We start from the raw sequence: 122,157 nt of genomic DNA, 5'->3' as shown, positions 1-122,157 counted from the left end.
TTTCAGATGAATACATTTTAACCAGCAAGTGCAACATATGCTTTCTTTATTAGATATGTTTTACAAAGCCAGAATTTTCAGCTGTTTAATGAAATACCCCAGATATGTTGATCCTGGTTTGTAGTGGACTTTGCAGTTCAACTTTGCGTTGCTCTGCTGGGCAGCAGACCTTGGTTCTTTCAGGGTGGTGCCTGCAAACAGTCAGACGTTCCTGACATCTTATGTCCAAGCCTTTTTTACAAACGTCACATTTAAACTGGATAATTATTTTAATTGTTTTCCGTTTTTAATAATTACAGTAGTCAACTTTAAACTATAGTTGAAGCACATAATTTAAGATATTTTCTGATTTTTCTGCAATGAACTGATCCTAAGTCATTTAAATCCAATAAAACCTCAAGTAAAGTTCCCTTTTAACAGCTACAGTCTGCGTGATGCAGTTAAGGTCGACAGTGGAGACAAGATGAGTTTATTTCTTCATAAAATGAGGAAATACTTCCTTCCTGCCTTTTACTTCTCTACGCCAGTCAGGTCATTCAAGCTGCAGGAAAAAGGTTCTGACTCACTTTCCTGCTTCTGCAGTTCATCCACTGAAACACTCAACTTTTCCTTACAGAATGAAACATCTAACGATACTCACCGTGCTCCTCTTCCTCTCTCTGATGCGGGGTCAGATGGTAAACGGGGATGAGGGGAGGCCGTCCTGCAGTCGCTGCGACCTCCATCTCTCCTGTAACTGCTCCTATAGCGGATTCACCAGCGTTCCCATGGTAACAGACCAAGCTCTGAGCCTCGATCTTTCCTTCAACAACATCACCATGGTGACCCAAGATGACCTGATTGGACACTCACAGCTGAGGGTTCTGGATCTCCACGGTAACCATGATGGGATTTAAGGCATCCAAACTGAAATAACCAGTCAAATGTGTCTGAATGCAGGCCTCTCTGTCCTGCAGGTAACAGATTAGCTGTGATCCATCCAGCAGCGTTCGACTCTCTGTGGAACCTGGAGGATCTGGATCTCTCTGACAACCAGCTGACCATCCTCAACCACAGGTGGTTCAACAAGCTGGAAGTTCTGCAGCACCTCAACCTGCTCGACAACCCGTACAGGTGAGGAGCTCAGGTTACACCTCATTGCAGAAGCATTTATAGCATTTAAATTTGTAATCCTGTGTGTGAGAGATCAACACAAAGTGGGGCAAAAATGCTAATAAGATTTCTTGTAAATACAAATCTAAGAGATGTAGCGAGCATTAGTCTTCAACCCCTCTGAATCAATACCTTAGGGAGCAAGACTGGATGGAGAGCATGTGTGAAAATTCATTTAAAAGCCTCACCATGGGTTCTTAGTTGGATGAAGGTCTAGACTTTGACTGGGCCATTCTAAGGCATGACTATATTTAGGGTTGATGTCCTGCTGGAAGGTGAAACTTCACGCCATTATTGAGTGTTTTTTGTAGCCCTAAATGTGAATACAGACCAGTTAGAAGATGATGATTTATGTCCTTCTTGGTCTCTTCAAGCCGTCTCGGTTCCCCTCCATTGTTTCTTGGACTCGTCAGACTGAGAACGCTGAGGTTTGGAGGTCCAGATCTGAAGGAGTTGAGGAGAGAAGATCTATCAGGAGTAACCCACCTCGACGAGCTCACAGTGCATGCCAACAACCTGACCAGGTATCCAGTCCTCATTTCTCTTTATTTTCCTTATTAGCACCCAGATATTTTGTTATCCAATAAAGTGCTCTTAATGAATAGTTCTCCAAACCTTCTGAAGACCTTTATGAGTTTGTTACTGGACTTTGCTGCGTTTTTACTCTGTGGAAAGGATTTCTGTGACTCTAGTGGCTTTTTTTTTTTTGGCAGTTCTGCAGACAGGAAAGAGGGCAGAGAAGATAGGGGAACACTTGCAGAAAACAGCCAAGGCTAAGAATAAAAACTCAGCTGTGCTGAGGACTAGCCTCAATACTTTGGGCAATTTCTCTACCCCACTGCACCACCAAGTCCCCAGAGACCTGTATTTCTAAAGAAAACAAGCAGATTGCATCAAGTCTTTCCTGCAGTCGCTCATCCTGAGCAAGCATGGGGTGACAGTGGAGAGAAAATTACACAATTTTAACAGTTTAAGAAGCCAATATTGGCACCAATATTTCCCTGAAATGTCCAGAAGAAGGTAAGGACAAAAAATACGTTAAAAAGAAACAAATGTAGAAAAGAAGACTTTCAGTAAACCTCTGGAACTCTTAACTAGGAAATCTAAATGACAAGAGGATCCAAATTTAAGAAAAATACAAATAAATAAATTCTGGACAATCTATTCATGGAAACAAATAGAAACTACAGATCAAATTTTTATTGTGTTTTTCTCTCTTTCTCTTGCTTCTGACTCTCTGTTCTCTGCAGGTACGACTCTGGTACTTTTGGAGACATTTGGCCTCTGGGTCATGTCAGCCTAAGCCTTTACAGTCCGTTTTTAACAAACACGGAGTTGGCTGCAGTTCTGCTCGAGGATGTGTGTTATCCTGAGACTCAGATCACCTTGGCTGATTTCCACTGGACTCATTATGTGTCTGTTCAGCCGTTCAAAGAGTCATTCAAGAGAATCAGGTTTGACAATAATCTTCTTTTTGCTGCTATAACTAAAATGAAGCAAACTTCTAGGCAAAGAAACAAGCTGCTGATTCTCCTGTGGTTCCTCTCTTCAGAAATCTGTCTATCCGTAACCTTTCTCTGTCTGATGAAGCAACCGTCTCCTTCCTGGCGCTGTTCAATGGAAACCCGCTGAGATCCCTCTCCATTGTGGGTCTAACTCTGACAGGCGAAGGAAGGTGGGAAATCAACCTGTCAGTATGAGCTGTTGATCACTGCCCAGAAGTCAAAGTCCATCCATCCATCTATCTTCTATACCTGCATGTCCTTGTAGTCTCACAGGGGGGCTGGTACCTATCTCCAGAAGTCAATGGGTGAAAGGCAGGGTACAACCTGGACATGTTGCCAGTCCATTCCAGGGCAACACAGAGTCACACAAGACAAGCAACCATTCACACACACACACATACCTAAGGGTAATGTAAAGAGACAAATTAACCAAAGTTTTTTCAGGCTGTGGTAGAAAGCTGGGGTACCTGCTGAGAACCCACGCAGGTCGAGATTTAAATAGGAACTCTGCCTGAGTCATTCTACAACATCAACATTAATTCCAGTCAAAAGGAACATCCTAAAGGGCTACTTTCAACATTAATCTGATAGGGAATGAACCATCTTGGGCTTGACTGTTGGTCAAGTCAAAATCAAAGGTTTTACCATTTAATGTGGCCAATGCATTTCCTGTCATTGTGTTAGGTGGATACGTGCTAACCGGACAGATCTGAGCAGCTTGGATGAGTTCTTCGTAAGTGACGTCACTATTATAGACATTTTAAAGTTCGCCATGACATCAGATCTGACGTTCCTGTTGCAGTACCAGAAGAAGCTGTCCATCGTAAACGCAAAGGTGAATAGACACTTCACAGACAGAACAGGTTAAACTCTGTCTACATGGTATTAATGTGAGTTGGTATTGATTAATGCAGGTTACACACAGGTTATGGTCCAAAACTTGCTTTTAGCCATATGGACATCTGCCCAGAGCGGGATCAACAAAAAACAAAAAGGAGGGGGCAACAATGGCATTGCTTGCAACCTTGTTGCATGTGCAGTCAACAGGAAGTTGGCGTCCCCTGCTTCCTGCTTAGAAAAAGGAGACAGTGTGATGTCTTTTGTAAAGGACTACAGACAGACAGACAGACAGACAGAATGGAACAAAATGGATGTTCCTAAACTATTGAAAGTGTCAAGGCGACTGCCAAGAGGAATGGACCACAGATGTAAGAACTTTCATCACAGACTGGTTTTATTCAACATGTGAAAATAAGCTTTGTTCTTTTCCATATATCTGGAATAAAAAGAAGCATTCAGGGTCAAAAGCTCTTTCTTCCTGAAACACATGGACCTTGTGGAAAGATGTGTGAAGGAACAAAACTTTTGGGCCAGAATTCTGAAAGAGTCCAAGCATCTATCTAATAAAACAAAAGAATGACTTGATCCTAGAAAACTTAAAGTTTTGAGAGGACCTGGCCAGGATGAAGAACTAAACTGACAGAAAACATATGGTTCACCTGAAGAGGACTGTGGACAAGTGATGTCCTCACAATCTGAACGATTTGCAGAACAGTACTGAGAAGGGAGGAAATATTGGCAAGTTGTTCTCCTAAAATGAACAGGATGTAGGATGCTGACAGGCTCCTACCAAAGAAGCCACAATACTGTTTCAGTTTAAGGGTGCACACTCAGACACACCCAAGTTATTAGATCTCATTATTCATGATTTATTTTTCATTAATATGTTTGAGTTTTTTTCTAGTTGAATTGTAGAGGATACAATGTTTGGTAAATTCTATCTTTTGGTAAACGTTTTACTCCCACCTCATAGATTTGTTCCAATTTTACCTTCAGATGTTCTTGTTATCCTGTACCAACACCCAAATGATGGTGAACACAGAATACTTGGATGTCTCCGACAACCTGCTCACCGACCTGACCCTGCCTTACATGCTATGTGACAGCGGAAAGACCCTCCAGAACCTCAGAGTTTTAAACATAAGTGGAAACCACCTAAAGGTGTCGGCATTAAACTTGAGATGAAATTTGTGTAAAATTCCTCTCTGCCAACATACATCTGTCTATTAATTGTCCACTTGTGTCCAGTCTTTGTCCACGATGAGCCGTCTGGTCACAAAGCTCACCAGACTAACCCATCTGGACGTTAGCAGAACCAGCTACAGCTCCATGCCCCACAGTTGCACCTGGCCGTCCACCCTGAGGTATCTCAACATCTCCAGGGCTAAGCTAGCCACCATCACTCCCTGTCTACCAAAATCTCTGGAGGTATAGAGACTGGATCAGAGAGAAGTAAACCATCCCATTGAAAACATACATTCTATTTATTTCATACGTACTTCTTTAAGGTGCTGGATCTCAGTTATAATGATCTCAAAGAATTTGTGTTGACACTGCCAATTTTGAGAGAGCTCCACCTCTCTGGGAACAAGTTCCTGAGGTTACCAGCAGGGGCGCACTACCCCAATCTGCAAACCCTTACAATACAGGTAACAAACAATCTAATGTGTCACGTTCTGTCTGCTCTGTGTTCCCCATGCTGTTCTATTCTTGTTTTATACTTTTACAGTTAAACACCCTGAACGTGTTCGGCCTTTCAGACCTTCAGTCATACAGACGACTCGAGAACCTGGAAGCAGGTCACAACAAGTTCGTCTGCTCATGTGAATTCGTCACCTTCCTCCACCCACAACTTGTGGGAAGTGGAGATGTGAAAATAACAGATGGAAAGCAGAGTTATGTCTGTGACTCCCCTCTCTACCTGAAGGGGGAGGCAGTGAGTCAAGTTAACCTTTCTATTATCCAGTGCTGGCCCGTTTTGTTTGTGTCTGTCAGCTGTGGGGTTGCCCTTTTTTTTGGGATGCTGGTTTCTGTCCTGCTTTGGCGATGCCATACCTTCTGGTACTTGAAGATGACTTGGGCGTGGCTCAAGGCCAAGAGAGGTTCCCAACGACGTTGGCAACAAAGAAACATGGATGGATCAGAACCATTGCTGTCTTTTGATGCATTTGTTTCCTACAGTGAAAAAGATGCTAGCTGGGTGGAAGACTTTCTGGTACCTGCTTTGGAGGAGCCAAGGTAATCCTTAAACGTTGTTGTCTGCAATAGTGCTTTCTTTAATGTTAGTTGGGTGATGAACCATCATACCTTAACCAAATGGGTGTACGTTAATGACAATAGTCTAGAAGAATACCAATATGAAGTCTCTTATTGAGTGAACAATGTCATACTGGTGTGATATTAAAACCACTGGGTGCATGAGGCCACGTTGTAAAGTCTCTTATGCCAGATAGTTTCATAATATGCCTGAAATTTGAGCTTTATCTCAGTAAGTAAAGGTTTCCTCCTTGGTCACCTCCTGGAAATAAGTTATTCTCGATTGTTCTGGCCAGTGTTTACATGCCATCACAAGCCTGCACATCCGAGGCTTAAAAAAACAGCTCGCTGAGCAGATAAAAGATGTGGAGAACAAACACCCAGACTCTCTCATCATTGTTCTTGATGAGACAGTCTTCTAAACTTGTGATTCAGACTGTAAGGAAGTGGATGGAGCAGACCTTGCTTTGACTGCACAGATTGGAGGGTTCTTGTTGCTTCAGCCACTGTATTGAATGAACTTGCTTAAGTTTCGGTGAGGACATGTGTGTGTAGACAAAGACCTTTCGCACATACAGCAACAATAAACCATTGTTCACTTCATATCTGAGGAAGCTGCAAAGGAACAAGAAAGAGGCTTAGAGCAGTGGTGACCTGGATAAGCAGGCCAGGAACAAAGGGACCAAGAAGATAAGAGCATCTAAGAGAAGCTACAGCAAAAAGCTAAAAAAAATAGTTTCTCAGCAGTTGATCCAACATCAGTTTGGAATGGTTTGAAAAACACCACCACCTACAGGAGCTCACCCCCTCACCCTGAGCAGAGTCCTCATACACAGTCAACCTAAACAGTTTGTCCTGCAGGTTTGAAAAGCAGCTCTTCACACCTCCCACTAACTCATCCACATCTCACTTTGAAACAAAAGCTCCCCATGCACCAACCACCCTCCTCTCCTCAGACCCCTGACTGGACATAAGATCATTGAGGAAGATGAAAATAGGTTCTTTCAGTGTCAGAAGACCAGAAAAGCTCCAGGACCTGATGGTGTTTTTATCTCATGCCTGGGAGCCTGCTCTGACAAACTGACACCTACCTTTAATTAGACCTTCAACAAGTATCTGGAGCAGTGTGAAGTTCTCTCATGCATCAAATGTTCCACCATCATCCAGGTCCACAAGAAACTCACCATCACGGAGATTAAAGACTACAGACCTGTCACCCTGACGACTGTGGTTGTGAGGTCCTTTAGGCAACTGGTGTTGAATCATCGAAAGGACATCACAGACCCCTGATGGACCCCCTGCAGTTTGCTTACCAGGCAAAAAGGTCAGCAGATGATGCAGTCAACCTGGGACTGCATTTCATTCTGCACCACATCGACCACCGGGACAAACACCAGAATCCTGTTTGTGGACTTCAGCTCGGGCTTCAACACCATCATCACAGACATCCTTCACCAGAGGCTAACCCAGCTCACAGTGCCAGCCTCCACTTGTCAGTAGATTACCAGCTTCCAGATTGACCGGCAACAGCAGGTGACGATGTTAAGCATCTTCTTCTGCACAAGAACCATCAGCACCGGTGCCCCCCAAAGGTGTGTTCTCTCCAGACTCCTCTTTTCTCTGTAACTGCACCTCAGCAGACCCATCTGTGAAACTCCTGAAGTTTGTAGAGGACACCACTGTCATTAGTCTGATCTAGGATGGTGATGAGTCTGCATACAGACAGGAGGTGGATCAGCTGGTCCACTGGTGTGGTCAGAACCACCTGGAGCTTAACCCTCTCAAGACAATAGAGATGATGATGGACCTTCAGAGAACACCCCCTGTTGTAGATAGGCATAGCGTGGGATCACGTGGTGATATTGGTGATTGTAAATCACCTGTTGTGGCTTGGGTGATTTTAGTGAGTGGGTGATGGGGGAGGTCTACCTTTTTTGCTGACCGCCTTAAGCTATGTTTTTTTGTCCTTAATCACCATTTAATCCTACGGATCCATGCTGCTTTGGACACTGTTCTATCTTGGATATAGACAATGTCGACAAAATAAAATCATCTTAACTGCATCTTGGATTGCGTTTTGATAAGCTGGCGCGTCAACAAGGATTCCCCTATTCAGCTGCTCAGCGACTTTGTTTGACAGTCGCTAACATTTGTCAGCAAAAAAAGAGACAACGGAGTTTTTCGCACAGCTGGAACAACGCGAGCCCACACACTACCGCCACTACACATATACAGGTCCTTCTCAAAATATTAGCATATTGTGATAAAGTTCATTATTTTCCATAATGTCATGATGAAAATGTAACAGTCATATATTTTAGATTCATTGCACACTAACTGAAATATTTCAGGTCTTTTATTGTCTTAATACGGATGATTTTGGCATACAGCTCATGAAAACCCAAAATTCCTGTTCATAGCTTGTTCAGAGACCCTTTTAATGATATGCTAATTTTGTGAGATAGAAATTTTGGGTTTTCATGAGCTGTATGCCAAAATCATCCACATTAAGACAATAAAAGACCTGAAATATTTCAGTTAGTGTGCAATGAATCTAAAATATATGAATGTTAAATTTTCATCATGACATTATGGAAAATAATGAACTTTATCACAATATGCTAATATTTTGAGAAGGACTTGTAAAAGAGGATCGCTTGACAGAGAAGTAGAAGACGACAGTGGTATGTAACCTGAATGTTTTTGTGCTGCTCTTTTAATCGCAGTTTGGTTCTGCCACGCGAGGCTGTTGTTGTGACACGCCGCCCGCTACGTTTTGCCGTGGGACTGCGGTTGAGGGATTTTTGGTGTGCGAGTGTGTGTTGTGGCTCTGCATGGGTTCAATAAAGTTTAAGGAGTTGTTGGCTGGAAGTTTCCTTTATTTTGGATTAAAATGAGTGGATCATCTGCTGTATCTGTTGTTGAGAAACCTGAAAAGGATAAAAGAACGATTGTTCTCACTGAGAAAGCTCTCCTAAATCAAATTGAAACTATCCAAACAGAGCGGAAAAAGTATGTAAAGAAAATGAAAAGTGTAATATCGTCTCTTAAAGAGCTAATGAAAGATGATAAAAATTATTCACAAGTAAAATCACTGCTGGACGAGTTAACACACCTGTTTAAAGATGCCATTGTGTTGCATGAATCTTTGCTGCCTTTAATTTCGCTGGATGAGAAAGATAAACAAAATACATGATTTTCAAGTATCATTAAATACAACAAAGGGTTTATTGAGGATGTTGAAATATGGCTTTCTGAAACAAATAAATGCTCAAGCAGACCATCCTCTAACATGTTACAGTCACAGTTAACTCCGCTAGGAGAAGGAGTGGAGGTTCAAGAACAAATGGAGCCTCAGTTATCTGCCAATCTCCAGCATGACATTCAAGATGATGTGTTGCCATCTGACAGTGTTTCAAATCAAGGAAGCAAGTCAAGCTCCAAAGTATCATCAGCTTCATCTGTACGTCTCAGGTTAGAAGCTGAAATGGCTGCCTTGCTCACACGTCAAAATATGCTCAAAGAAAAACATGCTATTGAAGAACAGGAGGAGCAACTAAGGAAACGGAAAGAACAGCTTCAACTTCAAGCAGAAATAGCTGCAATTGCTGCAAAAGTAAATGTGCTGAAAACTGGATCTGTAGTGCAAAGCTCAGCTTCATGGAAATCCAATGGTATGGAATCCTATTTTAAAACAAAAGGAAATACTGTTGAAACTCTTAATGCTAATACTTTTGTCCCACAGACTAAGAGAAAAATAATTAATGAAAAGGCAGATCTTCAAATAAAAACAGTGCAACAGAAGGCGACAAAGGAAAAGTTTGCACCTCCTCTTCTTGGACCTTCTCATCCTATAAGCAGAACAATATCAAATATGCCTCTGCAACAAGCTGCTCAATCAGCAACCAACAATAATCTGTTATCCATTATGGAGAAATAAAATGAATTAACTTGCATGTTGGTTCGTCAACAAAGTCTCTCTTCACTACCCAAAAGAGAAATTCAACCTTTTGATGGCGATCCGCTTCATTTTCTGGCCTTTATGCGCTCATTTGAACAGGCCATTGAATCAAAGACTGGTGATCCTGATGATTGCCTGCATTACCTTGTACAGTACACCAGGGGGCAGCCCAATGAACTTGTCAAAAGCTGTCGACATATGTCTGATGGTGGTGGATAAGACTATGCTGTATGAGCATTTTGGAAATGGACATGTTATTGCATCTGCTTACCTGAATAAAGTTTATTCATGGCCATTGATTAAATCAGAAGATGGAAAAGCCCTTCAGGCATACTGTTTGTTTTTACGTGGGTGTTGTAATGCGATGGAGGACGTTTATGATCTTTCTGAATTAAACACACCTGCTAATATGCTTGCTGTGATTAAAAGATTGCCATATAAATTAAAAGATAAATGGCGAACTGTAGCATGTGACATCCAGAAGAAGCAGCGTCGAAGAGCAACATTTATTGACATTGTTTTCTTTATTGAGCGTCAAGTCAAAATTACTACAGATCCTGTCTTTGGAAACCTAAGTGATGTTCCATTAATAAATTCATCAGCCAGAAGCATAGATGGAGGGAAACGTTTTTCTCGCCCAAGAACCACAGGAAATAGCTTTGGCATCACTACCTCCGCTGTTGAGAGAAATAATCCGTCAGAGGCTCAAGACCATCAGACTGATGTGAAGATTTGTTTGCTTTGCAAGGGTGGACACAAACTGGAGTTATGCTCTTTGTTTGAAAAGAAACCTAATAATGAGAAGATTTTATTTCTTAGGAGAAATGGCATCTGTTGTGGTTGCTTGCGTACAGGGCATATCAGCAAAGAATGCAGAAAACACCTTTCATGTAAAATCTGTGGTTTCAGACATGCAAGCATACTCCATATTCACAACAAGAAGAAGAATGAAGTTCAACTTGATGCTGAAGCAGTGAACTCTCCTGACACAGTTCAGACTAGTGGTCTTACTGGGGCCGGTGCACAGGACTGCAAGCTTGCCATTGTGCCAGTTAAGGTGAAAGCAAAGAAAGGTCAACGGACACTGGAAACTTATGCCTTTTTGGACCAAGGGAATTCAGCATCCTTTTGTACAGTGGGTCTTTTGGATAAGCTGAATCTCACTGGGTAAAAAACAAAGATTCTCTTGCGCACCACGGGACAAGAGAAAGTTGTGGACAACTTCATAGTACCTGAACTTGAAATTGTTGGATTGGACAGGGACATATATTATGACATGCCTGACCTCTTTACTCAGCACAAAATGCCTGTAGACCTGAGTAATATCCCAAAGCAACAAGACTTGGATATCTGGCCACACTTGAAGTGCGTTCATTCGCCAAAGATCACGGCGCAGGTGGAGCTTTTGATTGGCATGAACATGCCCAGAGCTCTACAACCTTTGAAGGTCATCAGGAGCGAAGGTGATGGACCTTTCGCCATTAAAACTGTGCTCGGCTGGACAGTGAATGGGCCAATTGACCGAGAATGTTGGGAAAGAACAAGTTGTCTGTCAACTGTCACCATGAACAGAATTTCTGCTGTTACATTGGATAACCCATGGAAGCAACAATTCAAGATAGATTTTCCTGAGAGCAGCCACGATGAGCAGATGGGGCTGTCAAAGGAAAACTCCAAGTTTCTAGAGTTGGCCAGTAAGACAGTAACCTTGCATAATGGACACTATAACATTGCCTTGCCTTTGAGAGATCGAGACATAAGAATGCCTGATAACCGCGCAATTGCTGAACAACGTGCTTTAAGTTTAAAGAAAAGGTTTATCAGAAATAAAGTCTTCCACAAAGACTACATTGCCTTCATGAAAGATCTTATATCCAAAGGTTATGCAAAAAGAGTGCCAACCACAGATCTGGAGCGCAGTGATGGAAAGGTTTGGTATATCCCTCACCATGGGATGTACCATCCTATCAAGGGAAAGATTCGGGTCGTCTTCGACTGTGCTGCGTCATTCCAGGGCATTTCTCTCAATGCACAGCTACTGAGTGGTCCTGATTTAACAAATAGCCTGGTTGGCCTGTTGACTAGGTTCAGAAAAGAGCCTGTTGTTTTGATGTCTGACATTGAAGCCATGTTCCATCGGGCGCATGTGCCAGAGGAAGATGCCGACCTATTGAGGTTTTTCTGGTGGCCTGGTGGTGACTTCAATCAGGGCATGCAGGAGTACCGCATGGGCGTTCATTTATTTGGAGCAACATAATCTCCGAGTTGTGCTAACTATGCCCTGCGGAAATGTGCACAAGACAACAAAGCAGATTTCAGCCAGTAGGTGATTGATACCATTCTGTATGGTTTCTATGTGGATGATTGTCTTACCTCAATAGGCACTGAAGAGGAAGCCATATCTCTTTACTCAGACCTCAGACTCATCTGCGCCAAAGGCGGCTTCCATTTAACGAAGTGGATAAGTAATAGCCGCAGTGTCTTGGCAGTAATACCTGAGGAGGAAAGAGCTAAAGAGGTCAAAACCCTAGATCTGGATCGTGACATCTTGCCTGTTGAACGAGCATTGGGAGTATGGTGGTGTCTACAGTCTGCATATCCATCCCAAAGAGACCATTGACCCGAAGAGGGATCCTTTCCACTGTTACCACCTTCTATGACCCCTTGGGATTCTTAGCTCCTGCCATTTTCGTAGCTAAAAGAATCCTTCAAGACCTGTGTCAGAAGGGAATAGGATGGGATGATGCTATTCCATCAGCAGTTGCTCAAGAGTGGAAAAGTTGGATGGAAGAATTGCAGCTGTTGGACAACATCAGCATCAAAAGATGTTTGAAATCTACTGATTTTGGGAAACAATCATTGCTCAGTTGCACCATTTTGCAGATGCGAGTGAAAAGGGGTATGGCGCTGTTACCTACCTTCTGCTGCAGAACAGTCTCTCCCAAATGCACAGTTCCTTCATAATGGGGAAGTCCAGGGTGGCACCTTTAAAACCAGTCACAATTCCCTGTATGGAATTGACGGCGGCTGTGTTGGCAGTTCGCAAGGACATACTGTGGAGAAGAAAACTAAGGCTGCCGCTCCTAGATTCAGTGTTTCGGAGGACATCTCAGCAGGGCTGTCATGTCTGAAGATTCTAAACATCCTGTCATTGTAGCTAAAGATCTTCACATTGCTTATCTTATTCTCTGATACATCCGTAAAGGGGTGGGTCATGGTGGTAGGAACCACATACTCTCAAAGCTCAAAGCTCAAAGCTTGAGACGAGCTATCGAGGATTGGAATCAGGAGAAGATCTCTGATGCGCTGTCACTGAAGGGAGTGAAGTGGCTCTTCAATCCTCCAGCTGGGTCGCACCATGGTGGAGCATGGGAGAGATTGATTTGTTCCATCAGAAAGGTTCTTACTTCCGTCCTGCAGACACAGTATTTGGACGAGGAAGGACTTCAAACTGCTCTCTGTGAAGTGGAGTCAATCCTCAACAGTAGACCTATTACATTGGAATCCGCCGATCGAAATGATCTGGAAGCTTTAACACCGAACCATCTTCTCTTACTCAAGTCTAACCAAAGCTTACCACCAGGTTTATTTCAGAAAGATGATGTTTATGCACGGAAACGATGGAGACAAGTCCAATACATATCTGATCTGTTTTGGAAGAGATGGATTAAAGAATATCTGCCTCAACTTCAACAGCGCCACAAGTGGATAAAGATTAGACACAACTTTGTTCCTGGAGATGTGGTTCTTATAATGCATGACTCTGCACCTCGTGGTTCATTGGCAGAATCACAGAAACTGTGCCAGATAAGAATGGACTTGTACGTCAGGTCTGGATTAAGACCCCAACCAGCCACTTATGCAGACCCATCACAAAGATATGCCTTCTTCAGGAGACTTCCGACCAATGAAGACAACACATTTGACTCAACTTTTGACATGACCTTTTGACTCGACTTTACCACAACTAGATGTACATCGCAGACTGACTATATTTAGGCTAAGTGCTGGTAACCTCTGGCCTATGACTGACTGACTATGGATGGACTATTTTGGAAAAAAGGGAGTTAATGACTGTTTGACTTTTTGAAAATGACCTTCATGGACTATTTGAATATGTTGTCTCAATGTGTGTTTCGATGGAGTGTATATCTTGGGTGGTGGTGTTGTATGAGTAATTATTACTGTGTAATGATGTAATAATTAGGGGCCGGAATGTTGTGGATAGGCGTAGCGTGGGATCACGTGGTGCTATTGGGTGATTTTAGTGAGTGGGTGATGGGGGAGGTCTACCTTTTTTGCTGACCGCCTTAAGCTAATACGTTTTTTTGTCTTTAATCACCGTTTAATCCTACGGATCCATTTTTATGCTGCTTTGGATACTGTTCTACCTTGAATATTGACAATGTCGACAAAATAAAACCATCTTAACTGCATCTTGGATTGCGTTTTGATAAGCTGGCGCGTTAACAAGGATTCCCCTATTCAACTGCTCAGCGACTTTGTTTGACAGTCGCTAACACCCCCACATAGTTGTCCTGATTTGTACGGGACTGTGCTGCATTTTTCACTCCTGTCCCGATGTCCCTCAAACAGAAACAAGGTCCTGCATTTGACTGGGTCAAATTCTGATAAATCAAAAAATGATTTGACTCGAGCTACGATGTTAGTCAAATAAAACAGATCAAGAAAATGATTTTCTTGTATAGCTTACATCAGTAGACTATACAGGATATAATGGAAAGTATGTCGCGGAAAAGAAAATGCAGCTACAAGAAAGACTGAAACTGTTTATCACTGGGTGAGGCCAGTGAAAGGTGATCTCTGGTGGATTTTTAGGAAGTTATTTTTCAATTTCACATGCAGGGTAGCACGATGTGAAGCGTCTTAGTAGTATTTTCCTTACTGCTATTTCAGGCGAAATGTTCTGAGAAGTACACCAAAAGTATTTTTGAGAAGACTGAAACTTGCTTTAGGATTTACAAAAAAGAAGCACTGTCTTTGTTTATTAGTTTGTTTACTCTACCGCATCCCACAATGCAATGCAAACATGGCTAGGAAGGTGTTTGAATCAAGTTTACAGTATACACCTGGTGGCTGTGTTGGATCGAGGACGGATCAATTTAAAACCATAAATGATCAGATCTAGAGTTTGTTTGGAACCGCATCGAGACCACCTCGTCCAATGATTGTCTTGGTCTGCACCCTAGAGCGATTGCTGTGAACCACACTAAGGGGGAACCAAAACCAGAGTTTGTTGTAGACTGACTAATGTTGAGGTAGGAAAACTTTACTGGCCGTCCGTTAACTTTTACATTACTCCTCACCTCTCATCAACTCTTTTTATTTGGCACCCCAAAGGATAATCCTCAGTCACAGATCAGTTTTACATTTCCACAAGCTTATTAAAACCAATCTGAATTCAGAGAGGGAGACATCACACTCACACGGGTACCTGGAAACGTCTGTGTGTTGTCTCACTAGGGGCTGCGTTACATTACATTTTATACCCCACGCTGCTATGCAGCACACATACACAATCATTCTGTCTGTGGATGTCTCCCCAGCAACAGTATCAAAGAAACAGAGATACATTTAATCATTTAATTAAATAATTGTTTCCCACACGTCTTCAGGAATCTTCAGTGAGAGGAGTACCATGCCTCCCTAATCCACTGCCAGCTTCTCACGATACAGACAGAAAACACCTGCAAGCTTTAACCTTGAATAATAAACACTCATTGTGTAAAAACTGGACTCTATGATACTAGAGGCTATTGTTATGTCATAACTAAAAACTCCTAATAAAAATCTATAAACAGCAAAGTCCCAAATATATCTTAGTCTTAGCTACTAATAATAAGGCATTTATATTTCCACACTAAACGTTTAGTTGTTTAAGTGATTGTTGTCATTTGTGTTTAAATCTTGCTGCAGTAATTTGCCAGATTCCCTTTTTATCACAAAGTGTAAACAAATCACAGATTTTGTTAAGCTATACATGCTACATATTGGAGCACCTAATGTTTAAATTCTGGTTATAATAAAGGACAGAAACTGAACAAAATTCTGGTTTCATCTTGTATCCTGTTACAGTGACACAGACTCAGTGAATCCAACATCACCACTGACTCTCTGTCTCCACAAGCGGGACTTCCTTCCTGGACACTGGATCATGGATAACATCATGAGTTCCATCGAGCGCAGCCGTCGTACTTTCTTCGTCCTCTCCAAGAACTTTGTCCAGTCCGACTGGTGTCGCTATGAACTGGACTTCTCCCACTTCTGGCTGTTCGAGGCCGGCGGAGACGCTGCCATCTTGATCCTGCTGGAGCCGCTGTCCAAGGATGACATCCCCAAACGTTTCTGCAAACTGCGCAAACTAATGAGCTCCACCACCTACCTGGAGTGGCCTCAGGAGGAGGAGAGGAGGCCGGAGTTCTGGAGGAGTCTACGCAACGCTCTGAGAGGAGACGATGAGCAGGAGAACTGACAGAAGAAGAATAACTACCATCAAAGAGACAAACAATAAACCTGATGATCAAGCCTGGTTGCTACACGTTGGTCGGTACTGATTTCATGTGAAATGCCATGTAAAATAAAATCCATGCATGAAAATGTTTATCTCTAATCCAATATCCCTTGTTTAGCTAAGTCCACTAGATATTTATAAATGGGAATACTGCAAAGGTCTGACTACATATTATTGGGACAAACTTTGTCTGATTGTATGTAGTTATGTCCTCCTGGGAGAGCAGTGGAAACATCCTAAAGAAGATACTGTGCTGTTCTGAGCTGTATAAACTCAAATGCTTATGGGATTTAGGCATATCAGATCATGGGTATTTCTGTAATGAGGAAGGGTGTGGCTTAAAGAGATCAACAACCAATGTCAAGGTTTGTCCTCGGGCAAAACGGGCCAGAGAAGTGATTCATCTGACTCTGAAAAGCCAAGCGTGTTGAGGAAAAACGACACAATTGAAGTGCGTGTTATGACCTGCCTAGGGGTGGGCAGATCACAACAGGAAGGTGATTTATCTTCATCAGACCTCAAGCAGCCACAGGACAAAGAACAGTTTAGAATGATTTATTTACAATGTGTCATTTTGTTTGAAGATTTACACAGAGAGAAGTAGCCGGGTGTAACTTCAGGGTGAGCTTCACGCCAAAACAACAAACAAAAAGAAACTGAATCTGACATTTTAACCCAAACTGACCTAATTAACATAAAGAAACAAAATGACAATTACTTAACTCCCTAACTAAAATAAACAGGAGAAAACAGGGACCAAACTAAAATGGCAGCTCACCCCTACAAACTGCTCGATACAACAGAGACTCAAAGCGTTTAAACAGGTACACGGAGCAAAGGTGTGGACAGTCTGCAGCACCCTCTTTTTATGCATCATCTCCCTCCAGGTAACCAATCCACATTCATCAATCTTCTGGATCCACAAATCACAGATAGACATCTGCACACTGAAATTTGCACATGGAAAAAAACAGCACCTTACGACTAAGGTCGTAACAGGCTTTTAGAAGAACCAAACATGAAGCTACCTGGAGCCATATCTCCTCCAGAACTACTGCCTACCTTAATAACCTATAACGCAGAAAAAAGTCGCTAGATTTGTTGCCAGTCGCTTTATCGGAAAACAAAAGTCGTTAGAGGGGTCTGAAAAGTCGCTTAATAAAGTTGGCAGTGGGGCGACTATTGTTCACTGCACACCCTGAGATGTGACCTGGTGGGTGGGTCTGTCAGGCTGCCCTCTCTCATGACAGAGCAAAAGGAGACATTGTCTGATTTTCAGAAAAGATCAGTCGATAAGATCGGTTTCACATGAAAGTATCGGGTGACTGCGGATTACCCAAAATTAAGGAAATCGGTCCATCGATCGGTGCAACCCTATTATAAATAAGAGATTATGAGCAGGCAGTATGTTACTGAGCAAACAGTAGGGAAGAGCAATATTGACATACGATATATTGATATATGCTGTGAGCAATGGAAACTGAAGTCAAATTCCTTGATTGTGCTCACAAACTTGGCCATTAAAGTTGATTCTGATATCAAGTTGTTCATTAGCAAAATATAAAACTCTCGTGTAACAATAACACTAAACATGGTTTGATTATGTTTGTAAATCTTAGAAAATGTTTGAAGTTCAATAAATCCAGTGTTTATGTTGTAAAGTATCATTTAAAGCAGGTATTATTATTCTGATAATGGCTAAGCTCAGTGTTTATCTGTTTGAGGCTCCACACTTCATGCAACACTAGATGTAGTCTAAAGACATTCGGATGTCGTCATCGTCTTTACAATAAATACCACAAAATATTATATTCAAACTTTAAGCTCCCCATCAGAGTCCCGCTCTGCAGCTCATTTAGAATCAGCACCTAACCTGACCTGCATGTGTTTAAATAGCAGACATACAACAGTGTTAATGTCCTCACAACTGTAGAGCCTCATAATGAAGTCAGGAATAAAAAAAGCAGCCGTTCCCAAACTTTTCAGGCCACTTTTCAGAACCACAATCGTTACATTCTCTGATACCGTTTAGACCCGCGGTCTGAAACCTGCGGCTCTGGAGCCTCAAGTGGCTGTTTGGACCTTCCACAACGGCTCCTTATAACTCTGGCTAAAAATGATAAAGAACCAACAAATGCAGCTCTCAGCAGTTTTTCTGGTTTTCGTGGAATAATTGCATTTAATTTCCACAACATAAAGACACTGAAAGTACAAGTAATATTTATCTAGATCTATTTTTCCTGTCTTTAGGTTGAATATTATGGCATTTTTTCTTCACATTTTTCCACAAATATCAGCATCCCATAGAAGAAAATCTATCCACGCTCTTTTGGCTGAAGATTTGCTGAAATTTTCCTCCTAAAAGGAGGAAGAACAATGGACCTTCTGACTTCCAGAACCACACAGCCTTGTCATTTGCAGGTTCCATAAAACAGAGAGACCTTCACAGGGTTATCAACCTAAACCACCAAGAACCAAGCAGAACAGTGCTGGGCCAAATATAATATTAGCAAATATAAAACTTTATGAGACGAGATTTTAAAATGACTCTATGGCCAATGCTGATATAGGTTTCCACAGAAATCTTTACCGGTGTGTGGACATTTCACTGGATGTTTAGTTCTCCATGATGCTCCTGAATGCATCACTTACTTCTACAGGTCCTTCTCAAAATATTAGCATATTGTGATAGAGTTCATTATTTTCCATAATGTAATGATGAAAATTTAACATTCATATATTTTAGATTCATTGCACACTAACTGAAATATTTCAGGTCTTTTATTGTCTTAATACGGATGATTTTGGCATACAGCTCATGAAAACCCAAAATTCCTATCTCACAAAATTAGCATATCATTAAAAGGGTCTCTAAACGAGCTATGAACCTAATCATCTGAATCAACGAGTTAACTCTAAACACCTGCAAAAGATTCCTGAGGCCTTTAAAACTCCCAGCCTGGTTCATCACTCAAAACCCCAATCATGGGTAAGACTGCCGACCTGACTGCTGTCCAGAAGGCCACTATTGACACCCTCAAGCAAGAGGGTAAGACACAGAAAGACATTTCTGAACGAATAGGCTGTTCCCAGAGTGCTGTATCAAGGCACCTCAGTGGGAAGTCTGTGGGAAGGAAAAAGTGTGGCAGAAAACGCTGCACAACGAGAAGAGGTGACCAGACCCTGAGGAAGATTGTGGAGAAGGGCCGATTCCAGACCTTGGGGGACCTGCGCAAGCAGTGGACTGAGTCTGGAGTAGAAACATCCAGAGCCACCGTGCACAGGCGTGTGCAGGAAATGGGCTACAGGTGCCGCATTCCCCAGGTCAAGCCACTTTTGAACCAGAAACAGCGGCAGAAGCGCCTGACCTGGGCTACAGAGAAGCAGCACTGGACTGTTGCTCAGTGGTCCAAAGTACTTTTTTCGGATGAAAGCAAATTCTGCATGTCATTCGGAAATCAAGGTGCCAGAGTCTGGAGGAAGACTGGAGAGAAGGAAATGACAAAATGCCAGAAGTCCAGTGTCAAGTACCCACAGTCAGTGATGGTCTGGGGTGCCGTGTCAGCTGCTGGTGTTGGTCCACTGTGTTTTATCAAGGGCAGGGTCAATGCAGCTAGCTATCAGGAGATTTTGGAGCACTTCATGCTTCCATCTGCTGAAAAGCTTTATGGAGATGAATATTTCATTTTTCAGCACGACCTGGCACCTGCTCACAGTGCCAAAACCACTGGTAAATGGTTTACTGACCATGGTATCACTGTGCTCAATTGGCCTGCCAACTCTCCTGACCTGAACCCCATAGAGAATCTGTGGGATATTGTGAAGAGAACGTTGAGAGACTCAAGACCCAACACTCTGGATGAGCTAAAGGCCGCTATCGAAGCATCCTGGGCCTCCATAAGACCTCAGTGCCACAGGCTGATTGCCTCCATGCCACGCCGCATTGAAGCAGTCATTTCTGCAAAAGGATTCCTGACCAAGTATTGAGTGCATAACTGTACATGATTATTTGAAGGTTGACATTTTTTGTATTAAAAACACTTTTCTTTTATTGGTCGGATGAAATATGCTAATTTTGTGAGATAGGAATTTTGGGTTTTCATGAGCTGTATGCCAAAATCATCCGTATTAAGACAATAAAAGACCTGAAATATTTCAGTTAGTGTGCAATGAATCTAAAATATATGAATGTTAAATTTTCATCATTACATTATGGAAAATAATGAACTTTATCACAATATGCTAATATTTTGAGAAGGACCTGTAAATGGCCAACAGGCAAAGAAAGCACATCCCTGATTGTTACACCACAATCAGAGTCGAGTCTGCTGTGGTCCATCAACCTGCTGAGAGCTGCAGAAGGTCTGTCACCTGCAGGACCTACACCCAACATGCACCTCAGCATCCAGCAACTATAACATTGGTACAATATTTTCATACAATAATAATCCTAAAGTAGTAATTACATACAATAGTCATTTTAAATATTATTATAGAATAAAATAAAAACTTTAACTATCTAAAATAATAATTAGATAAAATGTTGTTCTTCATCCTGGCAGCTGATCCCTGTCGCAACAAATGTACTCATCTATAAATGACCTAAATCACGACCTATTAGGATGTTTGAATTTCTCTAAAAAATAAACAAAACAATTCTCTATAGAACTTAACCAGAAATATGTTTTGAGTGGTAATATCTGAAATTTAAAAAAAACTTTGTGAAAGATTTAATGTTTTATGTCATTTAAACACCAGATTCTCAAATAACTGCAAGAAAATCATTAAAGTAACTATCATGCAGTGTTGCTCCAATGTTTGCATATTAATAGTCAAATTTAACCACAATATAACACATTTTTCATACAATCAAGTCTTTTCAGGAAATAATCTAAAATATAGTTTATCCACGAACATGTATTACTGGAGCTGACATGATCTTACTGGACGGAGGTCCTTCAGAGTAAAACTCTCATTAGTGTACATTTTGGTGTACTTTGTACTTCTATCTGTATGCTGTATCCGCTGTTGTTAAGGGACCTGAACAGTATTATGGGATGTCCATTTCCATCCATTCAGCCTCTGAACAGATGCGTGTTTGTCAGGATAAACAAAGCCATTTCCCCCAGAAACATGATCTCCATATTTCTTGCAGCTCAGCTGTTTTGAACTTTCTTTGCTCTCCTATTGGCTCAGTCCAACCCTCAACATTAACATTTTAAGGTAGATATTCTCCGGAGCGTCCAGCCTGATTCTTTCCAGCAGTTGCTTATTTCCCTTTTTCTTTAGATTCTCCAGAAACGTTTTATATATTGTGAGCAGAGCACAGGCGAACTCCATCACGCTGTTTGTAATCTTTGGGAACCCATAGCCGTACCCCCCAGTGTGCAGCCCAATAACTCCGGCATGTCCATCAATAACGGGAGAACCCGATGCTCCCTCATACATAGAAGAACGGTAAGTTATTACCAGCTTTGCTTTAATTCCACCCATCATGTCATTAATGCCCTGATTCACAATAATTTGTTTGATTGACTTCTTGGTGAAAATCAGATCTTTGTATTGAGCTAAATAATCCTTCACATCTATCTTCCGATCTTCTGCCTCTATGATGAATGTGTTTTCAAAGGTCTTCTCTCCTCCTGCAGGGTGCCCGATAATACAGACCTCACCGTTTTCTGACAGTGGACCAAATGTCCTGAGGAGTCCTGGTGGAACGTCTGTCACAAAGATATCTTTTCGTCCATTCTTTCTAACGTATAAAAAAAGGCAGTTTTGTTAATATAATTTATAGATGTATTCTCAAGATAGGTTTTATGAGTCCCATTCACAGTACAGTGTGCAGTGAAATTAAATGTCGTACCTGCTACCAAAAGCAAACAAAAATACAGCACAGCACAAAGTATAAATATTCAATATTTCTAAAATTATAAGGTAAAAAATATACATTTCTAACCATATTGTTCAAATAAAACAGGATATGAATGTGCAGAATAGTCCAGTTTCAGGATCAGAATTGAGCTGGATGGATGGCTTATGTACAAAAGTATGAAACAAAAAAAAAGCTGCAATACTTCATCATTTAATTAATTAAGTGAGCCACAGATCCACTCCGGCTCTGGAGCTATAGGTTGCTGACCCCTGATCTAGCAGATGAAAACTGTGATCCTATCTCAATACGACTGAAGCGAAAAGTTTAAAACTTTATTTTTTATTCATTGTTAAAGTAAAACTGTAAAGGTAAAAAATGAAATTAGTCCAAGGGAGCAATAAGTTAAGGTTTCTGTGCCAGTGCATATCATCATAAGAGTTTGATTTAGTATTATGTCTTCAGTACAGGGGTCACAACATGGCACTGGCTCCTGTCTAGCACCGCCCATGTGTAAATGTCCTGTTCAGACAAAGCAGAAGAAGGGTTTGTAAAGGAAATACAGCAACTTGCTGCCAGATGTTTGTTTATAACTAATCAACATGTTTGTATTAACTTGTGTCCATTTCCTCCTCAGAATCTGGTAAATCTGATTGTTTTTCTTTTCTCTCCTGATTTTCGACATAGTGACTCTGATCTTTGTTTTGGTTTAGTCCAACATCATCAATGATTTTTTCAAGATGTCTGTTTCCCTGAGATTCCACCAGAAATCTCCCCAGTAAGTCCTTTTTGTCTTTTTTCTTTAGATTCTCCAGAATCTTTTTGAAAATTGTGAGCTCAGGAATGCTGTACGCCATCACACCAATTGTACTCTCTGACCTCCTACAGCCGTACCCTCCAGTGTGCATCCCAATAAGGAAACGGTCATAAGCAACTGGAGAACCTGAAGTTCCCTCATACATGGAAGAAAAGTAAGTTATTACCAGCTTTGCTTTAATTCCACCCGTCATTATGTCATTAATGCCCTGATTCACAAGAGATTGTTCAACTAACTTCTTGATCAGATCTTTGTATTGAGCTAAATAATCCTTCACAGCTATCTTCCGATCTTCTGCCTCTATGATGAATGTGTTTTCAAAGGTCTTCTCTCCTCCTGCAGGGTGCCCGATAATACAGACCTCACCGTTCTCTGGCACTGGACCAAATCTCCTGAGGAGCCCTGGTGGAACTTCTACCATGTCCAATGTGCTTGGTTGGTTTGCTCTTTGGCCCTCGGGTATGAGAGCTAGGACGGCATAATCCAGCTGTTCATCAAAGTCGACAAGTATTTTCTCCACAGCATATGAGAGCTTCCTGGCTTCCAGCTCAAAAACAACAGAAACACTGATGTGATCCTTCAGCTTGTCTCCATGCAGAAAACCACTGAACAGGTGTGCGTTTGTCTTGATGAGCCTATCAATCAGCACAAAGCCAGTTCCCTGAGAAACTTGATGCACGACTATTTTACAAACAGATCTCCCTATGTCTTGACAAACAGATCTCCATTTTTCCTGCAGATGAAAGTCTTCATTCCTCAACTGTGGTGCTTCCAGTTTACAGTTGCCTGGAAATCTGCTCTCTACCCATCTGTTCACACGTGGAGCTTCAGAAATCTCCTGAGATTGGGCCTCGCAGCTTCTTGGTCCACCTCTTCCACTCTCACTCACTACATCTGAAACACCTACAGGCACCCTCTGCCACCTCTCTCGTTTATTTGTTGGAAAACGTGTTTTATATGTTTTTGGAAAATGCGTCTCAACTGTTTCTGTGGACAGAGGGATTTCCTCTGGACTTTCCTCAGACAGCTGGACTTCCTGGTATTGTTTCAAACCCTCCTGGCCAGTCATCCTCTCCTCTTTAACACTGGAATCCATTGAAGGTAGACGATGATAGCGAGGTTTGATCTGCTCAAAATCAGAGTGAGAAAGTTCATTTAAAGAATCCTGAACTATGAATGAAATCTTCATCTGTTTCTGTTTCTACTCACCAGTGAACCGCCACCATTGGCGTCCCTCGGTCCCAGAGGAAGGCATGTTTCAGTCTGAAACACATAGAAGACGTTTAGGTTTGCTGTTAAATAACAAAGAACCTTGGCTGGGTCAACTGTATTTGTGTTTTTTTGTTGCACTTTTTCTCTGCTGGCTGCAAAACAAATTGGTCCCTCGGGGATAATAACATTTATCCTGATCTTGGATCTGCAGAATCTCTGATTTCATATTCCCTGACAGCTCTTCTTAACCAAACTGGGTCTGAGGATAATCAGACATGGTGTTTTTCCTCTGGTTTGATTTGAAAGTACTATTTACAAGGTTATAAAGTCTGTATTTATGCAGATGTAATTGAACACCCTGACAAGAGCTGTCTAGGTCTTGTGGCGACCAGAGAAACCTGACTGGCAGACATCAAAGGTGCTGATCATTGTTAAGAAGATATTTAACTGTTGAAACAGCTTTTCCAGTCACCTTACTGATGAAGGGGAGACTTGAGATGGGCCTGTAAGTTTGCAGTAACAACTTGTCCAGATCACAATATCAGCGTGCGTTAATATTCATTCAAAGGACTATTTGGAGGGGAGTAAATGTTGCATCATATCTTCCAAGTGTTACAAGCTAATGTAATCTAGAGCCAGCTGGACAAAGTCTAATATAAAGTATTTTCAGTTTTTATGAGCAACGACAATGGAGTAGGTTCATGTTTACCAGAGAGGTACCAGTGTTGTTGGTATAGATAGTGGGATCTAGATCTTTAGCAGGATCATGAACCTGCAGCTCACCTTTAAGCCTGGAACTGCCTTTGGTTTTTTCTTGGGGGGGCTGCAAACAATTCCAGGAGGGAGCTGATGAAAAGAAACAGACCATCAAGGTGTGCAGCTGCTCAGTCAGCTTATGCAAGATCCAGATATTTATATTACAAATGTGAAGCACTGATGACTGAACAACCACAGTTTCACTAACATTTTCTTTATCAAAGTAGGTCCTGATGTCCATTCTGTTTTCTATTCGCTTTCTCTTCTTGGCAGCCGTCTTCATCTGTCAACACAACCATAAAATAGGAGTTTGAAAAGTGAAACATGAGCTAGTTCTTAACAGCTTTTAGGAGAGGACTCACCATCTTCTTCCTGTCAACAAACAGACTCTCACGGTTTTAGACCCTCTGGCTGAGATGTTCAGGTGCTTTGCAACTAAAACAATAAAGATCAACATTCATTTCAATTTATTTTGTCGGACCTACTGAAGCGTTAAAGAAAAATAGGAGCAGATGTATTAATTATAATGCATGAACTGGTCACAATCAGTTTTGGTTTCATTTTGTGAAAGAATGTCTTCAAACCATACATCCTGTTACTTCCAACAAGCATGTGTTGGGGCCCCAGCCATAGATTCCAACATTTAATTTGATTAGCGGTTCGAGTATCCGGCATTCATTCATATAAAGGGTGTAAAGAGACAAGCCTGACTTGACTTTTCTTCTAAGGCCTCCAGAAGCAGCCCTAACTGAGGCGGATTTTCCCCACGGCCTGGAAAAGAAAGCTGGGACGTCCCGGTAGCGAGAGTTACACCGCAGCCACTCAAGGTAATTAAACACTGAACGGGCCTTTGTCGTACGGTTCGGCCGGACCAGCTGAAAGCCCTTCCCCACATCTACAGAGGTTAGCCGCAAGTTAACCCTTTGTTTACCCACACGTGGATGTGTCCTCAATGCCCAGGACACCTTCTCCTCAGCGCGGTTCACGTAAGAAGTGGTGTTTGGGCAGAGAAGATTAGTTTAGAATGAAATAATCTAAACAATGTTCGTTTTATGATGTTTGGTTTTGTTTGTGTTGAAAACTCAGATATCTTAGTGCTAGCAGATTAGCTGCTAGATTAGCTCATTTTATGTGATCTGTGTTTTTAACGTTAAGACAAACTTTATTTAAAAGGGTGGTTTTTAAACACAGAAGATTGGCCATAAGCATGCATAAGCATCGTCTACGCTTATGCATTTCAACCCTTTTATTAGTGGTATTTTAAAAGTATGTGTTTGATTCTGGTAACAACCTATTGGCTTCTTTTGTTAGCTCCAACCGCTAACGGCTAAGAACACGTGCTCGCCCACGTTATGAGTCAGCTGAAGATCATTTACCCAAAAAGGTTGTTAGTTTTTAATCTAGGAAGTAATATTTCCTTAAATATTATTTTACTAAACGTGATAACTAATTAAACACCATTAAGTCCCATTTATCCAAAAAGGTTTGGTTCTCATTCAAAATAATATTGCCTTAAATATTATTTTAATAAATAAAGGCAGCTAATTAAACACTGTTGACAATTAGTCATCCGGAAGGTTGGTTTTATTCAGCAAATCATTCTTTAAAATTATATTTTATTAAAATAATGTTTTATCTGATCTTGCATTGTGAATGGTTGTTTGAAGGTATGCTGATTATTGCCCAAGTTAGTTCCAAGATTAACTTAACTTCATTCCAGATTCTTCATAAATAACATAACATGAATAACATTTCATGGTAATGTTGCATCATTCTTTTGGTCATAATTATCAATCATCTTTCATCAACTTGTTTATATTGTACATAGTCCATTAGTCTTCCTAATTCTTTCACTTTGCTTAGCAGTCTAGTTGGATTGTTTTAGCAAAGTAAAGAGTATGTATATTGAAATATGTTTGACTTTGAGTTGACTTATTTTTGTTCATAAATTCTTGTATTTTAAGAAATTGTGTGAATTGATTCTGTGTGTTCAGAGTTTATGCTGTTCAATAATGTCAGAGCTCGTCTCACACCTTTTCCATTTTGTCCTAATACCATCGCCTTAATGGGCTGGTATTCACAGGATAACCCTTAACAGACCCAAATGTTATTTATTTAAGATATTAAAGTATCAATATTAAATAATATATCAATAATCACAACACATGCACAGCTTTGTGTTCGTCTTTCCCATAAAATCCCAATAAAATACATTGAAGTTTATAGATGTAAGTTGAAAACATGAAAAATGTCCTGAGGTAGAAAGCAGAGTAGCGACGACGCAGAGCCAGAAATCGCTCACAACGTGATCTAATAAAATGACTGAAAACGTAGTGCTACATGCAGTGAAACTCTTGGGGATCAGATGGGCGGTCTTGTTGGCGGTATTCCTGTAAACTGTATTTGTGTTTTTTTTTGTTGCACTTTTTCTCTGCTGGCTGCAAAACAAATTGGTCCCTCGGGGATAATAACATTTATCCTGATCTTGGATCTGCAGAATCTCAGATTTCATATTCCCTGACAGCTCTTCTTAACCAAACTGGGTCTGAGGATAATCAGACATGGTGTTTTTCCTCTGGTTTGATTTGAAAGTACTATTTACAAGGTTATAAAGTCTGTATTTATGCAGATGTAATTGAACACCCTGACAAGAGCTGTCTAGGTCTTGTGGCGACCAGAGAAACCTGACTGGCAGACATCAAAGGTGCTGATCATTGTTAAGAAGATATTTAACTGTTGAAACAGCTTTTCCAGTCACCTTACTGATGAAGGGGAGACTTGAGATGGGCCTGTAAGTTTGCAGTAACAACTTGTCCAGATCACAATATCAGCGTGCGTTAATATTCATTCAAAGGACTATTTGGAGGGGAGTAAATGTTGCATCATATCTTCCAAGTGTTACAAGCTAATGTAATCTAGAGCCAGCTGGACAAAGTCTAATATAAAGTATTTTCAGTTTTTATGAGCAACGACAATGGAGTAGGTTCATGTTTACCAGAGAGGTACCAGTGTTGTTGGTATAGATAGTGGGATCTAGATCTTTAGCAGGATCATGAACCTGCAGCTCACCTCTAAGCCTGGAACTGCCTTTGGTTTTTTCTTGGGTGATTTATCAGACCCCTTTCTAATTTATTGTGTTATGATGAGCTTGTACTGACCTCAGGTTTTAAGGCCATTTGCAAGATCCAGTCTTGGTGCCCAGAAAGAGCAGTCATGGTGAACAATTGTTTTTTGTCCTACAGATATCCTTCAATAATACTGTAGTTAATTCTATATAATACATGATTATACAAGCTTGATATGATGACAACAGCATGCCCAACAAATACACTGTTTAGTGTATTTATTTTACTTTACAACAATCTCATTTAGAAGGACACTGGTTCTTGGAAACCTTGTGCTTCTAGTGGCAAAGCGAAGTATTACAAGAACAAACCAAATAAAAAGCTTCTCAACTTGTTTTTCTCTCACTTGCCTTTCAGGACAGAACTGAAGAAAGGGCTTAGAAATATTTTCATCTAGATCTGTTTTATACTTGCCTTTCAGGGCTTCCGTACCATTGTGGTACAGATTCTTTAAATACTGTAAAATGAATCAGGGTCTTTTTACTTATAATTTCTTTCACTAAAGTACAGAAGAGGAAGCTGTGCATTAAATGCAAACTTCATTTTTATGTTCTGAATGATTTGCTCCTAATTTAAGGTGTCAGCAAACATAACACAGCCCATCCCCCACCCTGATTCCCCATAAATCACACATTAGTCCCAATAAACCTGACTTGATTCGCTGATTTAAAACTAATTTACACAGGCTGCGATTAAACAACTTTAACTTATTGCAAATATGTTTAAGAAGTATTACAATATTCAGAAATACTGAGCAACTTCTAACCACTTCCTGTTTAAAGCAGCAAACTTTGCAACATTTTTCAGTGTTTTCACTCAAACCATCAAACATTATCGGCTCATTATGAGTTTATCTGACTTGGTCTTCAGCTTTTATGCAGACATCATCCTGTTATAAACATCTTGTACTTACCGAGGTTTCACTGCAGGCTGCAGTGAAAAGTCAAGAAATGATGAACAAAACTGAAAGGTAGAAGCTGGAGGTGTAAGAGGAGGCGGATTAAACGAAGGAAACCGTGGTGGAAAAGGCGCTAAAATTCACTATGCGGTGCCGCGCTGGGTTTCTCTCTGCGGGTCTGAAGCTGGAGAAAGTGGCGCCAAACGTGCTGCATTCAGGTTCAGCTGGGAATTTACGGTTACCCCCGGCTGCTCTCAGTCCATATATTACTGCTGATCGTAGTGTCACGTTTTCTGGTGACTCCTGACCACAGCGACCCGACATTCAGATTTAGTAAAGACAGGATTAATCTTTAAGGTGAAATAAATTGGGTCATAAACTCAGAACCTAATGATGGTGAGTGTTTCCAGAGATAAACTGTAACAGATACTCCATCCATTCATTCCACCGAGTAAAAAATCATTTATTATTTATTATAGACATATACTTAAGATCTGTTTTCTTTTTTTCAGTTCTTAATGTTTGTTTCGAACAAAAAGCAGAAATAAGGTTTTTATTTACTTTACGTTATGTTTTGTACATGTATCTGTTAATTATACACATCACTGATTATCAATAGACTTTGCCTGATAAGACACATTATAATTTTCAGTAGCACCAACATTACGAGCTTTGTTTCTGTGCAACAGTAGATAAATTACGTTTTTAAAGACACTCTACTTACCTTGTGGCCTCTTACTCTACTTCTTATTTTAACAGTTAATTCTCTTTTTTAGGGAATAATGAAAAACTTTAGGCAAAAACTATTATCCTCTATTTCCGGGACAGTTTTCCCGCTCTTGAACCCCCGTAGTTTAACTCTGTCTTGTAGTTTGCAGTTACGTCCACTTGGGGGGGCTGTTGACAAGTCGTCTGAGCGGAAGTCTGAAGATGTGACGTAGAGTCAGATGATTCATACCCAGTGATAAAGTGTTAGAACTGATAAATCTCAGCTGTTTTAAGACTTAGATTTTTTTTATTGTCTGGTGGTGCAGGAGTTAAAAAGAAAGAAAACATTTACTTTTCATGAAACGCAAAAAAGATAATTTAATACCAACATTTCTCATATCAACAGCTACGAGAAATATGTGGAACAGTCCCACTTGTCTTATAGGTGGGACTGTTTTCTCATGTCATTCAGAGGAAAGTGAGCTGCTGCACTGCATACTTTTCTGTTATACTAGTATAAAAACATCTATACACACCTGACGCTTGTGGTATGAGTTCTTTCTAGCTTATCTATTGAAAATGTTTTGTGAGGCTTCTCTGCAATAATGAGTAAGTTGTGACAGTGCATCAACAGAAGGACCATATCTGGGATCTAAAGCTGAACTTATAAAAGTCAGACATGTCACAAACATGTCAAGGACACCTTTATGTCAAGTTAATTGACTCAACAGCAGGTCTTGGCACCATAAAAGAACATTTTGCATTTCCAGTTCCATTTTTTCTCATTTCTCACTGCTTACTGTCTGATTCTTCTTCACTTTCATCATCTAATAACAATAGTCTGTCCCGCTGTAGAAGCTATTCATGTTCAAATGTCCCATGACAGAAACCATTGTAGACCCAAAAGAACACAAATGTTCGTCTGACATTTACCAAAAAAACATTTTGAAGATACCCAAGACTTCTACACATTTCCACCACAGGTTTTGTATTAAATATTTAATGATTTATTAAGTTATTATGGACTCTTTCTTTCTATGCAATATTCATTCTTCAAACAATCAGGTTTTTACTTTTCACTTCCTGTAACAGTGGCGCTGCTTGTCTCCTAACTTCCCCAGTCCGCCCCAGGTCTGTACTCATGGCAGAAACGTGTTAAATATCAACCTCTATGCAGTTGTAATGGCAACTTTTGAGACAACAGACATTTTTTTTTAATTTGGACTCTTTAATAAAAAATAGAAAGTTGTCATTAAATGTATTCTCATTTTGCAATAACTTAACACACATCAAAATTATCTGCTGCTTCTGGCATAAAAGTAAACAGATTACAGAAGCCAAGACATATTCTTTTACAGTTTATTAAAATCAGATCAATAACATTTGTCATCTAAAGGTTTTTACAAGAAAAACAAGCTCAATTTAACCTTAATAAAATGTAATTAAACTAAATTATTTCAAACCCAATCCCATCATGTAGTCAAATTACATACAGTCCAATTTAATCCTGATTATAGAGTCGGTTAATAATGAAGCGACATTAAAAAAGGTTTTCTATACAAGGAAATGTAGCAACAAAAACATTACAACATTTCACTTAATAATGAAAAGCTAAATACAATAAAAACAGTAAGTAAGAGAAAATAAACGACTAATTAAAACAGCCGGATGTTTCTGCTCAACTGGATTTGAAGCCAAGATAAAAATATGTTTTTTTTTAAAAGGGACATCAAATAATTTAAGGTATTAGCCATCCTTACAGCAAGAGGGAGATTGTTCCAGAGATTGGGATCAACAACATAAAAGCCTCTGTCTCCTCGGGTCACAAGATGAGTCCTAGGAACATCTAAAAGAACCAAAAGGTCGGACCTCGAACTTCTCCTGGAAACGTGTTTGTGCAGAAGATCTGTTAGATAAGGGGCCTGACTGTTTTGCAGCAGCGTTTTGGACCGGCTGGAGGTGACGTAGAAGAGAGATGTCCAACCCAGCATGAAGAAAGTTCCAATAAGCCAGTCTAGATGTAGCATATAAAGTCAGAAAAGAACAGGTCCTAAGATGTAGCCTTAAGGTATCCCACAACTCAAAGGGCCTCAGAGGAGAAAACTGTACCTGGAAAAAAAAAAACCTCTGCAAGACCGGTAGGAGCGAAACAAATGAAAGACGGTGCCCTTAAAACCAACAGACTGATCCAGACATCATAGTAGATAGTCTAACATTATGGTCCGCCGTGTCAAAAGCAGCAGTCAAGTCAAGTTTATTTATAGCGCTTTTCAGCAACAAGACACTCAAGGCGCTGTACATACGGAAAAACATTACAATGATACAGAAAATCAATCAGAGGTAATTAAACAAAAATAAAGAGAATAGAATGATGGATAAGAAAATAATAATGTTTAGATGGCCCAGTCAAAGGCCGCTCTAAACAAATAAGTTTTTAATCTTGATTTAAAGCAACTTAGGGTTTTGGCGCTTTTCCAGTTTTCTGGGAGTTTATTCCAGATTAGTGGAGCATAAGAACTAAAAGCTGCTTCTCCATGTTTGGTTCTGGTTCTGGTTCTGCAGAGTAGATTTGAGCCAGAAGACCTGAGAGGTCTGGGTGGTTGATCCACTGACAACAAGTCTGTAATGTATTTTGATGCTAAGCCATTCAGTGATTTATAGACTAACAGAAGTATTTTAAAGTCTATTTTCTGAGCTACAGGGAGGCAGTGTAAGGACTTTAGAACCGGGCCGATGTGCTCTACTTTCTTAGTTCTAGTGAGAACTTGTGTCCATTTCCTCCTCAGAATCTGATTGCTCTCCTATTTCTCCGTTTCTCTCCTGATTTTCCACACAGTGAGCCTGATCTTTGCTTTGCTTTAGTCCAACACGATCAATGATCTCCTCAAGGTATCCGTTTCCTTGTGCTTCCACCAGAACTTTGTCCAACATGTCCTGCCTGCCACTTTTCTGTAGGTCATCCAGAAGCATTTTAAATATATAGAGCAGAGGGAAGGCAAACTCAATAACACTGTGACCAGGTCTTGGACAGTCAAAGAAAAATCCACCGGTATGAAAACCAAAAACACGTCCAAAAGGATCAAACACTGGGGAGCCAGAGGAGCCATGATACATGAAGCTGTTGTAGGTCACATGAATATCTGCATAGGGGTTTGTTTTGATCTGATAATTGATTGAGCAGACAGTAAAAAGATGATCCTTGTAGGCCTCTAAATTCTGGGTGACAGCCTCCTCCCGGTCCTCTTTCCTGATGATACATGTAACATCCCATTTCCTCTCTCCTCCTGCTGGATGACCAATAATACAAGCCCCACCATCATCACCTGGTTCGGGTACAGGACCAAATCTCTTCAGGAGTCCTGGTGGTATCTCTGTTTGATCAGAGGTTTGGCTCCCACATATGAGCTCTAATACGGCATAATCTACATCATGGTTCCAAACAAGCACCTCTGTGTTAAATGTTCTCTTTGATTTACCGTCTGGATTTTCATAGTTGAACGTTGCGGAAATATTGAGATATTTCAACCAGTTTTTTCCCATGCCTTTCTTAAAATCTTTGAATAAGTGGGCATTGGTTAGAACAAGGTTGCCAGACAGCACAAACCCTGTGCCTTGAACTTTAAAATCTGAAGAAGTTTCCTTTATTTCCAAGAGACAAATGGACTCGCTGAGGTTAAACAACTGCCTCATTGTGTAGACTTTACTAAAAGTCTGTTGGATCTTTCCAAAGTTCTCTTTCTTCAGTTTTAGGGCTTTATTAAAGGAACGACCAGCAAACCTTTCCTCCATCAATTCTTTCAGCTTTGGAAACTGCTGCCGCAGAAGGTCATAGACCTCCTTATGGTCAATTTGACAATCTGATTTTTCCATTGCCGTCTTTAAACTGACGCCTTCCTTTCCTGCATACTCTAGAACTGTTGTTGTTTTACTCTTGCTTTGTGAATTAATTGATGCAGATGCTTTTTCCTGCTGCTCCTCGTCGCTGGTCTGTTGAGTCGCATCTTGTTCTTGAATTGCCTGTTGTTTTGGATCCTTTGCTTTTGTTTTGCCTTCCTTTGGAAGACATATGTGGAATTTCCTTCCATCTAGGTTGTCAACTATTTCTGTACAGTTAGTAAGAACTCCAGTCTTATTATCAGACAAATTGAAGTCTGTGAGACCTGCAACAAAGCGACCATCCAGCCTTAGAGTTTCAACCACTTTCGTCCCTTTTCTCCCATAAACACAGAAATATCTAAATTGCTCAACAATATTGTTGCATCTAAATATCATATCCGTTTTGGTTTTGGTGTATTTCCCTCCTTCTTTATCTATAAAGAAAACAGAATAGTTTTCTCTTGGCAGGACTCTGCGCTCTGCTTTCTTTTGCTCCACAACTTTAGCTGAAGTGGTTACTATCAGACACTCTTCTTCCTCAACACAAGAACAAGGAAAATGTGTTGGAACAATGTGGGAATCATTTCCTTCACCCAACTTAATGATGATGTTTTCTTCTGATCTCTTCATTTTCTCTTTAAATTGTTGGCTTAGATGTGATTTTATGATCTCAAGCACAGTGCGTGGTTGGTTACAGTCAACTGTGTATTTTTGGCCATCTGAATCAAATTTGACTTTGAAGTGATGTAGATGGTCAACCTGCAGTAAATAAAATAAACAATGAATGTAAGAAAATTAAATAGTACTAGTAGCTAAAAGTAGTATAATGATGCAAACATCATGAAGGAAATGACAAAAACACAAACCTCTGAAGTTCCAACGTCTTCCACAATTTCTTTCTTCGCTTTTCCCAAATTCATCTGTAAAGGAAACACATACAAACGTTTCCCAGAATAGAAAATAAGACACATGTTCCCAGCATATTAGAAATATTTTCTGAAATTTCATATAAATGTGCTCAGTTTTTAAAATACTGCATGTGTAATTTATAGTATCTTTGTTCTAACTTCTATAAAACATTCCTAAAGAAAATCCCTCTTTTTTTCTCTGTAGGAAGATTTTTGACATATTATAGCTAAACAAAACAGACATGAGTAATGAAATTTGATGATTGAGGGGCAGCCCTTGTACCTCCAGACCAAAATGAATGCGTTATGTTTTGGTATAAACATAAAGTCTAGACATCATTCACCTGCATCTCACCTTATTCTCTGGAACTTCAGGCTTTTTCCTTGGTGTGCTGCAGGAGCTGCCAGGATCACCCTGTAAAGCAGGTGAAATTAGTCCTCAATGCTCACAGTTATTTAACATGCCAACACAAGCTATGAATACCAGGATTAGGGAAGGGTACCGAATTCGGTACTTTCATAGGTACCGACCGAATTGCGTCGGTACTACCGAGTACCAATTCATGTAAAATCAAACGGTACCATGTTTTGCTATCTAAACGCATCACTGTGACACCGAGGGAGTGGAAGAGTGAGCGATTTTCCATGCCGGACATGAACAGAGCATTGCACGCACAAGAGCGTAATGATGTCAGTGGCCGCTGGTCTATGGCTGGTACCGTCAACAAAGCACGACTGACAGAAAGAGCTCGAAAGTATGGCTCCACTTTTCAAAATAGGGTGCAGATTATGCTCGCTGCAATATTTGTGATTCAATGTGCAAGTCCAGCGGCGGGAATATTTCTAATCTGAGGAAGCACCTGCAGTGTTTCCTCTACCACTATTCAAGGAGGGCGCCCCTCTTCTTGTCATCTTCTGATAATGCTCGCTTGAATTTCATCAGCATGAATCCCACGATCCGAAGAGAGCGAACCTCCAGTGTTCTTGTCAGTAAGACAGCATCTTCCATTTCACCTCCAACCAGCTTCAAGCAAATGTTGCACAGTAGTTACTCCCTTTTTCCACAACAGCTCCGACATCATTGCCATATCCTCCCAGGATGAGCCTAATCGGAATCCTTTGAGGATAGGCTCCAGTAAGAACCTGTAAAGATTCAGACGTTCCAAGTCTGTCTGTTTCCATCAGTTTCCGGGTTTTCAAAACGCTTACACTAAATTTGGAGTTATCAAAAATGACCAACTTTTGAACAGATCTTTCTGCAACTTGCCTCCGCAAAACATGTTGATCACCATACAAAAAAAAAAACCTAAACACTGTAACCTGAAAGCTGCTTTTCTGCTTTCCAAATGTATCAAACCATATCCTCCTCCTTCCTTTGGCAAAAACAAGACACTTTGAGGAACCCAGTGCAATCTCTACCAAAAAAAAGTTTAAAATAATAGTCTGTAATTTCCTTAATAAGCTAGGTGGAGGTTCCAAAACAGCTAAACAATGCCACAAAGATGAAGCAATGAGATTATTAATATGTATGCGACCCCTATAAGAAATTCCTGTCAAAAGCCAATGCCGCTTCTTTAACCTACCCTCCATCAGCTCAAAAAAACCCTTCCCAGTCTTTCATCAGCTCCCTGGAACTCCTAAATAAATACCTAAATATTTAAAACCATTTTTTACCCACTTTAATTCATCGGATAATTTAGGCCCTTCTCCTGTCCATTCACCTACTATTAAAGCCTTACTTTTACTCCAGTTTACTTTGGATGAAGACATTTTACCAAAATAAATCTATAATCTCTGTTGTGGCAATAACAGGAGAGTCAGATGTTCCCATTTTTACAATGTCATCCGCATATGCAGACAGCTTAAAGGGTAAAGAAATTTCATTCGGTTTTACCCCACCAAACCTTTTTCTAAATTGGCATAATAAAGGTTCAATGCTTAAAGAATACAACATACCCGACATTGCACAACCTTTTTGGATACCTCTCTTTATATTAAAAGGAGCACTTGAACCCCTGTTGACCTTCAGAACACTCTCAATGTCACAATAGAGGGTTTTAATCATGGCAATGAAATAGGAGGAGAAACCAAAAGCCTTCCAAAGATATTGGTGCTCCACCCGATCAAACGCCTTTTCTTTGTCAAGGGAAATCAGACCACTGTTTTTTACCAATAAATTAGGGATGTCCAAATAGTCTCGAATTAATGATATATTATTTCTTATTGATCTGCCAGGGATGGTGATCAACATGGATAACTTGATCAATGACTTTTCCCAGTCTGTAAGCCATAACCTTTGAGAACATCTTGTAATCAGCACATAATAGGCTGATTGGTCTCCAGTTCTTCACAACTTTCTATACTCAACAGCGCACCCTGCAGTTCTTGTGGGGTTAAATTGTGATCCAAAAAAACACATTATCTTGCTCTGAAGTTTTTGGCAAGTTTTTAAGGAAACTTTCAGTCAACACGGAATCTTCTCTGTACTCACTGACATACAGTTTTGAACAAAAAACCTCCACAACTCTTTCCCGCAGCTCTGTTGGTTCTGTCAGTTCTTCTCCATCTTTAGACCGAATGCAGTGAATGACTCGATTTTGCCCATTTTTCTTCTCCAAACTGAAGAACATTTTAGAGGGAGCATCCGTGAACGGACCAGAGCTCCCTGTGCTCGACCCCCAGCCGATCAGACAATGCAGTTCATTTAATTTTGAGTAACTGAAAATGGTCTCGATTTCCTGTGGACTAAAATATATCAGTCTCTAGTTTTTCAATAGATTTCACCATCTCCCCCGTGACATTGTGTGTGTGTTGAGTACAGAACTGCTGAATTTTAATTTTACCAATATCCCGATGTTTCCTAGTTCTCCATTGCTTCCAGAAAAAGAAAAAACCTTTTTTGAAACAACCATCATTTTATAAAACAGTATTAAAATGCCAATATGCACTCTTAGGTTTCATTCCATTTATGAATACATTTCCTGACATCATACTATGATCAGAAAAACCTACCGGTCACAAAATGCAAGATCTAAATTTCTGCAAATGATGACCAAAACAGTAAAACTTGTCTAATCTCGCTAAAGACATAATTCTCCTTACAGTGAGCCCATGAATATTGTCTACTTTTCATCCACCAAATCAGAAGTCTCATTAATATGTTTCAATATGCTCCTTGAATGTAAATGTGGCTCCAAACGATTCCTGTCTAAATAATCAACTGTGCAATTAAAATCATCTCCTAATATCAGGTAATCTGTTGACGCACAACTCGACAATGTGCTTGATAATTTATCTAAAAAAATACATCGTTCATTTGGAGTTACTGGGGCATACACGTTTAATAAGGCTGCCTTTATGTTTTCGTACTTAATCTTCTAGATAGGACATCCTTCAACATGATATCATCGCTTATGAAAGGTGCTAAAATAGAAAAAAATATTTTTTTTGCCGGGTTCACAAGAGGGAAGACAGCAGTATGCGTGTTTCTCAAAAAAAATCCCCCTCTCAACTACTTTGTTCACTTTGTCGATAGAGTCCAGAAACATGACTGCATTATTCATCCTGGAAGCTGCTTTCATGCTTTCGCATCCAACAACCTCCCCTACAGCCAAACCTCACTCTTCAACCGAAAAATCCCCCCCTAAAAAAAGGCTCCTGAAACCATCTGATCTATTACTTCTCTCGGCCATCACACCCAGCTACATGCTGGGTGCTGCTGAAAAGACCGCCAAAGAAACACCAGTGAAATAAAGTTGTGTAAACAGAAAGAAACGTGAAACACTGCTGTGAAAGATGAACTCTGTCAAATTTTCTACAAAACGTTCATGCGTTCTCCTCTCCCCACATGCAACAGACACTCACGCATGCACACGCAAACAAAAGAAAGACAGATAAAAGATGTGATAAAGAAAAATTAAAAAGATGGAGAAACAGATATATTTACAGTACAGACCAAAAGTTTGGACACACCTTCTCATTCAAAGAGTTTTCTTTATTTTCATGACTATGAATATTGTAGCTTCACAGTGAAGGCATCAAAACTATGAATTAACACATGTGGAATTATATACTGAACAAAAAAGTGTGAAACAACTGAAAATATGTATTTTATTCTAGGTTCTTCAAAGTAGCCACCTTTTGCTTTGATTACTGCTCCACACACTCTTGGCATTCTGTCGATGAGCTTCAAGAGGTAGTCACCTGAAATGGTTTTCCAACAGTCTTGAAGGTGTTCCCGGAGATGCTTAGCACTTGTTGGCCCTTTTGCCTTCACTCTGCGGTCCAGCTCACCCCAAACCATCTCGATTGGGTTCAGGTCCGGTGACCGTGGAGATCAGGTCATTGACCTGATCTCTAATCTGAGCTGCTGTTAACCTGCGATTTCTGAGACTGGTGACTCAGATGAACTTATCGTCCGCAGCAGAGGTGACTTTTGGTCTTCCTTTCCTGGGGCGGTCCTCATGTGAGCCAGTTTCTTTGTAGCACTTGATGGTTTTTGCGACTGTACTTGGGGACACTTTTAAAGTTTTCCCAATTGTTCAGACTGACTGACCTTCCTTTCTTAAAGTAATGATGGCCACTTATTTTTCTTTATTTAGCTGCTTTTTTCTCGCCATAATACAAATTCTAACAGTCTATTCAGTAGGACTATCAGCTGTGTACTATATCCACCTCCTGCACAACACAACTGATGGTATCAACCCCATTTATAAGGCTTGAAATTGCACTTATTAAACCTGACAGGGCACACCTGTGAAGTGAAAACCATTTCAGGTGACTACCTCTTGAAGCTCATCAACAGAATACCAAGAGTGTGTGGAGCAGTAATCAAAGCAAAAGGTGGCTACTTTGAAGAACCTAGAATATAAGACATATTTTCAGTTGTTTCACACTTTTTTGTTCAGTATATAATTTCACGTGTGTTAATTCATAGTTTTGATGCCTTCAGTGTGAAGCTACAATATTCATAGTCATGAAAATAAAGAAAACTCTTTGAATGAGAAAGTGTGTCCAAACGTTTGGTCTGTACTGTATATATGATACGGTATCGGTACCGTATCTGTTCAAATGAGAAAGGTACCTATCCCTAGCCAGAATAGGGGTTATTAACGAAGCTGTCATCAGCCCTGGTCTTACATGTTTCTTCATGAAAAAGCCAGGTATTGTTGGCTGGTTTTCCTCTGCCTTTCGCTTCTTGGGAGCCATTGTTTCTGCCATTATAGTGATAGAGTTGTGATAAAGACGGTGTTAATTAAAATATGAGCTACTTCAATAACCAATATGAAAGAAGGGACTCACCTGTAGCTTCCAGTAAACGAAGTCTCTCTGCAAAAGATATAAATTTTCACATTCAGGTCAAAAGTTGTCAGTTCCACTGAGTCAGAAAATACACAAAATCACAAGTTTTAGACTTTTAAGGACCAAATTAAATAAACCAAAGATTTGTCTTAGCATAAACTATTCCAGCTGTTTGACTAAAGCATGTAACCTCACTTTTGAGTTAACCTGTGTGCATGTTGCAAGTGTTGCGTTTGTTCTTTTTTTTTTTTACTGACTTCTGTAAAATAAAATACCCCTTGGGATAATAAAGATATCTTAAACCTTGAACCACTGCTGCAGACACATTCATTTTTTATTTTACTTAACAGATGGAAAGTCAAAGTAATTAGAAATGACTTTTTACTATTCTTACTATTGTATTACTAAATTCAAATATGCTCAGAGCTAAAAACAGCATATAAATTAAAAGGTACAGTTTATTTACAGATTATGAAATATTGTAGTGAATAATTAAGAATACATACAATAAATGACTCAATAAAATAATTACTGGGCCAAAACATAGCTACACATAAATTAGTATGCAAAGAAATACAACAAAATCATAAAAATAAGAGATTTATAGAATATGTTATCAATTAATCAGATGTAAATATATATTATCCATTTTAATCCACTAATTTTCAAATCCTATTTTTTTTAACTATATTTTTTCTTTGTTTAATAATACAAGCTAATTTCTTGCTCATTAATTTTTCCTTGCCCCTCTATTCATTTCATATTTATTACCACCCAAATATATTTAAAACATGTTTTTCCCCTCAAAAAATATAATTTTCAAATAATTTTACTATTCCTTTATTTCTTAAGCACTGATATATTTTCCCCCTGTTTATATTTTCTTACCCAACGGATTTCCCTGAGCCCATCTTTCTTTTTTACATTACATTGTCCCTATAATGTCTTGACCTCAACATGCTGCTGGTGATGTAAATACGAACGGGGCGGGACATAGACAGAGGGGGCGGTCTTTAGACCAGCGTCACCACCTCAGCTTCTCTCCTATTGGCTGAAGTCCAGCCTCCAGGAAGTAGCCGCTGAGTCTCTGCCTGGTTCGGAAAAGGAGCAGAAACGGCTAACTGAACTTCTGTCATGTTGCTAAAGAAGTCAGGAGCATTGTGGATCAGGTGGTAGATAGCGCTGTTAGTCGGGATAATTTACTGCATCCTGTAGACTCTAACTGAGAGAATACTTCAGTTTGCCAACATAGTAAGAGGAAGTCACGTTTACGGACCCGCTTTCAAAATAAAAGCATGGCTCAATGACGGACTGTTTCCACAATCTAACCAGAGGAAAGATAGTTTTAGAACTTCATCATTAAAGTAGCATCTTTAAACATTTACAATGATTCTTTCAGAATAATATTAAGATACGAATTGTTCAAAAAGAAAGACTGGTAATAATGGCCAATATTATTCACCATATTAATAATCTTTTTAAAATAAACTAATCACGACAGAAATCATCCTTGAATGACAGTTCTGTTTCTATAAATGTCACTCGATATACAGGTCCTTCTCAAAATATTAGCTTATTGTGATAAAGTTCATTATTTTCCATAATGTAATGATGAAAATTTAACATTCATATATTTTAGATTCATTGCACACTAACTGAAATATTTCAGGTCTTTTATTGTCTTAATACGGATGATTTTGGCATACAGCTCATGAAAACCCAAAATTCCTATCTCACAAAATTAGCATATCATTAAAAGGGTCTCTAAACGAGCTATGAACCTAATCATCTGAATCAACGAGTTAACTCTAAACACCTGCAAAAGATTCCTGAGGCCTTTAAAACTCCCAGCCTGGTTCATCACTCAAAACCCCAATCATGGGTAAGACTGCCGACCTGACTGCTGTCCAGAAGGCCACTATTGACACCCTCAAGCAAGAGGGTAAGACACAGAAAGAAATTTCTGAACGAATAGGCTGTTCCCAGAGTGCTGTATCAAGGCACCTCAGTGGGAAGTCTGTGGGAAGGAAAAAGTGTGGCAGAAAACACTGCACAACGAGAAGAGGTGACCGGACCCTGAGGAAGATTGTGGAGAAGGGCCGATTCCAGACCTTGGGGGACCTGCGGAAGCAGTGGACTGAGTCTGGAGTAGAAACATCCAGAGCCACCGTGCACAGGCGTGTGCAGGAAATGGGCTACAGGTGCCGCATTCCCCAGGTCAAGCCACTTTTGAACCAGAAACAGCGGCAGAAGCGCTGTTTTGAGTGCATAACTGTACATGATTATTTGAAGGTTGATGTTTTTTGTATTAAAAACACTTTTCTTTCATTGGTCGGATGAAATATGCTAATTTTGTGAGATAGGAATTTTGGGTTTTCATGAGCTGTATGCCAAAATCATCCGTATTAAGACAATAAAAGACCTGAAATATTTCAGTTAGTGTGCAATGAATCTAAAATATATGAATGTTACATTTTCATCATTACATTATAGAAAATAATGAACTTTATCACAATATGCTAATATTTTGAGAAGGACCTGTATGTTAAATAGTAACAATCAAACCCCCTCTAGCTGACAGAAACGGTTTAACCCTGCTACTCAGCAGCCAATGGGAAAGTACATCACTCACCACGTTAACAACGTCAACACGTTGTTAACGTGTTGTCAACACGTCACAGGTCACGTGTTTGTGAACCAGCTGGCTTTCCACAGACTCGAGCTTTCGAGGTCGTAAAAAGTGAGCTTTGCCCGGACTTGTCTGTCTGATGGATCCATAAGTCCGCGGAGTCAAATACCTTGTTCTGCTCTTTAGTGTTAGTCTGTCATTTGGCTCTTATTAGGGCGGTCTACCTCCCAAAGAAAGCCTTTAAAATGCTTTTATGAATGTTTTGCTGATAGAATAAATGTTTCATAAAACTCAAGTTGCGTTTGAAGGAACTTAGAGCAAATTTGACCTTTCTAGATTTTCTAGATTTATAACTAAAGCTGATAAAATGAGATCCATGTTCCCTAAAAACAGGAACAGCCCTTGACTGGAGCCCCACCTCGAAGCTAACTGGTCCTGGTCTGGCCGCTTCTGTTTAGTTACACAGGTGGTATATTAAAAAGTACTTAAATTAAATCTATCATCAACATATTTTCCCATTTCTATTTTTAATTCAATGGTAGTTTGTACTATATATACACTTGGTCGTTACTCACTGGGTCAAAGCTGTTCCGTGAAGAGTAAAAACAAAGATCCAACTAAAGGAAACAGAGACGCTGAAGGTGGAAGAAGAGAGGACGGTGGGATTTAAAGCAGGTAACCCGCAGACATTAACCAATCAGTGGGCTTTGGTCCAGCTCTGCTCTCTGGCTCCTTCTCTGCGACACTCCAGCTGTGTTAAGATTTATAAAATGGCGCCGTGTGTCCAGAGCCAACCAGTGATTGCCACGTATCATCCCCTAGGAGTGATGCTTTCAAGTACGACTGGGAATTCCAACATTTCAACTAACAGATATCCGTGTAGAACAAAATATTACAGAATCATTTTGTTTTTTATTTCCGTTAGCTACTCCCATGTACCTTCATCATTACTGTATATACTACAAGTTTCCGATCGTGATTGAACTGGACCCGGCAGAATGGTTGCGTTCAAATGAAACTAGAACTTTCAAGTTTTGTTTCGTTTCGTCTGAAACGCAAGTTATAAACTGTTTAGCAATAAAAGAGATTACTCATATTCAATCATCGGGGCGGCTTTTGTTTTTTTTTTCTTTCTTCAAAATAACATTTTAAAAGTAAGTGCACCATCAAGGCATATACTTTTGTACATAAAAAAATCTTCTCATCAGCACCAGGTTTTAAAAACTAATCAAATTAAAGCAAACAAACAAAGAAATCAACATTAATACATTTTTATACTGAGAGGAAACCAAAATATATAAATATAATTTATTTTAGCAAACATTGCAACCATCCAATAGCATGCTTGAAAGTTAGTACGAGCTTATGTATCAAGCTTATGTGATTTTTTTGGTTTTCTTTGGACATGGAGGTTAAACATGGTCCCATGTGTCCAAAGAACATTATTCCAAGTTTCTTTTGGTTAATCCATGAACTCATAAACGTTTTATCACACATCCCCTTAAAAGGCAACATTCACATGCAATTACTGCAAAGTTAGTAGCATCTCCAACCTTATTTTCACAATGCTTTCTGCACATTTTTACATGTCAATTCCAGAATCTGCCAGACAGAAACTCCTTGAATTTTCAGTAATTGCAACCAAGCTTTTAAAATATGGATACATAAAATCACAAAATGTGGAATCTGCAGAGGCTGTTTAGGAGGAAAGCCAGACTGATGGCTGAATGGACAGAAAAACGGCAAATACAGAATAAAGTCTAAAAACACATTTTTCCCATCGTCTATAATAAATTAAATTCCATATTTTCCAGACCGACCAGGATTCTTGTCTTCATTCAAAAAGTTTTGTTTCCTACTTTTTAAATTAATTTTGCTATTAGTTATAGATATATATTATAAATGACAGAGAATGCAATGATGAACAGCATTTTTAGACTGAACTGCAGGCGATCGCATGCCTTTCAGAACACAAACACTTTGAAAATGTTTCATAATTCTTTATTAAATACAAAGTGGCAGTTAAACGTTTGATTTGACAAACCTGTTTCTTTCACGACTCTTTGACAGTTTGAAACCGTTACATTTTTCTGAGAAGTACTGATGCTCTGAGCTGATGGTTTAGGACCAGCAAATAATAAATTACCTCGGAAATAAACTCAGATGAAGAACAATGTTCCAAAGGTAAATTTTAAAACCAGCATACCTGAAAATATTAACAGCTTTTAGGAGTCATCGGAGCCATTTGGACAGTTATCCTTATGTAAACACTTTGCAAAGAAGAGCTTTAGATAAATAAAGCAGAAACCCGTTACTGGAGTCAATTAATCCAGCAGGAAGGAGTGTGCAAATAAAACCTGGCTTTGATAAATAATAAAAGGTGAATTAATTTTTCATTTTAACAAAAGCTGCATGGAAGAAACAGCTTAAAAATACTGGATTAATGCCTGAAGTGTCCTTTATGCTGGCGGTGGTTTGAGTTTGCAGCGTCCTCAGTCCAAAAGAAGTCATTCTGCAGGAAATTCAGCAAGAGTTTGAAACCGCGGTACGAAGCAGTCCTTTTTTTAGCGCTGCCTTTAACAGCTGACTCCAGACGATCCTGTAGCGGCGTTCCTCAGGGCTCTACTCGAGGCCCAGAGAGAAGTTTATTCCATGAACGACGCCGATGATGATGGGTTGCCAAGCGACTAAATATCGCAGCCAGTCGAGCAGCTGGCCGTACAAAACGTGAGTTTTCTCCCAGCTGGAAGGAGGAGGAATTAAGGAGAATAACACGACATACTGTGGGGTTTCCCCACTAGCTGCTGACGACAACTGTCAGAGTTCCCAAACATTCATCATTTCAAAAATCCATACTTTTTGCATTCCCCAGTTAGTTTTTAGGCTGATTTAAAATGTCTTTAAATCAGCCTAACCCAACCAAGGAAAATAAGATGAAAATCTAATTTAAAGCACTCCACACCATATTAATGCAAGAACGGCTGATAGTGATGACACACAGGAGGTTTAGGACATTCCTCTCCGTGTTAATTATCAACCATGTGCAGAGTTCAGGTTTCCAGTTTACAGCAGTGAAATCCCAAATGAAACCTTATTGATTAGCTTCAAGTAACCTGAAAAATTATTGATTAAGACAAAAAAATATGAGAGAATTTTCCACTCCTGGCCTGAAGTACATCTGTACTCCGTGTCTATTTGGAAATATTTATCTCTTAAAGCTTTGATTAGCCATTAATGGACTGAATATTAGATCTGTACTTTGTGTAAACATGTTTTCCTTTCGTGCTCTTTGCTGCTGTTCACGTCTCTCTGTTCTCTGTGATGTAAACAGACCAAATCAACAATCAGCAAAAATAGGATACGGGTTGTTCATCATCCTCTTCAGGTCGACCTTCTCGTTGCAGTACGGACATGTCTGCTTCTTTCCCACAATGCACCAGCCCCGGATGCAGAACTCGTGGAATCTGGCGGCGAGTCGGTGAGTTAAGGATGAAATCTGGTTCTCTGCAACACAAACAGCAGCCAGAGGCTCCATGCTGATAGAAAGATCATTTCCTGACCTGGATTCAGCTCCTGTGGGAGTCGCATTACTGTGAAGAGAAGAGATAAATCAACTCTCTGGAAACAACAGGATACATGTGACCACAGGAAAGCTGGAAGGTGTCTTCTATAAGTCCCTCCTCCTCCACCTCCACCAGGATCCTCTGACCGCACACCGCACAGATGTCTCCGCTCAGGCTCCTGCTGGGAATGCCCCCCTTGTTGTAGTACTGACAGCGAATGGGGAGGATAGGTATGTTTTTAGTGTTTTACAAACAAGACCTTTAAAATGATACCCTTGTCACTATTTGGAGTTTCAAAGGTTTCTTTGAGTATCTCTGAAAAAAAAGGTGTTAATCCTGCAAGTTCTGAATAATTTTTATTTTCTGCAGGATTATTTGGTCCTTGACACCAGAACACCGAATGCTAAGTAAATCTTCACTCAAACTGGACTGCTTTGTGCATTAAAAACCATGTTAGGTTGCAGTGAAATTGTTTCTACCAATTTAGCTGCGGATGACTTTGCGCTGCTTTACCCCGATCGTCGAAGCCATGTAGTCGGAGCAGATTTCTGCAAAGTCTCGGCCCATGACGCCGTAGTAAAGACCATAAAATAGCATGATGACACCGATGTCCATGGAGTCCTCTGCCTTGATCCTGCACAGGGAAACAAACAGGAATGAGCGATATATGGAAAACTATTTTAAAATAATCAGATAATAATAATAATCAGAGCTACCCCCACTGAAGTTGCCGCAACGTGTCTTTGTCGTACAGTTGGCCGGGCCGGCTAACCATCCGACAACTACTGAGATTAGCTTCAACGCTAGTCCCTTTAATGGCCACATGTGGATGACTGGGACAGTTTTGCCTCCCTCAACTCGTCGTCCGGACACCTTCTCCTCAGCACGGTTCACGTCAGAGGTAATGTTTGGGCAGCGAAGATTAGTTTAAAGTTAAATAATCTAAATAATGTTTGTTTCATAGTGTTTGTTTGTTTTGAGAAACTCGGCTACAGTAAGTGCTAGCAGAGTAGCGCTTAGCTAATGATGTGTTCTGTGTTGAGTTTTTAAAGTTGAGACAAACTTCATTTAAAGGGTGATTTTTAAAAACAGATCGGCCATAACGCTTCGTCAACGCTTATGCATTTTGATCCTTTTATTGAAGGTACATGTTTGATTTTAAATACCTATAAGCTTCTTTTCTTTGCTTCAACTGCTAACGGCTAAGGTAACATGTGACTTATGACGTCATCTTATGAATCCATTAAGAATCGTTTATCCAGAAAGATTGTTAGTTTCCAATCTAGCCAATTAATATTTCCCTAAATATTATTTTACTAAATGTGATAGCTAATTAAACACCAGCTAAGGATAATCTCTCCAGGAAGGTTGTTGGATTTAGTCAGAGTAATATTTCCCTTAAATATTATTGTACAAGATAATGGGAGCTAATTAAACACCACTGACAATTAGTCATCCTGAAGGTTGGTTTTATTCAGCAGATCATTATTTAAAACATTATTTTATTAAAATAATATTTTATCTGATCTTGCATTGTGAAGGGTTGTCTAAATGTTGCTGATTATTGCCTAAGTTGGTTCCAAGACTAACTTAACTTCATTTCCAGATTCTTCAAGATAATCCTTGGTTCTCAAACATAAACATTGCATGGTAATGTTGCATCACTCTTTTTGGTCATGATTTCTAATCATCTTTAATCAACTTGTTTATATTGTACATAGCCCATTAGTCTTCATTATTCTTTAATTGTGATTGGTAGTTTAGTTGGATTGTTTTAGCAAAGTAAAGAGTTTGTTGATTGAAATATGTTTGACTTTGAGTTGACTTATTTTTTTTAATAAATTCTTTTTTTTAAGAAATTGTTTGAATTCATTCCATATATGTGTAGAGTTTATACTGTTCAATAATGTTAGAGCTCGGCTCACCCATTTCTATTTTGTCCTAATACCATCGCCTTACTGGGCTGGTATTCACAGGACAATCCTTAACAGACTGAATTATTATTTAATAAAATATTAATCTGAAATATTATAATCATAATAATCACAACAGGAGAGATACCAAGACTGAATACAGGTTCTGTCAAGCCGGTTTGTGAACATCGGTAACCTTCTTTTGTTTGCAAAACGTAATAGAAACTGTTGTTTTAGTGATTTGGTTGTCATTTTACACCCATTTTCAGGTCACAGGCCCAGTTCTCCAGTGACCCACCTGGTTGTCAAATGGGTTTTTTTTGATTTTAAGGAAAATTATTTTTCATGCTCAATTTTCTTTTTTACACACTTTCTCCAGACATGGGATAAAAACCAACTCCATATTTCTCACCACCGCGTAGAAATCCTGTTTTTGTCTTTCAGTCAGATTATGATTGAGCCGTCTGGTTGGAGACTGACCTGAAGAAGACGTTGAAGCCAAACATGGTGAACATGATGGCCAGGTAGCCCAGGACTCCCACAGCGTAACTCAGCTTGTAGATCAACAGGAACCACTTGTAGACCATCCTGGAGATCAGACATGTAGTTAGTGGAACCAGAAACACCCTGAATCCTCTAACAGAAACTTCCAGGGTTCTCTTTGCTTTCCTAGCTTGACTTTTGAAGGCTAAAAATCAAATGTCACAAACTTATGTGTCTTGCTACAGCGGTGGAGCCTTAAATGCCTGAGCTGCAGAATCCATCAACCAGGGGTGTCCAAAGTGTGGCCCACAGGCCATCTGGAGCTCTCATAGTGTTTGTGTGTGGCCTGCGTCTCAACCAGGACAGGTCGTTAATACAGATGAGACACTTTTTAGGACAAGACTTTTACTTCAAACCAGACAAATTAAAAATACTGAAAATGGGAGATGCTACACAAAGTGTTAGTCTTTTATTTAGCAAACGTTTTGCTGTTATTTTAACTTCATAGCAAATACGAGCACAAACAGCCAGCAGCATCTACTGAACACCAGACTTGGATGCACCCTCTCATTCAACCTGGCTAAAGAGTGTACGTTAGGGCTGATACAATTAATACTGATTTGTCAATTATTTAAAAAACTGTCAACTAATTTAGTAATCTAAAGATATAATAACTGTAGAATACAGACGTAAAACATGTGATTTGCTGAAAGGACAAACCACCCAGAGTAATTAGGCCAAAATGTGACCAAAAATATCTACATTTTGCTTTAGGATGAAAACCTTTGTCTGTAAATATGCTCTATCCAGAACTCCTTTAGTGGCATAGTTTTAGCTTCAATCATTCAAATTCTGCAAAAATCTCCCATAATGCACCATTTGCAATCTGATTATTAATCGAAAAAATAGTCGCCAGATTAATCGATTTATGATCCCTTTTCTACAAAAATCGGATTTCTGTGTTTGTTTCAATGAAATACTGTCATGAGTTCTAAACATTTTCGGACCCGTAAATCCTTTCAAATGGGTGATTAAGACACCTCTGTCCCGGTCCGCAGGCTGGGTGGCTCGACGGGATCAGAAAGAACTAGAAACACATTTTTCTCCACGTCTGGAAAATAATCAGATGAATTTTCAACCTGCAAAGGCATCCTGAACATTTGTTGCTTCATAGTGGTTTCTTTAAAAGAAAAAAAATAATAACTCAAATACCCAGCTTCCAGTGGTTTCCATGGAAACCATGATGATGGAGTATTTGCCAAGAGAGAGGATTGTTAAATCCATGGTAAACCAATAAAGAGCAGGCAAAGCTTCCAGTTAACATAAACATCAGTAACTAGCTTAGTGCAGCTAATCATTACAACATAAATACCCATCCAGAACAGCTCTGGTCCGTTCTCCTACCTGGGTGTCCTGCAGGACAGCGGCTTGCGGGTGGCTCTGAAGATGATGTAGCTGGTGATGACGGAGAACATCCCCCACATGGACAGAAACCTCCACCAGTAGAGCTTGATGGTGAAGTAGAGCGGGACCACCCACATCTGGACCAGAGTCACCAGCTGGAGGACAGAGAACATCAATTTCCCGTCCAAACGCCACATCTGGCACCACTTTAACAAAATGCTGAGCCAAAAGAAATTTTTTACTCAGACATATTTAATAGATCTGGGTTTTATCAGGAGATCTGGTAAGATCAGCAGCTTTAACATGAATACGTTGGGTACTTGTTGTTTTTTAGCCAGTTCAGGACTGTAGTTTCGCTCTCTTCGAACCACAAGTCTTACAAAATGGACGTGCCTGCAGCGGGCCGGTTTGTCTCGATCATGAAGTCTAGAGGGACGTTTGGTTCCTGCTTTAACAGGTGATTTTTTGGGTAAACAAAGAGAATAAAATATTATTTACCTGCAGAAGTGACTCAGTTATTATGGTTTGATCTTGGGTTATAATCTGTCTTCAGATGAGTCAGCCAGTCCAAACGGGGATCAGAACCAGAGTAAATGTAAACAGGGTGTAATACAAAGATTTTTAGAAATGATTTTAGCACTTTATGACCATTTAGCTCCATAACTCATTGAAATAGAGATATACACAGCTATGAAATGGAGGAAGGAGTATGAGAGTATGATGACATGCCTTAATCAAGACTGGATCTATTCTAAATAACATTACATTTTAGAGATCAAGTTGTTTTTATGGCTTAAATTCTTCTTTTCTGGGACCAGTACCTTTCTGCTCAAAGCCTTTAGCTTAGAACACGTAGGAGAACTTTAGCTCTCGGGTCAACATCTGTCTGCTGCAGGTAGAATACTTACTTGCTGAGTACTTCTTCACAGAATCGTCCTACAAAAATGTGCAGTTATTTCTGGATCATTTCTGTTTTTTGCATTTGCACTCCGGTTTAAAGAGTGCTTCCAGCGCTGCTCTAGAGCCGGTTCAAAACTTTGACCCAGTTCATTTTGTTCTGAGCCCAAACAGTGGCCAGAAGAAAAACTCGTTTCTCCAAATCTCGTGAGGTGTGGTGTCGTCTTGAACACAGTCGGGTGTTTTAATGTTACCTACTGCTGGTGTGTACTGTAAACCCTGTTTGCATTAGATGTCAACCGTTTAGATCGACTATATAGGTGTTATTAGCCCATCTGTTTGCAGAAATGAAACATGATAGACGCTCTAACTGTGACCCCGTCTGCTTGGTGGACCTGAGCTACTGTATCAGCTGTGTCTATAGTTTACTGAGTGATATCTGACCTCGGCTTCCTGCATGTGAACGATCAGATTAAATAAACAGATGCTTGAGGTCAACGGGCCCCATCTGGGCCAACGCTACACTTTTGTCAGGGAGATCTCCATCTGAATGCAGCGGTATCTCTCCAGGCACCACTTGCTTGCTCAGGAGGAGGGATTGCTGCAAAGCTGCAAACCAACATGTGCTGTTCTGTTAATAAAGTTGGTTCCTCAGTATTTCAACTGTTTATGGAGGCTTCACGTCCCCAAAATGTAACTATCTGGTTGTGCGCTGGAAACTAAACAGTGCACATCACCCTGAGCATACCATACCCATGGTGAAACACGGCGGTGGCAGTATCATGCTGTGAGGATCCTCAGCCAGGGCAGTGAAGATGAGCTGTTTTGCATAGAAGATTGGGCTCTAGGTGACTCTAAAGACTTAAAGCTTGCAAATAAAAGTTGGTTCTAGTATCGACTCAGGGGAATGAATACACACGCCGGCCACATTTTCAGATTTGTATGTGTAAAACAAATTACTTTAAAACCATATTTCATTTTCCTTGCACCTTACACTTACAGGTCCTTCTCAAAATATTAGCATATTGTGATAAAGTTCATTATTTTCCATAATGTCATGATGAAAATGTAACATTCATATATTTTAGATTCATTGCACACTAACTGAAATATTTCAGGTCTTTTATTGTCTTAATACGGATGATTTTGGCATACAGCTCATGAAAACCCAAAATTCCTATCTCACAAAATTAGCATATCATTAAAAGGGTCTCTAAACGAGCTATGAACCTAATCATCTGAATCAACGAGTTAACTCTAAACACCTGCAAAAGATTCCTGACGCCTTTAAAACTCCCAGCCTGGTTCATCACTCAAAACCCCAATCATGGGTAAGACTGCCAACCTGACTGCTGTCCAGAAGGCCACTATTGACACCCTCAAGCAAGAGGGTAAGACACAGAAAGACATTTCTGAACGAATAGGCTGTTCCCAGAGTGCTGTATCAAGGCACCTCAGTGGGAAGTCTGTGGGAAGGAAAAGGTGTGGCAGAAAACGCTGCACAACGAGAAGAGGTGACCGGACCCTGAGGAAGATTGTGGAGAAGGGCCGATTCCAGACCTTGGGGGACCTGTGGAAGCAGTGGACTGAGTCTGGAGTAGAAACATCCAGAGCCACCGTGTACAGGCGTGTGCAGGAAATGGGCTACAGGTGCCGCATTCCCCAGACCTGGGCTACAGAGAAGCAGCACTAGACTGTTGCTCAGTGGTCCAAAGTACTTTTTTCGGATGAAAGCAAATTCTGCATGTCATTCGGAAATCAAGGTGCCAGAGTCTGGAGGAAGACTGGGGAGAAGGAAATGCCAAAATGCCAGAAGTCCAGTGTCAAGTACCCACAGTCAGTGATGGTCTGGGGTGCCATGTCAGCTGCTGGTGTTGGTCCACTGTGTTTTATCAAGGGCAAGGTCAATGCAGCTAGCAATCAGGAGATTTTGGAGCACTTCATGCTTCCATCTGCTGAAAAGCTTTATGGAGATGAAGATTTCATTTTTCAGCACGACCTGGCACCTGCTCACAGTGCCAAAACCACTGGTAAATGGTTTACTGACCATGGTATCACTGTGCTCAATTGGCCTGCCAACTCTCCTGACCTGAACCCCATAGAGAATCTGTGGGATATTGTGAAGAGAACGTTGAGAGACTCAAGACCCAACACTCTGGATGAGCTAAAGGCCGCTATCGAAGCATCCTGGGCCTCCATAAGACCTCAGCAGTGCCACAGGCTGATTGCCTCCATGCCACGCCGCATTGAAGCAGTCATTTCTGCCAAAGGATTCCCGACCAAGTATTGAGTGCATAACTGTACATGATTATTTGAAGGTTGACGTTTTTTGTATTAAAAACACTTTTCTTTTATTGGTCGGATGAAATATGCTAATTTTGTGAGATAGGAATTTTGGGTTTTCATGAGCTGTATGCCAAAATCATCCATATTAAGACAATAAAAGACCTGAAATATTTCAGTTAGTGTGCAATGAATCTAAAATATATGAATGTTAAATTTTCATCATGACATTATGGAAAATAATTAACTTCATCACAATATGCTAATATTTTGAGAAGGACCTGTATTTACTACTTTATGTTGGTCTATCATATAAAAATACATCTAAGTTTGTGGCTCTAAATGTGACAAAATGTGAAAAGGTTCAAGGAATACGATTAGTTTTTTTTTTGCGAGACAAACCAGCAGCTGGGTTTGGAGGCTACTGGGAGATTTAGAACTTGCTTGGATGACCTGATCTGAGTTAAATCAAGACTTTCTTGCTGCTCACGTTGTAGGAGCGGTGATGCCTCTGCTTCCACTGGACCAGGACTATCTGAGCCACCACCAGCGTGGCGATGAGGATCAGCACCATCTCAGCATGCATGGCTTCATGCCCCCGGTGCTTTATGTGCAGCCGCTCATGCTGCATCCTGCAGAGAGGAGGAAGAAACAAGCGGGGGGTCAGAGCTGATGATGCTTTTAAGCTCAGGGTGCTGAAGAGGCTGCCATCTCTCACCTCCAGTTCTCCCTGTGGGTCATCTTCAGCAGGTCGTCCTGAAATGAGACACAAATAGCAGCTGCTGGGAGGTTTGGGTCTCTCTCTGGACATTTAAATGTAGGTTAAAACAACTCAGCCGCACAGGTAAAGGTAAACAGCTGCGTACAGTCAGGACAACCTGGCAAAAGGTCATTTAGTGGCGTATGACTGATTTAAATGTGTTTAAAACGTGTAATAACACGGCTGTAATGCCACGTCTAACTACCAGCAGCTAGCTAGCCTGTTAGCTTGGGGAAAGTTAGCCTCGTTCATTTCCGGTTTTTACGTCAAATATTAAACAGCTCGCAGTCAGACAAGCAGAAAATATCCATCTGTCAACAATAAACCCCTGACCTGAGGTTGAACGCCTGCCATCGCCTCTCTCTGCGGCTCCTGCTGCGCACAAGCCGACCGTCAGCGGCTAGGAGGCGAGAGTACGCAAACCCATGAGGGACAAACCGCACAACAACGCATTTTTGTTAAACATGTTGCTGTCTAAACGTTGAATTAATGACGCCTTCATTTGATTTAAATTATACATTTTACACCAGTTAAGAACTTATCATGAAATGGTGAGTCTTTTATAGCAAAAGTAGTTTAAAATGTGTTTTAATGGTCTGGGCATCACTGACTGAATGGATCCTTGGATCAATTAGTCTTCCAGGATGTGTTGTTCATGAAGTCTTTCCTGACCAGAATGAGTTAAATCCCTCCCTGGGGGAAGAAGTGACCCCACACACACACACATTGTCTCAGGATGAATCAAACAGCTTCACACAGCAAACATGTTAGCGCCATTTTATTTGATTTGAAAAACTATTTAAACGAGGTTTCATCTGATAACATTTTACTCCAGTAGTCTGCAGTCCAGTTCTGGAAATAAAACCAGGCTAGCATTCAGAAGTCTTCATTTCACTGTATGCAAAAACACTTACCAGCTTCCATTTCTCTGCAAGCTCTGCACCGGTGGTAACATTACCCCACAGATATTGAACCTCTCAAGTTCTTGAGTCACTAAACGGTTGATCTGGGTGCAGACTAAAAGCTTGCTTGGAGATAACCATGGACTATATCTATACTTCCTGTACCAATTCCCTTTTAAAGCAACTATTGCTCATTTATCCTGGAGGTGGGTTCAGTCATTGCTGAATTAGTGCCAGATAGTTACCTCCAGGTTCAACCTGGCCCTGGATCTTTGGTACAGATTTACATGATTGGCAAAGTAGTGACAGTTATTTAAGAAACTTCTTTCCAGCATAAATTAGCATCCAATATATCTTTAAATTATTTTTTTTAAAGATTCTGAAGACTGACCAATAAATGACAGTCATAACCTTCCCTTCAACAATAGCTAGTAATCAAGACAAAATCTGGAAAACAGACAAATTCATGACCTGGTTTTGTTCTGCTAATGGTGTCATTTATAGAACATAAAAACGGGTCACTTTTATTAGAAGTTTCTATAAGAGTGAGTCCGTTTTAACTGGTCCGTAAAACTACATCCAAATAAACAGTAGAACAGCAGATTCTTTGTAGGGGAAGAAAACACTTTGCTCAGTTTCATTTACATCTGACAGACTTTATTTCTGGAGTAACAGCCAGTAGACGTTAATCCCAAATAATCCCAGGGAGTAACAGAAAAACTCAGCTGAAGTTGGTCCATCTGTGGGAAGAAGAACAAGATTATAAGAAGGAATCCCATCAAAGATGAATCCAACAACCACAAGTAAAGTCGCTCAGACATCCAAGGAAGACATGAACCATCTTTGGTCTTCAGACCTCTGGAGGAAACTGCGAATGGAAGGAAGAAAATCATCACAGCGACTCAAAGAAAAAGTAAATTAAACCTGAACATACCCATGAGCTTTCCTCACAGTTGATCCATCAAACCACCACCTAGGCAGAGCTCAGTCAGCCAGTCTGCTCCTAAAGAAACGGAGCACAGGAAGGGAAGAAATCTGTAATTCGTTGATAGTTGGCATCATGTCCACTGCTGTTTGGCAGATTCAACTAAAGGAAATTCAAACGGTGTTGGGTCTCAAAGATCTTCACCCTGCTGCCCCCAACAACAGAACCATGGAAGCGCATTTAAAACATGGCGGCACTGCTTAAGACTTCTTGACAACATTTTTAGGACAGTAATAGTTTGCTTGACAACATTCGCTCAGACATCCAAGGAAGACATGAACCATCTTTGGTCTTTAGACCTCTGGTGGAAACTGCGAATGGGTGGAGTAAGCGTCATCATAGCGAACAGTCAATCACTTCACCGAGAGTTCATTTTAAAAACCATTAAGAGTCAGACACCAACCTGTACATCTCTGAAACTGAAAGCTCTTCCTCCAGAAGGCCTCTTCACCTGAAACATGAAGGAAAATACATCAGATTTAAAGCAGAAGATGAAAAACGATGCGACTGCAGCACCAAATTATTATTTTTAGGTTCGCTCAGACATCCAAGGAAGACATGAACCATCTTTGGTCGTTCAAGACCTCTGGTGGAAACTGCGAATGGGTGGAGTAAGCGTCATCATAGCGAACAGTCAATCACTTCACCGAGAGTTCATTTTAAAAACCATTAAGAGTCAGACACCAACCTGTACATCTCTGAAACTGAAAGCTCTTCCTCCAGAAGGCCTCTTCACCTGAAACATGAAGAAAAATACATCAGATTTAAAGCAGAAGATGAAAAACGATGCGACTGCAGCACCAAATTATTATTTTTAGGTTCGCTCAGACATCCAAGGAAGACATGAACCATCTTTGGTCGTTCAAGACCTCTGGTGGAAACTGCGAATGGGTGGAGTAAGCGTCATCATAGCGAACAATGGGCTGTTTGAGCCTGAATGAGTCTAAATGTCATTGTGTGAAGAGAAGACCCACCTGGAGGGCTCCAGCGTAGCCGCTTTGACTTGAAGGCAGGTCATTCCTAACAAAAAAAAGTTTTCATTTTAAAGTTATGTGAAAGAAAAACTGTATGATGTAAAATTCAGTAGGTCAAATTATCAGGCAGCATGGGATAAAATTTCACTGTTACGCTGATGTTACTCAGCTTTACTTATCCACAAATCCTGACAAACCCCCAGATAGACTACAAGCATGTCTTGAAGACATAAAAACTTGGATGAATTTAAATTTTCTGCTTCTAAATTCAGACGAGAAAAAAGTTGTCGTCTTTGGACCGGAGTCTTTAAAAAAAGAAACTGCTTAGTCAATCACTTAACCTGGATGGCATTAAATTGACCTCCAGTAAAAAACCTTGGGTGTTAGAAATTAGAAATATCCTGTCCAGGAGTGACGGTGAAAAACTAGTCCATGCATTTGTTACTTCAAGGCTGGACTATTGTAATTCGTTACTATCAGGATGTCCACAAAATGCAGTTAAAAGCCTTCAGCTGATTCAAAATGCTGCAGCAAGAGTTAAAATTAAAAAGAGAGATCATATTTCTCCTATTTTAGCTTCCTTTCATTGGCTCCCTGTTAAATCCAGAACAGAATTTAAAATTCTCCTCCTCACATATAAAGCCCTTAATGATTTAGCTCCATCATACATCAGAGATCTGATTGGTCCATATGTTCCTAACAGAGCACTTTGTTCTCAGACTGCAGGTTTACTGGTGGTTCCTAGAGTCTCTAGAAGTAGAATGGGAGGCAGATCCTTTAGTTATCAGGCTGGCCGTTAGAGAGGCCATGCTTAAAGACCTCCAATAAGCCATATAAAACAGGACTGATGGAGCGGCGCCCTCTGGAAGTTTAACCTTAGACAACTTCAGTTCACCCAAAACTGGGAAAAACTGCCTCTTAAAACACCATGAATTAAAATAGTTTCTGGAGATCCTAGCACTACGTTTAAATCTTCGGCCATATTAGATTCTTTCCACATGTTCTCTGAAAGTTTAAAAACTTTTTATTTAACCACAATGGAAATTTAATCTGCCATCTTATACAGTTATAAAGAGGGGGAAACTATTTGAATTAGACAATTTTAATCATTTATTTAATGGTTTAACTTAAAATCAGACTTCAGCTAATCTTTGTTGGAAGACTTTTTTTTTTTTCCCCCACAAGTAAGAAAAAAGGCAGATCTTGTGAAAAATACCTGAGCAGATTCTCGTTTTCCTTCTTAATATCTCAGTCTTCATTGTAGTACAGCTCAGCAGCATCTCCATGGTGGCTGTGAGGGCCATTTTCTGTGTCGACCAATAGGACCCTGTGGAGACAGTCATCAGAAAGGTGCCAAAACGACCAATATACAGTCTGGTGAAACCAGCAAATCGCTCAGACATCCAAGGAAGGTTCAAGCCATCTTTGGTCCTCAGGACCTCTGGTGGAAACTACGAATGGCTGGGAAAACATCATCACAGCGCAGAGAAATGAATGCAGCCAGGAGGACCACATGGAGACTAACCTGGTCTGAGCTGCTGCTCCAACAGAACATCTCAATCCTGTGAGGAAGGAAAGAAAAAACCCACATTACTCCAGAGATATACATCAGGGTGCATACTTCCGATTAAATGTAATAAAATAATGTACGAGTAATATAAAGCTTGATCTAGTTTTATTATCCCTTTCCTAAATATATGAGCAACACATTTACTTTAACTACCTGCTGGTAAAGTGTCATTCACTAGAAAATAAACAGATTAAAACCCATTTTCTCAGGTTTTGTTAAAATGTTTCACGAGTGTCAGATTATATTTAGCAAAAAGAGGCTGAAAAGTATGATTTAAGTTTTGTTTCCTAAATAATAAGCAGGTTATAATGACTGTATTCCAGCCCTTCAACACATGTAAAGCTAATACAACTCTTGATAATTTATGCTCTGAATGCCACAGAGCAACAAGAAGCTGCAGATTGAAATCAGAGAAATATGAGTAATTAAAGAAAAAGCAAACTTCATAAATAGTTGCTTTAATGTTTTAGGTTAAACGCTGTTATTTAAACGTATATTACAGAAAATATACAATGAACTCGTGTTTCTCCACAACGTGGAGAAAGAAGCTCCACACCAGAAATCAGCGTGAAATAATCTCACTGCATCCGCAAAATGAACTCCTCATCTCATGTTCTGGTCGCCAGAAAACGATTAAACTGAACATAATTAAACAAATTAAAGCTAAATTAGAAACCCAAAGCTGCCTTTTAAACGGAAACAAACCATTAATAAAAACACAGTTACCTTCTTCTCTGCTGCGCCTGCGGTAGAAATGACCGAAGAAACGTCTCTGCGCCGCTTAAATACGTCACGGCCGCAGCTGAACCTGGAGACGGAGGGTTGAGCGCCGCCTTGCGGCCGGGAGGTGGAGGACAAAAAAGACTTGCTGCAGAAAACTGTTTAGATTTGTTTAGTTTTTTTTTTTACAAAGGGGATAAATGTGCACAAAATAAAACTTTTATTTCTCGTTCAATATATTTTTATTAAATTAATATTTATTTGAAACAATCAAAATTTAACCGTCAAGCTGTAAATGTGCTTAATTTTATTAATTGTTTATCAATTTTACGTTATTTAATGGAACCCGCTCTTTTCAATAATATAATATAATATAATATAATATAATATAATATAATATAATATAATATAATATAATATAATATAATTCTTATTATGTATAATACACTTTTTAAATAATATTTTTATCTGGCAAAAAAGAAAAAAACTAAAGGGCGAGAGACACTAAGATGAACAGAGTACCATTGAGAGAAAGCGTGTGGAAACCTGGACCAATCCTCTCTCTCTTTTGTCCTCCATCTTGCTCCTGATTGGATGCTCAAAGTGGAGATTAAATTGGCCCCCTCTACCCACCCATTCCCCTCCACCTCCCCTCCTCTTGTGGTGGTGGTGCTGCTGCAAGCTGCTGGTGTTGCCGTGACGATGACATCCTCCCCCTCCTACACACACACAGACCAGGAGGAGAGGAGAGGAGAGGCAGCAAACAAGATGGTATCATGACGCGATGGCTTCAGGCTGGAAAACAGGGTGAGAGCTGGATTCATTTCCTGGGGACAGAAGGATAGATGCATACATGGAGGGATGGAGGAATAGATGGGTGGATGGATGAGTGATGGGTGGGTGGAGGAATGTTTGGGGGTGACAGCAGCAGCTGTAGCATGTTCTGCTTGCCTCAGAGAGAGGGATGAGAGAGGGAGGAGTGCATGGATTGAAGCACGGATGAAGGAATTAAGGATGGACAGAATGAACGAATGAACAAATGCAGCTTAAACTGATCAGCTTTCTGTGTATAAATATGTGTGTGTGTGTTTGGTGTGTGTGTGTGTGTGTGTGTGTGTGCTGTCAGGCCTGTATGCACACGTTAGCATCCTATCTGCTAACAGAAACAAGAGGTACGTCACTTCTCTGAAGTGAAACTGAGATCTCATCACAGCGACATATTCTGTTTATAGGAACATGGAGTTCCTGCAGAATAAAGAAAACATGCCACTGACCAGCAGAACCACTGGTTCTGTTTAGAAAATGGATCTTTCTGCTGGAAAATTTAGTCAAATGAGAGAAAAGGGATTCAAAACTAGCACAAATAGAAAAACAGCTCAGAAAAAAAGATACAAAGATCGACATAAAGGGAAACAAAATAAGTTTACAAGGTGAACCAAAAACAAACACAACAAAACAACTGCAATAAGCAAACCTTTAAACAAGAGATCCAGAAGCAACAACAAATCAATCCAAAATCAAGTAAAGTTTAAAAGCAGCAGACAATCTGAATAAACTGACACAGATTGACTTTAAAATAGCAGCTAATGCATACAAGTTCAAATGACAGAACAGTTGCAATAAAAACTCTGAATATGGCAACAAAAGAGCAGACAGGTGCTATGAAGATATCAAAACAAAATTATAAGAAAATATGAAGAAAAAGCAACAACTCGAAGTAGAAATAGACTCAAATCAACTAAGAAGAGACAAAATGCAGGAGAGAGAGTAACAAACTAGCACTTAAATATTACTAAAAGATACAAAACTTACAACAAATGAGACAAAGCAACTTTAAAGTATATAAAAAACACAACTACATCAGACAAAACTTTAAAGAGCATGGAAATGCAACAACAAATGGATGCAAAATGATTACGTTAAGTGATGTAGTCTAACAAATATATACGGTGTACAGAACGTTATAAACTGACTCAAAATACCTTAACAAAATATACATTCCTGAAAAATAAAAGGCAGATCAAATAGCTGCTCATACTAAACATAATGAAAAGAAAATTCTAATATGTGGTGAATGAGTAAATGCAACTGCAATGAAATGCAAAATAAATAGAAATAAAACAAATACCACTAAATGCACTAAACATATAATCACAACATTTAAGAAAAAGAAAAATCAGAATTTTAACAAGCAAAACATTTTAAGACGATTTTAAAAAGAAATAAAAACATTAATAATAATAAATACATGGACAAATATTACAGTATAGACTCCAATAAGCCTACAGATTTAATAAAAGCTTTGAAATGTCTTTTTACCTCCTTGAACGTCCTGCTTGCTCTGCGTCAAAGGTATGTTCTCTTGTCTTCCTCATTTTGGAGAGTGGTTATATTATATTTACGCCACAGGGAAACAGGAAGTTATTTATTATCAGTGCCTGGCGTAAAGGTAGAGAGTCCGGGAATAAATTCTCTCTGCCCATTTCCTGTCTGATTACTGGACAGAAAGGCCTCTAGTACCACAAAAATCTTTAAAAAGTGAAATTAAAATTCCTGGACACTCTAAACAAGTAACGTATGATTAAAATGCTTTAGTTATATTTATTTTATATGAATTTTTAATGAAGCTAATAAGTGTGACACCTATTATTTTGTTTAAAATATTTTTTTCATAACGTGCAATTTTTAAAATAAATGTCCAATTTGAGATTGGCTTTCCGTTTTAAGTGTCCGAAAGTTGAAGGATTCATCCACATCTTTACCATAAAATCAAAACAACTATAAAAAAAGAGTAAACAACAAATCATCTCAGAGAGAAAAAAAAAGAAAACAGGGGACCACTAGAATTAGGAGATACAAGACAAGACAGGCACATAATTTCTAATAATTATATACAGGAAAATGTTTTAGAAATGGTGATTGACTCAAGTCAATGATAAAATCAATAAAAAACAGGACAAATTATTTTAATAGCATACACAACAAATTCATATTGGCACAGAATAAAAAGCAGAAGGTGCAAAACTGCTTTTAGAAAATATGCCAAATTAAAAAACAGATGCAAAGAATGAGCTATTGTGGGATACCAGACCTTTACAAAGACCCACACACAAAAATATCTCCAGAACCCTGCAGAAATGCTGGGATACCTTCTAGCTGCAACACTAGAAATGGGAAATAGGAAGAGCTGTGTGGAACCTGGATATGGTGAATGAGTGATTACAACAGAGAAAAACAGAGAGTGGACATGAACCTTCCCGTGGGAACGTAAGAGGAGACAGATCAGATGACCTGAGTGTGTGTGAGTCGTGTTTTCTTTGTTACCGTGGGGTTGATTTATGCACTTTTTACCAGCAGCCTTCCCTGAAATGACATTTTACTGAGCTTTGCAATCAGGTGATGGAGCCCTGTCTGCTGATCCAGGAGAATTAAGCAGCTTTTTAATTAACTGAGTTAGTTCCTGTTCCTCCGACGCAGCTCACTGAGTCATGAATGAACTGGGTTGCTGCAAAACTAAAGATTTTAACGCCATTTTCAACAAATGGAAATTAAATGTTATTTGCTACAGAAGGAGAAAGTATTTTCTCTTTTAATTGTAAAAATGCCTGTTATGTGGGGTTCCTCAGGGATCTGTTTTGATCCCCGTTTTAATCACACTGGATAAATTCCCTCTTTTCATTAACTTTTTGCAATTTACGAGCCTTACAAGAAACTTTCAGGCTAGTAATAAGGCCTTGTTTTTACTGATTTGGATCTATGTTATGATAAAGGCCGTATGAAGTTGTCCTACCGAGATGACATGATTTAGCTCAAACGACTGCATGAGGATAAATCGGTTTTTACCCCCATGCATTAACGCTGTCAAGCTATAAGCTCAACCTCCTATTTGTTCTTCACAGCCTGCTTTAATACAATGAATTAAGTACACATCGTCCATTTGACGTGGACGGCTCATATGTTTATTTTGTGCTGACCTGAAATACCGTGTTGTGAAATGGCCTAAAGCCTCCTGAAATTAGGAACTCAGACAAGACTATAGAAGAGAGCCTTGGTACTAAATTTCTCACTGAGATTTCCTGCCTTTTGTAGGAGCTGACAAAGGGTGATGATTTGTCTTATTCTGAGTTTTATGTGCATCTTTTAAACATTTATTCATAAGAAGAATTTCTCAATATAACTTTGCTTCTAATGGGTTGAGCTTGGTGATAGAGATCAGCTGCATTAATAAATATATTGGAGTTGAAGAGAGTATTTCATGTTTGTTCTCCATCACTAATGTAAGGTAAGAGAAGCTGGAACCATGTCTGTGGCAGAGCAGATGATTGTGGTTCTGTGGTTCTGACACTTAGAGATCCATTCAGTATTTTTCTGTTTCATGAAGAAACAAAAACACTAAAGACTGGTTCTAGGATGCTGCCTCTGCAGATGTGAGCTCCATCGAACGTAACAGCGCTGGTCTAACAGGCCCTCGTTTGATTGTGTTTTTGTGTGTTTTATCAGCGTCAGTCAGCTGCTGGGAGATCACACCAACAGGTTCAGCTACTATTGTTGTGTTGCCACGTTTCTGTTCGATGTGCCTTTTCTGGAGCATCCTTAGCTTGTGTCGGTTCATTAGGCTTCCGATTCTATAAATGTCGTGTCTGATTGATTTTAGTCAAAGGAATGACAACCATGTTTATGGTAGCAGCAGAAATGGTGTTTCACAAAGAAACAGTCTGCGTCAGTCTGTGCAGCAAGCAGAGAAGTTTGAATACCTTGATGGTTTGTTCAACAGAAGGCAGACCTAGAAACTGTCCAATCCCCAGCCACTTTATCAGGTATGCCTCAGTGCTTTCAGGCACCTAGAAGTGGTGAAGACTTGCAGAAGTTCAAAGCGAACATCAGCAATAGGGAACGAATATGATTTAAGTGACTTTGGATGTATCATGGTTATTGGTGCAGGACGGACTGGTCTGAACACGATCGGGTCTGACGAGTCTCAATTTTACATTAGCAGCACAATGCACCATGTCAAATCATCTCAAGGTGTTTTGTTGAACTAGACAATGAGTTAATTGTTTCAATGCAGCAGGACTCATTTGGGATGGGGAGGAACGGGAGACTCTCATCACGATTTGCAGCCTGCAGATCCGCAGCAACGACACTATTCCGTCGGTCGATATGGACCAGAATCTCTGAAGAATGTTCCTGACACCATCCTCAATCTTTGTAATGAAAAATTAAGGCAGTAAGTCCTACCAAGATGTAACTTATAGAGTGGTGGTAATGTGGCTGTAGTGCCTGGGAGCACCTGATTGGTGCTGGGGAGAGGGATTTCTAGGTTTCCCTCTTGGTCCTGTGAGCTGATCATGGAAAAGATAATGATTAAAAAACTTGAAACAAGCTATTTGTCTTAACATGTCCCTCAACTGTACCTTTAAAATAGGTTATAAACAGCATTTGAACCCATGTGAAAACTTGAAATGGTTTGGAACATGAAACAAACACCCAATCAGCTCCTCACAAACATCTCTCTGAGTTTCTTCTTTGTAAAACCAAAAGCATGAAGGGCTTGAATTGTCTGTAGGCCTGTAACAGCCAGAGACTGTCACCAGACACCCAACCCCACTGCCAGAAAGAGTCCCAGAATCCTTTGCAGCACTGTAACATCAGAGCAAAATGGAAATGTGTGTGTGGGATGTGGGGTGTGGGGGCATCCTGGAAGACTTCAGAGAAAACCTTCAGCTTTCTGTGTGTGTGCGATAAGCAGATGTGTGTTTCAGACAGTAGGTGTGTGTTTGTCTGCATGAGGTGAGGCTGCGTCTTCTGATCCGAACATCTCAGGGGGAGACAGCGTTAGAACTGGACTACAAGCAAAATCACAGCGAGCCATAACCCCTCCCCTCTATAAATTATTGACCAGATTATTGGGCTCATGCTTTACGCAGAGACACAGATACAGAAAATGGTTGGTTGGCAGGGAGACGATAAGCTGTTGGCTTCAGGGAATCGTCTCTAGTTCACCACCGAAACCGTGTTTATGGTAAAAGTTCTGATCTTAGCCAGAGTTCTTGGTACTGAAATTCATATTCGAGATGTACTTTTCTGAAGCTCAGAGCTTTGATCTCCACCTGGATGAGGCCCAGGCAGGTTTCCTCTTCACCCCTAACCAACATCGTCATCGTCAAGTGTTTCACTGATGAAGAAGTGAACCAGAGATCCAGAAGGCTCGGTATCGTCAGAGTGAACCCATTCACACGCAGAAGGATAAATATAGCATCTGGGGGATTAAAGAACCCATCCCTGCTTCACATTTTTGTTCTATTTCTTCTTGTTGGTTGGTGTCACCGTCTCCCCACCCCCTCCCGTGCAGACTGTTGCCATGGAAACCCCAACCTTTCTCCCTCCCTTCCTCTTTTTCCATCACTTTGAAGTCATTTTGATGACCTACATTAAAAGCTCTATTAGTTTCTGGCTTTACTAGTTCATCCTGAGTATCATATCATCTCTGAGGCTTGTCCTGATCTGTGGACTGTACCATTAGGGAGCTAACTGAGCTGCGCATCAGGCTAAGAAGTGATTTATCTGTGCAGTGCTTCCTGTTATAAACAATTTCCTGTTGTTTCTTCAGTGCATAATTGCAATAATTTCTATTGCAGCATGTTTTATAGGTGTCTTCATTGGTTGTGTGTGAGCAGTATGTTAACGGGCCAAATTCAGAGCAACAGTCTATAATTAGGGTTTAAAGTAAAGGGAAACTATCTCCAAAGCAGATTTAAATCTAAAGGTCCCACAGATACCTAGAGTAATCCATTCATCCCTCCATCCATGGTCTATACCGCTTATCCTTGCAGGGACACATGGGGGCTGGTGTCTGTCTCCAGCGGTCATAGGTGGAGAACGGGGTACACCCTGGACAGCTCACCAGTTTGTGACGTGACCATACAGAAACACACAGGACAACAAATCATGCACACACTCACCTCTAAGGGCAATCTAGAGTAACGTATTTCCATGACAGTCAGTTTTTGGACTGTGGGAGGAGGGCGGAGTAGCCAGAGGGCGCCCATGCAGGGAAACATTACTAACAACTGCACCACAGTGCGGACCTTTCTATAAAAGGAATGATCCAAATCCCAAATCTCTGTTATGATTTGTGGGTGTTTATGAGTTTTTGTTGGTCTTATTCACAGTTCAAGTTTTGAATCATGTTTCTGTTTATTTTACTGGTCATGTTTTAGTCTTGTTCATGTTTTGTCAATTTTGGTTTTTGGTTCTGGTCATGGTTTAGTTTTCGTTTGTTTTGTATTCAAGAGTCTCTGTTTTTGCTCCAGCCACGTTTTGTTCTGTCTGTTAATTAACTTTATCCGGTTCACCTGCACCTAGTTAATCTGTCTTCTTGTTTCACCTGGTCACACTCCATATATACACACCTGTTCTGTTTATTCCTCACGGAAACATTTCTCAAATCATGTCTTGTTGCCAAATCATGGTCACGTCTTGTTTTGTGGATCATGCCAAGCCTGTCTTGCCTGTCCGCTTGTTCCTGTCTCTCCTAGTGAGTGAGTTTTTTTTGTTATTAAATCCTGTTGCACTTACTGTCATGTTGCCTGCTAGTCTGCATTCCGGGGTCCTCTATCTCGCAAGCCCTGACAATCTCACTGAGATCTGGAAAAAACAATTAACTCACTGCTTTTATTTGGCTGCACATCAATTTGCCCCTTTACCAACTGAAACCCTATTACCATTTTGTCCTTTTTTCTTTCTAATTAATACTTATGTACCTAAACCATTGTTTAGTCACTTTATTTCCCTTTGTAAAGTTAATTAATCATACAAATCTCACATATTTGTTTAGTTCTAATGCGAAACCTTTGTATTGCAGCCTATTCCATCTATTTAGGTTCTGTATGCCAACATATTGAGGACTGAATTACTCTTTCAGTGTCATGAAAGGTTCTAATCATAATAACAGGCGTGAGCTGACCTGCGGAAGATTCACTGGTGTCCGCTAAAGTAAAACAGTAACACTGTTCAAATTAAAGCATGTGGTCAAGAGTCTAATTATGTTTTTTTACTTTTATCTGCCTTTCCATCTAAATATCGAATTTCTGTCATTCTTTCATATTTTTTCCTGCAGGAATCAGTGAATCAGTCCTCTGTGAATGAGTTCGGCATCGATTTTCCTTAAATCAATCCTGAAGGGAAACAATCAACTTCCCATCTGCTTCGGTTCCTTATTTTTTGTGTTTCAACATTCAAATAATTGCCTGGAACTAGAAGAATGATTAACATACATGGGACTTTAAATGGGACTGTATACCCTCAGCTTTATAGAAGAATGAAGTTGATTTGGATTGTTGACTAAAACCATTGAAAAAGAAGATCAGCCCCAGAATTTAAGTCAAAAACAAAACGGATCTTTTTTTGGATTCAGAATGTGCAAACAGTCTGTTTGAGGATTTTACTTCTTCCTCCTGAATGTACAATGGAGTAAACATCAAAGAGTCTGGATACGCAAGGAACCCAATACAAAGCAAAGCAGGCAACCCTCTACTTGAACGTAAAGCTTCTTCTCCTGGCTGCGGTGAGGAACCAGGGGTGTGTTCGGAGGTCCCCTCTCACCAGGCTGCCGCTCGCAGATGGAGGCCCACCAACACTCCCCAGATAGCAGCAGTGAGGAGTGCACCGTCCTGGAGGCCCCGCCCAGCAAGAACGCCTGCCTGCAGCACGCAGGGAAGGTAGGGAGATGTTCAGACGACCATCCTGACCAACACTTAAAATGCTAGAAACCCAGACTGCAGGTTTTAGTTAAATAACCCTGATGGCTCCAAATGTGGCCTTTAGAAACAATATTTATCCCTAATTCCGTTCATTAAAGATGATTAGCTACCTCAACAAAATTAACTAACTCCTATTTGCTTCTTTTTGGTGATCCTTTAGTATGAAATGAGACCTACCAAGTGGTTATGGCTTTCTTCATTTGAATTTGAACATGGAAACTTTTGAGTTTGAAAAATCCACCCAAAGGCAGAAATCTGCTGGGAATATGAGTCGCAGAGTAAATTCATCACTGTCTCTTTCTGCAGGTGGCTGACCTGTACTGCTCAGGCTGCGAGTGTGCGCTGTGTGAGGACTGCCTACCGGCCCACAATGATCACCCCAAGGTGGCGCTCAGCCAAGGCCTGGAGCAGCGCCGGAACCGGCTGCAGGAGAGACTCGGGGCCGTCCAGAAAAGGTACAGGCAGAGAATGGAAACACCAAAAAGCACACATAGACATTTATATGCTATAATTTATTTGTTAACGTTATTATAAGGGTGATTTCTTAACCCGATGTGATCTAAAATACACTTTTTAAAGAAATCTATACTAAAAGATATGGATGAGGCACAGATAGAGGAACACACTTTGTAAATGGGAAGACACTGACATCTGGTGGCCATGTGGGGAAACACAAAATCAAGGGAATTATAGTTAAGTATTTGCAGATTACTTTATAAATGAAACCTGAAATAGATAAAAACAAAGACGGTTAAATAGATGTCAGAAAGAAACTAATGCTTTGCCATGAGATTAACCATTTCCAACTCTGCACATGTCCCCTCTGAAGACTCCCCCAGATTTCAGATGCTCTGTCCTTCGTTAAGGAGATTCTCCAGCAGCTGACCAATCAGAGAGCGTCCATCGAAGAGGACATCCAGTCCAGCTTTGAGGACCTCCACAAGCAGCTGGATGTTCGGAAGAGCGTTCTCCTGATGGAGCTCGAAGTCACATTTGGTCTCAAACAAAAGGTGCAAACAAGATGAATTAGACCACGTTCCAGTCTCTCAAAGTACTAAAAACTGTAGATGTTACAGAATGGATTTGCTGTAGGACAATGTCGACCCATGCCAGTGGTTTGGATTTATCCGTTGTGTTCTGAATTTGCAGCAAAAGAAGCATCCAAGTATTGAAGAATGATCGTTCTATATCTTTAGGTCCTCCAAGCACAGATAGACAACCTCACCCGTGGAGACGGGGACATAACGGCCACCTGCACCCAGACGGAGGAAGCTCTGGCTGAGGAGGCGAGCGTGGCGACTCTGGAGGTGGAGCACGAGTTGGAGGAAAGGCTGAAGGGGCTAGCTATACTTAGAATGCCGTGCCAGCCGGAGGAGAACGACCAGCTGGATCTGGTGATGGAGACAGATGGACTGAGAAAATCCATTCACAACTTGGGGACCATTGTTACAACTAGGTGATATGATACAAACATGAAATACAGCAAGGTTTTAAACAAAAAAAATCATTATTCTGTATCTGAACCAAATGTAATCTTTATTTTCTTCCTCAGCGCTGTGGCAAGTCAGAGTGAAGCCATGGGCAACGGCTTGGAGCAGTGCATTGTGGGATATCCTGCTTCAGTTACTATAGTAACAAGGGACAAGTCAGGGGGAGCCTGCAAAAGTGGCAATGCCATCTTATCAGCTGAGGTTTGCACATACTACCATATAAATACATTGGGGTAAAAACTAAGTACACCCTTAATGCTTCCACTGGAATTAATAAATTAAGAAGGTTGAGTAAACTGCTTGATTATCTGACCATTAGCAGATGTATCCACTTCTATAAATGCAGTAATATTCCTGGTTTGCTGGTCGGAAGCATCCAGATGTGTTAACACAATGATGGAAAAAAATTTGAAATAACTTGAAGACCACTTCTCCAATAAAAAGCATAAATCACAAGTAGAAAACATTTTAAAAAGACCTCCAGTCTTCTCAGGAATAGATTTCTCACTTTCAGTTTTAGAGAGTGAGTGCAAACAGAATCTAGAAACATTCAAAAGCTCCATCTCAGACTCTGAAGGCCTTAGTTAGCTTGTCAAATGTTAAAGTTCATGAAAGACAATTAGAAAAAGGCTGAACAAGTATACCTGTGCTGATCTTCTCTCCATTTAGCATTGAGCTGAATCACAAGACTTGTTTGACATTATGTACAGGGTTATATTCGGAGCAAACCAAAAACTATCCGGCGGGGTTTCGGAGGGCTGATGATTCGGACTGATGATGCAACCACAACACCTAAACTGCTTGCAGCATTCTAGACTCAAACATGAGGGCAACAGCTGATGCCTCATCCAATCAAGACAGTTATCAGAAACAGAAAGAATAAATGTGTTGCAACGGTATAGTCAAAGCACTGGCAGAAATCTGATTGAAATGTGGTGGTAGGTAGCCGTGCAAAAAAGAAATGTTTGCAAACCAACATAAACTGAAGCAATATCGTAGAGACGGGTGTCAGAAAATCAGACAGGAAACAGCTACTGGGAGTTATTGCTGCTGCTAAAGGTGGATCTACAAGCTGTTGGACCATTGGGTTAATTTGATTTCTCCCCTGACTGTATGTTTATTCTCTTGGTACCATTTCAGTAAACTGAATAAAGCATGTGTCCATGCAGGTATTCACCCCTGATGGCAGCATTGTTGATGGCGAGATAGTGGACCACAAGAACGGTACATATGAGTTTGTTTACACGGTGCCCAAGGAGGGCGACTTCTCGCTGGCTCTCCGTCTGTACGACCAACACATCAAAGGAAGTCCCTTCAAACTGACCATCACCAAGGCGTCAGAGGTGGAGGTCGAGGTGGGTCGGACCTTCCTGTGTCGTTCATCACGTCTCGGATCTTACCTGTGCTACAATTTCTATATTTATATCTTTTCTGTAAAAAAAGAAAATTTATTTTTAATTTAAGCTTTTCATTATTTTTTGAATGTATTTTAAGAACAACGATGTAAAAGAATGCAGTTTTATGTTGTTCAAACTCTAACATTCAGTGGACACTTCCAATGGATCATGTATGAAACACCTGGAGTTCACACTCATTCCTATTGTTTTCCCTTCTCTGTGGGTTTTATAGGTGTCTCCCTCCACTACAACAGCAACTAACTCAGCAGCCAACGCCACCCCATCCACGGGCTCCTCTGACGGGACAAAGAGGCGAGGAAAGTCCCCCGGCCAGAAGAAGAAAGGTTCCAAGAGGGCCAGCAGCGCTCTGGGCACCCCGCGACGAAAAACTCAAAATCCCATCGAGGACGATCTCATCTTTAAGATCGGTGAGAAAACTCCAAATACCACAAACTGTACTATGTCAAACAATTTCCTCTAAAAAAAACAATTAAGCTCTACTAGGGATTCAGCCTTTTATTAGCTGGACCACCAATCTGAACTTCAGACACGCTTGAAGGAACTAAATAAGTTGATGACTCACGGTACAGGTCCAAAGAATCAGGAGGTGATGGCTTAAAGGCAATAGTGCCTTAATCAGTGATGGAATTGATCATTTCTTGATCATTTGTAATATGTTCTTCTCCTTTTAAGGAACAAAAGGTAGAAATAAAGGCGAATTCACCAACCTTCAAGGAGTAGCTGCCTCCTCCACCGGCAGGATTCTGATAGCTGACAGCAACAATCAGTGTGTTCAGGTATACCTCAGTTCATCTGGTCGTCATCAGGTCATCTGGACCTTTCAAAGCTAAGATAAAAGAAAGTTAAGTTTCAGGCTACAAGCCCAAATATCCATTTTATCCTCAGATTTTCTCCAATGAGGGTGAGTTTAAGAGTCGTTTTGGGGTACGTGGACGGTCTCCTGGCCAGCTGCAGCGGCCGACGGGCGTAGCTGTGCACCCCAGCGGCGACATCATCATCGCCGACTATGATAACAAGTGGGTCAGCATCTTCACCTGCGAGGGCAAGTTCAAGGTAGGTTGTTAGATTACTCAACACTTAAATTCCCAAGCATTCTTTAGACATATCTGTTGTTTGTGCTGTTTCCAAGGCAAAACTGGGCTCTGGGAGACTCATGGGTCCAAAAGGCGTGTCTGTGGACCAAAATGGTCACGTGATCGTAGTTGACAACAAGGCGTGTACAGTCTTCATCTTCCAGCTGACCGGCAAGCTAATTGCTAAGTTTGGGAGTCGGGGCACTGGTGACAAGCAGTTTGCAGGTAAATCATTAAACTCTTCCAATTTTTGATTCTCCATCAAACTGTGGTGTAAATAATAATATAATTAAATTCAACATAACAGAAATTAACATTTTTCAACAATCATAATATTCTTAAATCTAAGTAGTGAATAGTTTTTGTAGAAAGATAAAACAACATTTCACCTGGACTGCAGAATCTGGTTCTCTCTTCTTCAAACCAAGTATTTGTGGAGTTTATACCTACTTGTTCGGTTCTGCACACCCAATGAGAGATTTAATTTTCAGCTTTTAATTTGTCGACCAAGCCTTTTAAGAGGGGAAAACATTTTAAAATAAAACATCTGACTGTTGTCCTGAAGGTCCACACTTTGCAGCAGTGAACAAGAACAATGAGATCATCGTTACAGACTTTCATAACCACTCTGTCAAGGTGCGCAACAGATTGCATTTATCTCCTTGTTATTTAATAAAAGAAATAATACAATCACTGACTGTGTATGATCTAATATCTTTGTCCTGTCAGGTTTTTACCACCGAGGGAGAGCTGGTGTTAAAGTTTGGCTCAAACGGAGAAGGTAACGGCCAGTTCAACGCTCCCACTGGTGTAGCTGTGGACGTAAATGGGAACATCATCGTAGCTGACTGGGGCAACAGCCGAATACAGGTGATGCACTGATTTATGGTGTTTATCAAGCATATTGTAGCAATAAACCCCAGTTATAAATACACTTTCTCCCTGGCATCTAACCATCTCAGGTTTTTGATGGCAGTGGCTCCTTCCTGTCCTACATCAACACATCAGCAGACCCTTTGTATGGACCACAAGGTCTGGCGCTGACCTCGGACGGACATGTGGTGGTCGCTGACTCCGGTAACCATTGCTTCAAAGTCTACCGCTACCTACAATGATAAAGACTTGGGCTGAAATAGGGAAGAAGTGGGAGAGGTGGACAAGTAGGGCAGGAGTGAGAATAAAAAGCTACAGCTCACAATGCTTAATTCCATCTATCCATTGCATGAATCTCTCCTAATGGATTAACTGAAGAAAAGAAACAGCAAGGAAAACGTTCGGCCTCTGTCCTTACATTATCTGACCTTCAGAGGAGACGCCTAAGTTTGGTGGCTGTGATGAGGTATGGAGCCAGCATGGAATATGAAGATGCAAACTGTGCAGCAATGGATTCCTATTTTTAAATTGCCTTCACCTAGAGAGGTCTGGAAAAGGATGACCAGTCAAGTATAGAATACAAGTGAAAAATAAATGGTTGCAAAAGAAAAGGAAGACAAATGTCCTTGGAAACCTTTGCAACCTAAATATATAAAGTTCTGAATGTTGGACTGAAGAACTATCAATGGCATTGAGGTGATTTGGTGAGAATGATTTGAAGTTTTGATAGTTTTACAATGTTATGCCTTGATGTATTGTATGTAAAAGACAAAATAATGTCCAGTGAGCTAAAAGGGGTCCATAGCTATGACATTTATTTATTTATTTATTTATTTTTTTCAGTTTAGTGTTTCTATGCTCCATAATAGCTGCTCAGGTAGTCCTTAAGCAAAGCAGCCAACTTTAACTGGTCTTGCTTTCAGTGGAGATGTGATGAGAAGTATGAATATCTGAGTGAAATTACAGCCCAATGAATTTCAATCAATCAATCAAATGCCCATAAAGTGTATGAGAATACTTCCATTCAGCAGACTTTTACCCCTTTACCACTAGTACCTACTCAGTGTGGTTCATCTCGGGTCAGTCCAAATCTACATGGTTTGGTTAACTTTTTATTACAATTAAGTACAGCCTTAATGTGGGCAAGATCGTCAATAGATTTGTAATGTGACACTACTGCGTGGTCCATACTTTTGTTAGAGTCAGAGTGAAAGAAGAGTCAGAAGGCTTCGGGCAGCAAGACGAAGCACTCTGGACAGGAGAGATTGGGAAGCTATGGAGCAAGACAAGCTAAAGGATGTGTGAGGGTAAGCTAACGCTACACAATGCTAGCTTGCTATAGTGGTAATATAAATAATAAGCCCAGCATACAACGATTTAATGGTTGAAAATATCAGTTATTATAATATGTATGCTGTGACTATTGACACCGCCTTTTACCTAATCAGTGATCGACAGTCTTCTGACGTTGCGTTTTCAGCGTGACTCGGCAAGGTTGGAACTGCAAGCAAGCATGTACTAAATTTAGTAACAGTTCAATGTACCCGTTACTGATGGAAAAGCCTAAAAAGTAAGTACAGCTGTACCGAAACACAATGAGATTTCCCCAATCTCAATGCTCCAATCTGGTTAGCAGGCATTGGGTAGACATGCAGGTAAGTCCTCTGCCATAGACCACTTTTAGCTTGTTGTACATTGTTTGTACATATGGATTATTTTAATTATGGAATGTTTATTTTTTCCCAGAAGATTGAATCCTTTAAATATCTTGAACAATAGATTGATCATTATGAACAACTGCTTGAAACTAATTTTGATTGTCTGACTTGTCGAATGAGGCTGACGTAACGGCTTTGGCCAAAAGCATCGTCTCTGTGCTTGGTGTGTGTTCTTGTACATTACGTGGAGGAACGAAAAAGCTCTATAAATTTGTCCTATATATTTGTGAGAACATCTTTAACATTATCGGGTGAATTGACATTTGAAATCACTGACATATATTTCTGCTCGTTGTCTTGGCAACTGTAAAGAGAAGGAATTTTAAAACACATTTTAAAGGAGACAACACTACCAACACTTGTATTGTGTGCATGCAGTAATTACAAAGATTATGCAGCTTGTTTGACTTGACTTTCAAGGAGGTTGTAAACACTGAACTAGATCTGCGTGCTGGAAGGTTTTATTATTTAAGAGGATGCAGTAAACAACATATCAAATTCTTACTGTCGTGGCATGGATTCATCAGTGTTGGAATGTATGTGTTGCTGCCTGGATAAAGACAGCATTTCCAGCAAACAAATGGAAAAATACTGTTTATTGTTTTCTAAAACAGTTCTGGTCCAAACAGTACATACTGTATGTACTAAATGTACCGTGACAAAAATGAAAAAGATTCTAGTTATTTTCATCTTCCAGCCAGGTATCCAAACCCATGAAATGGATCACCAGTTCATTTGATACATTTAAGTCATTGTTATTTACAACAATGCATAAAAAACACAAAAAATTGTGATTTTTTGTACACCTTCATAAACTGCCTCAATGCCGTATCAGTGAGTATTAATGATAAATCAATGCCATATCCACAGCTCTTGCATTTAGGCCCTCTGCTCTCCACTTGGCAGTTTAATTGCTCATTCTGGAGGTGCGATGTTCTGCCAGTGGTCTCCAGTTGTGATGCTCAGCTTAACTTTCAATGTTTCATGAGAAGGTTTACAGTCTCATTGGCACAGAGCATTAAAGAACAATACAGCTGCTAAGGACTGGATGAATATCCAGCAAGGCTTTTACAACAGCCCAGAATCAGACTAGCTGGCATTTAAATTATGTCGACGCTGAGGTAAAATATTTCAACGCACTATTCTTTTTAATCATAAGTCATAACTCAGTGGTTTACAAAATGTTGTCCTCAATCTTAATAAGTCAAAAATATGAACTTCTCAACTTAATTACGTCCAGGATAAACTATCCTCTTAACTTATGACTTCCATTAATTATTTATAATTATTTATTTAGTCTTTTGACCTTGCTGTTTGATTGTTTTTTCCACCATGTGCATTGAAATTCTTAAGTGCCCGTATTCTTTTTATACATTTCATCAAGTCGTCTGAACCAAACTGTGATTGTCGCAGCTTTTGTGGTTGTGCAGTTTTATTAATTTACTAGAATAAAGTTATAACCAGTTATAGCAAGTTTGAAAAGAACTACCATTGTACGTCTTAACTGGGACCAAAGGAGGAATTAAGCACACAGATGGTTTAAGTTAGCTAGTTGGCAGCGGGTTACACATACTGCAGCTCACTGGATAAAATCTGTTGTCTAGCTTTTAATTACAACTTATCCAGTTTATTTTAAAATGCTAGTCAGCTTGTGGCTCTTCAGTCCACTGACATCAGATTTAAATATTTACTCAAACCAACAAACAGTTTCATGTTCAACACAATACGTAGATTAAATGTAACATTCTCATTCTCTGTTCGTTTCTGTTTTGTGCCGATTGTCAGTTTGTTGTAACTGAATTATCTGATTGTTAGCAACCAGAAGTGCTGCTACGTCTGAGAGTTTTCTGTCTCTCATTGAGCTGCGATTACTTTTTTTTCCTTGTTATCCACGAGGTCGATGAAATTAGGCTGTTTTTTAATTCAGTCCTTGTGCGCTGGACATTCAGCTTTACTGTGTGTATATAATGAATGTGGGTAAAATGGTGGAATTTCTGTCATCTTGTTGATTTGAAGTATACTGCTAAGATGATTTAAGCCAATAAAAAATAAAGGTTTGATGAAAGCATAAAAGCCATTGTTTAACTTCACAATGAAAACCCTGACTGTAACCCACCTCCTGCTTCATGTACAGTTGTTGTCTGCTCTTACTCTCTTTGTAGTTACTGTCTGTCACGTCTGTTCATGTTAAAGGCCCATCTCTGAATATTCACACAGACTCAACACAGAAATAAAACATTGATTCCTCAGTCGATGTGTGTTGGTTTGGGTTATTTTGGAAATAACTTGTAATTTTTAGGCATATTTTAAGATTGTTTTGCTATTCCTTGCTCTTTCTGAACACCAAAGGCTTCATAAAATTAAAAGAAGAGATATTTTGATATCTCAGTCTGTTCTCAGTCTGGGTTTGCAGGTCTTGATGATTTGCCAGTACTTCTTCTAGGCCAACCAAAGGGTCATCGCCAAAGCCTCTCCAAAATCCTCCAAAGGGTCATCGCCAAAGCCTCTCCAAAATCCTCCTGAGCCCAAGCTTTTGCCTCTTCAACCACAGAAACTACAGTCCTGCTGGCCACCAGGTACCTTTCTGCTACCTCAGGTGTCCCAGAGACAAACAAGCCCTAAGGCTCTCCTTTAGATTCACAGCTTCCCATGCGACAGGTGTCCACAAATAGGTCCTGTTGTTTCCACCACAACAGGCGCCAGTGAGTTTTGGGCTACAGCTCCTGGAAGCTGTATCTACAATAAAGGACCTTAACATGATTCAGTAAGATTTTTATTTTTGTTGGGGCCATCCATTTTGGTTGCATATTTTGACACACGCAGCTCAACAGATATCGCAGCTCTGACGTCACTGGGAGCATAAACCGGCTGAGATGCAGAGTTTCGTTGCCATTTCCCGCCTGTCTCACAGGACAGCGCAACGGAGGCGCATATCTGGAGAGACAAAAGCTCGCAGGCGAACTTTTGCTCCACAAAGCCTTTCCTGGAAGAGCTTGAAAGCTGGAAATCTGTCTGATATGAGAAGATCACAGGATTTATTTACCGATCGAAGACCACGCCGACACCCAGCGCAGGTGGAAACCCACAGAGGTTCTATGTCCAAGGAGATGAGTTTTCCTCCTTGTGTGATGCAGTCGACTAACGGTTCTTCTTTTCCCCTCCTGGACAAAAATGTCAAGGTTGGGTGTAGTTTGTACTGAAAAGCTGTGGATGGATGAATGAATGAATGAATAGATGGATGAATGAATGGATGAATGGATGAATGGATGGATGGACGGATGAATGAATGAATAGATGGATGAATGAATGGATGAATATATGGATGAATGAATGGATGAATGAATGGATGAATGGATGGATGGACAGATGAATGAATGAATAGATGGATGAATGAATGGATGAATAGATGGATGAATGGATGGATGGATGAATGAATGAATAGATGGATGAATGAATGGATGAATGGATTGATAGACGGATGAATGAATGAATAGATGGATGAATGAATGGATGGATGAATAGATGGATGAATGAATGGATGAATGGATGGATGGATAGATGGATGAATGAATGAATAGATGGATGAATGAATGGATGAATGGATGGATGGATGAATGAATGAATAGATGGATGAATGAATGGATGAATGGATGGATGGATAGATGGATGAATGAATGAATAGATGGATGAATGAATGAATAGATGGATGAATGAATGTATGAATGGATGGATGGACGATGAATGAATGAATAGATGGATGAATGAATGGATGAATAGATGGATGAATGAATGGATGGATGGATGAATGAATGAATAGATGGATGAATGAATGGATGAATAGATGGATGAATGAATGGATGGATGGATGAATGAATGAATAGATGGATGAATGAATGGATGAATGGATGGATAGATGGATGAATGGATGAATGAATGGATGGATGGATGAATGAATGAATAGATGGATGAATGAATGGATGAATAGATGGATGAATTAATGGATGAATGGATGGATGGATGGATGGATGAATGAATGAATAGATGGATGAATGAATGGATGAATGGATGGATGGATGAATGAATGAATAGATGGATGAATGAATGGATGAATAGATGGATGAATGAATGGATGAATAGATGGATGAATGAATGGATGGATGAATGAATGAATAGATGGATGAATGGATGAATGGATGGATAGACGGATGAATGAATGAATAGATGGATGAATGAATGGATGGATGAATAGATGGATGAATGAATGGATGAATGGATGGATGGATGGATGAATTAAGGAATAGATGGATGGATGAATGGATGGATGAATAGATGGATGAATGAATGGATGAATGGATGGATGGATGAATGAATGAATAGATGGATGAATGAATGGATGGATGGATGAATGGATGAATAGATGGATGAATGAATGGATGAATAGATGGATGAATGAATGGATGAATGGATGGATGGATGAATGAATGAATAGATGGACGAATTAATGAATAAATAGATGGATGAATGAATGGATGAATGAATGGATGAATGGATGAATGGACGGATGAATGAATGAATAGATGGATGAATGAATTGATGAATAGATGGATGAATGAATGGATGAATGAATGAATAGATGGATGAATTAATGAATGAATAGATGGATGAATGAATGGATGAATGAATGGATGAATGGACGGATGAATTAATGAATGAATAGATGAATGAATGGATGGGTGAATGAATGGATGAATGGATGGATGGACGGATGAATGAATGAATAGATGGATGAATGAATGGATGAATAGATGGATGAATGAATGGATGGACGGATGAATGAATGGATGGACGGATGAATGAATGAATAGATGGATGAAGGAATGGATGAATAGATGGATGAATGAATGTATGAATAGTTGGATGAATGAATGGATGAATGGATGGATGGATATTTCCATTGTATCACAATCTTATATTAATACTCTCTTATTTTAATTTAAAACAGAACCTCTTTGGGAGTGGAGAGTTCTGACTATTTCTGACAAATAAACCACACTCGGCCTTAACAATACAAATGGAAACATACTTATCCATCTTCTGTCTTGTTTGTGTAAATCAAACCAGACTGTGAGACGTTTGGGAAAAAACAGCCGCTTTTATCTTCATTACTGCCAGAAAACTACGGAGGGTCACATTAAAAATACCACAAAAAGTCCAACTGTACAACTTTGTACAAACAACAGAAGATTTATTTTGCATCATTCTGCTTTGCTTTTTTCATCAACAGCGCCACATAAGTGTGTCTGGAAAAAAAGGAGATGACGGCTAACCTTTGATAGTCATCAATTTCTATTGACTTATATGGAAATCTAACAGTGAACGACACACCAGATTCGGAAATAAACAGGACAAGATTCAGCATTATATTTCTGATGCACATACAAATGTATCTTGATCTACAAACTACTCGTGGTCTTTAAACTTCAGTGCATTTTTTTAACAGGGAAGGATCTGCAACCAATCAGATATCTCCCTTGTTTCAATCCAATCACAAGAAGGCATCCCACGTGGCGGATTATTAACATATAAGCATTTGTGAATCCTAGGTGTGTATTTAGGAATCATGTGTGTGCTATTATGAATCCTGAGTTTGCATATTTAAATGCAGCGTGTGCATTTCTCTTTACTGAGATTGTTGTAGCTCTACACACCTAAGGTGCTGAATGGTCAGTCTCATTTAGATTTCTGTGAGCATCGAAGCTGTTTTCTAGTTCGATGCAGATACAGCAGAGATAACAGTGCAGTGCATGGCAAACAGAACCAGGGAACAAATGCTAACAACAGACATTTGTTCTTGAAGTTCAGCAGCAGTGAGGCAAAGAACAAATTACAGAGCAGAACCCACACTAAAGTTGACAACACAGCACACATAATGTAATAATTGTCATTACATTATGGAAAATAATGAACTTTATCACAATATGCTAATATTTTGAGAAGGACCTGTATAGTCCTTCCCTTTTGCACTTACCATTAGATTTGAATGCAGTATTCAAATGTAACGATCACTGGGCCTGAACATGACAAGTGTTTCTCTCTTTATGTTTACCTTGTTGTGTTTTAGAAGTCCCTTACTGGACTGGACTGAAAACCAAGAAAATACGAAGAAATAAAACAGAATGAATGTACAGTACATAAAAAAATATGTGTACACATAATCCATAAATCCAAAAAAATGTTTTCTCCCCGACAAAAGAATCTGGGAAAATGACATTTTCAAACTTTTGAGTAAGTGAACGCTAAATCATGATGAAGATTACAAGTTTCTTCATATATTCTTCAATTTAAACAGAGTCTGTCCAGACGTGACCATAACAAAACCAAACATTATTATTATGGTTGAGGAAATAAAAATCTAACAGAATTTCCAATGGCTCTAATTAGCTGTAAATATAACAAGGATGAAAGTAAAGAATTAAACAAAATAAAGAGGTAAACAAGCAAATGTAACACTTTTAGGTCCCCAATTAAAATAGCAGGAGGTCCCCTCCCTCCCTATTCCAAACACTTTGGGGTCCGAACATTTTAAATCAAGACACAAAAAGTTTAGCTTTCATCTTTATTTAACATAAAATTTATTTAACACAAAATGAACACTGATCAAATATTTATATGAACAGAAAAGAGCAATCCAATTTCAGTACTAATATTAAATGCTTAGACGCTTTGAATGGCTCCGTCTAGCTGGGTCAGTACATCTTGGTAGAACAGTTCTGCTCTCCTTGTTGTGCTTGTGGCAATTTGCTAAACTTTTTTCTTAAGTTGTTCTTCTTTTCCATCTTAAAGTGTTTCTGCCACAGCTTCCATGCACTCTGTGATCATTTCCCAGTCAGTGAAATGCTTTTTGTATTTTCCCAGAATCCACAGTTAACACTCATATGCTCGCTGTTGGGCTTCTGTCCATTTACCTTTAAATGTGTGATTTTCATAGTACACTTTACGTATTGTTGATGAAGCCATCTTCTTTTACTTTTATTCAGAAACACAACTCTGAATATATCATCACCAAAGTCCAAAAATCCCGACCTTTGATACAAAGAAGGGCGTATATATACAAAGTCATCTCATTGGTTTGTATGTGAGAATTAACAATTAATCACCTCTCACACTGGTACTGTATGTCAGCCTGACCTGGACAGCGGCAGGATGTAATAATTATTGCCATAGCTGGACTGTTTCTGAACAGGCCAGCGTTACAGTAATACAACAATAATAACAATAATAACAATAATAATAATCTTTCTACAATTCCTTATCTAAACTGTTCTTGAACTGGGATTATGTGCTATTTGGAAATTAAAGTTTTTCTCTTCTACATAAGTACAGTCCCACTGTTGTGATCACTGTGCAGACACCAGCTAGAAAGAAGCAGCATCTGAAGACCCAGATGAGCTCCATGGCTGCCAGGTGGGTGAAGATGCCACAGTGGGTCGCTGTTTAGAGATCCACTGCTGCTGCAGCCATTTTCACTAACTGTGGTAGAGGATGAAGGAAGGAGAAGGAGGAGGATTTTCATTGTTTAGTCCTCACTTGAATCTGATATAGAATCTGTGGAGGGAGCTAAAGATTAGGGTGATGGCTGGGAGGCCTTCCAACCTCAAAGGCTTGTTGTCTGAGTTGTCTGAAATGCCAATAAAGATATTTCTCTTGATTTCTGAGTATAAATAACTTATCAACACTATTTTAAATAAAATCTAAATAAAACATGATGTTTTTTCAGACTGATGCTTTTACATTGTTTTATTGTGTTTTGAGAGAAGTCTGCCTCATTTACTATTAGACACAAATATCTGTGTTGAATGAAACTAATTTCAAACATAAGCCTGCCAGAGGTATGGATAATTTGAGGGAAAACTGTATATAAACCAGCAGTTTTTAAAATGCATTTTTTAATAAAGTGAGGTCCCTTGCTGACATCAGCACTCTTTATAAGCTGATGCAGCATCTTGAATCAAGCTTTACAAGCAAAGAGGAGTTAGAGAAATGTCATATAGAAAGCAACAAGGCACAAACAAACTCTGCACTAAATGTCAGACAAATATGCCTATCCTTAAAATCTCTAAAGCACTTGATAAAAATGTCCTTTTCACAGAAATCCTGCAAAAATGCAGACATATTCTCTTTATTTCATGATCCCAATAAATACACACCAAACAAACTTTTACACATTATGTTCTCACTGAGCCAACAAAAACGTAGCCAAAGCAAACTAAATTGAAATATTATTCACACTTAACCATTCTTCTTAACCATTCCTAAACCATCTGATTAGGATAGTTGGCTCCTAATTGACTAATAGACAATGAACTCTTTAAACTCTGTAACTGCATTAGCTGTGACGAATATCAGAAACAACGATGTACAGAACAGGGCATTAAGTAAAATCACCAGAAATGGAAAAGATCAAATGTACTTCTTTAAAAATGCTATTGCATGGAAAACAAAGGGATTTTTTTTTTTATCATAGTGCCCCTGCCACTATAGCAACAGGCTGAGGGAAAGCGTTCGAACTCATGGTTCTGAGGGTGGTTTGGGTTTCCATTGACGGCTCTGGCTTTTCACACCAGCTGATTGTAAAAAGCAGACAGTGCATTCTGTGGAAGACCCATTATTTTAATGGTCACTTTTACCAGCACACCTAAACTTGTAGAGTTTTTAATTTTCCAAACCAGGCAATGTTGGAAATGTTAAAACTGATTCAACAGAAGACATATTAGCAACCTGAAACTTTCTTAGAAAATACAGGCTTTGGTGACATTGCTTAAGGACTGTATCCATATAAGCATGGAATTTCATCTCATTATTTAAACCTTTTTTTCTTCTTGGACTGCTGCCACCGTAGTGCCTTTCTACTCCCTGTGCCACAAGGTCAACACAGAATAGTTCCTACCCTCCTACCTACAAGCTTGACTTGACATGACACCATGTTTGGTTTTTAATGGCTGAGTCTGAGACATTTCCGAGGTTCTTTAGTTGCTGCATGAAAGTCCTCATGAGAGCTGCAAATTCATCTGATCTGACAGAACTGAGATGGAGAGATTCTTCTTACAAATGGGTTGATGGTTATACTCAATAACTGAAAGGCTAGTTACCACATAAAGGACAAAAAAGAAAAAAAAACACATGGAAGCTTTAAGCTTGAGGGTCTCCAAGGCGAAAACAACAAACAAAACACAACCCTTTTAACTAAAAATAAAAGACTTCATCTATGAGGAACAAAAGGTACAGCTCTCTGTTTAAAAACAAAACAGGAGAAGAAGAGAGGAGAAAAATGGCTGACAACCCCTACCTGCTTCCACTGTGAACCAGTAAACTTGACTTCACAAAATGTACAACTTTACTCTCAAAGAAATCACACCAATCAGCTCAAGTGTACAACAGCTACAGGCAGAATCACCACAGATCAAGGCCTAGGGAAAAGAGGCCTGGTACTGCGAGCTGGCACTCTTTATGCAGGTGTTGAAGAGCTGTAACACATCTCAGTAGGGCACTAAGGCAGACCTGAAACAAAGAAAGAGCTTTCTTTTGAGGACAGCATCTAGAGGTCATCGACTGTAAACACACTTATAAAGACTTGGACGTGTCAAAATTTCAGGGTTTTACTTTTGAGACAATCAAACAAATTCTAATCCACAGAGATAAAATAAAAACTGCTACTGCATGCAGCAAAATGATAGCTTCCCAGTCTTGTGAAGATAAAGGAGAGGTGACACCAAAGAGCAAGGTAGACCAAACCAGTTGATGCCTGCAATCACCATGCATTCAACGCTGTCGCTCACCAGAACAGATTGGCTCATAGCATGGGATATAAGGAGCCCGACAAACCACAGCCATACCACACTAGATATGACTGTGATGGTGCAGAAAGCTCTCCGCCTTGAACGATCAACCCTGTCCCCGCCCCCTTCTCTTGGTCCTGGACGAATCAGAAAGCAGAGAATGGAGATGCTGCAGAATAATATGGCCAATAGGGAGAGAACAAAAAAGCAGAAAACAATTACGACTGCATGTTTTAGTCGTAAACCTCTAAACATGATTGCGAATCCAAAGCAGAGCAGCCAAGCGCATCCGACGGTAATGTTTCTGATCCTGATCCCACGATAGTTTTTTAACCCACGGTAAGTGAGGGGATGAACTACGGCCAAGTATCGTTCTACACATGTTAGCAGGTTAAAGACCAACTCTCCATAGAAAGGTATGTAGCAAAAAGACATTCCTACTGTCGTGATCACTGGGTTATCTGTATATAGGCCAGCAAGAAAGAAGCAGCACCCAAAGACCCAGATGAGCTCCATGGCAGCCAGGTGGTAGGTAAAGATGTCCGAGTGGCTCGCTGTTTTAAAGGAACGTTGCTGCTGCCATTTTTGGAGGCCATGGTAGAGGACGAAGGAGGATAGAGGAAAAAGGAGGAGGATTTTTGCTGCATTGGTGCTGGTAGAGATGAAGATGCTGACCCTAAAGATAGAGCATTGGTAGACCATATCCAGACCATACCAGGTGAATGAGGTGTTACTCAACATATCTGCCATATAAGTCAGATCAGACCTGATAAGAAACACAAGGAGGAATAAATTAGGACAGAGAAAATGAAACGAATTTAACATAAAACTAACCCACCTTTTACAGTTAAGATTAATTCAAAGGGATAATATGTTCGTTTGGAAGGTATTGACTGACATCATTATGAAACCAAAGATATGGTTAAAAAAAGTATTAATGGGTCAATTTTAACAGAAAATGAAAAAGTTTAACACCAACCTGGTTAGTAGTATTGAGTTCTTTTTATGTCTCCTTTAATGTCCGAACTTTGCTCCCAGTGTGCAGTAATGCTTCTGTCTCTGTTAAGGTTGTATTGATGCTTATGTGTCACAGTCAGAGCTTTGCATGATGCAAAACCTTTTACAACCAATCACTGTAAACCCCCAAAAGCAAATTTTATTTTCTAATTAATTATATGCACATAAATCAGACAGCATGGTAAACTTCCTGCAGAGTGGGACAGGTGACATTGCATTAATCACTACTTTTACAGACAGACCACCTTTCGCAATTGATTAGGCAATTTAAACTGTGTACATGTTTTTACACATCTGTCACAATCACTCTTACAATAAGACCAACCAGTCTTGAGTCAGCATCCGGAGACACATTAGTTAAATTAGCCTAGCTGTAGCATGGCTTCTCTATCTCTTGCTCTCCTTTTTTCTGCCCCAGGATTCAGTTCAGTTTAATTCGGTTTATTAATATAACGCCTTTTGACAGCAAATGTCATCTTAAGGCACTTTACAAGACAAGCAGATCCAATGTATATACAGAAATATATAATCAATGAAATCTGATCATATGGTTCAATAGTACTTCCAATGTTAAACAAAAAGTAAAGATTTAGTTACAGCAGTAGTTTTTAGCAGGTTTATCTAGGAGAGACACCAGAGGCGGTCGGGCCATAGAGGGCTATGGTGCACCACCCTCCCTAAGCCACATGAAATAAAAGAGAGAAAGGAGTTCATTTGGCCGTCTTAATATTTCCACTTCCAACCAGAAGCCCCACCCTATTGGGATGATTTCAGTCGAGCTGAAAATTGTCCCAGTCTTTTTTTTTTTTTTTCAAATGTTGGACACAGCAGTTCATCCCTTTGGGCTGTAGGAGGGCTTGCCCCCCCAACGTGATTTCGTCACACGCACTTTTGAGTGCTTGGTCGATACGTACAGCGCAAGAACACGTCAGAAGAGTGAAAGTTCGACATGGTTGGCAACTCCAACTCCATTGTCTCTTGGAAAGAATTAGTGTTCTGTCATCAAAGCGAGTTTGATAAATTGGTTATTAAAGCATTGGGACCAGCAAGACCAAATTTTAATATCAAGCAGGTGTTGACGAAAGCAGGGAATACGTACAGTCGCGGATTATCCCGGAGCTGGTACAAGCGGAAAAGATGACTAGTAGGAACTGAAGTGGCTAACACCCTGTTCTACTACCCGTGTGTCCTAATTCACCCTGATGCCAACACGGAGACCGCCTGGGCAAAGACAGGTGTCACTGATATGCACCATCTTTCAGAAAAGGTGAAGAAACACAAAGCATCAAATATGCATATGAACAGCTGGCTAACACTGTCTGCCTTTGGGAGAGTAAACATCGAAACACAGTTGGATGAGAGCTATAGCATAGCTGTTCTTCGCCACAACGATGAGGTGAGCAAGAACCGTAATGTCCTTGGCCTCCTCATTGACTGTGTGAAGTTCTGTGGCGTGTTTGAGTTAGCCTTGCGAGGCACAGGAAAGTGTTGAATTCTGCAACCCTGGGATTTTTTCTGGACTGGTAGATTTTGTGCCATTGCTGGACGAGGTGTTTTGAGGAACACCTAAGAACAGCCACGGCCTTTAAAGGCACGTCAAAGACGCAGTATGCGCTACTGGATTGCATTGCATCAGTCAGTGAATGCATCGTATAGGAGGTTAAATCAGCTAGATTTGTGGCAATCCAAGCAGATGAAACCACAGACGTTTCTACACAGACTCACGGTCTTGGTGCTTGTGCTGAGATATACAGGTCCTTCTCAAAATATTAGCATATTGTGATAAAGTTCATTATTTTCCATAATGTCATGATGAAAATTTAACATTCATATATTTTAGATTCATTGCACACTAACTGAAATATTTCAGGTCTTTTATTGTCTTAATACGGATGATTTTGGCATACAGCTCATGAAAACCCAAAATTCCTATCTCACAACATTAGCATATCATTAAAAGGGTCTCTAAACGAGCTATGAACCTAATCATCTGAATAAACGAGTTAACTCTAAACACCTGCAAAAGATTCCCGAGGCCTTTAAAACTCCCAGCCTGGTTCATCACTCAAAACCCCAATCATGGGTAAGACTGCCGACCTGACTGCTGTCCAGAAGGCCACTATTGACACCCTCAAGCAAGAGGGTAAGACACAGAAAGAAATTTCTGAACGAATAGGCTGTTCCCAGAGTGCTGTATCAAGGCACCTCAGTGGGAAGTCTGTGGGAAGGAAAAAGTGTGGCAGAAAACGCTGCACAACGAAAAGAGGTGACCGGACCCTGAGGAAGATTGTGGAGAAGGGCCGATTCCAGACCTTGGGGGACCTGCGGAAGCAGTGGACTGAGTCTGGAGTAGAAACATCCAGAGCCACCGTGCACAGGCGTGTGCAGGAAATGGGCTACAGGTGCCGCATTCCCCAGGTCAAGCCATTTTTGAACCAGAAACAGCGGCAGAAGCGCCTGACCTGGGCTACAGAGAAGCAGCACTGGACTGTTGCTCAGTGGTCCAAAGTACTTTTTTTGGATAAAAGCAAATTCGGCATGTCATTCGGAAATCAAGGTGCCAGAGTCTGGAGGAAGACTGGGGAGAAGGAAATGCCAAAATGCCAGAAGTCCAGTGTCAAGTACCCACAGTCAGTGATGGTCTGGGGTGCCGTGTCAGCTGCTGGTGTTGGTCCACTGTGTTTTATCAAGGGCAGGGTCAATGCAGCTAGCTATCAGGAAATTTTGGAGCACTTCATGCTTCCATCTGCTGAAAAGCTTTATGGAGATGAAGATTTCATTTTTCAGCACAACCTGGCACCTGCTCACAGTGCTAAAACCACTGGTAAATGGTTTACTGACCATGGTATCACTGTGCTCAATTGGCCTGCCAACTCTCCTGACCTGAACCCCATAGAGAATCTGTGGGATGTTGTGAAGAGAACGTTGAGAGACTCAAGACCCAACACTCTGGATGAGCTAAAGGCCGCTATCGAAGCATCCTGGGCCTCCATAAGACCTCAGCAGTGCCACAGGCTGATTGCCTCCATGCCACGCCGCATTGAAGCAGTCATTTCTGCAAAAGGATTCCCGACCAAGTATTGAGTGCATAACTGTACATGATTATTTGAAGGTTGACGTTTTTTGTATTAAAAACACTTTTCTTTTATTGGTCAGATGAAATATGCTAATTTTGTGAGATAGGAATTTTGGGTTTTCATGAGCTGTATGCCAAAATCATCCGTATTAAGACAATAAAAGACCTGAAATATTTCAGTTAGTGTGCAATGAATCTAAAATATATGAATGTTAAATTTTCATCATGACATTATGGAAAATAATGAACTTTATCACAATATGCTAATATTTTGAGAAGGACCTGTATAGACGGAAAACATGCAGTGCAAGAATGGTTCTTTGAACTTGTCCTAATCTTTTCTACAACCGCCTGCTCCATTGCCGGTGCAATTTTGGAAACTGAACAGCGTTTTCTTTGATGATGACAAGTGTAAATTTATTGTGCAAGCTTATGACGGTGCCAGTGTGATGAGAGGAACAAGGGCTGGTGTGCAGCAAAATGTATGGGAGGAGAACAAAGATTCCCATTATTTGCATTGTGACGCACACCAACTGAATTTCTTCTCACATCCCAGCAGTGAGAGTTTTTTTTCTCTGATTTGAGTTGGATTTCCAGTTTTTTTACTGTTAAACACACAGCCCTTCTTGACCAGATTGTTTCATGAAGAATGCCAAGAGCATCATCCACAACATAGAACTTTAACAGCAGGATTGTGAGTAATATTTATGATAACCCGGACGACCTCATTGAGAGTTTTGAGACCATCATCTCAGGCGGCTCATTTGACTACACCACCGTGAGGGAGGCATCTGGCTTCCTGAGGATGCTGCTGGATAAAGATTTTTGTTTTTATCAAATTATGTCTCATGTTGACATGATGTATCGACAGCTGCAGAAGAGGGACATTGACATGATGTTCATTAAACATGTCCTGCAGAACTTCACCAGCAGTATTCAGGCCATCAGGTGAGATAATACAACATAGATGTTATAATAATAATTATGCACATGTTCATTAATAAATGTCTACATATTAACATAACATTAATGAATAGGTATTTAAAAGTAATTAACAAATTTGGTCATCTGCATTTGTGTGCATCAGTAAGTTAATCACATCCAGTCTTATTTTTTCCAGCCATTTCCTGAAAGTTGCACAACACATACAGTTTTTGTTACTACCAAAACTGGTTTTTCAGACAGGAATTACTGATAATGATGATGAGGTACGGTCTCAATCATATTCAAACACCCTTAATCTGTCTCTGCTCAGAGCTGAAAGCTCCTCTCAACAGCAGCAGCAAGAAGCACCAGGTAGTACAGGATCAGTGAGGCCCTTAGGAGAACAAGAGAAGCACAGGCTGTTAAAAGAGCAACCTGGATTCACTACTAACCAATGATATAGGTAACGCAGTTGTTGGAACCAAGTGTTAAAAACTCTCCACCTCTGTTTTTTCTGTTTAATTCAATAATGGATGGTAGCCAATATATTACTCACCCGACAATTATCCTTAAAACTCACAAAAATTGAGAATGAGTCTGCATTAATAACAAAATTCATACTTTGTGACTTAGAAACAGTAGATGCAGTAAACCATGGTCAAATTAATGCCAACACCAGACCAATGTCTTTTTTCTCCTTCACCAGCCACCTTCTGAGTGCTGTGCTGCTAGATGGAGAGCTGTTTGACCGGCATCAGAAAACATTCCCTGAAGAGGCTCTGAATACCACTGTGAGGTCATACCCCATGCTACACAAGGGGAAGCTCAGGACTGAGCTATCTATCATCTATGAAAGTCCAGACTTCAGGGGCTGCTGCGGTGCACTGGCTCTGTACCAGGTTCTACAGAGCTACAACCGCCAGGAAACCTTCTCTGAGACTGTAGTGCTGTTAAACATCCTTATAACCACCCCAATGACAACAGCTGAACCTGAGAGGTGTTTCTCCACCTCAAAAAGAATCAAGATCTTCTAGAGAAATACAATGGAACAGGAACATCTGAATGCACTGGCCTTGCTTTCCATGGAGAGAGCACTTGTCAAAAACATGCCTGATTTTAACGAGAGGGTTATTGATCACTTTGCCTGAGGGAAGCAAAATTTCAGTATAAGTGATGAGTGAGCATGTTATTTGACTGAACAAGAAACCAAATGAAACAATGTAACACTGTAAAGTTAGCAATCTGACTTTTATTTATGAATATTTTACCCATTAAATGGGTCATTTTAGCCATCATCATAACATGCCCCTCTGGAGAAATTTGTCAGGACCCGCTGCTGAGAGGCACATACTGTATGAGCTCCGACCCATCAGTAAAATCTATTCGATGAACAGCAGATGTATTTAGTTTCTTATTTTACTATTTCTTGTGTTCTTTCATCTATGAGTTTTGGTTTCCTCTCTTAGTTTCAGACCTTGTCCCCTTTGATTTGTAGATCCTTTTGAGTTTTAGTTCAGCTCTCTTTGTGTTAATTAGTCTACCTCCCTCAGTTTCCCTGCTTTCGTTCTGCCACATCTCACCTGATTAGCTCACCTGGTTGCTTTGTCATTTTTCACCCTTGCCTCAGTATTGCATCTCCTGGTTTTTCAGTGTTCCTTATTGGTTTCTCCCGTTACTCTACCCGTGCTCTGTGTCTTGCTCTTCCTGCGGTTCCCACTGTAAGTTCTTCTTGTTATTCATTATTAAATTATAATAATAATCTTTATTTTTGTCATTGCAATTGTACATTCCAACGAAGTTTGTCCTCAGCATTTAACCCATCCCTTAGGGACCCAGATGGAACAGGGGTTCGAATCAGCAACCCACCGGTTACAGGACGAACTCTTACCACCTGATGCCCCAAAAAACACAGTTATGTCAATGGTCCTTTACAAACCACAACATGACAATAACAACACCTTTTTGTAGCTTTGGAACCGACATTCAGCTGTTTAAAAGGCAATATATAGTCAATCTCTGTTAGCCAGCTCTGAACCTCTGATAGGGCTAAATATCAAAGTGGTTCCAGAGCTTGACCAGGACTAGTCCTAGAGCCAGTTATTAATACGCCCGAACATAGTGGTGCTGGTATGAGTGGAGCGGTGCTTGTAAACATTTCACAACCCTGATCAGCTGATCAATCGTCCACACTAGCAGCTGAAAAGTGAGACTCAACACAATATTTTGAGAAACAATTATTCCCACAAGTTGTCAATATTAAAAAAGAAAGTGTTGAAGAAGATTTGGAAATGTTCTCATGTTTCAAATTTGACCACTCAAACACTAATGATGTTACTACCGACTTCTCTGTGGTTCTCATTGTTCTCTATAATCTGTGATTATTACCTCCATATTGCCACTGATGATTCCTTTGGTTGAATCAGTAATTTTACCTAAGTTACCTTCACATTACCTGTACTACTGCACTTTTTATGGTTATACTGCTGTTGTATTTGGATTGGATTGTATTCTGCTATTGTATCTTGCACTGTTTTGAGTCATGATGAGCATCGCTGCAATAACTATGCCTGTAGTACAGTGACCCCTACTGGACAGTACTAGAGAGTTGTGCCTTCTTCACTTTATTATCTTTCTTACTCTTTGAACCTTTTTCATAGCTGTATTACTGAGAGCTGCTGTAACAAGTTAATTTCTCCACTGTGAGGTCAATAATGTCGATCTTATCTAAACTAAATTCACAATGTTTTGATGGGCTGCTGTTTTCCATGAGCCCTCGTCTAGCTCCTGATGAAAGCCAGTCTTTTCTCTGGTCCAGCAGTGAACTGATGCTAGGTTAGCAACACTTTTTTACGGCCAGAGGCAGAACTTGCACTGGTTGAAAGACAAAGAACTGGTGCCAGATTAGGATGGCATGAGTTAAGCACTGGAACCAGTTTGGATATGGTACCCGAGAGCAGCTGCCTGTTGTGGACATCCCGTAGAGCCAGCAAAGCTGGATTTAATTGAACTTTTGACATCTGGTCCCTGCACAGAGATATGAGAGACGAAGCTAACTCAACAATTATTGAAAGAACGTTCTGCAAAAAACAATAAATGCAGATTTTTCTGAATACGTGCAGAGACTAGTGAGTCATTCTTTTATTCTTAATGATGTTTGTTCAGCTGAAACACATAAAAACACTATGCAAAGATATTTTTCTACATTTGCATGGTTATAAGTGACTACATGTGACCTACAAAATGTAAGTATGTAAAACAACATATACTACTTTGGTTTTGCATTCTTCATCAACAGCAGGCCCAGGCACGGATCTGGTGACTAACCCGTCAGTTCAGGTTGGGACTATTTTCATAGCCATCATTTATGTCCAGGTGTTAGGAGACAACTCACAGTTTCTAATAGATAACAGATGCAATTTTCTTAGTATATTTCATTAGTGTCAGATTTTGCAAAAGTGTTTTAGTCAACAGTGTTTCATGAGCTGGAGAGTGCCGATGCGGGTTTTCCGAAGTCTGAGTTTCTCTCATGGGCCAGTTTAACCCAGCGACGTGATCTCGGTGTTGTGAATATGAATCTGAGAATATTATTTAATATTTAATATTAATATTTAAATATTTTATCAAATAATATTTCGGTCTGTTAAAGGTTATCCTGTGAATACCAGCCCAGTAAGGTGATGGTATTAGGACAAAATAGAAAGGTGTGAGACGAGCTCTGACATTATTGAACAGCATAAACTCTGCACACATGGAATGAATTCACACAATTTCTGAAAATACAAGAATTTATTAACAAAAATAAGTCAACTCAGAGTCAGACATATTTCAATTAACAAACTCTTTATTATGCTAAAACAATCCAACTAAACTACCAAGCAGAATTAAAGAATAACGAAGTGTTGGAATTATGATTATTGATTGATTAATCTTGATCAATAATTATAATTAAAAATCATAATTTGACAAAATCAACTTCTTAACCAAAATCCTCATTTATGAATCGATACCAGAGATGTTTCTGTTGTTGTAATTGTGGCTCAACGCCTTTGACAATTACAACAGTTAAATACTCCGTAATAATTAATAACTTTTACCAGAGATGTCTCTGTTTAATCGACCGTTTCTGTCGAAACGTGGGGAACTTTTAACCTTATCTTGACTGACGAATCACGTTTACACACAATAAACACAAAACGCTTTCTCTTTATCTACAGGTCCTTCTCAAAATATTAGCATATTGTGATAAAGGTCATTATTTTCCATAATGTCATGATGAAAATTTAACATTCATATATTTTAGATTCATTGCACACTAACTGAAATATTTCAGGTCTTTTATTGTCTTAATACGGATGATTGTGGCATACAGCTCATGAAAACCCAAAATTCCTATCTCACAAAATTAGCATATTTCACCCGACCAATAAAAGAAAAGTGTTTTTAATACAAAAAACGTCAACCTTCAAATAATCATGTACAGTTATGCACTCAATACTTGGTTGGGAATCCTTTTGCAGAAATGACTGCTTCAATGCGGCGTGGCATGGAGGCAATCAGCCTGTGGCACTGCTGAGGTCTTATGGAGGCCTAGGATGCTTCGATAGCGGCCTTTAGCTCATCCAGAGTGTTGGGTCTTGAGTCTCTCAACGTTCTCTTCACAATATCCCACAGATTCTCTATGGGGTTCAGGTCAGGAGAGTTGGCAGGCCAATTGAGCACAGTGATACCATGGTCAGTAAACCATTTACCAGTGGTTTTAGCACTGTGAGCAGGTGCCAGGTCGTGCTGAAAAATGAAATCTTCATCTCCATAAAGCTTTTCAGCAGATGGAAGCATGAAGTGCTCCAAAATCACCTGATAGCTAGCTGCATTGACCCTGCCCTTGATAAAACACAGTGGACCAACACCAGCAGCTGACACGGCACCCCAGACCATCACTGACTGTGGGTACTTGACACTGGACTTCTGGCATTTTGGCATTTCCTTCTCCCCAGTCTTCCTCCAGACTCTGGCACCTTGATTTCCAAATGACATGCCGAATTTGCTTTTATCCGAAAAAAGTACTTTGGACCACTGAGCAACAGTCCAGTGCTGCTTATCTGTAGCCCAGGCCAGGCGCTTCTGCCGCTGTTTCGGGTTCAAAAGTGGCTTGACCTGGGGAATGCGGCACCTGTAGCCCATTTCCTGCACACGCCTGTGCACGGTGGCTCTGGATGTTTCTACTCCAGACTCAGTCCACTGCTTGCGCAGGTCCCCCAAGGTCTGGAATCGGCCCTTCTCCACAATCTTCCTCAGGGTCCGGTCACCTCTTTTCGTTGTGCAGCGTTTTCTGCCACACTTTTTCCTTCCCACAGACTTCCCACTGAGGTGCCTTGATACAGCACTCTGGGAACAGCCTATTCGTTCAGAAATTTCTTTCTGTGTCTTACCCTCTTGCTTGAGGGTGTCAATAGTGGCCTTCTGGACAGCTGTCAGGTCGGCAGTCTTACCCATGATTGGGGTTTTGAGTGATGAACCAGGCTGGGAGTTTTAAAGGCCTCAGGAATCTTTTGCAGGTGTTTAGAGTTAACTCGTTGATTCAGATGATTAGGTTCATAGCTCGTTTAGAGACCCTTTTAATGATATGCTAATTTTGTGAGATAGGAATTTTGGGTTTTTATGAGCTGTATGCCAAAATCATCCGTATTAAGACAATAAAAGACCTGAAATATTTCAGTTAGTGTGCAATGAATCTAAAATATATGAATGTTAAATTTTCATCATGACATTATGGAAAATAATGAACTTTATCACAATATGCTAATATTTTGGGAAGGACCTGTATATCTCAGCACAAGCACCAAGACCGTGAGTCAAAATTCCTATCTCACAAAATTAGCATATCATTAAAAGGGTCTCTAAACGAGCTATGAACCTAATCATCTGAATCAACGAGTTAACTCTAAACACCTGCAAAAGATTCCTGAGGCCTTTAAAACTCCCAGCCTGGTTCATCACTCAAAACCCCAATCATGGGTAAGACTGCCGACCTGACTGCTGTCCAGAAGGCCACTATTGACACCCTCAAGCAAGAGGGTAAGACACAGAAAGAAATTTCTGAACGAATAGGCTGTTCCCAGAGTGCTGTATCAAGGCACCTCAGTGGGAAGTCTGTGGGAAGGAAAAAGTGTGGCAGAAAACGCTGCACAACGAAAAGAGGTGACCGGACCCTGAGGAAGATTGTGGAGAAGGGCCGATTCCAGACCTTGGGGGACCTGCGGAAGCAGTGGACTGAGTCTGGAGTAGAAACACCCAGAGCCACCGTGCACAGGCGTGTGCAGGAAATGGGCTACAGGTGCCGCATTCCCCAGGTCAAGCCACTTTTGAACCAGAAACAGCGGCAGAAGCGCCTGACCTGGGCTACAGAGAAGCAGCACTGGACTGTTGCTCAGTGGTCCAAAGTACTTTTTTCGGATGAAAGCAAATTCTGCATGTCATTCAGAAATCAAGGTGCCAGAGTCTGGAGGAAGACTGGGGAGAAGGAAATGCCAAAATACCAGAAGTCCAGTGTAAGAGGGAAAAGCACTGTATAACACCATCTTAGTATGAAGCTACATGATTAGCTATTTTAATCATAATGTAATTTTTGCCTATAAAAAAAGAGGTGAAAATTTTTTATTTTACCTTTATTTAACATTATAGTTTTATGTTTCCTCTTTGTTTTGTAACAAATCACTGGCTTATGTTTAATCGTCATGGGTAGAAACACTCAGTGGCATTGTTTTTACTGTCAGTTATTAAAGATGCTTGATAATTTTCCTGTCCTGCAGAGAAACATCAGTGGTAACACCAAACAGCTGCACAGATTAAACCAATTCAAAACTGTACTAACTAGACATTGGCCGATGTAACTATACAGAGAGGACTGGCCAAGAATAAACTTAAGTAGAAGCATAACAAACCACAAGCACAGCATGCAACAGAGAAAGATAATTGTGTGAAGAGCTCTCCACTTCGATCGGTCAACTCGCTCCCCTTTTTCAAGCCCAGGATTTGGACAAATCAAAGCACACAGAGCATAGAAGCTGCAGAAAGATGTGGCTAGAATGGAGATGATCAAAAGGCACAACAAAGGGAAAGAACTGTATGCAGAACGAATTCCTAAATTAATAAATGTGAGTCCAAAGCTCAGCAGCCAAACACCACCAATGCTGATAATTTTGATCCTAAGTCCACGGGTGCTTTTGAGCCCGTGGTAGATGACGGGGTGAACCACTGCCGGGTACCGTTCCACGCAAGTCAGGTCATAAAAAAATATCTCTCCATAGAAAGCAACACGAATAGCAGTTTCCTACTATGGAAATTACAGGACACTTATTACAAATGAGGCAGAAGAACCCAAAGATCTAGAAGAGCTCCATGGCAGCCAGATGGAAAGTGTACAAGTCAGAATGGCTTCGAAAAGAGTGCTGCTGCCGCCACTGTCGGTAACCCAGGTAGAGCACGTAGGTGCAGAGAGGAAGGAGGAGGATGATCTTAATCACATTGGCACAAAGACTGATGTAATCACATGTGAAGTGAATATCATTGAAGGTGTTTGAGAAATTTACAGACATATCTGCTGCAAATAGACGAATGAACAAGTCAGTCAGACGGAAGGTAAAAAATGCTGCATATTTTAAAAGAAAACCCACCTATATTTTGTATCACATTAAGTTTAGATTTTCTGCCACATCTCCAAAGTCAATGACTGCAGTTCATTCTTTGTCTTCAGTGTAATACTGAAGTTCACCCACAGCAGTCATCAGTTTAAACACACCTGACCATTCAAGCTTACCTGGTAGGTGTGTCTAAAATTTCAGTTGTCATTTGTGCCTCTCAGTCTGGACTCCTGCTTTGTTTAAAGCTATTCTTCAGTGTACAAATGCGACAGCAGTTTATTTCCATCTGCAAGATGCATGACAGCCTATGAACAAAGCAAATAGGATTTCCACCATTTGTCCTTCATCCTTGGATGAAGCTTTATTTTCACATTTCCACAAGTTTCTTGTTAGTTTGGTCCGCATTGCCGGCACTAAGTCGGACCTGTTCCCGGTGCATGTTGGACTCTGTCAGGGCTGCCCTTTGTCACCGGTCCTGTTCATAACTTTTATGGACAGGATTTCTAGACGCAGCCAAGGGCTGGAGAGGGTTTGCTTTGGGGACCAGTGGATTTCGTCTCTTCTTTTTGCGGATGACGGTTTCATTAATCTGTTACACATGACAAGTTTCAAATGACCTGCACACAACGATGGGTGGTTTATTCAAATAAAGCCATCTGATTTGTCTTCTAACATTATAGAAGACTATAGTTTTATCTTTAGTTGGTTCTTGCTGTAAGCATTGTGTAGCAAACAATCTTTGAGAAATACCTATATATACCTATATTATTTTCTCAGTAGAGGCACTATTGAGAAAATAATGTCCATCCATCGGCTATATCTGCGTATACTAGCAGGATTGCAACGGGGTTGTTTCGTATCTCCAGCAGCCATTGGGTGAGAGGCGAGGTACCCTGGAAAGGTCGCCAATCCATCACAGGACATCACAACACCAGAAAACACATCTCTAGGCTAGGATAAAGTGCCACAGCATTTAAGCTATTGCCGTTGCTAACTTGCTATTTTCTTTATAAAGCTTCAAAGGTAGATGAGTAAAACCTTCATCTCTTTGAAGGTTTTTCTAACCTGCACAATATATCTAAATACAGAGCTATACTAAGTTTGGATGAAGGCAAAATTAGGTTTTACAACTACTTGTTTCACCAGCAACATGATAGCTTTCTATATCAATTGAGATAGAGCAGAGGTGCTGTCAGACTGGAGGGCAGACTAAGCCAACTTGCCCCCGCCAGGAAAGCACAGCGTACATCACTGTTGAGCAGGGATGACTTACTGAAACAATTTGAAAGAAGTATCCCTAGAAACCACAACCCCTGCACACCCAGTATGGTTGCAACGGTGTGGAAAGCCCTCTGCTTTGATTGGTTAACCCTGCCTTTTCTCCCACCACCTTCTCTTGGTCCTGGATGCATCAAAATGCAGAGAACGGAGATGCTGCAGAAAGTTACGACTATAATCGCAAAAACCAAAATAAATAACAGTACAGTAGTGATGTAAGTGGCTGATGCATCTGCGTGCAGGATTATAAATCCTAAGCATAGCAGCCACACACAGCTGATGGCGATTGTTCTTATCCTGATCCCGCGGGTGGTTTTTAACTTCAGGTAGATGATCGGGTGAACAACGGCCAGGTACCGTTCCACACAAGTAAGGGTATGAAACAAAACTTCTGCAAGAAAAATAAATGAAAAACCACTCATTCCCAACAATATCATTGCCAGATTTTTACTGTGCACCCCACAAAGATAGAACGTGCATCCAGGAGCCCAAAATAGCTCAATTAGAGACAGATGGTAGGTGAAGAGGTCACAGTGGTTTGCTGTTTTAAAGGAGCGCTGCTGGCGCCAATGTTGAAAGGCCAGGTAGAGGATGAACATGCAGAGCGGGAGGACGAGGATGGCTTTTGCTGCCATCAGACCAGCAGAGATTAAAATAATAATTCTTGAACTGGAGCAGTAGTAGAGAAGACTATCATCAAAGTTGGAAGTGGAGTTGACCAACATACTGACCTCTGACAGTAGACCTGAGGAGACAGAAACATACACAAGGAAAGAACTACAGGTCCTTCTCAAAAAATTAGCATATTGTGATAAAGTTCATTATTTTCCATAATGTCATAATGAAAATTTAACATTCATATATTTTAGATTCATTGCACAGTAACTGAAATATTTCAGGTCTTTTATTGTCTTAATACTGATGATTTTGGCATACAGCTCATGACAACCCAAAATTCCTATCTCACAAAATTAGCATATTATTAAAAGGGTCTCTAAACGAGCTATGAACCTAATCATCTGAATCAACGAGTTAACTCTAAACACCTGCAAAAGATTCCTGAGGCCTTTAAAACTCCCAGCCTGGTTTATCACTCAAAACCCCAATCATGGGTAAGACTGCCGACCTGACTGCTGTCCAGAAGGCCACTATTGACACCCTCAAGCAAGAGGGTAGGACACAGAAAGAAATTTCTGAACAAATAGGCTGTTCCCAGAGTGCTGTATCAAGGCACCTCAGTGGGAAGTCTGTGGGAAGGAAAAAGTGTGGCAGAAAACGCTGCACAACGAGAAGAGGTGACCGGACCCTGAGGAAGATTGTGGAGAAGGGCCGATTCCAGACCTTGGGGGACCTGCGGAAGCAGTGGACTGAGTCTGGAGTAGAAATATCCAGAGCCACCGTGCACAGGCGTGTGCAGGAAATGGGCTACAGGTGCCGCATTCCCCAGACCTGGGCTACAGAGAAGCAGCACTGGACTGTTGCTCAGTGGTCCAAAGTACTTTTTTCGGATGAAAGCAAATTCTGCATGTCATTCGGAAATCAAGGTGCCAGAGTCCGGAGGAAGACTGGGGAGAAGGAAATGCCAAAATGCCAGAAGTCCAGTGTCAAGTACCCACAGTCAGTGATGGTCTGGGGTGCCGTGTCAGCTGCTGGTGTTGGTCCACTGTGTTTTATCAAGGGCAGGGTCAATGCAGCTAGCTATCAGGAGATTGTGGAGCACTTCATGCTTCCATCTGCTGAAAAGCTTTATGGAGATGAAGATTTCGTTTTTCAGCATGACCTGGCACCTGCTCACAGTGCTAAAACCACTGGTAAATGGTTTACTGACCATGGTATCACTGTGCTCAATTGGCCTGCCAACTCTCCTGACCTGAACCCCATAGAGAATCTGTGGGATATTGTGAAGAGAACGTTGAGAGACTCAAGACCCAACACTCTGGATGAGCTAAAGGCCGCTATCGAAGCATCCTGGGCCTCCATAAGACCTCAGCAGTGCCACAGGTTGATTGCCTCCATGCCACGCCGCATTGAAGCAGTCATTTCTGCAAAAGGATTCCCGACCAAGTATTGAGTGTATAACTGTACATGATTATTTGAAGGTTGACGTTGTTTGTATTAAAAACACTTCTTTTTTTATTGGTCGGATGAAATATGCTAATTTTGTGAGATAGGAATTTTGGGTTTTCATGAGCTGTATGCCAAAATCATCCATATTAAGACAATAAAAGACCTGAAATATTTCAGTTAGTGTGCAATGAATCTAAAATATATGAATGTTAAATTTTCATCATTACATTATAGAAAATAATGAACTTTATCACAATATGCTAATTTTTTGAGAAGGACCTGTATAGATAGACACATAGTTACCAATTAACTAATACCTTTTCAAATGTGTGCTTCGGGAACTAATTGGTGTGCTCTGGTTGGTGCCTTCCTGCATCTCACACCTGGATTGGATTGCTGATTATTGTGCCTGTTTTCTATATTTATCTGTCATTTTGTTCATTCCTTGTGATTTATCAGATTCTCATTATCCTTTCTACTTCTGCTTAGTTTCTGTCTCTTTTTTTGTAAATTTCTGAACTATTTAGTAGATCAGGATCATCTCCAGGCTGACCTCCCAGCCTGGATCCGTTTATTTCCACCCTCCTAAACAATCTAACCAGCCAGGATGTCCTTCAGCTCATCTTAATGTACTTTGTCAGTCTTTATTTGTTTTGATTTTGCCTGGTATCTTTGCCTGGTACCACCACCCCAGGTATGAAACATGGCCCTATTGGGTGATTAAGAGTCACCTTTGAAAATCTTTGTCTGGGTGTGACAGTGGCACAAGGAGTAAAGTGCGAGGCCCCCGTATGGAAGCCTTCGTCCTCGATGCAGGCTGTCGCAAGTTCGAGTCCTGGCCGGTTGACATTAACTGCATGTCTTCCCCTTCTCCCCACCCCATTTACTGCCAGCTCACTTTCAGAAAAATAAAGGCCACTAGTGCCTAAAAATTATTTTAAAGTCTTTGTCTGTATATTTTAAACATTTGTTTTCTGCCGAAGAAAAAAGATTCATTTTAAATGAAAAAAACAAAAACAAAATCACAGTTAGATCAGTTAATACATACATCTTCTGAAAGAGTAATAAAATTAGAATAAATGGTAATTATTTATAATTATTTGCATAACTTTCAAATTGTTATGAACTTAACAGGAAGTGTTTTAAATTGTACTGCAGTAGAAGATGATTATTTGGGTTGATGTCTTTTAATTTACAGAAACAATGTGTAGAAAATGTGAGGCAAAATCCTGTTTTCAGTTAAACGTTTTCCAATAGATTAGGAATGCATCAGAGCATTTATTAATTAGAAAGAGATTGATGCATTTACCCGAACAGTAAAGCTAAAAGCAGTGAGTTTTTTCAGTTCTAGATTATAAAAACAATTAGATCTTTAATGTATTAAAGTGAATTTAACCCAACATGTGGTGTACATCACCATATACCACAGACGTTGTCATGTCAAACAAAACAAAAATGAAATAAAAAGTGGAAACGCTTGTGAAAAACCGATCAACCAGATAATCCCTAGTTTTAACGTGTTCTTTATTTTCGTCATTACATGTGAACCTATTTAATTTAGATGTAACTTCTATAAACTAAATTTGCCTTTTGTGTCATGTTGCATTCACTGACACCAAGAAACATGTAGTAAAACTCTTAATAACAAGAAACCAAATTGTAAAAAAAAAATACATTGGTAATTGGTAAAAATGTATACGATTAAAAATATTTTTGGAAGTTTGGATGTTTATCTTACTCATAAATGCAAAGTTGTTCATTGTCCCAGTCAAAATTGTTCAAATTTGTTGGTTTTTGTAATTTATGAACTAACATCTGACAATAAACTACCATCCAGAAACACACAAACACACTTAAATAACTTAAGCACAACCTAAACAAACATCTAACAACTAAAAAACACCAATCATATTTTAACCATATTTTTCCAAAAGTATTTTTATAATAATGTACCTTGTTGCTATAATCCTTGTTGTCTGGCTGTCTTTATTCCATTTATCCAAACTCTGTTTCTGTTGCTTACATTTAATGTGCCGGGATTGCTTTGACCTTAGTGGCACTGAGGCTCCTTCCTTTATCATTGTCATGACTGTCTATTACATTAAACATGATTCAAATGATCTTAAAAATGGTTTATTCAGAGTAGGAAGCTTTATGTAAACTTTGATTTGCTTAATAGGCTGGATATCTATCGATCGGTCTATCGATCGGTCTATGTTAGTGTTGTTTGGAGAAGGCAGAGTGGCACAAAATGGTCTTAAATAAAAAGAAGAAACGGACAAAAGTGTTCTCCTCTTAGAGTCAATCACATGGGACCTTTATTCAAAACACAACTCTGAATACATCATCACCAAAGTCCAAAGAATCCCGACATTTGATACAAAGAAGGGCACATTTATATTATTGGTGTGTATGTGAAAATTCCAACCAATCTACTCTCATCTTGTGACTTCTGTAAATCTTTCTGGGACTCGGTACTCTATGTCAGCCTGACCTGGACAGCTGCAGGATGTAATAGTTGTTGCAATAGCTGGACCATTTAAACGTGCTCGTTGCAAATAACTCCATTAATCTTTCCACGTACCAGAACATTTCCTCATCTAAACTTGTTCTTGGACATGCCTTGCATCCTGCTTTCAAATTAATGTTTCCTTATTCCAAGGACAATTTATACCAAATTCTGTTTCACATATGGTAACAACAACAGCTACTTATATTCTCCACACTGTTTACCATTAGTTTTTAGCTAAGACTGTTGTAATCAGATTACAATCAGAAGTCTGTTGTAATCAGATTGCCCATTCTGGGCAGCACTAAATTAAGACGTGAAGTTTGCTCAGACTACTTTGATTAAGTTTTTTTTTTTTTTATCTGTATTGATTTCAGTTGATAGAACAATGATAGGATCTAGAAGAAACAGCTTCACATTATTATCATTATTATAAATGGTCAAAAAACAATGTAATCCTCCACAAAAAAGATGTCCCAACTTTTTTACATTTGAAGTAGATTAACCGATATTTCTAACACCCATACATTTCTTTTCCATGTAGCTAAATACAGATACATGTAATTGAAGGTATATTGCACCTTTCATACACTAATCTTTGTTTTTATTCTCCATTAGTTCTGTGATAATTTTCCTGCTCTGTGAAGATACATCATAGGCAACGCCAAACAGCAAGGCAGATTACAAAACCCTAAACTCACCCTCACCAGGCAGCTAACAGCAGAACTTAACCAAGGAATTTCACCCATAGCCTTAGAAACCAATAAGCCTAAGAACCACAACTACTGTATGCATGATATGATGGTGATGGTGTGAAATGCTCTTTGTTTTGATTGGTCAACCAGCCCCTTTGTCACACCCTTTTCACCAGGCCCAGGATGAATCAGAGCATAGAGAACTGACGAACTGCAGAAAGACGTAACTATTATGGCAAAGCTCAAAAGACAAAACAATAAAATGTTTGCAAATTTATATAATTGAACTAGACTAAGACTGCTCATTCCAAAGGACAGCAGCTTGTAGATAGCTGGATGTGAATGAAGAGTTTTCTGACGTATTCATCATATGTGTTGCCGATCTATAAACAACAACGGGAGAACCAGACTGATGAAGAGAAAAAAAGGAGAACATTGCCTTTTAATTAGGCTGGAATGTTGTCATCTTTAGGTGAAATCACTGTTTAAAATAAACGTTAACGCATCATTCTCATCAGCAAACACCTTGAATGTACTTACACTGACTTGATTGCAGTGCTATAGGCAAATTATTGCACAAGCAGACGATGATGCTTGTTTGACTAGTTCGAATGTCTCATTTAGGGCTTTCAAAAATGTCTCCCATTTCTTACTAGAAAACATTGGGATTTTAAAGGTGATGCAGAAGTCATACAGTTGCCTTTCTTGGCTACTTGCAAAGCAGTAACAAAGTTTATTGTATGCAGAGGTTTCACTGTATTGTTTTAAAGAAAGACCAGGTAAAGACACGAACCTTGGTGCAGATGATCCTTGTTTCCAGGTCTCAGTGACTGAGGTTTTCTGCTCACTAGGTGAACTTAGGCTTCTTTATTAGCACAGCGGTGATGCTCATTGGTCTGTTTGCAAAATGGAAATTACATTATCTAATAACATAAACTATGCTCTTTATATTTGCTTATTTAGGCAGTTCCACCAAATATGATTTAGACATGTCACCTGTTAAAATATGCCTTTGCCAATCAATCGTGAAAAACTAAACAAACAAAAACAACAAACAGAAATGTTTTTCATTGAGCATAATTTCCATATCACCATAACAGCAGCAATAATACAATTTAGGAATCCATTATATTAGACAGGATTCAAATGACCTGTAATTGTTTAGTCAAATAAAAAAGTACATGCTAAGTTGGCAAATTATATTTTTATGAAGTAAGCTGTCTTTAATTTTATGAGGCCTCTCTGTTCATTTTTTGTCAACAAGTGTTATATAACATGTGAATATATATAGATGAACCATGTTTAGGCTGCATACAATTTATCAGTTCATAGTGTTTTGTCATAGTTATGTGTTTGGTGGCGGGACCAAAATGCAGATCATGGCGGGGGCATGGTGAGTAGAAGACGTTTTAATTTAAAAGCAACGACTTACAGGCATATAGTCAGGAGACAAACAACCATTAGGAGGAACTCGGGAATACAACAAGGGTTGTAAACAGAAGGAACCAGCGGGGAAAAATGAAAACTAGACAGCTTATAAGCTAAGGGAAGTGGAGTATGGACCAATGAGGCAGGTAATCAGAGGAAACATAAAACAGGTGTGGACCAGGCTGCAGGGACCTGTGGAAATATGTTACTATGGAAACGGGAGCTAGAAAATGCAGATTGGAAGGGAGAACTAAACTAAACTAGAGACAACTCTAGGGAAAAGAAACCTAAACATAAACTAACATGAATAGTAATTCTAGGAAGAACTAAACAGGGGCATGGGGAAAAGCTAAACCTATGGAAAACAGACCTAAGGAAACCTATATAAATAAAAACCCTAGCATAAAACACAAAACTAAATCCGGAAGAAACACTAACTAGACAAAGCAGGAACATGAAGAACCCTACTAAAGAGCTAGGCTGGGAAATAACAACTAATCTTTAATCAGAACAAGCAACTGGGTAAATATTAACAAAAAGGGGTCTTAGGCCAAAGGGAAAAGGGGACTAATAAACTAGAAGAATGCAGCAAGAACAAATAACCTAACAGTAAACAAGCACAGAAACTCTAAGCGAGAAACTAAACTAGAAAACCCAAAGAAGCAAAGAGAACTATTGACATGTTTTATCTCAAGGAAGTATGAAGTGCAGCTGAACTGATTGGGAAGTCATTGCAAAGAAATCAAGACTATCACCAGATCATTAAGCTCAATTTTAATTATTTATTTTGCACAAATTTACTGTAAATCACACTTTTGATAGTTCTCAAACATGGCCATAAAGGAACAATTCAAAAAGTAGTATAAAATGTATTAGGAAGTCATTGCTCAGAATAAGACAAACAGAACTACTGCATTAGAACTATAAATTAAAACACTGTAACTATTGGCAATGAACCTGGACAAGCCCCAATTAATGTTACAACATCAGCTTGTAACACAAGGAGGTAAGATGAGAAACAACCAGATGTCAAGGTGCAGTTGTGGTTCAGTGGGGGTGGGTAGTTTTCTGGCAATCCTAAAGTTATTTGGTGCAAGACACATATCCTCTAGATGCCTACTTATCAGTAAAAATCAGTACCATGTTGTGGAAAATGTACTGATGTTAAGATAATTTCAAGGTATATTTTTTAATACAAACAGCACCATTGTCTCTAAAGGTAACATTAAATGAAAAGCAGGGTGAAAAGGCCTCACATATTCTACACAACACAATAAAACAGAGGTTTTTAAAAGAACCATAACCTTATCTAATCATGTTGCTGATAATGCTGAAGGATGTTACAGGCAGCAGATCGCTCTCCATGGTGTCTCCAAACTCTGTCACGTCTATCACATGTCCTCAGTGTGAACCTGCTTTCATCTGTGAAGAGCACAGGGCGCCAGTGGTGAATTTGCCAATCCTGGTGTTCTCTGGTAAATGCCAAGCGTCCTGCACGGTGTTGGGCTGTGAGAACAACCCCCAATTGTGGATGTCAGGCCCTCATACCATCCTCATGGAGTCGGTTTCAAACCGTTTGTGCAGACACATGCACATTTGTGGCCTGCTGGAGGTCATTTTGCAGGGCTCTGGCAGTGCTCCTCCTGTTCCTCCTTGCACAAAGGTGGAGGTAGCGGTCCTGCTGCTGGGTTGTTGCCCTCCTACGGCCTCCTCCATGTCTCCTGGTGTACTGGCCTGTCTCCTGGTAGCGCCTCCAGGCTCTGGACACTACACCGGGAAAACTTCATCCCCACAGATTAACATGGTGGTGACAGCATCATGCATGGACTGCTTTTATTCAGCAGGGTCAGAGTAGATGGAATGTTTGCTTTGATTTTGTATGGCCCAGTCAAAGTCCAGACCAAAATCCAATTAATGATCTGAGGCAATATTTTAAAGTGATGCTCCACCAATTCTCTCAATCCAGTCAGAGTGAGCTTGAGCTTTTTGCAAAGAAGAATGGACAGTCATAGTCTTAGATGTGCAAAGCTGGTAGAGACAAGCAGCTGTAATCTGGGGGGCTGAATATAAATGTGCACCACACGTTTCAGATTTGTTTTGTTTTGAAAACCGTGTCTCATTTTTCTTTTACAGCACATCTCAAAAACAGATAAATGTAAAAAAGTTCAGGAATTAAGAATATGTTTGCAAGACAGCTTATACTGTATAAACTGTAATGTGTTATATATTCATTAACAAAAACACCACTCTTATTAGTTATTGAAAATAATTGTAGAAACAAGAGACGTTCAAAAGTAACTAGAATTTATCCAGAATCATCACCTACCTTATCAGGTGTTTTTCTTATCTTCCGTGTTTTCAGTTCTCCGACTCCCTGCTTCTCACTCAAATGTGGTCGTCTTTCAGCCTGAATCAAGCTTGTTTCATAACATGTTTCAATCTTTTCTGAAAGTGCAAATCAATTGAAAACCTCTGTTCATGACACAATACTTACTCAAAACTAAGAAACTATACAATAAATTATTTGACCTTACATTTTTTACAAAGTATATTAATCAGCCCAAATCATCCTGAAGAGCCATTTAAGGAAATATATATGGCAAAGGCATTTTTTTATCCCAAGATGTAGTAATTTTGTTTTGTTAGAGGATTTATGGATGCTTTAAGTCAAAGCATTTACCAGGATTTAAATATTTCTAATGAGGCTGTGTTTTATCTCAACAGTGAGTTGCATTTGACAGAATGTTATCTGTAAAAAACAGATGTCATTTCCTCCACCACTGGTATCTTAACCATCTCTACCTTACTAACCATCTCCATAGGACCAATAAAACAAACCAAATACAAAACAAATCCTATTTTTCAGCCTACTGTTAACCACAAAGCACTGGTCTCTCACCTGGTTCATCATTTTAAATTTCCAATAATCTTTAGTAATAAGAACACCTTAGCTTGAGTCAGTCGGAAAAAAAGCCCGGTATATCAGCTGGACAATCCTGGAGTGAATGATCCTTTAAAAACAGTTTATTTGTCAAATCTGTTTGGAATCTAGGGGCGCTTTTAGTTTTTCTCCAAATAAATTTGCTAAAACAATCTGTACATCCATCTAGATCACTTTATATCAGATAAAAGTGTTTTAGTTCTGAATGATGCTAACATATAAAAAGGGCTTTTCAATGTCATAATTTTAGCTGCCGATTTGACCTACATACAGAGACACTCGAGACACTGACAGCAGTTTAGGACTTTATTTGACCAGAGACAGGAGCACAACAAAACCAACGGACTGGAACCTGCTAACTGAAAGGGAAAAGGGCTGATCAGATATGAGCTTACTTAGAAAACGGTTCAGATTATTTGGAAACAGCTTACAGTGCGTCGGGAATGATCCGCCAAGGAGTCAGGCTGTCGAGTCTGGGAATGATGTTTTGGTCTGCACTGCGGCCCGCCGGAGCTGAGAGTGATTATCCTGGAAGGGTAACGTTGGAGGGTGGACAGGGTTTGCTCGGACTGGGGGACCGGATCTGCAGACTGCTAGCTTGGACTTATCCAAGGCCTCCTTGGGGGAGGAGGAACCACGTGAGAGCTGGAAGGAGATTCCCTGGTCATATATAGGTTTAACACACACATACAGGGTTGAATGATTGTTTCAGGGGATGGGTACCCAGTTGCAGGTGGTCCACTATCCAGTGCCTAGGGGGTTAACTGATCTAAATTAGTGAGGTACCTTTAAATGACATCTCATCAGGGGGGTTGTTAGGAATAACCTTTATTAATATTCTCATAGCTGTTTTTCCCATTTATACTATAGTGAAATAAAATATAAGTTCTAATGTTTCCCTTTTATTAGAATAGGATAAGAATACTCATAAACATACATTACAAGGATAATGGCCCGAGGCTTGTCATAAATGACCTGAAGCTGGGGCACTGGGGTTGATAGTGGAGCATCCGGTATAACTGGGTTGATTAGAAAACTACAGCACACTTAGATTAAGGATGGACACCAGCTACTACACAATCTAACAGATAGACACCACAATGGTAACACATAGTCTACTGATAAACACTGAGGGAGGAAACATCCATTGCATTGGAGTGCCAGATATAAAACTACATGTGACCTTCTATCGAGGCTCTTTGTCATCCTCTAACAGACGGCGACGGTCCGAGACAGGAGCCTCAGAGCTGATCTCTGTAATCATTCCTCTGCCTTAATTTAGATTAAAGGAGCTAAAAGTTAGAAACTGGTTAAGAGTCATTCCTTTAAGAGTCTTTAGATAGAGTGTGTTATCGCTTCATGGGGACTGTTGGAGTTTGTTCCCCAGAAGTCCTGCGTGCTCGTTTGTTTTGGTAAAGCTAAGTCCTGCTATACTGTTTCAGTAAAAACTAGATAATAAAAGAAAACACAAAGACTGCCCAGCTTTTAGATGCCTGGCCAGCCAGGGAGGAATGATCACCTACACCTTGTCCGAACACTCTTGATCTCCTCTCCAGCTTCAGCAGTTTTTATTCAAAAGCAAGGCATGTACATGCAAAACAAAACACACATTCTATCAAGTGTCAGTTGAACTGTCTGATATATCTTCACTGTTGCCGGGCAAAGTTTATCTAAATCAAACGCACACAGAAGGCCTGTTAGCCAGGCCACTAAGTTACACAATACATTTTATTTCACACATTATTAAACATAACTTGTGCATGGCAATTCAGACCCTATTAAGTATTTTAAATGTTTCCAACAGGACCAAGTACCGGAGGAGCTCCGAGGTGTCTGACCGCCAACAGCGGAATTGAATTGAATGAGTATATTGCTAAGTTGCAAAGTGGTTTTAGAACAGGGAGAAACACTAATGACCCAATAAGATGTTTAGAACATGAAATCAGAAGAGCGCTGGAAAATAGAGAAAGTGTAGTGGCTGTATTCTTTAAATAGAGAAAGCCTGTGACATGATGTGGGTTGAAGGATTAATGATTAAATAAAATAAAATGAGAATTAGTGAAAAAATTTTTAACTGGATTCCAATTTTTTAACAAATACAACTCTAGAAGTTAGAACTGGTCAAGAAATATCAATAAAATATGTCGTAGATAATGGAACACCTCAAGGTAGTATTATACACTGTTCAAAAAAATAAAGGGAACACTCGAATAACACATCCTAGATCTGAATAAATGAAATATTCTCATTGAATACTTTGTTCTGTACAAAGTTGAATGTGCTGACAACAAAATCACACAAAAATCATCAATGGAAATCAAATTTATTAACCAATGGAAGCCTGGATTTGGAGTCACACATAAAATTGAAGTGGAAAAAAACACTACAGGCTGATCCAACTTTGATGTAATGTTCTTAAAACAAGTCAAAATGAGGCTCAATATTGTGTGTGGCCTCCACGTGCCTGTATGACCTCCCTACAACGCCTGGGCATGCTCCTGATGAGACGGATGGTTTCCTGAGGGATCTCCTCCCAGACCTGGACTAAAGCATCCGCCAACTCCTGGACAGTCTGTGGTCCATCCATTGGTGGATGGAGCGAGACATGGTGTCCCAGATGTGCTCAATCGGATTCAGGTCTGGGGAACGGGCTTCAATGTCTTAATCTTGCAGGAACTGCTGACACACTCCAGCCACATGAGGTCTTGCAATGTCCTGCATTAAGAGGAAACTAGGGCCAACCGCACCAGCACATGGTCTCACAAGGGGTCTGAGGATCTCATCTCGGTACCTAATGGCAATCAGGCTACCTCTGGCGAGCACATGGAGGGCTGTGTGGCCCTCCAAAGAAATGCCACCCCACACCAATACTGACCCACTGCCAAACCGGTCATGCCGAAGGATGTTGCAGGCAGCAGATCGCTCTCCACGGTGTTTCCAGACTCGCTCACGTCTGTCACATGTGCTCAGTGTGAACCTGCTTTCATCTGTGAAGAGCACAGGGCGCCAGTGGCGAATTTGCCAATCCTGGTGTTCTCTGGCAAATGCCAAGCGTCCTGCACGGTGTTGGGCTGTGTGCACAACCCCCATTTGTGGACATCGGGCACTCATACCGTCCTCATGGAGTCGGTTTCTAACCGTTTGTGCAGACACATGCACATTTGTAGCTTGCTGGAGGTCATTTTGCAGGGCTCTGGCAGTGCTCCTTCTGTTCCTCCTTGCACAAAGGCGGAGGTAGCGGTCCTGCTGCTGGGTTGTTGCCCTCCTACGGCCTCCTCCACATCTCCTGGTGTACTGGCCTGTCTCCTGGTAGCGCCTCCAGGCTCTGGACACTACGCTGACAGACACAGCAAACATTTTTGCTGATGATGGAGCCATATGGAAAAGGGGGAGAAATATAAAGATAACTGGAAAGAAAATACAGGCTGAGATAAGTAGGATAGAGGAATGGGCATCTCAATGGAGATTCAAATTCTCAATTGAGAAAACAAAAGTTATGGTATTTTCACCGATAAAAATAAGAGAGGAAACAAAGTTAAAATTATATAATCAAGAATTAGAACAAGTAAAAAGTATAAAGTTTCTAGGAATATGGTTTGATGAGAAAATCCTATGGAATACACATATTCAGAACGTGATAGACAAATGTAAGAAAGTATTAAATATTATGCGATGTTTGTCTGGGGAGCACACAGGGAAGTGTTAAAACAAATTTACACAGGATTGATCAGATCTAAAATAGATTATGGAAGTATATATGGCTCAGTAGCAAAGACCCATCTGGATAAATTAGACATAATACAACATCAAGCATCAAGACTTTGTACTGGTGCCTTCAAAACAACCTCAACAACAACACTGGAAGTAGAAATGGGAGAAATGCCGTTAGATCTAAGGAGAACACAATTAACAATAAATTACTGGTTAAACTTATAAGGTAATAACCGGGATCACCCAACACAAGACATCTTGAAACCATGCTGGGAAAAAGAAAAAAAAGATAAGACATTTTGGATGGATTGTTAAAAAAACAACAGAAGAATTTCAAATACAAAATATACTAATAAGTCCGATAATGCCTCTAGCTGTTGTACCACCCTGGATTGTACCAGAGGTGAAGGTAGATCTTATATATTATATACAGATACATCAAAAACAAATAATAAAATAGAAATTGCATTCATAGTACCAGGATTTCAAATAAAAGTAGGAAAATAAATCACAGATGGTTTATCAGTATATACAGGTCCTTCTCAAAATATTAGCATATTGTGATAAAGTTCATTATTTTCCATAATGTCATGATGAAAATTGAACATTCATATATTTTAGATTCATTGCACACTAACTGAAATATTTCAGGTCTTTTATTGTCTTAATACGGATGATTTTGGCATACAGCTCATGAAAACCCAAAATTCCTATCTCACAAAATTAGCATATTTCATCCGACCAATAAAAGAAAAGTGTTTTTAATACAAAAAACGTCAACCTTCAAATAATCATGTACAGTTATGCACTCAATACTTGGTCGGGAATCCTTTGGCAGAAATGACTGCTTCAATGCGGCGTGGCATGGAGGCAATCAGCCTGTGGCACTGCTGAGGTCTTATGGAGGCCCAGGATGCTTCGATAGCGGCCTTTAGCTCATCCAGAGTGTTGGGTCTTGAGTCTCTCAACGTTCTCTTCACAATATCCCACAGATTCTCTATGGGGTTCAGGTCAGGAGAGTTGGCAGGCCAATTGAGCACAGTGATACCATGGTCAGTAAACCATTTACCAGTGGTTTTGGCACTGTGAGCAGGTGCCAGGTCGTGCTGAAAAATGAAATCTTCATCTCCATAAAGCTTTTCAGCAGATGGAAGCATGAAGTGCTCCAAAATCTCCTGATAGCTAGCTGCATTGACCCTGCCCTTGATAAAACACAGTGGACCAACACCAGCAGCTGACACGGCACCCCAGACCATCACTGACTGTGGGTACTTGACACTGGACTTCTGGCATTTTGGCATTTCCTTCTCCCCAGTCTTCCTCCAGACTCTGGCACCTTGATTTCCGAATGACATGCAGAATTTGCTTTCATCCGAAAAAAGTACTTTGGACCACTGAGCAACAGTCCAGTGCTGCTTCTCTGTAGCCCAGGTCAGGCGCTTCTGCCGCTGTTTCTGGTTCAAAAGTGGCTTGACCTGGGGAATGCGGCACCTGTAGCCCATTTCCTGCACACGCCTGTGCACGGTGGCTCTGGATGTTTCTACTCCAGACTCAGTCCACTGCTTCCGCAGGTCCCCCAAGGTCTGGAATCGGCCCTTCTCCACAATCTTCCTCAGGGTCCGGTCACCTCTTCTCGTTGTGCAGCGTTTTCTGCCACACTTTTTCCTTCCCACAGACTTCCCACTGAGGTGCCTTGATACAGCACTCTGGGAACAGCCTATTCGTTCAGAAATGTCTTTCGGTGTCTTACCCTCTTGCTTGAGGGTGTCAATAGTGGCCTTCTGGACAGCAGTCAGGTCGGCAGTCTTACCCATGATTGGGGTTTTGAGTGATGAACCAGGCTGGGAGTTTTAAAGGCCTCAGGAATCTTTTGCAGGAGTTTAGAGTTAACTCGTTGATTCAGATGATTAGGTTCATAGCTCGTTTAGAGACCCTTTTAATGATATGCTAATTTTGTGAGATAGGAATTTTGGGTTTTCATGAGCTGTATGCCACAATCATCCGTATTAAGACAATAAAAGTCCTGAAATATTTCAGTTAGTGTGCAATGAATCTAAAATATATGAATGTTAAATTTTCATCATGACATTATGGAAAATAAGGAACTTTATCACAATATGCTAATATTTTGAGAAGGACCTGTATATAAACTCACCACGGGCAAGCCTAGAACTCAGTATGGAGTCATGCACAGACCCAGACATTGGTGATAATGTGGGCTGCATCATACATGATCTTCACAGATGCTATGTTAACTACATTTATATTAAATAAGTATTTAATACAGAAAAGGGTAGAAAATCCTTTATTGTCCCACAATAGGGGAAATTTGGGTGTGTCAGAAACAAAGGAAAAGAAATAAAAGCATCCAGCCTCATAAATCACTAGAACCATAGAAAAAGTTACCAAAATAGACGCTATAAGAACCAAACGGGAAAAACAGGAGGCACAAAAAGTTTGAAGAGGCTGTATAGTAAAGGAGAATAAAACCCAGGAAACATTAAATATACATTTGAACAAACTGTGTGGTTATCAACAAAGCATACTCAGATTAATTAAATGAGAGGTGCAGCATAGTCAGATGACAGAATCAATGTTAACACTTGTTGAACAGATGATAAACTCTGCAATATAATATAAAACAAATAAAAAACAATCTCAGTCATTCATTGAAGGAGCAGTGAATATACAGTATCAGTTTAAGAGCAACAGTAACATTCCTGACAGCACGACAAACAGTTGCCTTTGAAGGATTTTCTGCATCACTTATATTATACAAAAAAGCTGTTGTTGGCATAAAAACGACGTGCAGTCATTGTGTCATAGGAGCAATGTGTGGGCTTAGAATATTATTCAGATACATTGACTGTGGCAAAAAACGGTAATGCTCCAAAATATATTCATTTGAAAATGACAAGACATCTAAATGCAGTCTGATCACCCTCTCCTGACTAGGGATGGATCCCTTTCACATTTGAACAGATATGGCACCAATACTTGGTACCTGGGAATTTAAACCAGTACTTGCTGGTACCAGTTTTCGGAACTTTTATGAGTGTTATGTGGCATTAAATGTTATAAAATCTTAAAAGTTTTCCATGTAACATACAATACCAGTCAAACGTTTTAGAATCACTTTCTCTTTCAAAGTTTTATATGTTTATGACAATTTCCATTGTACGTAGATTCTCTCTAAAGGCATCAAAACTGTGAATGAACACATATGGATTCATGTAGCAAACGAAAAATTGTTAAAGAACTTTAAATATGTTTTATATTTTAGATTGCCTAAAGTAGCCGCCCTTTGCTGTGATGACTGAATTATTAACCTTTGGCCGTCTCAACATGAACCTCTGGAAAGATCTTTCAAGACTCTTTGGAAAACCATATCAGGTGACCACCTCATGAAATTGACCAAAATTGTGCAAATTGTTCACCGGCCTTGCACTTCACAAATTTTACAGCGACCGTAATCTGTTTGAGCATTTAAACCTTAACCAATTTCCTCACTAGTGTGGATTCTCATGTGTCTGTTTAAACTTCCTTTTCGGTTAAATCTTTGTCCACATAGATCACAACAGAAAGGTTTCTGTCCAGTGTGGATTCTCATGTGTGTGTTTAAACTTCCTTTTCGGTTAAATCTCTGTCCACATAGATCACAACAGAAAGGCTTCTGTCCAGTGTGGATTCTCATGTGTGTGTTTAAACTTCCTTTTTCAGTAAATCTTTGTCCACATAGATCACAACAGAAAGGTTTCTGTCCAGTGTGGATTCTCATGTGTTTGTTTAAACTTCCTTTTTCAGTAAATCTTTGTCCACATAGATCACAACAGAAAGGTTTCTGTCCAGTGTGGATTCTCACATGTGTGTTTAAATTTGATTTATGGTTAAATCTTTGTCCACATAGATCACAACAGAAAGGTTTCTCTCCAGTGTGGATTCTCATGTGTGAGTTCAAACTTCCTTTTTCAGCAAATCTTTGCCCACATAGATCACAACAGAAAGGTTTCTTTCCAGTGTGGATTCTCATGTGTTTGTTTAAATGTTCTTTTCGGGTAAATCTTTGTCCACATAGATCACAACAGAAAGGTTTCTCTCCAGTGTGGATTCTCATGTGTGAGTTTAAACTTCCTTTTTCAGCAAATCTTTGCCCACATAGATCACAACAGAAAGGTTTCTCTCCAGTGTGGATTCTCATGTGTTTGTTTAAATGTTCTTTTTGGGTAAATCTTTGTCCACATAGATCACAACAGAAAGGTTTCTCTCCAGTGTGGATTCTCATGTGTGAGTTTAAACTTCCTTTTTCAGCAAATCTTTGCCCACATAGATCACAACAGAAAGGTTTCTCTCCAGTGTGGATTCTCATGTGTCTGTTTAAACTTCCTTTTTCAGTAAATCTTTGTCCACATAGATCACAACAGAATGGTTTCTGTCCAGTGTGGATTCTCATGTGTCTGTTTAAATTTGTTTTTTGGTTAAATCTTTGTCCACATAGATCACAACAGAAAGGGTTATGTCCAGTATGGATTCTCATGTGTCTGCTTAAATGTCCTTTTTCAGTAAATCTGTGTCCACATAGATCACAACAGAAAGGTTTCTCTCCAGTGTGGATTCTCCTGTGTCTGTTTAAAGCGCATTTTCCAATAAAGGTTTTACCACAGTCTTCACAGCTAACCTTCACTCCTGTCTGGACTTTCTTTGGCGATTCAACATTTTTCTTCTTTGTGAAACATTTCTTCCCATCCAGCGAGCTTAAAGATCTTATTTCTGAATTTATCATGTCTTTCTGAAGAAAGCCACGGTGAACAAATTGTTCAGCAAACTCAGGGAAGCTAAAAGGTTTGTTAATGTTTCCATCTGACTCAGGAGCTCTGCTGTCCTTCCAGTCATTGTCCATGTCCTCAGATTTCAGTCCAGAGTCTGACAAGTGTTTGAGCTCAGAGACGGGGTGCTTTACATCATCGGTCTTTTCATCCTTCTCAGTGTCTTGAGTTTCTGAGGAAATGAAACCATCTCCATGATCTTGTATCCTGATGGATTCTTCTCCTCCATCAATATCTTCTGGAAGCGCTCTGGTTTTAATTTGGTCTTGATAAAGCTGTGAGGGCAGAGGGGACTGTTCATCATCCTCACTCTTTATGGGAGTAGCAGTGACTGGAAACCTGATGGTATCAATCTCCTCCTTCCCATTGAGCTGCTCTCCCCCCAGACTGGTGTAGACCTCCTCCTGTTCCTCCTTTATGTGGTGGGGCTTTGGGTCATGTAGGCCAGCACAAGGTCTGTGGTTTACAGGAGTTTCTTCTTTAACCATCGGGATCTGCTTAACATCTGCAGGAAACACTGAAACACATCATGCATATTAGAAAGTTTTTTTGACTTCAGGCTGGACTGAGTCACTTTTTAATAAAGATATTTAGGTGCTTAGGTTACATTAAAATCTATGATTTAATTACCATTTATTCTTATCTTTTTATTTTGCAAGGTGACTTAATAAATTACAAATCTATATCCAATCTACCGTCCTCATCTACAATTCTTGAAAATAGCTGCTAAACAAATGTGTGAGCATTTACACAACAATGATCTGTTTGAAGAGTTTCAGTCAGGTTTCAGAGCTCATCATAGCACTGAAACAGCTCTGCTGAAAGTCACTAATTATATTCTTATGGCCTCAGATAATGGACTTGTGTCTGTACTGGTTCTGTTAGATCTCAGTACTGCATTTGAAAGTCGATCACAATATTCTCTAAGAAAGACTGGAAAATGGTTTCTAGGATTTCCTTCTTTCGTTGCCAAAATTAGAAATATCCTACTAACGTTTGACGCTGAAACATTTATCCATGAATCTGTTACTTCAAGGCTGCAGTATTGTAAGCCTTCAGCTGATTAAAAATGCTGCAGCAAGAGTTCTGATGATAATTAAAATGAGAGATCATATTTCTCCTGTTTTAGCTTCCCTTCATTGGCTCCCTGTTAAATCCAGAATAGAGTTTTAAATTCTCCTCCTCACATATAAAGCCCTTAATGATCAATCTTCTTCATACATCAGAGATCTGATTGTTCCATATGTTCCTAACAGATCACTTCAATCTCAGAATGCAGATCTAATGGTGGTTCCTAGACGTGGGAGCCAAAATAGTTATCAGGCTCCTCTCCTGTGGAACCAGCTCCCAGTTTTAGTCCGTGAGTCCTGACACTGTATCTACCTGTGACACCTTCCTGGAGGGGGGCATCGGCCAAGCTTCTGCTGCCAACAACTTGATGTTTACCTTCTACAGATGATACACTTGGCCCTGTCTTTCAGTGGTCCTATCTTTCTCCTAGATATAGCTACTGACTGAGCTTTTACTGTGACTAACTACTAACCACTGTGACTAAATGTATGTGCTCTGTTTCATACTCATACATGCCTGCTGAGTATGAGGGATGCTGCAAAGTCAATGACAGCGACTGTCCACTGTCTCTACATGCTAATCCAGGAGGAGTGAATGCTGCAAGTCACTGACTTGATGCAATCTGCTGGGTTTCCTTAAACAGAATTTTTTTTTAACCAATTTAAATAAATAACTGATTTGACTGCACTGTTTGAAAGTTAGGATTAATTGGAACCTGGAAAAAGCAGGTACAGTTTTTCCCCAATTTTAATGTTTTCGACTGCAATGGTCTTCAGAATAGGTTCATAAACAGAGGAGGCAGAGAATAACAAGCCTACTAGAAGACATGAGGCAAGACGAGGAGGTACGAGCAGGAAGGCAAAAGAGCATTCATGGAAGGCTTGGTCCAACAAGTGTTTAGCAAGAATCATAGATGTAGCAACAGAAACTGGGTCATTAACAATAAGTTGATCATGAAAACTGCTAGAACGCCGTGGCAAGGCAAAGAAATGATCTGGCATCGGTGGAGAAACGGGTAGAAATACTGGAGAAACAGGTGAGTGAAATGATCAGACAGTTGTGCTAAGCTGAGCAACATGGCCAATCACAAATCATGACACTAAGTCCTACTACGGTTTTCTGAAAACATATCGTTGATTGTTTTAATTTGATAATGAGACCTTTGGATGTCAGATGTTTGATTTTAACAGAACATAATTAGCAACAACCTCTGTGAAACGATGCACTTCATTAACTGAGAAACTTTATGTTTAGGGAAAAAAACAAGCCAATATTGCCTTTATGGTCTGGCTGCTGGCTCCCGTATAGCTATCCATGGTTGCCATGGCAGAAATCTGTGCTATGTTCCTGTCTCCCAGCCTCGTTGTTCCTTCCCTTGACTGTTACTCACTGCTTCTTAATGCTGGTAGAAAAACCTGTTTCCAAGGGAACGCTGTGAAAAGAGCATACTCCTAGAATATGAATAACACGTTGATCCTGGATCATAACAAAGTCATTAAAATATATGCGTCTGGAAAGGGTTACAGATGTTTCAAAAGATTTGGGAATCCAGATAACCACCGTGAGAGCCATCCTCCATAAAAAGAGACAATGTGGAACAACAGGGAACCTTTCCAGGAGTAACCTGCCTATAGCGACTATCAAATTCTATTCATCATTTTATTTTCGAATCTCTCTGTCTGTCTATGAATTAAAACAATAAAAACAAATGACGTGATATATGTACATCATGATAATTAAAGCGTTTATTTCCCCTATATTATTTTCTCTGTTCTAGGACAGAAGCTGATCCAGAGGCCCAGACCAATGATCCACCCAGTGCCACCACAAAGAAGGCAAATAAATCACTGGGCAGTTTCTTCAAGACAGCACCACTTCCTGCCTCATCTTTTGTGCAACGTTCACAAGCTGTAGAAGCTGAGCTTAACAGTTACTTGTCTCCTGCCATAGACAGTGAGGGAGACCCCTTGGTATGGCGGAAACTCCACCAAATTACTTTGCCACAGCTGAGCAAGATAGTGAGAAAGTATCTCTGCATACCTGCAAGTAGTTCACCTTCAGAGAGACTTTTTGATACATCAGGAAATATAATAACATCTCAGCGCACATGTATAAAACCTTGCAAAGTGAACATGTTGGGTTTTTCTTTTTACCAAGAACCTGCCCTAATAAAACATATTCACTCAGGATGAGAGACACAGAAACACAATAAATAAAACTATAATTTAGTTCACCACACATAAGACTTTAAAAAGAGTTTCGTGAGTTTACCTACATTGTTGCTCATACCGTTGTTGGCCAGTACCTTAACCTTCTCCTAGTTTGATCTAGCAAAGTCCTGTCTCCAGTAATACAACAGCCTTATAACCACTTGGTGTGTAGAGAAAATGTAGAACAACTGCAATGGGAGGAGTTGTAGTTGAATTTAAGTTATGTTAACTTTTATTTAAAGTTCTTCAACGTATTTTAAGTTTTTATTTATTTATTTAAAAACCCTGATATTAAGTGGTGTTTCTCTGTATTTAGAACATCAGAAAATGTTTATGGGGACGATGTTTTGAAGTCATTAAGAAACTATATCATGCAGTCTGTTGTTTCAATGCTAATACAGCCGTTATGTCTGGTTGCATTTTTTTGTAAGGATAACCTTTATTAATATGACTCATAGCTGTTTCTCACACTTATACTATAATAATATAAAGCTTAAGTTCTAATGTTTCCCTTTTGTTAGAGTAGGATAAGGAAGCTCATCAACACGTTACAAGGAAATGGCCCAAAGTTCGTTATGAATGACCTGAGGCTTAGTGGACTGGGTTTTTGATGGTGGAGCAGACTGGAACTGGGTTTGATTAGAAAGCTGCAGCAACACTTAGATTAAGGATGGACACCCACTACTACACAACCTACCAGATAGACACCACAATGGTGACACATAGTCTACTGATAAACACTGAGGGAGTGGACATCCATTGCATTGGAGAACCAGATATAAAACTACATGTGACCTTCTTTCGGGAGCCTCAGCGCTGATCTCTGTAATCATTCTTCTGCCTAATTCAGATTAAATGTTCTAAAAGATAGAAACAGTTTAAGAGTTGTTCCTTTAAGAGTCAGTGTTATATAGAGTGTGATGAACTGACGTGTTGGAATGGAAATTATATATAATACAATTTGTAAAGAAGCTGTAACTTTACAAAATATGAAGCGCTGTGAATACTTTCCTGATGCTCTGTAAGTATTTGTTCATATATTACAAGTCATATCGTCATCACACTATTAGACACTGTTATCACACATCACAGGTTTCTCTAATATCGTGCAGCCCTATTAATTAGTTTCTAAACAAACTTGTATCGGTGTCGAAGGACAACAAACCAATCAAAATGGCGGACGTGGGTCGTTCCCACCGAGTAACGAAGCGTTTACGTTTTAAGTCTATGATGAACATTTGGTCTTTAAGAAGCTAATCCATTAGTCACCTAAAATGTTCCTAAACTGTAACTGACATGAAAACATACAAACCTAATCTGTGCAGCAGAACTTTAGGGTTGAAATCAGCCTCCAGGATGTTGAGACGCTGCTGATCTTCTTTGTCCTCTTTAGCTGTTTGGGAAATCTCTCCCACTGCTGCACTCTGCCACCGTTTGAGCTGCTGTCTCCACATCTTTGTTGTTAGCTTCTCTTCAAAAGATCCTTTAACAGTTACTGAGTAGTTATAACTCGGCTTCGATCCAAACTCTAGAGATGGAACATTTGAAGCAAAGCTTCGAGGAGTTTACAGAGTAAAAAGGTTCAATGCTTGTGTTGTCTTGCGGTAAACCACGTGACCAATGACAAACGAGTCCTCCTCTTCTTCTTCTTCTTTTTCTTCTTCTTCTTCTTATAATGGCGGTTGGCGAACAACTGAAGGAAGCATTACCGCCACCAACTGGTAAGGAGTGTGAACCACATGACATCTATACATACTTATACAAACCCCTTCATACACTAAATCCTATTATACAACTTACACTGTTTTAAAAAATAAAATATAACTTGATATCCTCTGTGTTCTGAATCTTTTGCAATAAATCAACAATGTCTAATTTCATTTTCATATTCCTAACCAACTTATTCCTCTGGACCTGATATTTCCTACAGTGCAAAATAACATGTTCTATTGTCTCATCTTCCCAGCACACCCATTTCCCTGTTTGATCTTTTCCTTTTCCTGGTTCTTTTCCTGCTCTCGGTGGAGGTGGACGCTTTTTCTCTGTCTCCCGCACCCCTCCCATATCTGCCCTGCTTCAGCTGTGTGTCTTGTCTTTTTTGGGGCCTCTTCTTGCATATCTTCCAAATTCTTCCAAAATATGGATTTGGTCAGCTGGTCTCTCAATGCAATTTATCAAATTTTCTCGACGAGAAGACAGGGGTCGGGAGAGCCCACTTGCCTGGACGGGACATTTTTCTCCGGATACACGATGGACTCCTGGCAGAAGTGGAGGATTGTGTGTCTGTCGATAATGTCAGTCGAGGACGTGGAAGATATGTATATAATTGGATGTTTGATATCAGGATTTCTGCTTTTTGGAGTCAGTGGTTACCTGGCATATCGAGAAATTCGGAGAATGTCAACAGCTGTTCTGGCCATTGTAAGGCTGCCTGGCATGTGCGATGGGATCTTCAGAGCGATCAACACTCAGACTGAAATGTTACGTGAGCTGAATCGCAGACTGGATGTGATCCTTACACAGGATCGCAGGCAGGTTGCGGTTCCTGGACTCAGGAGTGAAATGGGATAAATCTTGGAGAAAGTTGTTCGCTCGGATCTGGCAGAAGGACCAGGAATTTGGCTGTTTGGATTCGCCTTTGAGAAGCACCAGCGAGACTCTGAAGGCTGACGGAAAATTAAGAGTCAGCCTAACCCAAATAATTATTGTTTTTCTGAATCTGGCTCCCCTGCACAGCCTTGATGGCTGGCTATCTTCAACTTCTCCTGGAAGTTATGTAAACATGACGCTCTGCTCCC

General features: G+C 40.0%; 5 protein-coding genes, 1 long non-coding RNA gene and 2 other non-coding genes across 10 annotated transcripts; 2 read left to right on the top strand and 6 right to left on the bottom strand.

Moving 5' to 3' along the window:
- The first annotated feature begins 622 nt into the window (after positions 1 to 622).
- LOC124880848 (toll-like receptor 2 type-2) lies at positions 623 to 16,336 on the top strand. Its single transcript, XM_047386223.1, has 11 exons — positions 623 to 876; positions 957 to 1,113; positions 1,527 to 1,676; positions 2,403 to 2,606; positions 2,705 to 2,827; positions 3,342 to 3,492; positions 4,494 to 4,658; positions 4,746 to 4,925; positions 5,006 to 5,146; positions 5,227 to 5,735; positions 15,811 to 16,336. The coding sequence occupies exons 1-11, from the start codon at positions 663 to 665 to the stop codon at positions 16,205 to 16,207; spliced, it is 2,391 nt and encodes a 796-aa protein (XP_047242179.1). The 5' UTR covers positions 623 to 662; the 3' UTR covers positions 16,208 to 16,336.
- Positions 16,337 to 21,275: 4,939 nt separating this feature from the next.
- On the bottom strand, positions 21,276 to 29,780 carry LOC124881109. 2 transcript variants are annotated; one of them, XM_047386618.1, is made up of 6 exons: positions 29,648 to 29,780; positions 25,263 to 25,335; positions 25,109 to 25,183; positions 24,928 to 24,990; positions 24,142 to 24,195; positions 21,276 to 24,058 (listed from the first exon to the last, which is right to left on the bottom strand). In XM_047386618.1, the coding sequence occupies exons 2-6, from the start codon at positions 25,263 to 25,265 to the stop codon at positions 22,727 to 22,729; spliced, it is 1,527 nt and encodes a 508-aa protein (XP_047242574.1). In that variant the 5' UTR covers positions 25,266 to 25,335; positions 29,648 to 29,780; the 3' UTR covers positions 21,276 to 22,726. The 2 variants fall into 2 exon arrangements, with proteins under 2 accessions (XP_047242574.1, XP_047242575.1); XM_047386619.1 differs by lacking the exon at positions 29,648 to 29,780 and adding an exon at positions 28,939 to 29,075.
- Positions 29,781 to 32,267: 2,487 nt separating this feature from the next.
- On the bottom strand, positions 32,268 to 43,083 carry LOC124880863 (serine protease FAM111A-like). 2 transcript variants are annotated; one of them, XM_047386250.1, is made up of 6 exons: positions 42,921 to 43,083; positions 39,717 to 39,743; positions 39,555 to 39,628; positions 34,771 to 34,830; positions 34,374 to 34,427; positions 32,268 to 34,266 (listed from the first exon to the last, which is right to left on the bottom strand). In XM_047386250.1, the coding sequence occupies exons 3-6, from the start codon at positions 39,621 to 39,623 to the stop codon at positions 32,386 to 32,388; spliced, it is 2,064 nt and encodes a 687-aa protein (XP_047242206.1). In that variant the 5' UTR covers positions 39,624 to 39,628; positions 39,717 to 39,743; positions 42,921 to 43,083; the 3' UTR covers positions 32,268 to 32,385. The 2 variants fall into 2 exon arrangements, with proteins under 2 accessions (XP_047242206.1, XP_047242207.1); XM_047386251.1 differs by lacking the exon at positions 39,555 to 39,628.
- A 1,247-nt stretch (positions 43,084 to 44,330) lies between these two features.
- On the bottom strand, positions 44,331 to 54,104 carry rnf175 (ring finger protein 175). Its single transcript, XM_047386564.1, has 9 exons — positions 53,982 to 54,104; positions 53,607 to 53,644; positions 53,379 to 53,520; positions 49,709 to 49,863; positions 48,302 to 48,409; positions 46,422 to 46,542; positions 45,982 to 46,115; positions 45,708 to 45,809; positions 44,331 to 45,088 (listed from the first exon to the last, which is right to left on the bottom strand). Exons 1-9 carry the CDS (start codon positions 54,000 to 54,002, stop codon positions 44,968 to 44,970), a joined length of 942 nt encoding a protein of 313 aa, XP_047242520.1. The 5' UTR covers positions 54,003 to 54,104; the 3' UTR covers positions 44,331 to 44,967.
- A 1,255-nt stretch (positions 54,105 to 55,359) lies between these two features.
- On the bottom strand, positions 55,360 to 55,451 carry LOC124881410. Its single transcript, XR_007041660.1, has one exon. It is a non-coding gene; the product is annotated as a small nucleolar RNA SNORD14 (small nucleolar RNA).
- A 126-nt stretch (positions 55,452 to 55,577) lies between these two features.
- Positions 55,578 to 58,918, bottom strand: LOC124881072. Its single transcript, XR_007041521.1, has 6 exons — positions 58,806 to 58,918; positions 58,035 to 58,071; positions 57,726 to 57,836; positions 56,510 to 56,555; positions 56,120 to 56,271; positions 55,578 to 55,834 (listed from the first exon to the last, which is right to left on the bottom strand). It is a non-coding gene; the product is annotated as an uncharacterized LOC124881072 (long non-coding RNA).
- On the bottom strand, positions 57,901 to 57,993 carry LOC124881409. The gene has a single exon (XR_007041659.1). It is a non-coding gene; the product is annotated as a small nucleolar RNA SNORD14 (small nucleolar RNA).
- A 554-nt stretch (positions 58,919 to 59,472) lies between the features above and the next one.
- On the top strand, positions 59,473 to 76,382 carry trim2b (tripartite motif containing 2b). The gene is made up of 14 exons (XM_047386661.1): positions 59,473 to 59,606; positions 66,919 to 67,519; positions 67,868 to 68,016; positions 68,391 to 68,571; positions 68,758 to 69,017; positions 69,114 to 69,252; positions 70,221 to 70,406; positions 70,681 to 70,876; positions 71,142 to 71,245; positions 71,355 to 71,522; positions 71,599 to 71,767; positions 72,108 to 72,178; positions 72,272 to 72,412; positions 72,505 to 76,382. The coding sequence occupies exons 2-14, from the start codon at positions 67,421 to 67,423 to the stop codon at positions 72,655 to 72,657; spliced, it is 2,016 nt and encodes a 671-aa protein (XP_047242617.1). The 5' UTR covers positions 59,473 to 59,606; positions 66,919 to 67,420; the 3' UTR covers positions 72,658 to 76,382.
- The last annotated feature ends 45,775 nt before the right edge of the window (positions 76,383 to 122,157 follow it).

This window comes from Girardinichthys multiradiatus, chromosome 14, assembly GCF_021462225.1.
Source record: "Girardinichthys multiradiatus isolate DD_20200921_A chromosome 14, DD_fGirMul_XY1, whole genome shotgun sequence".
Taxonomy (NCBI): Eukaryota; Metazoa; Chordata; class Actinopteri; order Cyprinodontiformes; family Goodeidae; genus Girardinichthys; species Girardinichthys multiradiatus.
This window is presented reverse-complemented; position numbering and strand designations above follow the sequence as displayed.

What these genes read in the sequence shown, in the direction of transcription:
- rnf175 (XM_047386564.1), bottom strand. Translation starts at nt 54,002, where the DNA reads ATGGCAGGCGTTCAACCTCAG. An exon ending in TGGCAGGCGTTCAACCTCAG is followed by an intron (nt 53,645 to 53,981) that starts GTCAGGGGTTTA and finishes GTCTCATTTCAG; the next exon opens with GACGACCTGCTGAAGATGAC. An exon ending in CTGTCCTGCAGGACACCCAG is followed by an intron (nt 48,410 to 49,708) that starts GTAGGAGAACGG and finishes TCTGATCTCCAG; the next exon opens with GATGGTCTACAAGTGGTTCC.
- LOC124880848 (XM_047386223.1), top strand. Translation starts at nt 663, where the DNA reads ATGCGGGGTCAGATGGTAAACGGGGATGAGGGGAGGCCGTCCTGCAGT. An exon ending in GTCTACCAAAATCTCTGGAG is followed by an intron (nt 4,926 to 5,005) that starts GTATAGAGACTG and finishes TACTTCTTTAAG; the next exon opens with GTGCTGGATCTCAGTTATAA. An exon ending in TGCAAACCCTTACAATACAG is followed by an intron (nt 5,147 to 5,226) that starts GTAACAAACAAT and finishes ATACTTTTACAG; the next exon opens with TTAAACACCCTGAACGTGTT.
- LOC124881109 (XM_047386618.1), bottom strand. An exon ending in AGGCAGTTCCAGGCTTAAAG is followed by an intron (nt 24,196 to 24,927) that starts GTGAGCTGCAGG and finishes TATGTGTTTCAG; the next exon opens with ACTGAAACATGCCTTCCTCT. An exon ending in CCAATGGTGGCGGTTCACTG is followed by an intron (nt 24,059 to 24,141) that starts GTGAGTAGAAAC and finishes GATTTTGAGCAG; the next exon opens with ATCAAACCTCGCTATCATCG.
- trim2b (XM_047386661.1), top strand. Translation starts at nt 67,421, where the DNA reads ATGGAGGCCCACCAACACTCCCCAGATAGCAGCAGTGAGGAGTGCACC. An exon ending in GCAACAATCAGTGTGTTCAG is followed by an intron (nt 71,246 to 71,354) that starts GTATACCTCAGT and finishes TTTTATCCTCAG; the next exon opens with ATTTTCTCCAATGAGGGTGA. An exon ending in TGGTGACAAGCAGTTTGCAG is followed by an intron (nt 71,768 to 72,107) that starts GTAAATCATTAA and finishes GTTGTCCTGAAG; the next exon opens with GTCCACACTTTGCAGCAGTG.
- LOC124880863 (XM_047386250.1), bottom strand. Translation starts at nt 39,623, where the DNA reads ATGGCTCCCAAGAAGCGAAAGGCAGAGGAAAACCAGCCAACAATACCT. An exon ending in GCTTTTTCATGAAGAAACAT is followed by an intron (nt 34,831 to 39,554) that starts GTAAGACCAGGG and finishes CCTGCTTTACAG; the next exon opens with GGTGATCCTGGCAGCTCCTG. An exon ending in CTGAAGTTCCAGAGAATAAG is followed by an intron (nt 34,428 to 34,770) that starts GTGAGATGCAGG and finishes TTTCCTTTACAG; the next exon opens with ATGAATTTGGGAAAAGCGAA.